The sequence below is a fragment of the Lepus europaeus genome, chromosome 3 (genome assembly GCF_033115175.1).
Source record: "Lepus europaeus isolate LE1 chromosome 3, mLepTim1.pri, whole genome shotgun sequence".
Taxonomy (NCBI): Eukaryota; Metazoa; Chordata; class Mammalia; order Lagomorpha; family Leporidae; genus Lepus; species Lepus europaeus.
The window spans coordinates 140,099,670-140,243,848 of record NC_084829.1 but is presented as its reverse complement, the minus strand read 5'-3'; the positions used below and the strand labels follow the sequence as shown (position 1 = coordinate 140,243,848).

The following is a 144,179-nucleotide window of genomic DNA, read 5'->3' as shown; positions in this document are numbered from 1 at the left end:
GCCATCCTTTGGTCACACTCGTTAAATAAAGAAAGCATCCAATTTTTCTTTTTTTTTTCTTTCTTAATTTGAGATTTTTGGTTTTTCTTTTCTTACACTGATCTCAACTAAATACATAAGAAGTATTTGTTGATAATTATATAGGTTATTGGTTCATTTTAAATGGCTGACCCACTAGAGCCTAATGTATACCATTTCATAGTCAAAATATTTCACATTATAAGAGGCTTTTTTAAAGGTTTATTTTATTTATATGAAAGAGTTACAGAGAGGCAGAAAGAGAGAGAGAGAGAGAGAGAGAGAGAGAGAATGAGTGTGTGTCTTCCATCTGCTGATTCACTCCCCAAATGGCCACAATGATCAGGCTTAGGCAAGGCCAAAGCCAGGAGCCAGGAGCTTCTTCTAGGACTCCCATATGGGTGCAGGGACCCAGTAACTTGAGCCATCCACTGCTTCTTTCCCAGGCACATTAGCAGGGAGCTGGATCAGGAGTGGAGCAGCTGAGATTCAGATTGGTGCCCATATGGGATACCAGCATCACAGTGCTGGCCCCTGTAAGAGACTTTTAACAAATAAGAAATTATTGGGCAAGAATCATTGTGTGATTGCTTAGAGCTTTGTTTGAAGGGTAAGGAATTTGTTGGCCAAAAAAATTACGACACGAGCCAGCTTAAAAATATTTCAGCTACACTTCTTGAAACTAGTCCATAACCAGACAGTCCTTTCCTAACATTGGTCTGGACTGAGAAGCAGTAATTCTAGGGTATTCGGCCTCAGTCGTCCGCTGTCGTGGGTGCACCCTGATGAGTGTGTAATCACGCTCTTGGGCCCTTCCATAATGCAGTCTCTTTGAATTGAGCTCCAAATGGACCTGGTTCTACCAGAGGCTTTAAGAGTATAATTCCTATTACGCGTGTTGCTTGCAATGTTGAATCTTTTCCACCGTAAAATTCCTCCAACATTTTTATAAGTGACTTTTAAGTAAACTCCATAATTCCACTGCAGAGACCTGGCATTAAGTGCTGAGATGATGGGGATCATACTGAGTTGTCTACTCACAAAAATATTAGAAATAGAACAAGCCCCTGGGCTCTCTGTAACTTGGTTAAACCTCGGGCGTTTAGCTGACATCATTCATTGGCATCCGTGTTTCTTGCCTCACTCTTTTACCAATGGGTAATGGAAACACAGTTGTCAGCGTCAAATTATCCAAATGTGAGCAAACTAACTCTTTTTAACATTCTGCCTTCCCCAACCCCACATGGCCCTACCACCTCTCTTCTTTTCCTAATGGGAGAGGAGCCCAGACAAGCTCCATGTCAGACGTTGCATTCGGTCTTGGGCCATTCACAGTGACCGATTCTTCAAGCAGCACATCAAGACAGTAATTGGCTGGGCTGCTTTACAATGATGTATGTAATGGAAACATTCCTCCTGGACACCTGCAACAACTAGCTTGAGCTTTGAAGCATGAGATTTGCTTTCTCCATTTTAGCATGCAGACTTACAAATATTGTTATTGATCATAAAATCATCCAGTCCTTTTAAAATACAGCTACACTGTTTGATGACAGGACTTTCTACTGCCATAAATTTCACACTGACTCCCCTCAGCGCAGAGTTTGCTTTCCACTTGTTTTTTTTTTAAGTGTCTGCCATTAATTTCCGTGAGCATTCATTAGCCCCATGTCAGTGGATGACTTACAAAGGAGGAATTGGCAGGTTCATTTTACTCTCTGCTTAACAGGATACTAAACTGTCTCCTCTAGGAAAATACTGCTCCCTAACTTTCCGGAGAAAAGTGTGCCCTCCTCTCTCCTGGGCCAGGAAGTCAGAATTAAGAGAAGACAAGCAGGTTGTGATACAGATTTTGATCTCCTTACTCATTTGTGTGTTGACATTTCTCACCTCCTTCTGAGTTCTTAAACTTCCTTCTCCCAAGTCAAAGAATCAGTTGACCCAACCAGGCCACCAGCTGTCTGCACACACCAAAATCATGGCTTGCTGTAAGCCAACCAGGCTGGTGTATTGCAGAATTCAGGCTGCTGTATTGCAGAATGGACTTTGAATTTCCCGTTTGCCACTGAGCACAACAGAGCACTCTGGACTATTTTTAAGAACAGTTTTCTTTTTGAAACAGTTAGGACAATTGCGTAGCAATTCAAATCCAGAGATATGACTTCCTTGGGAATATCTTGATGTTTTTAGCATCAATTATTGGGGTAAATCATAATTTGTTTTTCACTTTGCAAGTTTAGATTTGGCTTTAGGAAATCCTTTGGAAACTTGCCCTCAAAAGCTTCACTTGGAGCACGCCAGCCATCAGCGTCTCAGGATACCAGAAAGACCAAGAGAGAATAACTTCTCTCTTCATGGGAGCCTGTGTCCTTGCTGACAGCACTTGCCACTTCTGTGAGATCTGGTAACAATGTTTGTCCCTCCCATGTGTTGAACACAGAAAAATGGCCTTTGATTTGTGGCTACAGATCTCATCAGATGGACTATGTATTGCTTTTGATGAAAAAAAAGGAGGAGTTAGTAAAAATCATCATAATTTAAAACCCCCGTGTTTTTACTTATCCTAGAGATCAATACCTCTATAAGGGGCACTCCCTTCCATGAAAGACAGGTTGATGAAACTCTGCTCATCATTTTAACTGTCTCCATTTCTCAGCATCAATGATTAAATAACTTCAGCGTGTATGAATCTGTTTGGGGTGTTTTAAAGTAGGCTAATTCTGTTCCAGTTGAATGTCCTTGATTATATGGTACTCAGACAGAAGGAGATTACAAAACACTAGAAACTATTCAAATGTCTTTGTGTTAATTAAATTGCCAGAAATTTTATCATCAGGCTATAATGATTCCAAAGCCCTGGCAGGATGTGAGTCCCCTCAAAGCAGCAGCAGGCTAGAAAGGCAGCCTCCCTCTGCTGACTTAGCAGGCCTGCTGGGGCCCCCGCGAACTGGGCAAGGCAGCCTTGTGGTACTAAGTGGATGGCTGGAGGTTTTGCAAGATTTAAAGAAATGCGCGCACTCTATCAGATCTTGAATCTGCTCGGATCAGGACAAGCTTTTCTGCCTTTTTTATTTCAAAGCCCGGGCACTGCCATCAGAACTTGGGAATGTGAGTTTTCCCTGCAGCTTCACGGCCTGTTAGAACTCATTTCGTGAACAATATTTTAGGGATTTTTCCTCTCGATTCTCATCATTGTACTTCCTTTTCCATTCTTTGGAACCTGATAGGAAATGTCTCGTGCATGCTCCTCTCTCATGTGAACTTTGAAAATCCCTCTGGGAGAATATTTTCTGCCTAGCTTGGCTTTGAATGTGGGAACCTCATAATACAATGTGATAATGAACAATGTGAGATTGTGAGTTCAGTGATAGCAGCCAGGTCTATTGAGAACTCCTGCGTGTTCTGAAAGACACTGGATGGTTGCTCTGCGATGTGTCCCCCTCGGGGCTTTATTCTCAGTCAATTGTCTCTTCCCATGCATTACCCAAAGTAAGATATTTGGAATTTTGTCCATATCGCAATCAGCTTTCCTGCTCGGACTGCTGAAACTGTTCGCACTCGAAATTGGAAGCCAGGTAAAACCGGCACGTTTCTTTAGGAATCTGACATTACCCAGTTTACCAAGAGATTTGCCACGATTTGATGAACCTTTCTATGAACCTCGGGAAATTTCATGTGAAGGCTGAAACCGGAAAGGAGGCACATTTCACCAGGTGTTAGATTTCCTTCTGACCAGCTCGCCGCGGCCTCTCCTCCAGGTTGTATTAATTATTTCCTGCCTGGAGATGAGGGAGGAAGATTAACTGGCCGCACACACTACCAACTAAAGTATTTCCAAGGAAAAAGGAGCCCCAGCCAATATGGTTCTGAAGAAGTCGGCCTCATGGAATCTTGTTCCTCCCATCTGGAGTCACAAGTTGACCAGTAGCTTTGTTAAAACATAGCTAGCGCGCTGGGAAAAAGGGAAACCCCAGTGAAGATGGAAATCATGTCTTGACTGTCTAATAATGAAAACAACAAGACCGACATTGATAGCTGCAGAGGGAGGAGAAGGGGGGATGGAAGACGTTTAAGGAGATGTTTAAGGAGATATTCTTGGATTAACAAATTTCCCGTTGTGTTCATTGATTCAATAATGAGTTCTTGATGGCGAAGAGGGAATTTGAAGACAAACATGCAGTTTATAAAACGTTGCAATCCTAGTACATGGAAGCCAGTGATTTGGTATGATTCTCTTTCCTTCCTTTCAAATGAGTGAGGTCCTTGCACGTGTAAACACATACTATTTCTTTTGTAAATGTTTGCCTGAACCAGGCATTCCTAACTGCGGCACTGTGGATATCTGGAGCTGCAGGTGTCTTCGTTGTTGAGGGTTCAAGCGCTGTGCTTTCTTGTTCCTTTCACAGCAGTTCTGTCCTCTGTCCAGGAGACACCTCCTGCTCCGAGTCGCGACGATCAAAATACAACCTCTCAACATTTCAAAATATACCTCTCGACATTGTCCCATGTCTCCTTTGAGCAAAAATCACCCCTAGTAAAGAACCAGTTGTTTACATCGTGTGTGAACTATGTCTCCACATTCTGCAATTTACATGTCAGTTTGTTTTTTTCCATGAGTTCTGAGAGCTTTATATATATATATATATATATATAAAGACAACATTTGCTAAACAATTTGAAGGAACATCTAAAAACCATTGAAAAATCTATGAGTTGGAAAGAGTCTTTGAAAAATGACAGGATTCTAACAACAGCAACAGCCGCAGTAACACAAAATAAATTCTACAATGCAATCCTCTTAGTGGGGAAACAAAAGGTATCCCACAAAGAAAATACAACTATCAGTTTCTTTTAAATTTTCGAAAAGCCCACATGTGAAAATGATTACTGTCTTATTCTGAAAAAAATGCCAGAGTTAACATTCTCCAATAGACACTATCCATATGTGATTATTTAAGTTTAAATTTAAATTAAAGAAAATTAAATAACATTTAAAATTCAGTACCTTAAGTCACTAGTGTTTAAAGCCATCTGTAGCTATTGGCTACCATATTGGACAGTGCAGATTTAGAATACTTTCAACATGGAAAAAAGTTCTACTGGTTGGTACTGCTTAGAAAAGCAATAGGTAAAAGTTACAGTAGGATAATGTATAACTGAAAATGGAAAAAAAACATAAAAATTTTAGGGCTTCTCTAATAAAATTTTAATAGATACCAAGAAAGAATTTTTCCTGGGTAAATGCTACCCTAGATGAACAAAATCCTCTTATCCAGACTCAAAATGGTCTGTAGAGATAAGCTTTTATAGCATTTTATGTAGCAGAGTTTTCATAATTTCTAAACAAAACCATACAAAATTGGAAAAAAAATTCATATTTTAAAATCAGGGCATTTCAAATATTACATAACTTCCAGATCAAAAACAATATTTACAAAATGAAGACTACTTATTTAAAATTTTCCTCAGTGGTAAGGTCTGCATATAACTTATCCATCTTCAAAAAATGTTTATATTCTTATGTCAATATTCTCAAATGAATTTCAGCTACTTATGAAATATGAACCTTGGTCATATGCCATTTGGGTTCACATAATATCCACATTTGATATTTAGCCTTGTATTGTTGGAAGTGAAAAACAAGGGCCTACCATGCTTTGAACATGAGAAAGTAATCAGAGTGAAAACACCATCCCATCTTGACAGGAAAGATATTACTCTGTGTAGCAAAACAACTTCCAGTTAAAGGAAGGGGCACTCCGGGAGGCACTTGGAATTCAGGTTATAGTTGAGGATAAACTAGCCTCAAAACAAACAAAACAGAATATGCCAAGCTGCTTATACTCCTTTCTTTATCTATGACCTCTTTTTCCCGAAGTCTGAAACTCCTTCATTAAGTGTACACACACACACACACAAACACACACAGACATACAACTTCACAAATCTAACCACTTAGCGTCAACTAGTATTTACTGAGAGTTCAGTTTTATTTATGATCTTTATTGTACTTTGTACTATGGATAAAACATAAACAGGCCTCATCCCTGCCTTCTAGGAAGCTGGATGGTGTAGGCGGATTACAGTGACACCCAAATACAGTGAGAGAATGATGGGGTATAATATTAACCACGAGGGCAATGAATGTGCACACAGCAAAAAGACTGCTGCAGCCCCAGCAGTCATCAGAAGCTCCCCAGCGGGCGGGACAAGCGTAGGGTTTAGATGAATGGATGAAGAAGTGAAAAGCAAACTGGTTGAAAGTGCAAAGTGCAAAAGCAAAGCAATATTCTGATACAGACAAACAAGAGATCTGCAAATGTGGTTGGAAGTATGACAGGGAAATGAGGGCTGAATAATGTAGCAAGGTCCAACTGTGGGTGGCCTTAAATGCTAGGCAGAGGATCAAAGGCCTGATGTGTTGGGAGACTGAACGTCTTCTACACATTCGTGTTCAGTGCAGTGGCTCAGTGAAATCACGCCTCTGGAAGATCACTGGGCATAGACCATAGAAGGAAATGGAGCGTGGACAGGAGGAGAGTAATTATGGAGGAGACCTAGTCAGAAGGCTGTTACAAGGATCTAGTCATGAAATGATGAGTTCTAGAAACGTTTGTGTTTGTTTAAGATTTATTTATTTTAGTTGAAAGACAGAATGACGGAGAGCGATGAAAAGACAGAAAGGGACAGAGAGAGATCTTCCATCTGCTGATTCATTCTACAAATGCCCACAACATCTGGGACTGGGTCTAGCCAAAGTCAGCAGCCAAGAACTGAACCACACCTCATGCGTGGGTGGCAGGCACCAAGTACCTAAAACATCAGCCGGCAGCCTCCCAGGGGCATTAGCTCAAGCTGGATCAGAAGCACAGAGTACCTGGGACTTGAACCAGACACTCGATATGCGATGTGGGCATCCCACGCAGTGGCTTACCTCAGTGTACCACGACACCTGTCCCAGAGTTCTGAAATTTTTATGTGGATTATGGAAAGGGGTGGGGAAGAATATTCTGGCAGTTTTTAGAATGTTAAACACCATTATGGATTGTATTCAGGAAACTGAAATCTCCATGGGATAATCTCACAGGCAGACTCCCCCAAAGAGAGGCTAGGAAGCTGCTGGATTCTCAGAGAATCTTTCAGCCCCATGGTGCTCTGATCCTCGGCAAAGGAGAATCACAGAGAACTTGGGTTATTTCCTTTCTTGGTTTTTATTCAGCTGCTCCCTGCTGAGTCGCTGGAGTGTTGGGGCAGATCACATACTTTCTCTGTGCCTCTGTTTTAGTATATATGAAATATAAATTGGCTGTTACCCATATCACAGAAATGCTGCAGACTTTGTAAAATACTGGACTGAAGGAAATAAAATATTCAGCATTTGGGAGAAAAAAAAAGTTGTGACAAATAGCAGACAGAGACCATGTAGAATTAACTTTAGACATCCACTTTTGAGGGCTGCCTATTTGTTGTCCTACAGGTACCCAAACTCCATAATGGGCAAAAACATTCACGCATACTCATAAACTCAACATTATAGAATATTAAAGTCTACCATTCCAGATTTGTAATAAAGAGTTATAAAAGTAAATACCTTTAAAAACTCCGGTCAAGCAATGTGACTTTTCTGTGAAGTAAATGTTAAGACGCAACGAAGGATATTCCTGAGCTGTTAGGAGGTGAAAAGAAGTAAATCATTCTCTTGTAATCAACATCACTAGAAAACCAATCACCACATCCTGCTCATCAAGCACATCACTCCCAATCTAGCAGAAGACTACCGTGGTATAAAAAGCCACACAGGAAATAGCTCATTTGTGGTTGTAATAAGCTAATTTTGAAATAGGAAAAATTCTCGGGAAACTACTAGTTCAACCCCCTCTCTTTGAGTGACGGAAGAATCTGATGCTCAGGATGACTAAGTGATGGTCCAAGGTCACAGGGTAACGAGTGCAGCAGACAGAACTGGAACTCTCATTCCAGGAACACTTGCTCCCATTCTGTGGGTCCGATTTTGTCTTGGTGCCCTGTGGAGTAATCATGGGTGTGCCAAGCCTGGGCGGCAGAGATACAATTTCTCTCTCGGAAGTCCCAACCTTGCCAGAAGACCAAAAGTGAAAGATGACAGCAAATGTATAGAACAACAGGAGTAAGAAACAGATGTGATACGTTCAGATCAAAGGTCCCCTGTGAGGAGGCCTGGTTTGTCTCCACTGCTTGTCCTCATCATGAAAACCTAGTCTTAAAGATCCAAGGGAAGGGAAAGATGGAGCTACTTTATAGCCTGGGTTAAAATAAAATATCTGTTAAAGATAAAAACACTTGAGGAGAGAGTCTCCTTTTTTTGATGTATTAGGAACTGTGGAGGGTTGCTACTGGGAAGACATCAAGACCAAAACAGTGAACTAAAAGGAGTGAACTTCGTGTTAAAACTTTGAAGAATAGAATAATGTAATAATGTGACAGAAAGAGCAGGACAAATGACATCATTGGATCAATGTATTGGGCATGAAGAACTTTCCAAATAAGATGAGTCAGGGCCTTCTTAAAAAAAAAAAAAAGTTGCTGGCTTCCCAGAATACTACAAAGGTTTACAAGTTAAGGATATCCCTGAAGCGACATGAAATGTGTCCATTGCCTAATAGCGATCGGTGACTCGGACAAGGAGTTCACAGTTGTTCATGAGTTGACAGATCAATAATGTGGAAGAACAAAATGTTCAGCATCTGAGGGCGGATTTGCTGACACAATAGTCCCCTCCTCATCTATCATTTCACTTTCCATGGGTTCAGCTACCTGTGGTGAGCTACAGTGTGAAAATGTTAAGTGGGACATTCCAGAAATAAACGATTCCTAGGTTTTACATGCATGCCACTCAGAGTAGTGTGATGAAATCTCATGTTGTCCATCTCAATTCAGCACCACACACGAGTCATCCCTTTGCCCAGTGTAATCATGCAATATATTCTACATGCCTGTTAGTTGCTTAGGAGCCTTCTTGGTTATCAGGTTAAATGTTGCAATGCTCTGTTTAAGCAATTATTTCATTTTTTTAAAAAAAATATTTATTTCAAAGACAGAGTTAGAGATGAAGAGAGATCTTCCATATGCTGTTTCACTCCCCCAAAGGACTGGGACACACTGGGGCTGGGCTGGGACGAAGCCAGAAACCAAGAGCCTGGATATCCATCTGGGTCTCCCATGTGATTGACAGGGACCCAGGTACTTGGGTTACTGTCTGCTGCTTTCCCAGGCACATTAGCAGGGAAGTGGGTCAGAAGTGGAGCAGTCGGGACTTGTTTGTTTGTAAAGATTTATTTTTTTTTATTTGAAAGAGTTACAGAGAAACAGGGAGAAAGAGAGACCTTCTGTCCACTGGTTCACTGCTTTTGTGTCTGCAATGGTCAGGGCTGAGCCAGGGTGAAGCCAGGAGCCAGGACCTTCATCTGGGTCTTCCACATGGGTGGCAGAGGCCCTATCACTTGCACTATCTTCTGAGCAGCTGGAACTGGAACCATCACTCGTATGTGATGTGGTGGCACAGGTGGCAGTTTATAACCCTCTGTGCCACAATGCCAACCCCCTCAAGTAACTCTTTAAAAAAAATTACTTTTATTTGAAAGGAAGAGTTACACACAGAGAGAAGGAGAAGCAGAGAGAGAGAGAGAGAGAGAGAGAGAGAGAGAGACAGTGAAAGAGGGAGAGAAAGGTCTTCCATCCTATGGTTCACTCCCCAGTTGGCCGCACCGGCCGGAGCCACAGCCCAACTCATCAGAGTCCCTGGTACTGGGATGTGCAGTGCAGTCATCTTAACTGCTAGGACAAAACTGACTCCTGTGAAAAGTATGAACCCAGGATAAAGAGGATGGCACATGGAATAGCACTAGAGCAATATCAATGGCCTCAGACTATGATAGTCCATTATAGAGAAAATGCTACAGTAAAGCAAGCTTGAAATTTTTGTGAATGTGAGTACCTAAGCTTTGTGTGCTATTGAGAGTTTCAATAGAGCAATGGACACTGTGCTTACCAAAAGTCAATCTATTAGGAGTGTGAAGAGTATTACACAATAAAACAAGACATCAGCAATTGCACAAAATTCCATCAACTACCAGGGTATGCTAGAGAAGAGGCCATTTAGGTGAAAATTTTGAGAGACAGACAGACAACAGAATGGAAGGACACTTTTGATTTTAAATGACTGCTTGTCCTTGTTTGCCTGAATAATCTCATTTTGTGTCTGTTTTCCAAAGTATAATCACCAATAGAATATCTTCCACCCTCAAAAGTATCCTGGCGGGGCCGGCGCTGTGATGTAGTGGTTAAAGCCACCGCCTGCAGTGCCGGCATCCCATATCAGCACCTGTTCAAGTCCCAGCTGTTTCACTTCTGATCCAGCTCTCAGCCATGGCCTGCAAAACACTGTAAGATGGCCCAAGTCCTTGGGACCCTGCACCTGTGTGGGAGACTCAGAAGAAGCTCCTGGCTCTTGGCTTCAGATTGGCATGGCTCCGGCTGTTGCAGTCATTCGGGGAGTGAACCAGCAGATGGAAGACCTCTCTATCTACTCTCTCTCTCTCTCTCTCTCTGTCTCTCTCTCTCTCTCTCTGTGTCTCTCTCTCTCTCTGCCTCTCTATAACTCTGCCTTTCAAATAAATAAATGAATCTTTTTTTTAAAAAAAAGTGTCCTGGTTCATAGCTGAAGGTAAATACAGACTAAATAGATTATATTTATAAATGCACAGTGTGCCGACTTTTAAAAATATTATGGTCAAACCTGTTTCCTGCACATTTTTTTTAAATGAAAAAGTGGAGTGACCTATATTAGTAAGGAGAATTCTATCCTAAGAGAATCAATTTACGAAGTTAAACAAGAAAAGACTGAAGTCTGGTATGATATTATCTTCATTCTCTTAATAGATGCTTGACGGAAGACTGATGATTCAGCTCATTTTCAACATTGTAGTAGGAAGAACTATGATTAATGGGTAGAATTTATGGGAAGGCAGATTTCATTGAATTGTAAGCAAGCTCTTTCTAATAGCTAAAGCTGTTGTTAAAAGGAATGAACTACTTTGACAACGTCTGAGCATCCTGTCTTTTGTTGGGTTCAACTGGATCCTGGATTTCTGCCAGTCTTGGATAACGGAGCAGGAAATACTGCTTTCCTGGGAGTCTGGACTCTAGCACTCTCATGATTCTGTGTAGCCACGACTGAAGTCCTCAGCAAATGAATAATGCACCTCTCCTTTGATCTGTATCTCGGTGAAGGCAAATGGCCAGGATCCATCTGGAAATATAGAGTCATAAATAAATAATATTTATTGTCTATAAATTGATAAGCAAATAATATGTATTAAGTATGCACTTTATAATAGAATCTTTCACATGTAGTAGCAGACTTAATCTTTCTAATAACCCCGTGGGAATACCGCTATTCCTAATGGAAGGAAGATGGGCTTCCAGAGGCTTTTCACGTATGCAGAATTACTCAGTTCAAAGCTTGGAGAATGGGGGCCGACCAACATTTAGCACAGTGGTTAAGTCACCACATGGGACTCCTGCATCCCAAATCAGAGTTCCTGGGTTTGATTTCCAGCTCTGGCTCCCAATTACAGCCTCCTTCTCATGTGCACCCTGTGAGGTAGTGGTGATGGCTTACGTGGTTGGGTCCTTGCCACACACAGGGGAGGCCCAAATTGAGTTCTAAGCTCCTGACTTCAGCCTGGCCCAGTCTCTACTGTTGCAAGCATTTGGGGAGTGAATAAGTGAGAGGCCCCTGTCTCTATGTCTCTTTGTCTTTCAAATGAATAAAAATAAATAAATAAATAAATAATTAATTAAAAACAAACTGGCTGTTAGAGATAAAATAACACCAATGGAATATGTTTGCCTCAAAGTACATAGTCTCTTCATGTAACACAACTAGGCTTAGAGAGCAACTGATCAATAAGGGAACACAGATACAGTGTTCCCTTTCTGGTAGGCGACACATGGTACCAGCACTGGCTTTTGGGAAAGAAGAGGAAGAAGAGTTTAGAACATCAGGTGAGATGAGAGGGAAGTAAGGGGTAGATGGATGAGGCCAGGGAAGTGTCTGAAAGTAACATGCACACGGATAGCAATCCAGAACCAGCAATGATGTGGCTATGAGATCATTTGCCCTAGAATCACATCAAATTCATAAATAACATCAAACTGCATGTGTGTGCAACATTTATGCTTTACAGAACAAGTTCCCTTGCATTATCTCATTGAGTTGTCACGACACTTGTGGAAGAGAGGTGCCATTGTTCCTCATTTTACCAAAGAGGGAACTGGGCTCTGAGACATGAGTCATCAACGGCCATACGATAGGACTAGTCCAGTAATATTGTTTTTCCACTACATTCCTTTTATTTCACAAAGACAGTATCTGCTTTGAAGACCATTGTGTCAGCTTGATAAAAAACTGCATGTAAAAATGAGTTCTGCCTCGTCATAGAAATTCTAAGCCCAAAGATGTTTATAAAAAGACCTACGTGTCATCTCTATTTTTACACTCTATGCATTTTTTTAGTTGATGGTTCTTTTTTCCTAAGTATGATTATTCTCAATAAATAATTCCATTTGATGATTTAAGACTAAAATCTTAAGGGTTTTACAATGAAAAAAATCTGACTGGAAGTGGAGGATTATCTTCTAGTCAGGCTCGTGAAGCCACTCATCCCAAGGTGATCTATCTCAAGGCTGTCAAATCAATCTTTACTGGTTTTGATTTTTGCTATTGAACCAGGTCATCTGAAGTATTCCACACCAGGGATCAATGCAAGTCACACTTCCCTTGTCAAGATCAGCTTTACAGAGCATAAAGGCAGCTGGACTGCTTTTACAACCAACAAATAATTTCTCTGCCAGGTAGCCTGATTCAATGACTTGAGCTGTATTTTTTCCAGAAATACTTTTTTTCCGGATTTTTTTTTTTATCCTTGAAGCATCTTGTATTATCAACAATAACACTCCATACATGCTGGAGCGGATAGAACTTTTTAACTGTTCCTTTCAAAAGGAAGAAAAAATGGATTCATTGGCCTACATACTGACAAGGAGCATAAAGGACTTTGAGAGAGTTGTTTCCCTTCAAAGGAAGTGAGTAGAGCCAAATTAGAAGCAGTCTTGGTGTATTTTCATTTTTCTGAGTTTATTGTGTCATGTGTAGTATCTTCTCGTATTCTTCATATGGAATCATCCGAGAATCAACAGAGCTTACAAACTGACTCACATTATTAGAACTGGAGCTCTGGAAGTATTAATTTGCTTTATGAGAGCTTCCAGAGGACACTGGGGATGGAGATGAGAGATGCAGCTTCAGCTTGGCATATCCTGTAATGGCCTTTCCACATGCATGAATGTATCAGAAGCCCACGGAAAAACACTCCTCATATAATATTGATTTGGAGATTATGGAGGAAACTGCAAATTGCCCATGGAAATATATCTTCCCCTTCTTCCATAAAGCCATGGCTGCATTGCTGTGCTATGTCCCCCTGCCTCCCATGCAGTTGGCTATGGCCATGAGATATATTTCTTACCAATGGACTGGGAGGAGAAGTGATGCATGTCATTTCCAGGACTAAATTTTTAAAATTCAGTGTGACGTCTCTATCCTCTCTTCTTTCTATATGCTTCTGGAACTCAGGACATGGTACCACCTTGGATTCAACCACGAAGGCATTAAAATGCCCAGATGATGACAGATCCATCTCTCCAGCCTAAACTTGTCACATTTTACTTGAAAGAAAAATGGATTTCTATCTTGTTCAGACCACTGAATTTCAGGCTAATCTGTTACAGCAATGTAATATTTATTATAATAAAAATTGGCTGACTAAAAGTTCTTCAGTTGTTTATTAATATCTCCAGTAGGGGGAAAGGTACAAGTTACATAAAGGTAAAGCTTTCGATCACCAGTTACAGCTCCAGCTGTATTAGAATTCAAACAGAGGGGGCCAGTGTTGTGGCTTAGTGGGGAAGGACACTGCCTGCAGTGCCAGCATCCGATATGGGCACCGGTTCAAGTCCTGGCTGCTCCACTTCCAATCCAGCTCTCTGGTATGGCCTGGGGAAGTGGTAGAAGATGGCCCAAGTCCTTGGGCCCCTGTATCCACATGGGAGACCCAGAGGAAGCTCCTGACTCTTGGCTTTGGATCATCCCAGCTCCAGCCATTGTGGCCATCTGGGGAGTGAATTAGCTGATGAAAGACCTCTCTCTCTCTCTCTCTCTCTCTCTCTCTCTCTCTGCCTCTGCCTCTCTGTAAGTCTGCCTTTCAAATCAATCAATCAATCAAAATAGAATTCAAAGAGAACTCAGTCTTCAAGGTATTAGATAAAGAGGGATCTTGACAGAATTCGTGTTCCTTTCCTTTCTGCCCACTAAAACTGCAACCGCCTTGAAACACAAGCCGTACGGTGCACTTTACCCCTCCATTCCTGGGTACACAGCGGCCCTCTGTTTTTGATGGTGTGCTCTATTTAGTCAGGGACTAGAACAGTATCATGACCCAGTCTTCTATGGAGACATTAACTAAATTGAAGGCAATGGCACAGAACATTACTTTCTAATGAAGTTTCTTTAAATAAGTATGTGCCAGTTATTATTATTATTAATTATTATTATTTTAGCAAAAGCAGAAGAACATCCTGGAGTTAGAGAAGTGGCTCTATTACTGAAGTGTAATATCTGACAGATCACTCCTTGTGCTCTAACTTGCATCAGACAAGCTAATTCAACAGTTTTCAGTCATCTACTAAGTGTTGGGCTCACAGGGGTATTGTGGATGAATAAAACACAGATCGCAACTTAAAGAATTTATGTACATTACAATTTATCCACAGCAGAACCACATGTCAATCACCATTCCCGACTGTAATATCAAAATCTGAGCCCTGTTGCCCTAGTCTACTTTTTCATTCTCCCTAGCGCTTTTTGCTTTTTAACACATTGCAGGATGTAATTTACCTATTACATTCATTGTGTTGTCTCTTCCCCACCACCATCGCTATAAATTAACCTCTAACAGAGCAGACTTTTTGTTCACTGAGATATTTTAAGAAGCTGAAAGAGTGCCTGGCGCAGAGTAGGTCCTCAATAAATATCTGTGGAATAAATGTCACCCCGAAGGGGGCCAGGTTCCAGCACTGGTGCCACACAGGACAGCTTCAGTATTCATGGGGAGGAAAATTACAGAGGAGAACTGCAGTGCAGGCATCTGAACTCCAGGACCCTGCAGCTTTCTTGAGTCATGAATGTTCCCATGTCTCACAGCAAACACGGTAACAGAGAGGAGGCCCACCCCATAACACATCTGTGTAGCAATGGAAGCTCCCTTGTTGAAGGAGTAGCCAGGCTAGATAAGGGTGTCTGCTGAGCCTGCGACTGGGATCCTGTTTTCCTGGGAAATCTAACTTAAGCTGTTGATTCAACTCTTGGCTACCCTAGCATAAGAGGAGAGGAGATGATCCTACGGAGCCATCCCTCTCTTTCTCTCATTTCAAATCAATTATAAATCACAGAATGCATTTGGTCACCATATTAAATATATCCGTTTCCTGACCCCATAGTGAAAAGCAGCTGCCATTTCTACCATCATGGATTAACTGGCTGTTTTTGTGGAAATTGGCTTAATTCACTGCCGGTGTACTAAGCTCCCCATATTTAATGCTGTCTTGGGGAACCAGCAAAATGTGGATGTTGTTGTGATACTTTTTCTTATTCCATTCTAGGGGCTTCTGTGATTTGAAAATATATCAAGAAAAGTAGCAATGACTTTATTTGAAGGTGTTATGACATCTGATCAAAGAAAAATTATGACCTATGGAGAAATAAGATCAAAAGGAATGAACTTCATTTTGATTTCCAGAATTCAAGGATCAAAATATACACTGAAGGGGCTGGCACTGTGGTGTAGCAGGAAAAGCTGCCGCCTGTAGCACTGACATCCCATATGGGTGCCAGTTCGAGTCCCAGCTGCTCCACCATCAGTACATCTCCCTGCTAATGTACCTGGGAAAGCAGTGAAAGATGGCCCAAGTCCTTGGGCCCAGAACCCATGTGGGAGACCTGGATGAAGCTCCTGGCTCCTGCCTTTGGCTTGGCCCAGCTTTTACCATTGCAGCCATTTAGAGAGTGAATCAACAGATGGAAGAATGAACTCTCTCTCTCACTCTCTCTCTCTCTCTCTCTGCTTCTGCTTTTCCTTCTCTGTAACTCTGACTTTCAAATATATATATACATATATGTATAAATATATATACACACACATATATACACACACATATATACATATACATAAACATAAACATATACTGAAGCCCATTATGATTTTCATTGAGTTTAGAAGCAATGTTCAGCATACAGGTCAAAAATTATATCTGTTTTTGTATTAATATCAAATCTTTATTTTATATTCTTCCCAATTTTATGGTTTCCCAATGAAATCTGCATCATTAAATTTTTCCATGTTGACCATACTATGAAGAGCAAAGTGGTTTATATTACAAAAACTCCGGGAGGATTAGGAGGGTATAATTTGTATTTTGTATGCAAAAGGAAGGTTTCTTGCCTTTTTAAAAAAATAATCCCATGCATCTACTTTGGTGCAAATAATAGACACCCAACCCGCACCCTCAATCCCAAAGACATGATCCAAAAGCAGATTGTAAAGCAATGAGATAGTCAAGTTGGGAAATTAAGTTCCTGTTGGCAGCACAGGAGACAGAATAAGGGGCACAAAACAATAAGAGGCTCTGGAAAGAGATCAATACCAACAACACAGTGCAGGTGGCAGCCGATGGAGAAATGTGACCAGTGTGAAAAATTCCTATGATGAGAGATGCTTGGTATATCTATATAACACTCATGTAAGACATCACATTAGAAATTAATTTGTTTTATTGATTAAATTACCCCAAGGACCAAAAAACTCTAGTAAATAATATTCTTTATACCAAGAGACTTATATTAGCATTAAATCATTTTCTTCTCTGTACTATACTTATCTTCTACTATCTTAAAATTTGCAGAAAAGATTCTTTGATGCCCACATGTTAAGTTAGTGGTATATAAAAGTAAGGAAAGAAAGAAGGGGTGAATAGGGAAAGCCAATGCTGAGAGGGGTCAGCTAAATGTGAACCAGACTACAAAAGGGTCTGACCAGAATAACATAGAAACTGAAGTTTTCCACAGAAATGTGATCCATCTTGTTGGATATGGAAATAAAGGGTGGAGCCGGCTTTGTGGCATAGCAGGTAAAGCCGCTGCCTGCATCACCAGCATCTTATATGGGTGCCAGTTCATGTCCTGGTTGCTCCACTTCTTACCCAAGTCTCTGCTAATGGCCTGGTAAAAGAAGCCGAGGATGGCCCAAGTGCTTGGCCTCCTGGTACCCATGTGGGAGACTCTGGAAGAAGCTCCTGGCTCCTGGCTCAGCCCTAGTTGTTATGGCCATCTGGAGAGTGAACAAGTGACTAATGGAAGATAGCTCATTCTCTCTCTCTCTCTCTCTCTCTCTCTCTCTCTCTCTCTCCTCTTTCAATAAATAAGTGAACCTTAAAAAAAAAGAAAGAAAGAAAAAAGTACCTCCGAGGGTCAGAGGGAGGGATTCTGAGCTACATCTCATCTGGAATCATCAGAAGGTCTGGTGTATACTCATCAACATCCTTAACCTTAACATCAACACCCAAGATCTGAACCAAAAGTGCATCCTCACCATGGTTACAGATGGTAGCTGTGCCATGGCAAGCTGTCACACAGCAATGGGGATGACAGCAGCAGCTCCCTTGCCTGCTATTACTATAACCAGTATTGGGTGACAGTTCTAGGAGTTTTTCCTGGAAGTTTAGCATACCAACTCCAGTCTTGCCGATGATTCTATGAGCAAAGGTTCCTGTAAGACGATGTGGAGTGGATTCTGTTGTTTCTAACCAGGAATCTTAACAAATATAATGCCACAGCCTGGAACTTGTTACATGAGATAAATCTCCCTTTTGTTAAGGCCTGGTCATGAGACAATGAGTGTGACAGCAGAAGCTCTGATCATTGTATTTCTATTATCACAGATACTGTGGGCTATAACCAAGATTCACATGAAGAATTTTTAAAATTCTGTACCAAAGAAAGAGACTTCCCGACATGATATGATTAGAGCAAGTCCTATGCCAGGCTAATTTTCCTCTAACAAGTTTACCATATTCAGAGAGCCCATTTAAAAAAAATTATAAAATATGAACTCTAAGCCATTTTAAATACATATGTTAATTCCCAGATATTCTCTCCTCTCTGCTTTTATTGGCTGTTCAGGATTAGTTCAATGTTTAAATAGATTCACTCCTCACCATGGCTCCGTTTATCTTGACTTCTAAGTTCATATTTTGATTGGCTGAAGTCTGCCTCTCATAGTTTTTACAAGAATGTTTATGGAAACAATATTTTTTGATTTCTTCTATGTTTCAAAATATTTTTCCTTGGCTTTTATTATTGCACAGTGGTATATCTGGATGTAAAATAAGATGATATTCCTTTCTATTAAAACTTTGTAGACATTGCTACACGGTGCCAGCATTGGATTCTGGAGAAGTATGAATCCAGATTTAGTGTTTTTCTTCCCAAGACATCAAGGAGTTTCCCTTTGCCTGGAGGCTCACAGGGGCGTTCTGATATGGCTGCATCCAGTAACTTTTCTCAGCAAAGACTGTGGTTGATCAGTCAGGATCAGTGTTTCCTGCAGCATTTTCTGCTTGCAATTGTTATAATAGCTTCCATGACTCCAGGAACTGTCTCTTTGAACATATTGGTTGAAATGTTGTCTTTTTACACTAGCTTTCCATCTTATGATGCTTTACAGTTTTTCATATTTTTTCTCTAACTCTTTGCAATGTTATTTTTCCTACTTCATTTTGCTGACTTTACCAAATCCCTATTGTCTTGATGGTATTTTTAGTGTTTATCTGTGCATCTGCTTTGAAAGTACACTTTGTTTACATGGTGATTATATTTTATTCTATTTGTGTTTTAGTGATGACTTTGATTTTTTATTTACTTTTGAATAGTTTATACATGAATAGTGTTCAAAACTTAAGCAGTAAAGGGCTTATACTCCTAAATTTCAATTTTAATGTATCTCCATACATACAGTGAATGCTCTTTATATTTTCTCAGATATACAAGCAAAGAGAATATTTACTATGAGTATATATAGTATATTTATACTATACATATATATACATATATAGTCTATATATACTATACATATACAGACTATATATATATATATATATATATAGTCTCTATATACCATTCATTTTGTTTTGCACTTTAAATATAACTTGAGGATACTTTCATACTAATATATAAAGGATTTCTTTTTCCCTCCCTCCTTCCTTCCTTTCTTTCTCTTAATTCTTCCTTACCATTCACAGTTCTGTGGGCAGAGGATTTGAAGAGACATTTCTCCAAAAGAGATACAAATGGCCCGTAAGTACATTAAAAAGAGGGAAAGCAAATCAAAACCACAATGGGGCACTGCTTTTGGAGAATGTAAAAATAGCTTATTTGCTTTGGGAGACAGTTTGGCAGTTCCTGAAAACTTTAAAACAGAGTTACCATAAGACATACAAATTCTACTGCTAGATATATATACAACAGAATTTAAAATGTATTCATGCAAAAACACGTGCTTGGATGCTCATTTCAGCATTATTCACAGTAACAAAACAGTAGAAACAACCCAAATGTCCACTGGCTGATGAACAGAATATTAAAATATTATATAACCATGGAAAAGAATATTATTTTGTCATAAAAATGAATAAAGATTACATATATGCTATAACATGGATGAACTCTGAAAACATGCTAAGTGAATTAACCCAGGCTCCAAAGATCATATATTGTATAATTTAATGAATACAAAATGTCCAGAATAGGCAAATTCATAGAGATAGAAAATAGACTGATAGTCATTAGGAGTGGCTCCTAAGGGGTCTGAGTTTCTTTTCGGTGACAAAAATATAGTAGAATCAGAGAGTGGTGATGATAGCACAATTTTATCAATACATTAAAAACACTGAATTACATGCTTTTTTTTAACTTTTATTTAATGAATATAAATTTCCAGTGTACAGCTTATGGATTACAATGGCTTCCCCCTCACATAAATTCCCTCCCACCCGCAACCCTCCCCTTTCCCGCTCCCTCTCGCCTTCCATACACATCAAGATTCATTTTCAATTCTCTTTATATACAGAAGATCAATTTAGTATAAAGATTTCAACAGTTTGCACCCACATAGAAACACAAAGTAAAACATACTGTTTGAGTACTAGTTATAGCATTAAATCACAATGTACAGCACATTAAGGACAGAGATCCCACATGAGGAGCAAGTGCACAGTGACTCCTGTTGTTGACCCAACAAATTGACACTCTAGTTTATGGGGCCAGTAACCACCCTAGGCTGTCGTCATGAGTTGCCAAGGCTATGGAAGCCTTCCAAGTTTGCCGACTCTGATCATATTTAGACAAGGTCATAAAAGACAGAGTGAGGATAGTAACCAATGATCCTAAGAGTGGCATTAACCAGGTCTGAACAATTATACAGCATTATGTGGGGAAGAGGACCATCAGTACACACAGGTTGGGAGTTCCTTTGTAATCATAACCTCTACTCTACCACCAATGAATTACATGCTTTTAAAAGGTCACTTTATAATAAATGAAATAAATTGAAACAGGAGGAGAATGGAGGGGGCTGCTGATTAGAGAACTGTGTATTCTGCCATCTTTATCCAGGTCCTCAAAGGCTGCTGTGTTGTGATGCCACTTTCTCTGCTCTTTCTCTGGCCCACATTATACTGAACTTACCTCTCCTTCTTCTGCTTTACTTCATAACTTTAGGTGTTCCAAAATTTTGTTGAATATGTAAGTTCCATTTTTGTTTCTCATTCTTCGTGTCACTTTTCAATTGATTTTTGAGGAAAAAGTGGGGAATAATGCTTTATTTTCTTGTCACAATCTCATAAATGTCAGTGTATGTATTTTGTCAAATTCCAAGGTAGCATTTCTCAAGTTAGTTTAGTCTCAGAACCTTTTTATGCTCTTTAGAATTATTGATCAGCCCAACAAATATTTTTTGAAGATTTTTGCTTGAAAGGCAGATTCACAGGGAGAGAGGGAGAGACAGAGAGAAAGAGATCTTCGATCTGCTGGTTCACTCCCCAAGTGGCTGCAATGGCCAGGGCTGTGCCAGGCTGGAGCCAGGAACTTGAAATTCCATCCATATGTCTCATATGGGTAGCAGGGGCCGAAGCATTCAGACCATCTTCTGCTGGTTTCCCAGGGGCATTAGCAGGGAGCTGGACTAGAAGTGGAGTAGCCAGGAGTTGAACTGGCATTCATATGGGATTTTGGTGTCATGGGTGGTGCCTTCATCCGCTGCACCACAACCCTGGCCTTTCAAAGAATTTTTTTTATGTATTTTATATGCTATGGTCATTAACACTGGAAATGAAAACTGAGAAAGTAACAAAAAATCCTAACTTCTTAACTTTTAAAAAAAACTATAAAAATGAATTAACTTTTAGGATGTTTTTATTTAAAAATAGTGAGAAATGTGTTGTTTTACATTTCTACAAATATCTGTATCTAAATAATTATATCTGCTTCTGCATTCAGTCTGCTGTGACATCAAACATCTTATCAGCCACTGGAAAATTTCACCAACAACTTAGAGAATTGATGAAAGGCGTTGATAATATGTTAGTGCTTGTAGGAAAATAATTTTGACATCATAGACTCAAAAATGGTCCTGAGGACTTTCTAACCCATTTTTGTGCCACTTTAACAGATTGGCTAATTTCTAATGAACGGAAACATCTTGACTCACAGTTCTAAAAGAGAGAAAATCCAGTGTTAAGATGTGGGCATCTGGTGAGGGCCTTCAGGCTGTATCATCCCTTGATGGAAGGCAAGAGGGTAGGTACAGGAGCAGAGAGAGAGAAAGAGAGACAGACAGAAAAAAAATGGGATGCCAAGCTTGCCTTGCTATAATAAACTCATTCGCACCATACCAAACCCACCTCCATGTTAATACCATTAATCCCTTCATGAGAGAAGAGCCTTCTCAGCTCAGTCACCTCTCAAAGGTCCCACTTCCAAACACTGTCACAATAGCCATCAAATTTCCACAGTGACCATAGAAAAGATCCCCAGTAGTCTCCAGCCCACATTTTGAGAACTAATGATCCAGGCTGCATTTATTACACAAAAGACTCTTTATAAATCTATACAATTCTATCCTCAAAATTTAAGGAGTCTGCATTTCACCCTTCTGACTCTCTGTGTTATGTCTTTGCCTATCTCCTTAACCAACATAAATGCACAAGAGATATCTCTCCAGGGTGCAATTCTCATGGTGTAATCAATCCTGCTAGCAGAAGACATTTTGTCCCCTGTGCAAATCTTAAGTTAGAGATAATCTTGGCGTAACAGGAACCTGAATTACCTTCAAGACCTCCCAGGAAGAAGCATCCTCTCACATTGGTTGGCTTTGCACCCTTGCCAGCTCCTGAGATAATATTCTAGAGTATACCATTTGGTATAACTCCAGGCATAGCCTCCACAAAACATTTGGAAACAGCAATGTAAAAGAAAAAGATATCAGCTGTCATTTAATATGGTTTTCTGCAATCTTTCCCCAAATATGCAGTATCTTATACTTTTCTAGTCCTCTCCACCCCACCATGAATTCAACCACAGTCTGACCCTCTCTGCTGGAAGAAGAGGAGAATCTCCCTGTTTGGGATCATAGTCCCTGGTTCATCCTACCCAAGGCACCATATACTGCCCTTTGCCTTGTACTTCACTCCCAGACCTTCTCTGCCTTTCGATCCTGCCTTAGTTTTGGATTAATCTCTCTCTTCGTAAATAGCATGTGGTCCAAATCATCTTCCAGACCTACAACTTTGCTCAAACATATCCTATGCTCTAATGTTTTTGAGTCTACTGTATTACTATTTGCTGTTTCCCCCTCCTGGAGCCTCTTCTTCACCCAGAAATATGGGGAGGAAAAATTTACAAAAAGCCGGCATCAGAACATATTTCTTCTCTCCAAGTTCACTTTGCTCATTGCTTCTCTTTCTAGGCAAAAAAGATCTGATATAAAATACTCTGTATATCTTCTAGGCATCGGCATCCTTTCAGAAAACTATAGTGAGGGAAGAGAAACCCACATGCCTCAGCCCTACTGTTATCACTGGCTGTGAGAACCCAAAGGCATAGCTAGTGCTGCTGTGTCTCAGCACCTAGGACAGCATCTTATACATGACATTCCCTCACTGAGTGTTTGTTGACTGACTAAGCGAATGAATGGGAATTTCCTGACATGAAAATCAGATCCAGGTCCCCTGTACAGGGTCATAGCTCTCTGGATTTTCTCTCTAATTGCTCTACAACAGCCCTATGTGTTCTTCTTCCTTTCTAATTGTTAGTAAAAAAACAGCATGGATTTCTGTGGGGGAAAGGGGCTCCTTGAATGGAGTTTCATGGAGATAATGCCTCTATTCCATGAAAACTAAGTTTCATCATGAGGACAGAAGTCACGTAAGTTGCAAAGGTAATTCTGGAAGGGAAAGTTATTTCTTGTGCCTCATAAATAACAATACAGAAAAAAAAAAAAACATCTAGTCCACCTCTGGTTAAAATTGTCACAGTCTAATCCTACACCTGGGGAAATCTGACAGTTTGCTTTTCACATCTATTTTCCTCCCAACTCTTGTGGATTGCAGGTCAAAGGCGCTTCTGTGACATTTTTCTTTAAACATTATCTCTCCCCGTTTTAATTTTCCTATCAGTACATCCTGGCCAGCCCAGGACCCAGGGGCTGGTATTCCCTATGCCTGAGCTGTTGTATATAAATAATTTGTTTTCATAACTCAGAGAATGTTTTACCTTGTCATAGAACATTTTAGGTGTTAAGTAGTTCAAAGTCTACCAGCACTGTCTTTTGGTCTTTTTTATTTACAAAAGATAAACTAATAATGACAATTTCAATTTATAACGATCACACATAGGCACACCTGTGCTTGATTTTGATAATCATTATGTTTATATTCAGAAGTAATGAAATGTGGTAGAAACAGTAACAGGACCTTGAGTTAGATGCCTGAGTTTCATCTTGGGTCTATGAGAGCAGGTCTGCAAATTTGGGAATTGCAAATTTAGCACCCCTGATTCTCAACTTCCTCATTTATAAAATGAATATGATGATAATAACAACAGGAATAATGAAGGTTTGAAGGTGATTAAAAATGTGAATATGCCATATACGCTCTAATGTACCTTAGGGATACAAGATATTAATGTCTATCCTTTCTCTTAGCACTGTGGCTCCTGACCTGCTGCTGCTCCATTGGAAAAGGTGATGTTGCTATACACAATGCAATTCCATGTTCAGGTTTCAGTATTGGGCAAAACTGCATGGGAACCTTTGCTCTGCCATTTCCTTCAGTTCTCTAGGCCTTCATTACATGTCTAAACCATAGAGGAACTGATAATGCCTAATTCCTAAGTCTTCATGATAAATTAATAATGCTTACAAAAAGACAGTGATTTGCATATAATAATGACCAGTAGAGATTGTGTTACTGCATTAATCCCAAGCACACTATCTGTATATCCTCCCATTTTCTCCTACTAACAAAATACACGCACGCACGCACACACACACACACCAAAAAGGTGGGAAAAAGTTTTTCATATATCTTTAAATCCACACTGATTTATTTATTTGATTTTTTAATTATCAGTTTCAAATTTGGCACACTATTCTTTGATAAACATTACTTCCAATTCATCTTTTGATCAACTTCTACACACTAGAGGATCTGTGAGCAGTCAGTAGTCTTCAAGTTGTATGTCCCTGACTGATTAAAAGGCTGTGGGTTTACAGAAATATGCTCTAAATTTTATCTGTACACTAAATAAATATAAATAAAACTATGATTAAATGGGATTTCACCATGATTTAACATTGAGCATGGTGTAACATTAAAATATAAACAGCAATGAGAAGCAATACCTTTCAGAAAATTTCCAAATGACTGAAACCATAACCAATTAATTTATGTTATCAAAACCCTAATACAGCTGTAGGCATGGGGAATTGATAATCAGTATTGCTTGATGATGGTTTGATGGAACAAGGTGAGATGAGAACATGGAAATTAGAAGTGATGAAATCTGACCTAGATGTCTTTTCAGGTAAGTTTTATGCATCTCTAAAATTTTAAGTTCTTGATGGAAATGGCTTCCTCCTAAAGTGCTCCTGATTAGAATTATAATTATGTGGTCAAGGCCCTGATAAGGGATCAGTGGTCAAATGCTTAGCTGAATACACATTTTCGTTATAGTACATTATGATACACACGAAACAGTCAGAAGGCAGTCTGGAGATGATAGGTAGATAAGCAGATGAGTACTACATTTATGCAAACATGTTTGTTTAAATGTAGTTAGAAAGGGGGATTAAGAAAAGTGTCCTGAGAGAATTTTTCCACATGCCTAATAATTGGTTTGACTAAATTTTGCTTTATTTCTTCTTTGTTCAAATCAATTGTCTATATATCAATTAGTAAGCTTCAGAACAATTTATGACTCTTTCTCTCTCTGTGTGTCTCTCTCTTCCTCCATATCTTCCTCCCTCCAGACCTGGGTGTGTGTGAGAGAGTCATCTTGGGGACTTCAAACTTGCTGGAGCTTGTGGACCTGGACACGTGACAGGATCAGCCCAAGAGAAGTTATAGGACAGTAAGTGGGAAACTAAAAGCAGAGGGGTAAGCTGAATGAAGAGCATATACGCTGTGCAAACCAGCTCCGATTCAACAGTTGAATTTCTGATGCTTAACCAGCTGTTGTTTTCTGGAGTCAAAAACACTGAATGTTGGCCAGAACTGTATCCCATTCTGAAGCAACAGAACCAAGCTCTCTCCATCTCTGTCAAAAATTTTTCATTTTGCCAAATAAGAACAGATTGAAAACGTTACCAAAACACAATATTTTCCTTTTGTCAGCCCACTTAACATAGAGATTATCTCATTTAAGGCTCACAACAACATTGTGAAGTAGGGATTAATATTATCTCCATCTCACACATAAAGAAGCCAAAAACCAAAATGCCTGAATCAAATATTTCACAAGCTTCAGAACCAAGATTTGAACCTTGACAAGCCCGTTTTCACTTCATCACTGTCTATACATCTTCCAAGAAGAAAGGGCTGAACAACAGGCACACACACGCTTGTCCTTGGAAAGGTCTGGAACTCTAAGTTGTATTACTTTCTTATTAGGAGGAGGTGAAAGTTCCTTTTTTCTTCCCTTTTTCTCAATGTGATTGACTCACCTCCACAATAAATAAAGAGCCCTATGAAGAATCAGAGGGAAAAGCAATTCAGGATAAGTAGAGAACTAATGTTAATTCAAGGCTAGGAGCTGGGGGTCAGAGCTTGGCCCCCCACCTACTGTATATACTTTCAGATAACAGCATGGATGACTGGCAATATCTGGAAGATCACACCAAATCAATGGCTGATATTATAAATTGTAATACAATTTACTTATTGTAATATTCACTTGAGAAGCAAAGAAAAAAAGTCAATCTGAGCCTTGCAGAAGGAGTCTTTCTATCATCAATGGAATATAAGCTGAAATTGACAGAAGTAGGTACAATTAAGAAAGGCAGAGAAAAATGAAGGTGAGAACTCAAAGCAGTACCTCAGGAAAACCTAGTGAGCATAATTAGCACCATACAAGTATGTTCACAGACAATGAGAGGAAACCATGAACTGTACTAGAGTATTTGGGAATTATGCTGTCTAGGAGTAGAACATTAAGTTATGAAATGTTGGTTAGAGTTGCATTAATATCAAATATACCAATTTAAGATTTTTGCTCTCTCTTTTGTAAACCTATGTAGGCAATGAATGCTATTTAATGCAAAACAAATCGGTGAGGGCAAAAACTAGAGTAGAAATCCAGTTACAAAATACATATAAAGACGTGCGATAAGAAAGGGCTGGAATGCAGTATTGGCATTGGATAGTGGGAGAGTAAGGCAGGTGTGAATATATTTTTTTAAAATTTGCAAAACCTTTTAGCATATCATACATGAGCAGAGAAGAAATGTAAAGATTTAAAAATAACTAGAAAGCTGAAAGCCTGAATACTTGGTAAAATATAATAATGCCTTTGGCAGATCCTAGAAAAAAGGAAAGAGTGTTGGACTGGGACAAAGATAGGTAGTAGAAATGTCAATGTTGATTTTTTTTAAAAAAAAGAAAGAAATTCATGTGGAATTGATGAATCTAGTGTTGAAACTCTGGCTGCATGCCTGAGTGACAGGTTATAGATTGAGTTTCATCTTTGAGAGATAGCTTTATAAATGTAAATATTATATTTGTGTGGATTGATGAGTCCCTCAAAGACAGTCAAAAACTCTGTTTCTGACTATGATGGATTAACAGGTACCAGATTTACCATCCTATTCTACACAACTAAAAATACGAAGCAAGGATTTTTATTTATTTATTTTAAAATTTACTTACTTAATTTTGCTTTATTTAAAATACAGAGCGACAGAGAGAAGGATAGAGTTGCAGAGAGAGATCTTCTATTAGCTGGTTCTCTGCCCATATGCCTGAAAATGCTAGGTCTGAGCCAAGTCCAAGCCAGGAGCTAAAATCCAATCCAGGTCTCCCATGTAGGTGGGCAATTCATCTGCTGCCTCCAGGATGCGCATTAGCAAGAAGCTGGATTCGAAGCAGAGTAGCAGTGACTCAAGTCAGGAGCTCTGATATGGGAAGCAGGTACTACAAGAGACAATTCAACTACTACACCCAACAGCTGCGTCAAAACAAGAATTTTTACACAGTCAACAACACACATTTTAAGATTATGATTCCCATCCCAAAAAGGAAACATACAAAGTTAGTTCTAGAATTGCTTCCACATCACCACCTGAGGTTCAGATAGGCCAAAGTGGTTGAGGTTTCTTGGGCAGAATATCACAGAAGAGGAATGCAGAGAATATTCCAGAAAACTGAAAAAGGATATTCAGTTAGGAAATCTTAAAGTCGAAGTACTGATCTGCACATGCATCACAGAAACTGTCCAGGACTGAAGAAAAAACTACTGGAAAACCCCAGGGTTAACACCACAGACAGCTCGCTAAAACTGCGAATCACTCAAGCTCACATTCCTCAAAGAGAGCGACACGGGACAATGGGTAGAGTTCTTGGAAGGATGTCTTCTTAGGGCTGGAACAATATTGCCCTTAAACGGAAAGCTGTCACATCCACCTCTCGGAAAATTTAAAAGAAAGCCTGAAAACTATCTAATTTATTCCAAGCAAATGTGCACCAGGGCAAATGTAAAACAAACCAAAAATCATGAAGCATTCATCAACATAAGATTCACAATGTTTTAGTCTCAAATCATAAATTATCAAACCTAAAAGAAAGGCTGGAAAAATATGACTCAAAACTAGGAAAAAATAAAGTCAACAGAAATATATAAAAAGTAATATAGATAATAAAATTAACAGATTAGGATTTTTAAAACTTTTATTTGTATATTCCTATTTATTTGAAAGGTGGAGAAGAGACAGAAACAGAGACAGAGAGAGAGAAAGAAACAAAGATTTCCATGTGATCATTCACTCTCCAAATGCTGGCAACAGCTGGGGCTGGGCCAGGCAGAAGCCAGGTGCCAAAACCCAAATCCAAATCCAAGTCTTCTGTGGGATGGCAAGGACCCAATGACTTCAGGCATCACCTGAAGCCTTCCAGGGTGTGCCTTTAGCAGGAAGCTAGACTCAGAAGCAGAGCCAGGACTCAACTCCAGGAAGCCCAAGATGGGATACAGCCATCTCAAGCAGCTTCCTGACAACAGCACAAGGCACCCACCCTCGACTTAGTGACCCCTCTCTGCTCCACCCTTTTTCCTACCCTGGCCACATGGGGACATTGCTGATTACTGTTGGAACCTGTGCCCTGATTCCACATGGTCTACCCACCAGTGCTCAGAACTGCACACATGCTCAGGACTGTGCACATACTAGGAGTTTGCTTAATTGCTACTCGGTGCACACTTTGTCCTATGCACATTCAGTCTGCTTCTAATGCAAGCACTGATTCTACTATGAAGGGCCCATGGAGACAGTGACTTGTCTTCAGCCCTGCCAAGGCACTGGCCCTTCCCACTCAAGGTACAGACAGCAGACTAGGGGTTGTGGATCCTACATTCCACAGAGCCAGCATGACTCTGTTCCAGCACTTCCCTCAGGCAGTGACTGGGGAGTATGCCTTCCTGGTCCAGTGCCAACACTGCTTTGGGGGATATAGAGTCAGGAAACAGATGGAGGTTCATGAATCCAGCTACTCTGAGGATCCAGCCCAGCCTTTCCACAATGCGAGTTCTACTCTAGCCAGTCTAGTTCCAAACATGGGTAGTAACTGAGAGCCCATGTACCTAGCACTCCCAGAGCCATAGGGGTCTGTTTCTGGCCCCAGAACAGCTCTTGACTCTACACCCTTCCCCAGGACACAGACGAGAGACTGCACAATAGGAATCTAAGCAACTCCACTGGGCCTCAGTAGCATCATAGACTGTCCCCCCACCACCAATTACTGCTACCATTGACTGAAGCCAAAGAAAGTATACAGAGAATACACTTTGGTGTTCAATTGGAACTAAAGCCAAAATAACACACCAAATTGACACCCAAAGACACATCTTTAGGAAAACAACTTCAATTCTTAAAAACAACCCTTTAAGGAAAGTTCCAACATGGGAAGCATGTTGAACAATAAGCAACCTAATCAGCACTCTGACCTCAGAACCACCCCCTAAAGCCTGACTGAAAATACCATGGGAGCATTTCAGGCATGTAAAGCCAAGACATAGTGGCAAAAACAGTTCTGCACGAAGGATCTCTGTGAGTAAGACCCCAGTGGAAAGAAGGGGCCATCAAAGAAGGATATACTTTCCTCTGAAGGGAGGAGAGAACATCCATTTTGCATTTGGCCATCTAAAAACCGATGGAGTTTGTGAACTCATCAGGCTTCCATAGCATTGGCAGCTCATGACAAGAGCCTCAGGTGATCACTGACATCATAAATAAGAGTGTCAGTTGTTAAATAAACAACAGGAGTCACTGTGCACTTGCTCCCCATGCTGGACCTCTGTCCTTAATGAGTTATACTATGAGAATTAATGGTAAAACTTGTCTTCAAACTCTGCTTTCTACTTTGTATGTCTGTGTGGGTGCAAATAGTTGAAATCTCTACTTTTAAGTATAGAGTTGGTCTTCTGTATATAAAGTCAATTAAAAATGAATCTTAATGGAAAATGGAATGGGAGTGGGAGGTGGGGTGGGAGTGGGGATGGGAGGGCAGGGATGGGGGGAAGAAACACTATATCCCTAAAAGCTATACATATGAAAATTTGTATTCATTAAATAAAAACCTTTAAAAAAAAAAACAAAATCCTTTAAAAGGAAGAGAAACAACCTCCCACCCAGATATACATAAGCCAATGTTGGCATACAAGTATGAAAAATCAAGGCAATAGGGCACCCCAAAAGGAAAAATAATGCTTTAATATCAGAATACAAAAATAGAGATCGATGAAATATCTGATAAATAATTCAAATAAATAATTATAAGGATACTTAAATAAATACACAAGAATACATATAGTTAAATGAAATTAAGAAATCACTGCAACATATGAATAGAAATTGAGCAAAGACTGTTCTTAAAAAAAGAACCAAACAGAAATATTAGAAATTATGAATTTAATGAAAAAAAAACACAGTCGATATCCTCAACAACAAACTAGATCAAGCAGGAGACAGAATATCTGAACATGAAGGCAGGTATTTTGAAATATTTTAGAACAAAAACAAAAAGAGAAAGAACAAAAAAAGGCTCTAAGATCTTTGGAACGCCATTAAATGAAATAGTATTGAGTTTTGGGAGTTTACAATGGAGAAGATAAGAGCAATGGTTTGGAAAACCTATTCAATAAAGTAACAACAGAAAATTTCCCAAATCTGGAGAATGATATCGATGTCTAAGTACAGGAATTGCCATGAGATCCCAAAGAGATATGACCAGAAGAGAATGTAATCAAATTATAGTCAAACTCTCAAATATACAACACAAAGAAATAATCTAAAATTTGCAAGAGAAAAGTACCAGATCCCTTTGTGGGGTCCTCACTAGATTTAAAGCCAATTTTTCAACAGAAACCTTACAGGTCAAGAAGGACTAGAGTTCAAACAATAGTACTAGAACAAAAAAAAATACTATAATGGATAAAGTATTGCATTGTACATCAACAGTCAGGACAAGAGCTGATCAAGTCACTGTTTCTCATAGTGTCCAATTCACTTCAACAGATTTCCCCTTTGGTGCTCAGTTGTCGCTGATCAGGGAGAACATATGATATTTGTCCTAAATAACACTCTGGCCTCAGAATCAGCCCTTAAGGCATTCGGATCTGGCTGAAGAGCCCATGAGAGTATTTCAGGCATGGAAAGCCAAGACACTCTGGGAAAAAAAAAAAAAAAAAAAACACACCTAAATGAAAGATCTCTGCGAGTGAGATCCCAGTGGAAAGAATGGGGCCATCAAAGAAGGAGGTACCTTTCTCTGAAGGGAGGAGAGAACTTCCACTTTGACTATGACCCTATCGGAATAACATCAAAGTTGGCTAACCCTAAAGACTTCCATAGCCTCGGCAACTCATGACGGGAGCCTAGGGAGATTACTGATGCCATAAACAAGAGTGTCAAATTGTTAAGTCAACAACAGGAGTCACTGTGTACTTATGTCTCATATGGGATCTGTCCTTAATGTGTTATCCAATGTGAAGTAATGCTATAACTAGTACTGAAACAGTATTTTTACACTTTGTGTTTCTGTGTGGGTGCAAACTGATGAAATCTTTACTTAGTATATACTCAATCGATCTTTGGTATATAAAGATAATTGAAAATGAAAAAAAAAAAAACAAACCTGGTTTTAAATTGGACATTGCATAGAAAATTAATCAATTTTTTTGGTTTTTTTCCATTTATTAAACTTTTATTTAATGAATATAAATTTCCAAAGTACAGCTTATGGGTTACAATGGCTCCCCCCCTCCCATAACTTCCCTCCCACCCACAACCCTCTCCTTTCCCGCCCTCTCTCCCCTTCCATTCACATCAAGATTCATTTTCAATTCTCTTTATATACAGAAGATTAGTTTAGTATATATTAGGTAAAGATTTCAACAGTTTGCCCCCATATAGCAACACAAAGTGAAAAAACACTGTTGGAGTACTTGTTATAGCATTAAATAACAGTGTACAACACATTAAAGACAGAGATCCTACATAATATTTTTTTAAAAATTAATTAATTTTCTGATCGCTTCTCGGCCTTTTGGCTAAGATCAAGTGTAGTATCTGTTCTTATCAGTTTAATATCTGATATGTCCTCTATCCAAGGCCATAAAAAATTAATTAATTTTCTATGTCATTTCCAATTTAAAACCAGGTTTTTTGCTTTTTTTCATTTCCAATTATCTTTATATACAGAAGATCAATTCAGTATATAATTAGTAAAGATTTCATCAGTTTGTACCCACACAGAAACACAAAGTGTAAAAATACTGTTTCAGTAGTAGTTATAGCATCACTGCACATTAGACAACACATTAAGGACAGATCCCACATGGGATGTAAGTACACAGTGACTCCTGTTGCTGACTTAACAATTTGACACTCTTGTTTATGTCATCAGTAATCAATTTTTTAAAAATATCATGTAGGATCTCTGTCCTTAATGTGCTGTATATTGTGATTTAATGCTATAACTAGTACTCCAATAGTATTTTTCACTTTGTGTTGCTATGTGGGGGAAAACTGTTGAAATTTTTACTTAATATATACTAAACTGATCTTCTGTATATAAAGAGAATTGAAAATGAATCTTGATGTGAATGGAAGGGGAGAGAGAGCAGGAAAGGAGAGGGTTGCGGGTGGGAGGGAAGTTATTGGGGGGGAAGCCATGGTAATCCATAAGCTGTACTTTGGAAATTTATATTCATTAAATAAAAGTTTTAAAAAAAAGGATTAGAATGATATAATCCAAGTTCTGAAAGAATAAAAAATAACTGCCAACTCAGAATACTTTACCCTGTAAAGCTATCTTTCCTAAATGAAGTAAAGACAAATAATTTCCAAACTAGAGAAAAATTGAAGTAATTAACTACCACCCAACCAAGCCTCACAAATGATATTTAACAATGCTGTATATATACAAAGATAAATTCCATCATGAAAACACATGAACATATAAAATCCACTAGAAAAGGAAAGAAGAATATTCAAAACAAAATTTTTAAAGAAAAAAATAAAAGGATCAAGCTATTACTTATTAATAAGAACTTTGAATATAAATGGAATAATTATATAATTATAAAATACAGATTAACCATATTGAACAAGAAGATATAACCATTGTAAATGTATATGCTCCTAATGCCAGAGCATTCAAATTTATAAAGCAAATATTACTATGCCTAAAGTGAGATATAAGTTCTAGTGTTATAACCTATATATTAGGAGTCTTTAACACTTCACTTTCATCAATGGATAGATCATTCAGACAAAAATCAACAAAGAAACATGAGAGTTGAATCACACTATGGATGAAATGGACATTTACAGAATGTTCCACCCACAGCTGAACAATACACATTCTTTTCATTAGGACATAGAACATTGTTTAGGATAAAGCATATACTAGGCCACAAAACAAGTCACAAAAAATTCAATAAATAAATATCAATGAATAAAATTATATCATATAACTTTTCTGATGAGAATAGAATAAAACTGGAAGTCAACAACAAAAGACTCTAGAAATTATACAAATACATGGACATTAAACAACATGCTTCTGATGAAATCAAAAGAGATATTTAAAAATTCCTTGAAGCTAATGAGAACTGAAATGCAATATATCAAAACTTTTGGGATACAACAATAGCATTTCGAAGACAAAAATGTATGGTAGTAAGTACCTATATCATACTATCAGATTTCATGACATACTACAGAACTACTGTAACCAAAACATCTTAGTGCTAACATAAAAATAGACACACAGAACAATGGAATAGACTAGAAATCCCAGAAATAAACCCGTGAATCTACAGCCAACTTGTCTTTGACAAAGTTGCCAGAAGTATTTCCTGGAAAAAAGACAATATCCTTAATAACTGGTGCTGGGAAATCTATATATCCACATGTAGGAGTTTGAAATAAGACTCCTGCCTCCCACACTATACAAAAATCAACTCAAAATGGATGAAAGATCTAAATGTAAAACTTCAACTATGAAAGTAGCAGAAGAAAACATAGGGGAAACACTGTAAAACACTGATCTAGGTAATGATCTCTTGCGTTAAGAGCCCCAAAGCACAGAAAACCAAAACAAAAATGAATAAAGGAGATTATATATAATTAGGAAGCTTCTGTGCAGCAAATGAAACAATCAACAGAGTGAAAAGACAATCAACAAAATGGGAAAAAATATTTTAAAACTATGTGTCTGAGAAGGGATTAATATAAAGAGTATATAAGGTCCTCAGAAAAGGTCAACACCAAAAATAAAAAATAAACAACTCAATTAAGAAATGGACAAAGGATCTAAACAGACATTTTTGAAAAGAGAAAATATAAATGATCAACAAATATGTAAGAAAAATATCCAGTATCACCAACCATCAGGGAAATTTAAATCAAAACCACAATGAGGTATCATCTCACTCCAGCTGGCTATTGTCAAATGACAAAAGACAAAAAATTACAAATATTGGAAAGGATGTGGAGAAAAGGGAACTCTAGTATACAGAAGGTGGGAGTGGAAAACAGGAGAGGCTTCCTCAAACATTTTAAATTGACCTCCCCTATGGCCCAGCTATCCTATTTCTGAGTAAATACCTGAAGGAAATGAAATCAGCACATGAAAGAGGTACCTGCACTGCCATGTTTACTACAGCACTATTCACGATAGCCACGATATGGAATCAACTGAAGTCCCGATCAATGGACGAAAGCATGAAGAAAATGTAGTATATGCCACAATGGTCTATTATTCAGCCATAAAAAGAATAAAATCCTACCATTTGCAGCACAGTGATGGAACTAGAGATCATTATGTTTTTCATTTAATTTAGGTTTATTGATGCTTTGCTTCTTTGAAAGTATCAATAAAAAACTAATAGAACTCTAACAAGGAGGATCAGAAAATAATGTAAGACACAAATTAGCATTGTCATAAAAGAAGGAAAAGACATCACTGAAGATCCAGCAACGATAGAAATGGTATTAAAAGAATATTATGAACCATTTCATGGCAATCAATTTGACATTTGGATGAGGACAAGATTTGTAAAAGATGCAAACTTCCAGAACTCACGCAAAGAAAAAACATCAATAACTCACACAGCACTCCATATATTTTTTAAAAATTGAATTCCTGGTGCATAACCTCTTAAATATAAAACACTGGACTCAGGTGTTTTAAGTATTTAATGTTACCAAATAATTAATAAAGAATTCATATGAATTCTGTACAAAATCTTCCAAGTTTCACTTCAAGATTTCACTTCTTGTGGCCAGTAGTATTCTGATACCAATACCCTAAATTGTTAAAAAATGAAAACATTAATCCAATCATTCTAATGAATGTGGTAAAAAAATCTTTAATAAAATTTTAGCAAAATACATACAGAATCAATAAACTACGTAATTATCTCAATCGAGGCAGAAAAAGTATTTGCCAAAATTCAACAACCATTCATGATTTTTTTGGTTTGCTCCCCAAATGGCCTCAATGGTCAAGATGGAACCAGGAGCCAGAAGCTTCTTCCAGGTCTCCCACATGGGTGCAGGGGCCCACAGATTTGGGCCATCTCCCGCTGCTTTCCCAGGCACACTAGCAGAGAGCCAGATCAGAAGTGGAGCACTTAGGAGTGGAATCTGTACCCATATGGGATGCTGGAGTCACCGGTGGCAGCTTTACCCACTATGCCACAATGCCAGCCCCAACCATTCATGATTTTAAAACCACCTGTAAACCATTACTCAACCTACTAAATGGCATCTATAAAAAAATATTTGCAATAGGGGAAAGAAATGCTTTCTTCCCATTACCAGGACAAAGTTTGCTATTTTATCTCTTCAACGTTAAGTATTAGAAGTCTCAACCAATGCAACTAAGTAAGAAAATGAAATGAAAGACCTACTGATTGGAAAGATACAAGGCTATTTATGTACACAAGGGATATGACTGCCTTTACAGAAAATCTAATGAATATATTTTTTTCAAAAGTTCCTATAACTAATAGTTTAAGTTATTAAGGTTGTGCAATACAAAAATCAATATACAAAAACCAACTGCATTTCTATGTACCAACAACTTGCAATTTGAAATTGAAATTTTTTAAAGTACATCATGAATACTTTACAAAACGAGATGCAAGACCTGTATGCTGAAACTTAACAATCCCTGGGAGAAAATTTAAAATGTCTAAATAAATGCAGAGCTATAGTATGTTCACGGATTAAAAACAACCTGTTCTGTTGAATCGGTGCCGGCTATTTTGTAGAAGCTGGCATGTCAATTCTCAAATTTATACAGAAGAGCAGAGTTGGAAGACTCACACTATCTGATTTCAAGTTTTACTACAAAGCTACAAGAAACAAGAGGGTGTGGTATTAGCCTAATGATAGACACATAGATCAGTGAAACTGAAAAGAATACAGAAATAGACCCATACTTACACAGTCAATTGATTTTTCACAAAAGTGCTAAGGTAATTCAATGAGGGAAGCAAGAATTTCTATAACAGATGGTGCTGTAACAGTTGGCTACTCATACACACTCACACGCACACACACACACACTCTTCAATCTTTAACCCACGTCATATATAGAAATCAACACAAAAGAGACCATAAACTTAGATGTAAGTGTGGGAACTATAAAATGCTCCTAGAAGGAAAAACAAAAACAAAAAACTATGGAAGAAAATATTTGTGACCTTGGAATACATACAAATTCCATATATGACACAAAGAGCAAGAGGCATAGAAAGAAAACAAACTGATAAACAGAATTTCATCAATAAAAAAATTGTTTACAGCCTTTGTCTCTACTGTTGAGGAATAGTTTTCTTTTTCTTATTATTATTTCTTGAACTCTTTAGTTAGTGTAGGGTTAATAGTATAAAGTAAAGTGAAAGTAGATCATTGTAAAAATTAAGAGAGGGAATAAGGAGGGAGGAGGAAAGGTGGGAGCATTTGGGGGGGGGGGGAGAGTAAGGTGAGAAATATCACTATGTTCCTAAATCTGTGTATATGAATTACATAAAATTTGTTTACCTTAAATTTTAAAAATGGGAAAAATTTACCTCCTTTATGATATCACTAAGAAAAGACACAGACTAGGTGAAAATACTTCTAAAACGTGAACATATATGTCTCCTAAATGACTAAAGTGTAAATAAAAAACTATAACTCAGAATATGTTAATAATGTAATTACAGAATGGACAAAATTGGGACACATATTTCTCCAAAAATATTACACAAATTAAAACTAACTACATGAACAAATGATTACCATTAGTAACCATCAGAAAAACACAAATTAAACTACTATGAGATACCACTACAAAAATACTAGAATGGTTAAAATATTTTTTTAAAAACCAATAATATCAAGAGTTGGTGATGATCCAGAGTAGCTAAAACATTGTCAAGGTGAGGGCAAAACAATTTATCCACTTTGAAAAATATCTGTCATTTCTTATTGTTTTGACTATAAACTGTACTTATCATACATATCAACAATACCTCTCCTAGGTAGTTAAGATAAATGAAGATATATTTCTTAGCTGTTAAGAACAGCTTTATTCATGGCAAGCCAAACTGTAAATACAATAATGCTCTTCGAGAAGTGAATGTGTAAACAAGCGCACTAAACTATATAATGGAATACTCCTCATCAATAAATTATACCCCCCCCAAACTAATTACTGCTACATTCACAACACAGATGAATATCTAAACCCTTGCGCTAAATTAAAGGCGTCAGGCTTGAAACACTAAATGCTCTATAGACCCTTTAATGAAACTCTGTAACAAGTGAAACTACCCCAGAAAGCTGATCAGTGTAAGGGGCTGGATTTGTAGGGAGGAGATTGATGTATAGAGACAGAGAGAACTTTCTGGAGTGCTGGGACTACTCATTCTCATGGTTTGTGGTGAGGGCCACATGGCTGTATTCACTGAAGTATTCCCTGTGCACTTAAAATTGATAAACTGCATTGTATATACCTTACGCATCAATAAAGCTGAGAGACAGAGTAATAGATGGCCAAAGACTGTGCCTGGGGAAATGTCCAGAGTAAAATGTGCCTAGGAAAAGGGGGACAGCAGCCTGCCTAGAGGAAATGGTGGATCAGAAACGCAGGAATGCCGCGAGAAAAGCCACTTGAGCTAAAGATACAATAACATAAAACGATGGTTTTTAATAGGTGCCATGCCACCCACGACTGGGGTTTTTCGAAATTTTTGGCTGGCAGTGCTGGAGGATGTTTTTACATTGTGTTTGTTGGGAGTGGGAGGGGATGCCAGACATCTTGCAACATGAGACAGTCCCACATGATGAAGAATTGTCTTGCATCAAGCAATCTGTTGAATGCTCATGGCCATTCACATGAGTAAACAAATCCATTTGAAGTCATTTTAGTCTACGACCTAGCTTATTTCATAAAAACACAGATTTTAGCAATGTTTAAAATACATTGCATTTTCCAGAAATGCCATTACTCTGTAGTTCTTTTGATTTGAATCTTTACCAGACCTTTTTTTTATCAGTTCCAAAATCCACATTGTTGAAAGGCATGCTGCTTATGATATTTGGATCACATTTCTATCAACCTGCATTTATATCAATTGTATTAATAGTGATTTTATATAGTGATTGATGCTTATTGTAAATTATTTTAATTTCTCATATATAGGGAAGGCATTATGTTATTAAAATTATGTGAGTAGAAAAATTACACTCTAATACATTTCGTTTTAGCATGACAGGACACAGTTACAAGCATTTGTTTTTAAAAAGTGTGGAGGTTTTGACAGATTAAGAATAATTATTCTGCAAGAAGCGACTTTTAGAAGAATTGAATTTTAAAAAGACATCGAGAAGAATAAGGATTTGGTAAATTACCACAAGTTTTCTCCATTAGAAGTTCATCAAACTTTTAAGGAATGAGCAGGCATTGAGAAATGGAGGCAAGTAGAGTATGTATTTGAAATTGTGGGCAGTAAAAGAGAGCAGATAGAATTGTTAGAGTATACGCACCAGAGTCAGAAAACAGATGATCACGTTGCAAGAACGTGTGCCTCTCTGAAGCGAGGGCCAAGGAAAGGTACTCATGCAGAATGAGGAAGTAAGGCTGGGAAGAGCAGTGAAGGGGCCAGATCGTCCAAAGAACACAGGGTGTCCTGAGCTGAAACGAATGGCGGAGGCTCTTAAGTCAAAGATTCCGTTGCGTGCTGATCACTAGGGCAGGCTGAAGGTGCTACTCCCAAATACCTTAGTCATTTTCAAGGGTGTCTGATATCCCACGATCATAAATACATTTCTTTGCCTTGTGGACTCTTTCTCCTGTTATAACAAATAATTAAAAGCTCCTATAGTGAATAAAGAGCAGCATATCATGCCTTTGTAAGATTTTTTCACAACTTTCTGTTTATTAGGTTCTTCTCTGAGTACAGATTTTGAGACAAAATGGGGACAATCTTGAAGGCCAAGGAGGACACAGGCCCCAAAGCCAACCCTCCGTGATTTACCGTTTGGAGTAGGACAGGCAGGAAAGAGTTCTTCTGGTATTGGGCTGGGCACCATGGAGTGCAGAGAAGGGAGTGGAAGTTATTATTGAGGTGAAAATGAGGTATCACATGTCAGATGATGTCAATGTTCTCATTAAGATAGAAGATGAGCTCATTTACCACTTGCATTGAGGGCTTGAAAAGAGAAAATGCCTGGAATGGCTCCTGGGAGGCTCAGAGAAAAGACTAGCACAGCCCAGGAGCAGATGGGACCCCTGGTTGTAACTGGAGTCCCTGACAGTGCAGATGGTCAGGCCTGCATAGTTCCCCTTCTTCCCCAAAGTTGCCCCCAATAAAGCAAAAGAGAAATGCACCCAGTGCGGATGCGAGAGGTGTGGCGAACACAGAAGCTTGGGAGATTTGAGGAATCAATGGTGAAGATCGATGTGAAGTGAGAAAGGCTGTGGATACTGCTGGAAAGAACACCGGGCTGGGCCTCTAAATACCAACTGTAGTCTCCCATCTACAGCTACTAACCTGCTTGACCTTAGACAAGCTGCTGGTAAGATCTCTTCTAGAAATAAAATTGTATTATAGATTTGACCATGGAGTCTGCACAGGGAGGGAAATCTACACAGAAAGGGACGGATAATCCAGAGAAAACAGCAGCCAGTAAGACCCAGACGATTCTGTGAGGGCAGATGGAGAACTCAGGAAGAGAGAAGGGGAGAGATGCAGGTTGGCTGCTCCTTCCAAGGCTCCTCCGCCCCCCCACCCCCGGCCCAGGGCCATGCAGGTTGCAGACTTGGATAAGAGAAATCCCCTGGCAATTTCAATGCCTGCTCTGCCTCTTATAAACTGCACAACTCTAGGCAAGTTAACTCCTCTCTTTGAGTTTCAGTTTCTTTGCCTATTAAACAAAGATGATAAAACTGCTACACTCTGTTATTTGATACAGCTCATTTAAGATTCCTAAAAGTGCTCAGTACTCCAAACACTCCCTATCCTGTTTCAAAGAAAACTAGCTCAGAGTTCACTTTTTCTGATTCCTATAGCACTTACTTAGGCTTCCATCTTTAGTCATTCAACAAAATGCCTCATTGCCTTTGTTCCTGAGAGTGTGTGTGTAGGTCTGTCTGTCTGTCTCTCTCTCTTATCTCCTTAATGAGTCTGCAGGCTTTTAGGGAGGGGGAGAGTATGTGTTAGATTCCTTGTTTATCCCTTTCAGCTTCTAGAATGTACTTACTATAGCACTCAGCAAGTACTCGTTAAATAAATGAGGTTGTAAGTCCTGGATACAAAACTTCCCTGTGTTCTGTATCAATTACACAGCTTAGGAAGCGGCAGGTGTAGAATAATTTAGCTAGGGTTCGGGTGTTTCTGTTTGTTTCCAGTTGGTCTGTGACTATACATAGATTCACTCATAATGGAGCTGACAAAGGAGAGATGACATTTTGGAAGCAGAAAAGGAATTTGGGATATTGCAGCCCAACATTTGTCACCTTCCTGGCTGATGGCAGCACCCGTTCGTTCCCTTTGGCTAAATTTGGATCAAATGCTGGCTGAGTGCACTAAGCAAGCCAGAACTGCATTGTACCTCTATTTTGTGACATATGAGCTCCCTGCTTTAATCTCCCCTCTACTGTATAAAAGAGGATCTGAGGCTGTTAGACTTCAATCCACTGATTCATGCAGCTGGCACACAATAGATTCCACCTCTCTCCTCACTGCGGCACAATATCAAGCTAAACAAAATGTCTTATAAAGCTTCAGTACATGCAGTTAGTCTGTCACAGATCCCTCCCCCACTCCCCACCCCACCCCCCACGTTCCTTTTTCTCTTGTACTGAGCACAAGAGTCCAAATGCCCAGCACCTGCCTTTTTACTGACATTTCCACAAAGGTAAAGGAATGAACCTTTTGTCAATTCCAACCCAACGATCTGTTTTGAAACAATGAGATGAAAAGCCTGGGCCCCTCTCCTTGCTACTGGATTACAGTGCAGAGGATTAAAATAAAGGACACTTGATTTTATTGATTTAATGAGGGATGGAGGCTTTTGCCGAAGCATCCCTCGTGGCAAAGGAACACGTCTTGCTGGCAGGTTCCTCCGCAGAGGCACTTCTTGGCCATTTGTTCGGTTTTTCAGTGGTGCCTTGCTAAGGGGTTTAGCTGAGACGATGACCCACGGTGCTCCTTCCTGTGCTGCAGGAAGCAGTCAAATGCCTGCAGTGGTTTCCCTGGGTCTCCAGACAGGCAGAAAACCCGAGAGCGGCGGCCGGGAGGCTGCACAGTCCCCAGTACCGCAGGATAAAGAGCCGCAGGAAGAGGTGACAGGGGAAAGCTCGCTTTGAAGGAAGAAGGAGAGTTGAATCAAGCAGACTGGGAAAGGACTCGCACTTCTACCTGTAAAAGAGATTGTCTGCAGAAGCGACCATTTCCCAGCAGCCTGCATGGCAGCGGGCTCGCTAACCTCCCTGGAGCTCTCCACACCGTGCTGTTCCCACCCCAGCCCTCCCCCCGCCTGCTCGACCATTACCCAAGTTGGAAGGGTGAAGAAACTCACTAACGGGGTCCGGGCACCCTGGTCGCTGTGGATGTCCCTTGGCACAGCCAGAAAAACGGTTCTTGCTTTTGTCCTCTCCTTCTTTGGGGCTTCTCATGATATTATTATTGACATTTTCATATGGTAATTTTCACATTTTAGGTTTCTTCTTTCATATGTGTCCTGTTTTTTTTTTTTTTTCCCCACGCAAGGGTGACTTCATTGTCTACTGAGCCGTGTGAGAGGGACATTGCCAGTCACCTGCTGACCAAATTGAAGCCGTGATCCACTTTTAATAGTGAAATGGACTGCGTGTTTGTTAATAGATACGTGAACAGCCAGGACTCCTGGTAACATGAACATATGTCTCTATACACCGTGTACATTTATTTAAATGTACTTATGCAGTCCACCGTAGATTACACACTCCCAGTTCCCTCTGGTGTTACTGTCTCTCTGATTGCTAGCTTAAAGAGAAACAGTTCCTAAGAGCATATGGTTTCCAAAACACCGCCCTTCCCCCTCCCTTTCAGTTTACGCAAAATGAGCGGCCACCCCTCCCCCAGGGCTTCTCAGCTCTCTGCCGCTACCAAGTCTGAAACCAGGGAGCAAAATCATTAGTTCCCAATTACCTTAAGCCATGCAAGATAACCTCTCTCAAGGGCTGTTGGTGAAATATGCACACGGCCCGATGTCTAGACAGTTATGAAATATAGGTGTGGGGCTGGGCCACTACCGAACACCAGTGCATCTCAAATGAAGTGCTTTTATTAAAGAAATATAATCACTGGGATAACTAATTACGTCAATACCACATAGTTAATTAAACCCATTATAGTTACTATTCCCGTGGAGAGGGGTCAGATAAAGCGACCATCTTCTTGATTCTGCTGTGCTAACAAAAGACAGTGAGAAAAACACAACACAAGCCTCTTCATTTTGTGTGACTCCCTCTCTAACATTTAATAACTACTTAGTATGTCAGTCAAGGAGGTCTTGGGAGGTAATCCACACCCAAAGATTGCTGGGTTAGTCCACAGACCACCTCCTCCCTTACCTGTACCTCAGCGAAGAGATTACAAAATGTTCCCCTGACTGGTGCGAGCAGCAAGGAGAAGTAATGTTAAAGAAGGAACAGCCACTGTGCGTTTACTAGAAGAGTGCAGAGAAACACCACCAAAGGGGCGTGCTTAGGTTTCAGTTCAGTCTGGCTTCATGACTAGCAACGAGAAGGTAGACCCTTGTCCCACTCTGGACCCTGGCCAGGGACTGTGCGAGTGACCCACCAAGGTTAGGTATGAGCCCTCATGGACCAGCGAAAGGCACACAGCGTACTCATCCCGCAGGTTCGACAGCAACTGCACCCTCTTGCACTGACACCCAAATATAAAGGAGGATTTGGACATGAGCATGAAAAGAGAGAAAATGCAGGCACTCTAATGCAGAGTGACAGTGTCTTCCACAAGAGGAGTATGAGCACGTGCACATGCGCAAACACGCGTGCGCGCACACACACACACACATACCCCTCAACTACTAGTCTCTGAAAAAGAAAGCCAAGATATGTTATCCTCCTTGTCTCAAAATTCTCCAGGTCATTATATCACTGTCACACCTTCTTCTCAAAGCAGTTCATTGTACATAGAAGGATTTGCATTTACTCCTCCTGATTAACAAAGAAAACTTTGTATGAAAGAGCTATGCACTGAGCCGGGCCAATGTGGCCAGTCTGACCCCCTGCAGGAGAAGGCAGACAAGCAGTAGGGAGAAGAGGTAGATGAGGACAGAGAAAGAATGCTTTGATCCCAGTACAGCACACACAATGTAGCAGGCGGCACACTCTCAGCAAGCTCTGACCCTAAGCGCGCTGAAGTTTGGCATGGAGTCAGAGAGTGGGAAGCAATATAATGAATAAAGTTCCAAGCGATGGTGAGCAGCAGCAGGCTGCAAACTCGGAACTTGCTGGGTTCTCTGGTTCTGGTTGTTGAGATTGTTGCTGAAGTCATGACTATCAGTGTAGTGATTTTTCCCAAATTAGAAATTCGAATATTACATCACCTACAAGATGGAGCTAATTACATCAACACAGACAGTATGCACAGAGCCCATGTGCAAAACAAAAGGTCAAGTGTTAAATCCTGTGTTTGTCCAGAGTTTAAGCTGACCTCTGAAGCATTTCATTTAGACATGAAGCCGCCAACCTCTGCCCTCACAGTTAGCCCCAAAGCTCCTCCCCATACCTCTTTGTTCTCTTGGAGCCACCTGGCTACAGTCAGCCAGACCGGGACACTGGAGGTTTTTTTTTGTTTTTGTTTTTTGGGTTTTTTTTTTTTTTTTTACATTTTTCCCCTTCACCTTCATCAAACCAATTGCCACGTCCATGATCTCCCACCCCATCAGCCATTTCCCCCCAAACCCCCTTAGTCTGACTCATCTCAATATCTCTCCTTTCTCTGGACACTCCCCCCTCCTTGTTTCTAGTCATTCCCTACTACAAAATCCACCAGATTAATTTTTCTCTTTGCCTAAAAAATATGCATTGCTCCCCCAAATTGCTCTATTGAATAACGTATGAAGTTCTCATTTCATCATTAAGGCTGTCTCCAATCTGTCTTTACTGGAAGAGCCACCTCTCGGGTACCCCTTCCCTGTGCACTGTGCTCCCCTCCCTGAGCTGGTCACTCAGGGAGGCTGTAGGCCTTTGCTTCTTACAGGTGCATCACATTCGAGACCTGCACGTCCTTCATTGTTCATCTTAAGGCCCCCACCAGGAGGCCGATTCTGATGAGCCTAAGCCATAGATGCCCTTATCACTCTGCTTTCCCAGAACAGGTTTTGTGTTTTTTTTTTTAACATGTATTTTATGACTTATATCATAATCTGCTCGTAATAGTCATAAATATTGATCATATTTCTTGAGTTTTCAAATGCTCTGTAAAAATTCAAAGACCATATGTTACTGATCTCTGTAGGAGCTTAATTAAATCTCTGTCTACTGGAACTGAACGAAAAGGTCATTTTGGAAGATGATGGAGTCTTCTCAAAGGGCAAGTATCCTCTTACTGAGTTGGAAAAGTTTTGTGCCATCATAGTTCAAGATAGTGAAAGCAAAGAACATTCCCAGGGCCGGCGCTGTGACATAGTGGGTAAAGTCTCTGTCTGCAGTGACAGCATGCTATATGGGCGCCAGTTTGAGTGCCAGCTGCTTCACTTCCAATCCAGCTCTCTGCTATGGCCTGGGAAAGCAGTAGAAGATGGCCTGAGTCCCTGGGCCCCTGTACCCGGTAGGAGAGCAGGAAGAAGCTCCTGGCTCCTGGCTTTGGATCAGCACAGCTCTGGCCATTGGGGTCATCTGGGGAGTGAACCAGAAGAAGGAGATTCTCTCTCTCTCTCTCTCTCTCTCTCTCTCTCCCTCTTTCTCTCTCTCTGACTCTTCCGCTCTGTAATTCCGCCTTTCAAATAAATAAAAAATCTTTTTTTTTAAAAAAAAAGGTACATTCTCAGGCTCCTACGTCTCCATCATCATAGAGAATGAGGAAATGAGCTTCATAGCTATCATTAATTCATGAAAAAAAGGAGTAGGCAAACCAACTCCATAAGTTATCCAAAATATATTTTGACCCAATAAGACATCTTGTAATTTTGTTTGAAAATTTGTTTGATAAGTTATATTAGTAAAAATTCCATGATTTATATCTTGAGCACCAAACAGATACAAAATACTCCCCTTTTATTTTTCCATCACTCAATTAGCTTATAAATTAACAGATGAGAGGCCAAAAACAATAACATATATAATATGGAATATATAGTTATCTTCAAGACACAGTAGAATAAAGAAAAGAAAATGTGACATTGTTATTATATGATTAAGAATTTCAGAACTGTCTTTAATATTTTGCTTCATTTGTCAACATTATCCACCTTCCCCGGCTATGTCTTTGCAACTTTTATGATGGACTATAGATCTGACAACTTGAAATTATGTGACCTAATCTTCAGAGATCAAGGAAATTGATTGGATATATTAATTACATGCAGTGCAGAATCGTGAAGAGGAAAGATCAGTGCATTAGGACTCATGATATCTGAGTTTTAGTTTTGATTTCTTTCTACACATGAGTTGGATGAACCACTTACTGAAAGAGTTCTTTTTATGCCTGCATGCACGCACACACACACACACACAAAGGCACACTGGAGTTTCTAAATTTTAAGAGGAAAATAGAAGAACAGTCTAAACATTACTAAAGTACGCAATTGAAAATAAGCACATTTATTCACAATTTCAACTTATAATATTATAATAGTTGGGCAGAGAATAAAATTTTCTACTGATTTAATGTTGTATGTGATGTGATCAATTCAAAGAAAAGAGACAAAATAGAATTATAAATAGAAAACTATATAACATGAATTTGGAATAACACAAAAAAAAGAAAATAAATATTAAATGCAATACAAACTCAGAAAATACCAAGAAATCATTGCCATTATAATTTATAATTATAGAAGCACATGGAGTGGTAACAAATAAACCAACAGCAATAATTTTGAGCAGATACATTATTATAGTAACGCAGACACAAGCAACTATGAGTCAATGTGAAAAAAATCACTGGTTTTTCAACATTTTAGTTTATATAGGATGTTTGATTTAGTGGTTGAGAAAAGCAATTTTGGAATTGAAAGTTATTTTATTGTTTGAAAATTGAATAAATTAGGTATAAGATACTGAAATACTGTAAGCTTTGAGTCAAGCAACTTAGAGCTTTGATTGTGTCTCAGGCTGGAATGAGCCCTAAATAGTTCATGGTTTACCAGTGAACTCTTCTCAGTGAATATAAGGTATGAACTCCTAAAGCAGCATCAATAGATCGACCAAAAGGTTATAAAAATAGAATAATATTTTGTGTAGAAGGAGGAGAAAAGGAAGAAGGAAGGGGAGAGAAAAAGAGAGGGACGAAGGAAGGTGGAGGGAGGAAGGAAAGAGAAGATAGGAAACAACATTTTTCTGGAAGAAAAATGAGAGCCCTGATTTCTCTTAGAATCTTCACAAAGTTCACTTTTCTTCCCTATCTGAGTTCTTGGCAGCTCCCACTTCTTAGAGCCTCACTAAGGAATGACAGTGCGTGAATGGGGCATAACTATAAATCAAAAGAAAGGGGAACTCTAACAATCGTTAAAATGTTTCCTGTAAATGTCCAACAAACAAACATACCCCATCGCTGCTGGAATACATCAATGATGTTTCACTATACTCACTGCACTAAAAATACTACATATACAAGAGCATTTCCCTGCCTAAGACCTTCTAGTGGCTTCCTCTTTTCTGCAAACTAGATGCTCCATACGGTTCTCCAAAAACTGAGCACAACTTAACTCCACACCTTCCACAGCACCCGAACTCACACAAGGATACCAAGAGTCTTACCATGTTCTGGGTGTGCTCACTGGAAAGCAAAGGAGAGATGGGCATTTCAAGCACAGGTGCACTCAGAGGTGCAGTGTTGATGCACAGGGGCCAAAGAGGATGCCCTGCGCTTCGAAAATCTCCCCTGAATTGACACTTCCCCCACTATAAAACCTCTGACCTGCACTTTCTTCTCTCAGTGTGCCCATCGTAGTCTCCTGCACTTATTGCTTGCACATGTCCTTCTCTACAAAACTGGAAGTTCTGAGAAACTTAGCATGTTCAATGGGTTCTTAAAAAGGAAACCCTAACAATGTGTTTGATGCATATTAATCAAAGCAGTTAATCCATGCATCAAGGAGTCAGAATTCTGCTACTGGAAAAATCTGTATTGAATAAGAATTCATTCCATTTTGTATTTGCAAAAATACTTCATTGTTGAAAATGTGCTTTCACAAATATTATCATACTTTATCATTAGGTATATGGAGGCAGTTTTGTACGTAACTTGAAGTTGAGAAAATATTAACAGACCAGATCAACTAGTCAGATGAACTAACCAAGTTAATTAGTCATATAACTTTAGAAAAAATAATTAACTTCTCTAGGCCCATATTTCTCCTGGTAAAATTAAGATAGTTGATGTGAGTCTCTTTTAAAATCCTTTTTCTTATCTACAAGAGGCCAAATGGAAAAGCATAAGGGTCCACACTTGCACTGTTGCATCAATAAAATGAAGAGCAGACAAACTCATACAAAGGATCACTGTCATAATCTGTAGGAGTTATTGGCTCTGGCTGCAAATTCTACAAACGCCAAAGATGAAAATAAAGACTTTGAGATTTCAGCAAGGAGAGAGGAACCATGAAGAAGTACCAAGGGTTGGAAAGAATATAAAAAATGAAAAAAATGATTTGAGAATGAGTAACTTTTATTATACAAATCAAGAAATCTATTAAAAAACAGTCTTGAAGTGATTGTTTTGAGAGGGGGAGAGAGATGGAGAGAGCCAGCGGTCATTTGCGGCTTCACTCTTTTTTTTTTTTTTTTTTTTTTGGCCAGGCAGAGTTAGACAGTGAGAGACAGAGACAGAGAGAGAGAGACTGAGAGAAAGGTCTTCCGCCGATCCAAAGCCAGGAGCCCGGTACTTCCTCCTGGTCTCCCATGCGGGTGCAGGGACCCAAGCACTTGGGCCATCCTCCACTGCCCTCCCGGGCCACAGCAGAGAGCTGGACTGGAAGAGGAGCAACCGGGACTAGTACCTAGTGCCCCAACCAGGACTAGAACCTGGGGTGCTGGCACTGCAGGCAGAGGATTAGCCAAGTGAGCCACGGTGCCAGCCTGCTGATTCACTCTTTCAATGCCTGCAACGGCCTGGACTCTGCTGAGGCTGAAGCCAGGAAGCAGGAATTCAAGCCAGGTCTCCAGTGGCCATCACTGCTTCCTCCCAAGGTCTGCACAGGCAGGAAGTTGGAGTCCGGAGCCAGAACCAGGAGTCAGACCCAGGCACTTCCATTGGGATGCAGTAGTCTTAACTGGCTGAAAGCTGTCCTAGAAATCGCTCTACCAAAAAATCCCAGAGGACACTTCTTTTCAAGCATACCAGGACTACGCAAAATATCCATCCTGGACTAGGCCACAAAATAGCTACCATAGCTACTATGGACTAGTCTCAAAGAGTAAGTATCATATGAACACTTTTTGTTTTGATCATAATATAATGAAATGAGAAATCAATAAATGATATCTTTAAAAATTCCATGTTCTCGAAAACTGTAAAACATTACTAATTTTTTTTCCTCAAAGAGAAGTTATAAAGAAAACTGAAGTTAAGTAACAACGAAAGTTTACAGGCCAAATTCTGGAACCAAAGTAGTACTAAGAGGAAATTTTTAATTTTAAATACATTTACCAGACACCAAGAAAGACTCAAATAAATGAGTTACGCGATTACCCAAAGCACCAGTAAAATAGTGATCGAGCAAACCAAAGAAACAAGAAGGAAATAATAAAAGATAACAGCAGGGATTGCCAGAGAAAAATAAGAGATTGATGTGTGCCTTTTAATCTACCCCCTCCAGGACCCCTATAAAACAATGGTGAAAGGATCTCTTAAAGCATACACCTAGGAGGACAAAGAGAACAGAGGAGGGGAGAAGGGCAATAAAGAGATGAAAAGCAGATCAATGACTGAGCAAACCAAGGAAGCAAACCCTACGCAGGCAGCACAGTAACATGAGAGACTATTGCATCTGTTTGACAAAACTTTCTTAAAGTTCGGATACTCTGCGCACCATTTACCTCGGAAAGTGGGGATAAGGTGAAACCAAAGCCAAACAGGACAGCTCAGGTTCACAACGCTCTGTTTATGTGAAGCCCATCGCCATAGACCCCACCTCCCTCACTCCCATGTCGCAACCCCTCCTCCATCCAACAGGAGACCTGGAAGCTTACCCTGCAGAGATAGGAAAACAGACTCCCTGCTTGGCAGTTACCACATCTAATACAAGGAAGAAACAGCACACTGAAGAGAGGGGGATTAAGTGAAAGTTTCCATACTGAATACAGACATCCCATGCCTCTTTCTCACTCCGTTGCCAGCATGCTAACAGCCAGACTTAGGGTATCAAGGCGGGAGATTAGAAGATTATTTTCTGGGAACACTGATAAACCAAGGAGGGAAGAACTAAAGATAATGGCGTCGCAGGTTGCCACGCAGGCAGCCTAGCCCGCTCAGGCTGCAGTGACACGCACAGTTCAAAAGTTCCAATGACAGCACAGAGTGTCCAGCCACGTTTTCTAACTCTCAGTAGAACCAGGTATAGGGATGGCAGGGATGAGAAGTGACAACAGAGATTTTGCATGGAAAAGAAAACTAAACAAAGGGAGACAGGAGGAGCCAATACATCCAAGAAACAATTAGATTTATTAGATATTAGATTTCTAACGTTGAATATAAAAATGCACTAGAAGAGCTGACCGTGTATTGTAGAGAAAATCTAATGGACAGGAAACAGACTGAGGGATACAGAATAGCAGAGAAATGACTCTAACATTAGAGGATTAGTTACTAAATATTAGCCACAATCTATCTCAAAAACTTTAAAGACCCAAGAGTCTCTAAAACACTATTGGTGGAGGAGAGTCAAACCACTGTGTCTTGTGACAGCCATGGAGCCATACACACCAACAGAGAAGGTGGAGCCCAGGAAGAGTCCCCTGTTTCTGTGGACTTGGCCTCTGACGCTGGTGGCAGCACTCATCTGCTCAGGAAAGGAAACACACATGTGATTGTTCTTCAGAAAACTCATGGAAAATGCAAATTATGAAAATATGATGCATGGATTTCAAAAATTTTTGTACCAAAATAAACATTTTAATTCCGTTTTCCATAAACTTTTTGGAATAGCCTGGTATACAAAAAACAACTGTTATTATTTTTAGCGGTTTTATTTTTTAGCTATAATTGAGGACAAATGAGGATTGGAAAGACATGTAAGTCTGAATCGCATGAATTCGCTGATATTTGACTGTTTTGACCTACAAAAATGTCAGTTTTATAAAGTTCAACCTAGTACACTAAATGATTAATATTTGTTCAAGAAAAGAGACAGAAGACGAAAAATTGATTAAGGAGTATAATGAAACAGAACTGGGAAGTAGAAATACTCAGGTCTATGCACCCAAAGGGCATGATACTAGAAGGTTTGCACTCAAACTTACAAAATAGTGACAGATGGAAAAATTACTATGATGGGGTCCAAAGTTGTTATGTTAAGAAAATCAGCAAAAATCTGAAAGAAGCCAGATGAGGTAAGAAATAAGAAAGATTTTTGGAATAGAAAGAAACATTTAAAAGGTGGATCATTACAGCTATGAGAAAGGATCAAATTAGCTAAAAATGATTTCAGAGGAAAAAATCAAAATTTAAGACTTTGATGATGCATTGAAATTTTTAAAATATTTTCAGGGTACTTCCTGAACAGAAGAAAAAGATTATTGTGCTTCCTCCATGAAATAATGTAACTAACGGTGAAAGTGAGGCAAATGTCCAACAATGTTGACATCTCCTTCCACCGTGGTCATTATACTCACTATTGTGTCAGACACACACGTTCACTAAATGTGCTTACTGGAATCTCATGGGAGGGACTGATCCTAAATGATTTAACTTTTCCTCTTGAGAGGGATTTTCCTTCGGATTGCACAATTTCTTGGACTCCAGATTTAGAAAAAGACACAGGCTACACATATTTTTCTGGAAAAGGGCCATTATTCTTGCCCTCTTCAACAGACACTTATGACAGTGAGAATTAAGCCTGTAAATTATATATATTAGACTTGACCGTGACATGATACATCTTCTACTTATAATTTAGGCGATCTTATATAATGTGCTAGACAGTAATGTTATCATTATTTACAGAACCTTGGATGCAGCAGTAATCATCAATCTAAATGTCCATGCATTATTTTTAACGAGAAAGCACAGTGATCTCTTCCAGATTAATACATGTTGAGTGGGATGGAGGGATTAAATCAGGAGACAGAAATAGAGATTTCTTTGTACTTACATTAACCATCTCCTGAGCACCCTCCTACCCACCCCCTTCCTCTACTTTGGTGCTCCATTAAGCTAACTTCCTCAAATAGCCATTGACAGTTAACCCTTTGCATTTTGATTGAAGTAAAAGGTGTAGTAATTTACTGAGAACATCAATTATGCAAGCAACATAAAATATTTGCACATCATAATCAATAATCTCACAAAGAAACAAATAGCTGTGCCTGTATTTATCTGTACCAAAACATGCCTTCTTTTTCCATCTTAATAGGTTTTAACATTTAACTTGCTCAAATTATTACTTTGTTTATATAAATAGGATGTTTGTTTATTCCAGACTAGCAATAACTGGAAGAGGAAGCCAACATAGTCAATTATGTTCTATAGAGGAATCTCTGAATCATAACATAATAATTGAGGCAAGTGTCTTCCATCAATTTTAGAGTCACTGTCCATTTGCAGCACGAGACTAAAATGAAAAGGCAAAGCAGCTTTTTCTCCAGTAGCTCTCTGACTCATCTTAGCATATAAACTGGTTATTTTGATTGAACTCACAGAGACTCTGACCTCCTGGAATGTCAACATGTGTTCAAAACCATTCTCCAGCCATGAAAGAAAATGTCAGTGCTCCAAAAATACCTGTTGACTCAATAAAATGAATCTACCACCTTAAATTATTTACGCCATTTTTGCACTTCTTAATTAACCACAGAGCCCCTCACATACCCTTCGTTATCTTTAAAATGAATAATGATGCCTGCAAACACTGGGATTGTCTAAAAATCCTCTAAAAGCATATTAACTAAAATATAAACAAATGTATGGCTTATCACTTAGTATTTTCCTGCACCATTTCTTTTTTTATATACACATGGATAATCTTTTCTGGGAACAACTATAGTAATTAAATTCTAGGTCTACATCTTGGCAAATTACAAAATGGTTTTCTAACTACTTTCAGAGCCAGAGACAAAAGGTAGGGAGACAGTGGTCCAATAATGTTCGATATATTTTTAAAGTCCTTCAATTAAGCTCCCATTAATCAAGGTGCGTTTAAGACGGGATCTATTTAGAGCTATATGTATACACTGCTGGTTCATAAATAAGCACAGGCTCTGCTAATTGCTAGCTGTGCAAGCCTGTTCTTTGCCAGTGTACTTAATCTCTCTGAACCTTAGTCTCTGGCCTATAAGATAAAGATGACAACAATTACTTAATGAGGTTGTGGTGAAGTTCAAAGGAATGGATATAAAAGTAAGTTGTTCATTTTAATATTCCACATAAATGAAATTAGTGTTTGTATTCACCACCTATTACAATCCCAAGACATCTGTGAGTCTGGATAAACTATAACAGGAATACAAGATGTGTACTCTTTCCACAAAATAAATAAATAAATAAATAAATAAATAAAATGAAATCCTCTTGGGGGAACAGAAAATAACTAGAAAATGAGATGAGACCATGGGGCAGGTTATGCGTGCAGTTAACAATTCTAAGAAGAAAGAGTTTAAAATGGCCTGGGAATTATGACCATTTTCTTTCCAAATGGAACTTTGCTTGGCCTGAACAAAGAAGTAGATATCTAACAGCTGCTTACCACTCTGTTGCTTAAAATATCGAAGGAGTATGAGGTTTAGGCAGCTCTGAGTCATCTTCCTCCTAACTTGGTATTTATTCGGGACACAGCTCTACCCCTGATGACAACAGCATTCCTGACCTCTGAGCTGCTCCAAACGCAAAGACAGTCCTGGAGGTGAAGTGCACAGCCCGTCTAGGTTCTGGTGTGGTCAGCTGCCATTCTCCCACTTACGTGTCTACTGCCTCCTTGTTTTGTCGCAATTTTTTTTTTTTTTCGAAGCGAGAGAGGTCTGGACAACTGAAGAAGAGGAACTGAAACCAAGTGAGACATATCCTACATTTTCTACAACATGACATTGCTCAACTGAAGGGGCTCAAGCTGTAGCCTCTATTATATGGCCATTGTAGCGTATGTATGAATTCAGTTCAATGGTCTACTTCCAAGCAGGCCAACGTTGAACAAAAGTGTTGACTATTCAGAATTCAACAATGGTAGACAAGTGCCAGATATGTAATATGAGAGATCATTTCACGTACGTCCTGTGTGTTTTCATTTCATCCAGCAGTAACTGCTAAGTAAGTTGTGTCATCCTATGTTTGAGAAGTCCTTAACAAAGTTCCATAACCTGCTAGAGTCACGTAATTCAAAGGCTGCTAGGAGAAAATTCAAATGCTGAAAATACTGATTGTAAAATCTCCCTTGCTCTTCACACACACACACTGTGTTCACTTACATTGATCACATATACAAGTAGTTTAAGTCTCTTCTTTAAGTGTGTGGAGGTGCTTAGGGAATATAACAACACTACTCTAGATGATTGTGTGTGTTTGTGACAACTGAATTGTGAAGGAGTAGTCTAAGAACATTTGTGGCCTCACTCTGGAGAACTTTGTTGAGGGTTCTCACTTTGTACTCAGTCATATAAACACTGGGCAGCCAACAGTGGCTGACCAAGAATAGGGGTGCTGGCAGGTGGGTAAAGGCATTAACAGGGAACCCTGTATATAGAGAATCTTAAAGCTAAGATGAAATCCACATATCTTGATCCTAATCATCATCTTCTGGCCCTGATTATAAATAATAAAATGATGAATGAGCATTTTATATATTTTTATTTTATCCTTTACTAAACATTGTATGCTCCATGGAAGTTAATTCAGTGAACTCCCAGCCATAGAACTGACCCTCAATATACCCACATTCAACTAAAGTCTTTCAAGGGTAAGTGGGAGAGGCCAGAGCTGTGGTGCAGTGGGTAAAGCCGCCATAAGCAGTGCTAGTATGCCATATGGGCGCTGGTTCGAGTCTCTGCTGCCCCCTCTCTGCTATGGCCTGAGAAAGCTGTGGAAGATGGCCCAAGTCCATGGGCCAGTATACCCACATGGCAGACCTGGAAGAAGCTCCTGGCTCCTTGCTTGGGATCGGCCCAGCTCTGGCCATTGCAGTCAGTTGCGCAGTGAACCAGTGGATGAAAGATCTTTATCTCTTTGTCTCTTTGTAACTCTGCCTTTCAAATAAATAAATAAATCTTAAAAAAAGAGAGAGAGAGACAGAGAGAGAGGGAAGGAGTAAACGGGGAATCCTGTGTTTGCTTTGGGCAGACATAACTGAGATTGTACATCAAAGAAACAAAATTTGAGTTACCAAAGGATCACTTGGAGGTTTTATTTTTGCTTAAGCAAAATGCAAGTGTAAAAGTTTTGATGAGCAAATTTTGAAGTGTTAAATTGAAATTTGATTTCATAAGAGGAATTTTTAAATTTTATAAGTCTACATGTGAAATAGTTTATAAGCAAACTTTAAAATCAAAATTATCCCCTTATTTATTGTTTAGAAACTGAATTAAACATATGTTGATTACCAGTTACTACAAGTGACTAATTTAATCACACAGAGGGTCTAAGTGTTATGAAAATGATCCATTCAATGTGTCAAAAATGCTAGGAATGCCACTGGGAGTCACTGAGTGTTTTTGATGGGAGGAGTCACAAAAGAATGGTCGGCAACTCGTAATGGTTGTCCTCACTGCACACCAGTATATGGTTGTGTCTATGTCAGGATGCCAACTGTTCTAATAAGAGAATGAAAAAAGATGTCCGTTGCCAAAAGCAGTAAACAGTTAGCTATGGAGAGCATTCTAGCAGGGGGCCTTGACAAGTTACTACATTTTCTTTCTTTTTAAGATTTATTTATTTATTTGAAAGTCAGAGTTACACAGAGAAAGGAGAGGCAGAGAGAGAAAGAGGTCTTCCATCCGTTGGTTCACTCTCCTCAATGGTCAGAGCTGTGCCAATCCAAAGCCAAGAGCCAGGAGCTTCTTCCAGGTCTTTCAGGTGGGTGCAGGGGCCCAAGGATTTGGGCCATCTTCCGCTGCTTTCTCAGACCATAGCAGAGAGCTGGATGGGAAGTAGAGCAGCCAAGTCTCAAACCGGTGACCATACAGGATGCCGGCACTGCAGGCGGAAGCTTTACCCACTACACCACAGAAATAGCTCCAAGTTACTACATTTTCATGAGAAAGTATCAATCCCTCCCCCAATAGGCCCATCCATGAAAGCAGTCTCATTTTCAACCTCCACCAGAACTTCAGAGAATCAGAAGGGAATAATAGATTTGGAGAGTTCTGTCACCCAGTATGCACCATATCAGCCAAGAAAATTACTCTTTAAGGCTTTTTGTTTAAGGTACACAGATGTCATAACCTGAACTTTTTTTTTTTTGACCAAAGGATATATTTTACATTTTATATTTAACAATTTTAATATTTTGCCATATTTGCTTCATATGTAAACATTATACATACATACAACTACATACTATTTTTGAAAGCAAGGAGGGACATAATGCTATCACATAAGGTGGAATTCATGACCAAGACCATAGAATGAGGAAATAAGGGTATATTATTATGTTAGGGGTATAAATTAGTGAATATATTTATAAATATCTTTGTACCAAATAGATGGCATCACACATAAACTTCCACACATGAGAGAAAACATGTGGTATCTGTCTTGCCATGTCTGGTTTATGCCTTTTAGCATGATTACATTTTTTCCAATTCCATTCATTTTATTGCAACTGTCAGCATTTCCATATTTTTTATGGCTGAGTAATATTCTATCATGTATATATACCATATATTCTTTTCTACTCATACTTTTTTGGACATCTAGGTTGATTCTATACCATTTATTTATTTATTTATTTGAAAGTCAGAGTTACACAGAGAAGGAGAGAGAGAGAGAGAAAAAAAAAAGAGGTCTTCTATCTGTTGGTTCACTCCCCAACTGGCCACACTGGCCAGAGCTGTGCTGATCCAAAGCCAGGAGCCAGGAGCATCTTCGGGGTCGCCCACGTTGGTGCAGGGGCCCAAGGACTTGGACCATCTTCTACTGCTTCCTCAGGCCATAGCAGAGAGCTGAATCAGAAATGGAGCAGCTGGGACTGGAATCGGCATCCATATGGTATGCCAGCACTGAAGGCAGTGGTTTTACCTGCTACGCCACAGTGCCAGCCCCTCCATAACTTTTTATTTTTATTTTTTTAAAAAATTAATTTATACAAAGGGGAAAATTTCATGTATTCCACATATACTTTTTCAAGAGCATAGTGATACTTCCCACACTACCCGCCCTCCCTCCCTTGCCCTCACTCCCCCTCCTTCAATTCTTATTTTTCTTTTAATTTTTACAATGGCATATTTCCAATTTACTTTATAATCACAAGCTTACCCTTGATAAATAAAGAATTCAACAAGTAGTAAATAGAAAAAACGCTGTTCTTCAGCAGTATAGAAAAGGGTTATAAATAACAATCAAATCTCAAAATGTCAATTCCACTCATATACATCACATTTTTTTACTTCACATATTAACACAAATCAGGGAAACTCACATTAGATCTGGGATTTAAACCTAAGATCTGAAGCCATCAAATTACTAGATGAAAACATAAGAGAAACACAGCAAGACATTGGCATAGGCAAGTCTTCTTGAACAAGACCCCAGAAGCATAGCAAAAATAGACAAATGGAATTGCATTAAGCTAAGAAGCTTCTGTACACCAAAGGAAACACTCAACAATGTGAAAGGGCAACAGCATGGGAGAAAATATTTGCATAATATGCATCTGATAAAGGATTAATACTCAGTATATATAAGGAGCTCAAGAAACTCAACAATAAACAATCCAGTTAAGAAACGGGCTAAGGACATGAACAGGCATTTTTTGAAGGATGAAATACAAATAGTCAACAGACACATGAAAAAACTGTTCAGGATCACTACCCATCAGAGGATTGCAAATCAAAAACCACAATGAGGTTTCACCTCAATCCAGTTAGAATGGCTATCATCCAAAGACAGTATGGAGATTCCTCAGAAATCTGAAAATAGATATATTACGTGATCCAGCCATTCTGCTCTTGGGAATTTACCCAAAGGAAATGAAATCTGCATATAAAAGAGTCATTTGTACCCTCATGTTTACAGCATCTCAACTCACAATAGATAAGATACGGAATTAACTGATGACTTGATAAAGAAATTGTGTTATGTATACATGATGGAATACAACTCAGCCATAAAAAAAGAGTAAAATCCTGTAATTCACAAGAAAATGAATGCAATTGGAGACAATCATGCTTAGTGAAGTAAGCCAGAACCTGTATTGTTGTTCATGATATTCAGTGCACTTCCTCCAGGGAGGATTGCACATCCCCAATCTCCAGAAGACTGGCCTAGCCTGATGATTGATTTGTTTCAGCTGGTGAAGCTAGTCTACCTTACCAGTCCTGGCGCTTGGGAAGATACTCTCAAATCTATTCTCAAATGTAGCTGGAATTTTGTAAATAACATTGTGGAATTCATTGCAGAGATTTCTATAGAGTGGCTGATGTGAAAATTGTCACAGCAATCTATGTGAATATGATCCATCCTGAAAGGCATTATAAACGGACCTCATGAAACTCATGCCGGTCCCCATGTCAGGATGTTGTCCTGAAGGAGAGGCAGATGCTATGATGTCATAACTTGATGTGTGTCCTCAAGAGAAGTTTCTGTATGGGCTTTATGCTAAGAAATATGATGTTTCTGCTGAGAAAAGGAAACTTTTTCTGTCACTTCAACACTACATATTGTGTAACTGATCAAGTACTTGACCTATGTCATGTCAGTTAATAGGAAGCTTAGACCTAAAGTTTCAGCAAGTGTGCAAAGTCTTTGCAGGATCATTCTTCACTTTGTCTTGATTTTGGCTGTATTTTATTAACCTAATCTAAAATTATTTTTTTCACAAAACAGTTTTTAATCGATGCATTTTATTTAACCTTGTTAAGCTTGTCAAGTCCTTTGAAGGACATGGTGTAGGTATGAAATAAATATTCTTAAACACTATCATTGTCATGGTATGGAGTTTCTAATCATGTAACTACATGTCACCAACATTGCTTCTAATGAATGTTAAAATTTTAGTCCCACTGAATCAATAATGAACTCAATAGAAAAGATTCCCTTGAATCTGAGCCCTGAATAGTTCATGGCCAAGTCAAATGAAAGAAGTTCTCCCTTGATTGGAGCTGAATTTTCTTGACTAGTTGTGTGTGTGTGTGTCTGTGTGTGTCCTGGAAGCTTTTGGAGTTCAAGATTGACAATAAGATTCTTTAAATTAATTAGTATAATACTTCTACTCAGATGAACACCCCTCCGATACGAGTAACATGCTAAGTACTCTTAAATCACATAAAGGAATGGAAGGCATGTTCCCAGACTCCTGAAAGTTTTCATAGTCTAGCTGAGGAGTTCAGTTGGAAGACTAAAGAAGTGAGCATAAACAGCTCCAGATAGATAAAATCACACTGGGACAGCTGTGAACCTACCTATGGACTGGGGGAACTCAGAAAAAAGACATGGCTATGGTACGAATAGAATTAATTGGAGGAGCTTTTCTGGAGGAGGTACTGGTTGAGCCAGGTCTATTCATCACTATGCCTTCAAAGCTTCCCTTATCACTCTTTCCTCCTCCTCCTCCCTTGAACATTGAAAAAAAAAAAAGCTGGGCAATTAAAATGCTTGACTGAAGGAGACTAAGAACTCAGGCTTGGCCCCTACAGAGGGGCTATCTAAAATTGGGCCTCAGGACCCCTAAGGCTTCATTCTGGCTTAGGTGCAGATCTGCCATTTGTCGACATCCCTTTCCCAGCACCAAGTATGTTGGGGTCACTGGGAAAGAGGAACTTATGAATAAATTTGAAAGAGGGTCTGAAAATTTAGATGAATGCCAAAGGAGTCCTTTGTGAATAAAATTAAGCAGTCATTGCCATAGAGGACAAACGTCTTTAACTGACTCTGGTCTCCCAAGGTTTCCTCCAGGGGGCAGAGGCATGGGTCTGTGCTAAATGGCTTAATTTTCTTAATCAACTATTTCATTGTGAGTTTTTAATTTCATTCCCATGCCTATTTTTTTTTCCATTTTGCCATAATACAGCTCTAAGTACCGTGGCAAACATTTGACAGTTTGCTCAGCAGGTGCTGGGCTCTGTGGAGCTTGCGTAGCTCTACCTTTTATTAATTGGGTTTCAAAATGTGTTCTTGTGTGAACAGAAGCTAAGATGGGACTATTGTACCTGTCAACATGAAGCTGGGTGAAATAAAATATTTGGAATGTGTTTTAAAATAACTCATTGTAAGCTGGATCGGTAGGGAATTTAAAAGCAGAAATATTCTTTCATGTTGAAATAAATAATCATGCAATCAAAACAGCAATAACATTACAGAAATGGGGGGGGGGGGGGGGGCTTGTTCTAGGTTCTTTGGTATCCGGTAACAATGAGGACATTTTCTTTGTGCCAGTAGGCTACCCATTGGTGAGACAGTTCTGAAAAGGTATTTTAATAAAAAATCTAGAGGCCTGAGGAGGTAATAACAACTGTGAAAACCAACAAATAAGGTTCCCTAAAAACCTCTGGATGTTTCTAATTTTTGCCTCAATTCAAAAGTGGTGTTTTTTTTTTTTTAATCTTTATCATGAAAGGCTTTAGGGCTGAAATTTCAAATTCTAGCTTAAAACAGCTCTGCCCATCTTTGAGGCCCTGAGGAAACTCTCCCTCTCTCTCTCTCTTTTGGTCTAACAGAAATACCTTTGTGGCTCTTTTCCCTTTTTTCATATGTGGGCTCCAAGTTAAATGAACTTCAATGGCATGCATTCTAAAACTCCCACTTAGGGCAAGAGATCAAAGAGAGGTGAAGAGAGAGCAGTAAGAGCTGAGGAAAAGCTCAGAGATACATCAGGCTCACTCTCTCATCCTTATCACTGTCATTGCCATCAATAAGTCCGCTCCTTGATGTAGTGAAGGTGGCCTCGCTCCTTGCTCCTCTCCCCTCTCCTGGGGGACTCCACACAGTTCAAGGAGCTTTGTGTCTAGGAGTCTGAACATGGAGCAAAGTGGGAATGGAGCCATAAGAATGCTAAGCTCAAAGCCTAGGCAGCAAAATAAAATCTTGATGTTTGTTTCCAATCAGAGAAATAATAATATTGTAAAAATCTTAAAGTGTTATGAAAATAGACAAAGTACAAAAACAGAAAGTCCCCCCGAAATTCTAGTTAGAGATGACCACTGCTCTACATGCATTTTATACACACAGAAACAGCTGTATATACTTTTTAAAAAACAAAGACAGAACCATATCAAATAGCATGTGTCAGCTCTCTTTTGTACACTTGTCAGTATGTCAAGGACAATATTTTCCTTTGATGGAAAGAACTGCCACATCCTTTTAATGTTTGTCCACTGTTTCTCTGAAGAGATGTAAAATAATTTTGTGAGCCCAATTCCTATCAACAAATTTTTACAATTGCAGTATCAATATTACAGCCACTTGGGTGATATCTGGAGGACAGATTTCTAACATAAAGACCATGGAGTTACACATTTAAAATGTTGCTACTGGGACCAGCGCTGTGGCATAGTTGGTTAAGCTGCTGCCTGCAGCTCCAGCATCCCACATGGGCACCACTTTGAGTTCCAGCTGCCCGCGTCTGATCCAGCTCCCTGATAATGCACCTGGGAAAGCAGCAGAAATGGCCCAAGTGCTTGGGACCCTGCCACCCATGTGGGAGACTCGGATTAAGTCCTGGCTCCTTGCCTTGGACTGGCCCAGACATGGCTGTTGTGGTCAACTGGGGAGTGAACCAGCAGATGGAAGACTTCTCTCTGCCTCTGCCTCTCCTTCTCTCGAACTCTGCCTTTCAAATAAATAATCTTTAAAAAATAAAAAAAGTTGCTACCTATTTCCAAGTTACCACTGAAAAAGCTGTCTCAATTTATACTACCATCAGCAGTATATGAGGAAATACATGCTGTTTCACATTCTTTTAAGCTTTGCAAATATGAAGCATGAAATTTATCTTGTTGTTATTTAATTTTGCATTTTTTGCTATGCTGAGGTTATTTACACGTTTACGTGGAATTTTTACAATATTAAGTCATCTCACTGACTATAGCACAGTGTTATATTTATTAAGTCCTCCTTTATGTCTTTCAGTAGTTATATTATTTTCCTATGTGATGCCCTACAAATTTCTTATTAAATTTCTATTTATTTATTTACCTTTATTGCTGATATATTGCTGGGATTTTTTTTACTATATTTTAAGTGATTGTACTAATATAAATAAAATCTATTGATTTTTAAATTTGTTTTATATCTAGCTACTTTCCTAACATCTATTAGTTTTAGTAAAATTCCACTAGCTTTCTTTACAGGTAGACTATCATAATGTTGCAAATAATAAATTTTACTTTTTGTTTTCCTGTTGATATGCATTAGTGACAATGACTACTTCAATCTAATTTCAGTGTTCAGTGCAAAAGTTTTCAGTGGTTCACTGTTGATGATAGTGCTTATCATCTGTTTTGGACTTTAGACACTTTGAGAATCTAATTATAGACACACTCTCTCCTCCCACCAACTACATGTGCTACACAAGCAAGCAAATTTTTCATATATTTTTCGTTGATTCATACACACCTTAGGCCTGATGAATACACACACAAACACACCACAGATCAGGCTCAACTGACATAACTAAAGCAGTTTCAACAAGACTGGCCAAAGGGAACATTCCCAAGTAGGTGAAAGGTGTCAGCTTAATGCAACAAGCATTTGTTTCTCTCTCTCTCTCTCTCTCTCTCTCTCTCTCTCTCTCTCTCTCATTAGGGGTTCTAGTTGCCCAACAAACGGGTTAGCTTTCCAGTGCAATTAAAAGCAGACACTCTGCAAGGCACTAGCTATAAACTCACCTTGAATTACTCTCAGTCTATTAAAACAGTAAACAGAGCAATATGAAAGTGATCTGCAAGATGTGTGCATTCTGGAGGAGAACATCCTGGACACTTTAACCCTCAGGAAGTTTTGCATGGATTGTGCCTTCTGGAGTGAGATTTAAAAGATGGTATTGAAGGGGCAAAGACATTCCAAGAAAAGAAACAGAGCAAAAGTAGTTTGGCCTGACATATTTGTAGAGTGATGGGAAGTCCCCTGTGCTTGGAACACAGAGAAAGTGCAAAGATTTTCATTGCCCTGTCTGAAATGACTTTGTTTTTATGGTAGCTTCAGCCAAAATAACATAGTGTTATAAATCTTGCAAAATAAAGATTCCTCAGAAACCTCACACAAATTGCATAACTCTTCAACTATTTTGTTTCAGGGTAGAAAACTGATAGATATTCTCAGTCTTACCCCTTGGTTTACCGATTTAGTTCTTTTGTTCCTTTCTTACTTAATTGATCCAGAATATTGTGGCCTGCTGAGAATGCCTGAGGGCTTTCTTTGTCTGGTACCAATTTCAGGGACTTCTGGCTGAATGCATAGTGGAAGCTGTTAGCAGTTGCTGGAAATTTAGTGTGAAAAAGTCAGCTCTGCAGAGATTAACCCCGAAATAATTATCTAATTGATAATCATATACAAGAAAATTTTTCTCTTATAGGAATATTCCCTTACCTTCTACTTACCTCAATTAAATTCCTTGAGTATTTTTGTCCATGAATGGTATGCCTCTTTCCCCGTTGTTTCTTTCATTACATTCTTTTTCTTGTCTTCGTCTCTTCTATATTATATTTTCTCCATGGTTTTACCTTTCTTCATGATTTCCAAGCAAGCTTCAGTACTAGTCATCAGCTTTTACTCTTCCATATTTTGTTTGTCTTCCACTCTCACTTGAGGGCTGGGGCATTTCAGAGAGGGCCTGTGGCAGATATCAGTATTTTTTAAAAGCTCCTTAAATGATTCTCATGAGCACCCAGGATCGAAAACCACTGGAACCCAAGTATCCTTCATGAAACCCTCTTCATCACTTCCCATGCTCATCTCCTTAACTCTGCCAGCCACCCCCAAATAGGCTTCAATGAACTGAATCTCACTTCTAGAAAATGAAGGATAGACACATTCTGCTATAGAAACAACCATTATTGCATCATGTTTTCTTGTCCTAGAAATGTTTGTGATTTTTCACACTTGAAATGTGAAAAGCACACATGAAAAGAAAAAATACCTTCAATAAAATACAGAACTTCCTGTGTCTTTTTTCTTACCTGTATTTCTCCAGTGTAAAATTACTGAATTGTCTTCATGCTTTTCCCATTTAGTCATTTGTCTGGTTCCTCTAATTTGCGAACTCATGTGACTAACAACATATTTATGTAGTCTGATCAAAATGCACCAATACAAGGAATTCAGTGTCAACGCGTATTTAAAAAAACAAACAAGAAAGAAGTAACAGGAATGCTGAGAAACGTCTAAAAGAATTTCTCAGGCCTGTAGAAAACACGTAAGTGTAAAATATTGCCTAAAGTATTCTGTCATGTAAATTCCAAGACATTCTACTGTGGTTACAAATAACTCCTACTTGGATTTTCTTGTTTCCTCTTATTTCCTTAGCTTCATCTATACCTTTTACATAAGTGTTACTTTAGTAAACTCTTTGTATTTGTCAAATTACTATTGGATTCAAATACCGTCTTCAGTAATTGTTCCAGTCATATCCTCAAAGTGTATTTGTAATACATTCTTCACAGATCCTAAAGCAAGCTGTTATTAAGCACATAATTATAGCATAGACAGTAGAAAATTTAGTTTCAGTAAATGCCAAATAGCTTAGAGAATTCTGAAAGATATGACGAAAAAGCCATCATAAACTTGCTTTTTTTTTTCCTTCAAGACTTGTTCCTCTTGGTCCCACTCCCCTAATTCCTCCTGCACCACGAATCACATGGTGCAGGACAACTGAATCTGATACACATGATGGCATCAAACGCCTATGTGCTGACTTCCACAAACCATCCTTCTCCTATGCATTACTCATTTCACTGAACGAGTTCCAATGCAGTGACAACGCTTTCAGGGCAGCATGTTTCCCAAGCCCAAATGCCATATTTGTGCTTTAAAGTCATTCAAAATAATCAAAAGTCATAGAGGGTCAAAAGTAATTTTCCTAATCTCAATTGATACAGCACTTACAAATAACCATAAATGCATTTCCAGGTGAAAGCTCTTTCAATCCTGTACTAAGAACTAAAAGACATGGATTCTATTTTTGGTTTAGTACTGATTTCCTGCTGTAAGTCTTTCAGTTTCCACATGTATGAAAACCAGCAAGCTGGAGAAAAATAAACTGTTGTGTCCTTGGGGCCTATGGATCCCAGGAATTAATGAGTTAATAATTTACACACAGCACGTGTTCCTCAGGGGGATATGGTCTGAATAACACAGCACAAGTATAAAGTTAAAATAACGAATGATGACACAGGGAGAGAACTCCATTTATTTTGTGATGTGTATGGCATTCAGGTTCCACAAATTCTTCCCTAACATGTGGTTGCATTTAGCCAATACTCCTAATAATATTTATAAGTAGACTGAGAATTAGCTCACAAATACAATTCAGGAAGTTTATTTTGATGATTTGTTTTTCATGTCCTGTGAAATGAATTGCATTAGAGGTCACAGAAAGTGCCTTAAAGGGGCACTTCTTTAATATTTAAAGTGAAGTTGATCCAGATGAACATTATAATAAGATACACACACAACTGGCATCTCTCTAGGGAGTCAAACTCTAGCTCTCTGCTTGGTTAGCCAAACTGTTGCATAACACAGAAACATGGCAAAAGGCAGTGCAAATGGTCTCTGTGTTTTCTGTCTTTCACTTACAGTCATGAAAAAGAGGTAAACAAACTACCTTATGTGAAGAGAAAGCAGGGATTGGGGCCTAACTCCATAGCTGACTAAATCGTCTGTTCTCACAGTTCATTGCAACGTGAATACAATTCCTACTGAGTATATTTAATTTGATCCTGCAAACCTTTAACCATGTTAGCGATTTAAAAAGGAGAAGAAGAAAACAAGAAAGAAAAATAACTGTTGTCAGCTAAGCTGAAAGCACTCTGCTCTTAAGCTTGACATCAGCTCCCCAAACACAACAACAAATACACACCTCCAAATCTCAATTTTCTCTTCCAAACCCACAGCTCATTTTTCAACTATTTCAATGAACACACACACACACACACAGACAGATGGAATCATACAACTATTTCAACATCAGTACAAGTTAACAACTTCGAAAAAAATGTAAGAATTAAGTAACAATTTTGCAAAGCTTCTTTCTGAAAGGGGGAACAATGTACTTCATATTGCAGGTTTTTCAGCTTTTAATGTTAAGCAACTTTAGTAAGCATTTGAACATGTTCTTAATTTCAAAATGTAAATTCATTTGTGACCTAATAAAGAAGTGTCCTGGATCAGAAATAACAGAATTGAAATGCTTGCTCAGAAGACTATAATATGCCTTAGACATCAGAGCATCCTAGGATGTAAAATGGAAATCTCTCTCCTAAAGATAAGACTACATTAAGTGTAAATAAATCAGAAACACACATTAAATATTCCATTTGCTCCTCACGGAAGGAAAACTTTTAATTCAAGTGACTATACATTTTAAAAAAAATTCACTAAGAGATTTCGTGGAATCTCACGCTCAGAAAGATACTGGGATTGGGAGTGGAGAGGGCGGGCATTTGGCACTGCTGTGGATTCCCACATCCCATATCAGAGTGCCCGCTGTGCTGTGCTTCCAATCCAACTTCCTGCTGTAGCACACCTTGGGAGTTAACTGAGGATGTCTCCAGTACTTGGGTGCCAGCTGTCTAAATGGGAGACCCAGAAGGAGTTCAGGTCTCCTGGCTTCAGCCTGGCCCAGCCATGGTTTTGTGTGTATTTGGGGATTTAATCAGTAGATTGATGATCTCTTCCTCCCCGCCCCCACCATTTCCCTCTCTGTCACTCTGCTTTTCAAATAAAAATTTTTAATTAAAAAGAGTAAAGATATTGACATTTTTGCATTCCTCTATATGGCAATAAGTCATCCATGTGTAATTTTCTGCTAGCTTAATTTTTTCTCTGCCAATGAAATTCTGTTGAACTTGCTTTTTTTGAGTGTGTAAAGAGACACATAAGCAGATGATTGTTATTGGACCTATTCTAATAAAAAATAGATGTTAATATTAAAATAAAACATACACCAGAATACTTAAAGTATACTTAATATACTTTTCATACGTAAAGCACTTCAAGCATTCATTTTCCTGATATCTACACATTTCACATGCACAACATATCCTGTTTTACTAAGAGGATATTCACTGTACTCTCCCCAGGGTATCAGAGCACCAGCAATATTAGTGGCAAATTATGCAGAAATCAAATAGTCCCATAGAAAGAATAGGGCATCATCTGAAAGCAAATAATTTTTGGCCTCTCCATTTCATAAGCAATTAAGACTTCTGGGTAACAAATATTTTTCTTCTATCCAGACAGTAAAGCCCATTCAGCTTATAGGGCATTTTTTCTCCTGTCTTCCCAAAACTGTAAGAATGTTAGCTATGTACCGCCTAGACCATAGCAGATTTGAAGCTGTGAGAGGTTGAGGGATATGACTGAGTTAACAGAGCAGGCACCCCAAGAATGACAAAGATTAATAGCTCACAGAAAAACTACTACAGCAGACAAATAAAATGTCGTAATTTTGAGATAATACAGAGATTTATTGAAGGGGAAAACTTCTCCATACATTTAATGGGCCATAAGTGCATTGGTACATTTATATTTATAGTTATACCTGAGTCATAAAAAGTTATGTTTAATATGCTCTTTAAGATGTTTAAGAAAGCAGAGAAGTTTCAAATATAATTATAAATGTTTCCAATAAAAAATAATCCCATTTTTAAAAGGTTTAGAATTTAAAAATATAACTTTCAGATATTTAGGAAATTTAATTTCGCAGAACACCCCCTTTTCTGGCAGCCACAGAATTAACTAAGGTATTTGGCATTATTGTAGTTTTAAAGTTCAACTGAACATTTTGTAGAGGTAAAAAGTTATCAAGAGTTCAGGCGAAAGTTTAGGAGAAGTTTTATCTAGAATAGAGTAAGCCAATTGAAATTTTCACATTGGAAATGTTTTGCTGGTCACCAGATGAATGCGATGAGTAAAGAAGGATTTTGTTGACTTTTGGTTTTATTGTATTTTATCCAATTAGTGATGTTTACACAGAGAGAGGATAAGGGTTGAGTGAACCCCAAAGGTATCGGAGTTAAGTCAGAGGAGGATGGGTGCCTTGCTACTGACTACATCCTGGGTTTTTCTGGTCCCAGGATACACTTTATTACAAAAAAATAAATAAAAAGTGATAAAACTATAACTTTTTTATTATTCACTCACATATAAGCACACATACATTGAAATGGAAGGGTAAATAATTTCTGGTTGCATATTTTTAAAATACATTTTCTAAAATTTAATTTATTTGAGAGGGAGAGAGAGAGAGACAGATAAACAGAGATGCCCCCATCTGCTAGCTTGCTCCCCAAATGCCTGTAATGGCTCCCAGCTGAGGCTGAATCCAGAAACTGGGAACTCAGTCACACATTAAGGTCTCCCACATAGGCAGCAAGGATCCAACCGCCTGAGCCATCACTCAGGATGTCATTCAGGGTGCACATTAGCAGGAAGCTGGAATAGGGATCCCAGCTGGACCAGAACCCAAACAATCCAATTCAGGATGCATGCATCCCAAGCAGTATTTCAGCTGCTAAGCCAAACGCCAGCCTTTTGATCTCACATTTTTGCAAGCAGGAAAAGACAAGATTGGGTAGGGTGGTAGTGTCTAGGTTAACTATTGTAGGAAGCATGCAAAACTTATTAAATATGAATTTTCTTGACCACAGCAATCCATCATGGTTAGCTGATGAACCCAATCCATGGTAAGCATTCACCCACTCACTGTTTGGTTTGACTATATTTCTCTCATATGAGACGTCAGGCTGCAGACCAGCATTATCCCATTATTCCCCTATCCTACACCATATATGTTTGATCCCATCATGCTTTGTGGCTGAGAGGCAAACTGATACCACAAAGTACCATAAACACAAGAACACTTAAGTCTGTATCTCCAATAGGGGGAAGACTCAATGGGGGTTGGATCCCACTGGCCAACTGGATGACCCACATCTGATCCAGATGTCTGAGGTCATTTATAGCCAATTCTCTAGTCTAGCCAATTAGTGTTAACATTGAAGCAATTGACTTACCTGCTGACAGTCTGCATCAACAGATAATTTATGACTTGAACTTCTGTAATTATTTTAATAGCCTTTTCATACCCTTTCCATTCAACTTTCACAAGAGCATTTAAAGTGAGAACCCTTCACTAAAGGAAAGGGGTGTGAAGTTCTTAAAGAAACACTTCATTAAAGCAAGCTGCCCTTTGAAGATGATCTGTATCGAATAACTCCCATACTCCTCCTTTTAGCTCATTAATTTGGAAATATATTGGATTCTTTTACACCATCTTGAATTATTATTATCTCTTAAATTGCACCTTTGTTTATTGCCTATATTTAGAAGACCTTCAAATATCTCAAAGATCAACTTGCTCCTCATTTTCTAGTTATTAATAACAATGGAGACTGGAAAAAAATTATTCCTATAAGTCTGATTTCCCCTCACTAATCAGGCCAATGATTCTTGACATTGAAAAGGCAGTTTGCAGCCAAAAATGATGCAAACTGTGCTTACCCTGGTCCCCCACAGGAAGATATCCCCAATGTCATCAACATGGATGACAGACAAATGTCAGAACCACACAACAGTGGCTAAAGGAAAATCCCAGAACAAAGCTAGTGTCAATGAAGAAAAAGTGAACAAATAAATTGTTTTAGTCCAGCTAGCTAACTAAAGAAATTATAGCACAATATTAAACTGCTATACTTCACGGCATACCACAGAGAATACCAAAGAAAATACTGCCTGGGGAGATACATGTTCAAACCTTCCCATCTGCAGCTGCTATCAATTATTCTGCCCTAATGTGACCAGAAATCTCAGTTTTCAATAGAGAAATATGAGTTGTAACAGACTCCTTATTGGCCACCCTTACATTCTCCACCCTGCCCCCACCTCCTGATTCTGTTTTGCTTTTCCAACATTTGAATGTCCACATACTTTGTATCTTAGCCCACTGGGAAGTTAGAAAAGCAAACTGAGCTCATTTCAGGGCATAGGAGACGTTTTGTGGCTTTCAGAGAATCTCCATTGGATTACAAAAGCTCATAAAAGAGTACCTTCACCCTTAATGTTATATAAACAAAGTTCTGTCTCTGTGTGTGATTTACACCCTTATTGAAGATCTTGAATTTTCCTTCTCTCCATGCTGCAAGATAAGTGAAGGACAAAAGGACTATTTAGAAGAGTTAACCTGATCATTTTTTAAAGGATGTGTGCAAATCATTGAGGCTGGAATCCCGTTTGTCAACCAAATTGTCAGGAAATAATTTATTACTGACAAGAACAAAGTGTGCAGCTGGATATCCCAAACAACAGTATGCTAAATGAGCCAGAGACTTGTTATAAATATCTTCCCAGGGCTGCATTTCCTATAGTCTGAAATTGTTCTAAAAGCAGCATGGTATAATGGAAGAAAGAAATGTATTGGGCATCAGTATGTCAGAGTTTCCTGTGGCTGTTCTAGTAACTAGCTTTGCTATCAAGTTATCCCACCTCTCGAGTTTTGGAAGACAAAATAAAATAAAATAACAAGAGTGCATACCAAATGATCTCTGAATTTCTTTCCAGTTGTAAAACTCTATACTGAAAACATTGATATCCTACACAGGGAGCATTGCCACTTGAATGCAGACAAATTAATCTAGGCTCATTCAAAAGATAAGAAACAGAATGTTGAAAACGGAAAAGAAGGGCTGTTATAAAATAGCCTTTTGAATTCCGTGTAAATTATATAATCAAGAAATCATTCTGCCAGTATAGTTAGCACAATAAATCCAAGTGGTAAAAAGAAATTAATCACAAATGAAAAGAAAGCAAAGTACTTAGGAATTAGGACTTCACTTTAAAAACCAAATTCTTGAAAATAAATGATAATAAACTCTCTCTTCTTCAGAACTTGCAGTCTTATTTCAGCTCTATTCCACCTTGTTTTACACGTCCCTGTGTGTATATCTTCTCTTCTGGGCTACAAGCTCCTCTACAGCAGGGGCCATATTTTATTCATGTTTATATTCTTCACAGTGCTTTGCCCAGAAAGGCACTCAATAAATATGTATTGAATTGAATCCTGTTTTCAATATATTGGATGAGTGTGGTAAATACTTAGCTGGAGCAATCAATCAAACTCCATTTAGCTTTTTGTAAATCTGAATTTTAGATGAATCCCTAAACTCCTTTCCCTTATAAATGACTTACTATGACTTCATGTAGAACCTGTGAAAAATTTAACCAAATTTTCTTTCTCAAAAAAGGAAGATATCAAATCATAAGTATGCCATTTAATTCTTATCAATTAGAATTTCCTTATGCTTATGCTTATTCATTTATTTATCCATGTATCATACATTTAATAGGTATCTGGGACTCCAAACTTCTGTTTATATAACTAGGGATAAGATAAGGTCCCTGCTTTCAACAGCAGAGTATTTGTAGTCTGCACAGAAGGTCAATGACAACACAGTGACATAATTATGGAGCTACTGATTCAAGCATGTAGGAGAGATACCTGAATGGGTGTTGAGGCTCATTTGAGGATTCTCAGAACAAGTAAAGACTAACATGAGCAGTTTAAGGCAATTCTTAGTTGGTCAGGGTAAGTCTTGTAGCTAAAGGCAGTAGCATTTTACAATTATTTAAGAAACTTTATGTAGTATTTACTATATGCCAGGCATTCTTCTAAACACTTTACAAATAATAATTCCTTTTTTTTTTTTTTTTTTTTTTTTTTGGACAGGCAGAGTGGATAGTGAGAGAGAGAGACAGAGAGAAAGGTATTCCTTTTTGCCGCTGGTTCACCCTCCAATGGCCGCTGCGGCCGGCTCATCGCGCTGATCTGACGCCAGGAGCCAGGTGCTTCTCCTGGTCTCCCATGCGGGTGCAGGGCCCAAGCACTTGGGCCATCCTCCACTGCCTTCCCGGGCCACAGCAGAGAGCTGGCCTGGAAGAGGGGCAACCGGGACAGAATCCGGCGCCCTAACTGGGACTAGAACCCGGTGTTCCAGCGCCGCAAGGCGGAGGATTAGCCTGTTAAGCCACGGTGCCGGCCAAAAAATAATAATTCCTTTAATGCAACAACAGTAAGAGGGAAATATCATCCTACCCATTTTACAGATCAGGAAACCAAGGCACACAAAAGATAAATAGCTTTGCAGGTCAAATAGCTAGTAGATGGCAGAGCTAAGATTTGAACCCAGACTCTCAGGGGTCTGAGTTCCTGCTTTTAATCCTCCTGGTTACATGTTTTCTGATAGGTTGCAGAGAAGGGAGGCTGTGCTGAGAAAGGAGAGCTGGTGGAGTCCCTGGAACTAAGATGATGTGAACATGGGACAAGGGCCTGGGGAAGCATGCATGGGAAGCCACACAGAGCTCAGCCTACAACCTTCGGGGAGAGGAGGGCACATCACACTCATGCCCTGGTAGAAGCTGAAAACTCTGCTTGCTGTGTAAGGATGAAGGGACGAGGAAGGGCTCAGCCTAAGCGAGGCAGTGACGCTGAGAGATGCTAGCTGGTCTAAGGGTGGGCTGGGAAGGATGGTCGTCTAAGAGCTCAGAACTGAGCCTGCTCTACCCCTGCTGAGTTCACAGACAGGGTGAAGCTGGGTCTTTAGGAAAGTGTCAGGTTAAGTGAGGACGCTGCCGCCACCTCTTCTTCTCCACCTATCCCCAGCTCCGGTTTGGGAGCGATTCAGAAACCGCCAGGTTAGCCAAGGGAGGGAAGAGAAGTACAAATCACACAAAGAAAGTGTCAAGGAGCCTACCTTGGTCGCCCTCCCTAACAGCAGGGAAGGAATTTTAGATGGGGCAGCTCTCCAATTCAAAGTGAAGGTCAAGGTAGTCCTCTTTATTACCAAAATGTGCCCAGAGAGCTTCATGGGGGCTGTCAATCACTGTAAAGGAAAGAGTGCCCATACTGAATTGATTTAAAGGGACAAAATCTAGATAGTCTGCAACTACATCATAATCATGATGAGCACTGGGCACAAACTGGGGATACATCCAAGCTATGAGGCTACTTTAAAAAAATTCATGGAAAATGGAACTAAAAATAAATATTTTAGTGCAACATGTTGAAATGATTAATCCAAGGTATCTTCAGAAAGTTCATAGAAAATTCATATTATTAAAAAGCTGCATAGCTTTCAAAAGTATTTATTTAAAAGGCAGAGAAACAGAGAGAAAGAGAAAGATGGACAGGGGAGAGAGAGAGATCTCTAATCCTCCAAGTGCCCACAACAGCTAGAGCCCAGAACTCAATCCAAATCTTCCATATGGGTGACAAGAACCCAGTTACCTGAATTACTTCTGCTCTCTCCCAGGGTTTGGCATTAACAGGAAACCTGAATTGGAAGTGAAGCCAAGACTTGAACCCAGGCTCTCCAATATGGGTTGCAGGCATCTTGTAGCATCTTAACCACAGCAGCAAACATCCACCCCACAAAATATTTTTGGCACCAAAATAAACTTTGTAATCCTATTTTTCCATGCAAATTGTAATGTACCCTTGTATGTCCTAAGCTAGTCAAGAGCTCTGGAGAATCTTGGTACCACTCTGCATGATCCACGTTCAACTCCGTGAGTTTTCTGTGGCAAAGTTGCCCATGCAGGCCATAGTCTTAAAGCCTCAGTATTCTTTCCAAGCCCACACTCCAAACCATGGCAAAGCAGACTTGTCCAGGAGGTTACTGCTTTCTAGGGGCTGAGGAAACGCATTCTGTTATATGGCTCACACACAAGGAACAGGAGTTAAGCCACACTGTTGGACTCACAGGCCATGCTCACTTGCATTCCTGGCGTCATCTCTTGCCACCTTCTTCCAGCTTTGCCCCCACAATATAGCTATGAGCACTACGCACAGTTCCTTCAATACAGGAGGGCTGGCTCTTTTGCACTTAACACCTCTTCACCCTCAAGTCTTTGCACTGAAGCTCCTACATCCAGAACTCTTTCTACTCCAATCAGCCCTTCATCTGGAAGCTGAGAGTGTGATTACAAACATGACCTTGGAGCAAAATACTTGGGCTCGAAACTTGACTGTCTCCATTTAGTCTGTTTGTAACCTTGGATAAGCTAGTTAGTCTTTCTAACCTCAACTTCCTCACCAGTAAAATGAGGACAACACCATTTACCTCATACACTGATGTTGTGGTGAGGATTAAATGACATATGAACAAAAAATATTTAGCCTATGGCTTGGTTTAAGTATTCAATAAACATTGACATTGCATAAACACTTGTTGAGCAAGTTAAATAAGTAGGCAAGTGGGCCCTGGAATATCCAGTATATCTGGTTTCCACATTTTGGAGAGCCATTCTCTCCAAAACCTGCCTGACCAACTTCTATGGACTGCAAAACCTGGAGCAAGTGACCTGGTTTGTTACAGAGTGAGCAAACTCATGTTTTGATGTCTTCATCTCCAGAGTTTACGGTTAAGTGAGAAGGCAGTACATACAGGCACATTGGTAAAAGAAAATTATCATGCTGGCTTTTGTGCATAAAGGAGGAATACATATAAGAAGTATGAGTATATATTTCTGCTAAGTGGAAATACTGAAAGAATAAATCAGAAATTGCTAGTGATACTTGAATTTAGCTCCTCTAAGGAGCATGGTCCTCCTTGATCATACATATAGGTAATATAGATGTTTATACATTATAATCACTTATTGTTTAAGATCATAATTCTAGGTGAAACAAAGCACTAATTGATTCAGATTCATTTTATTTTTTTTCCAGATTCATTTTAAAAAGCAATTTTACAAGAAGGAAGAGAGGAGAAAGAGAAGGAACATAGGCTTTGCTTTGTGCCAAGCACCAAGGTAAGCACTGTATTTACACAAGCTCCTGTGATCTTCACAGTCCTGCTAGGCAGTTACTCTTTTGCAAATGAGAAAACTAGGGTCAAGGGTTAAGCAGCTGTAGAGTGTGGAGCTGGAATTCAAGCTCACCCCTAAGTCCCAAGCCTTGGATCCTTCCCGTCACTGTGTGGCCTTCTGTGTAGTGCCCAGTTTGTACTGACATGGTAAGGATGACCATGACTTCTCCTTCACCATTAAACTTATTGCTAAGACCTTCAACAGTACCCCCAGGACAGAACTTTGCTGCACACCAGCTGAGAGCCTCTCCCTGGTCATACCTTCGATTATGGCAGTTCCATGATACAACTCTTCAGCCATAAAAGTTCTATCCTTTGACTTGATTTTCACATCTTTCTTTTTGTATATCCGAATACTCCAATAAATTCTGCACTTAAGTCTGAAGACTATAAAAGTGCAACAGGTTTATTTTGGTATGAATTGTTTTAATAAGTCAACCTTTATTTCAAACTACTACTACTTTCCATGCACAATACTTACAAGTCATGAAGACAAGCTGATAAGGTTAATATAATTTTATAGCAGGTTTTTAAGAAATTTTATTAAGGTCATTAGTTGCTCATTTTATCTTGGAGTCTGCTACAAAAAAATAAACCACTAGGACAATATGAGCTTATATTTCTTTGTAGAGTGAGGGGGAGATGTTTTCCATATTAGATTTTGCAAAGAAATATAACGGTACTTCAAAAAGTTCATGGAAAAACTAAATCAAAAGACACGTTTATTTTAATGCAAACACTTTTTACTTTATGCTTCATTTTTTTCATAATACACATTTTCCATGAACTTCTTGAAAATCTTTCATATGCAAACATTTAATGCTCTAAAAATGAAAGTTTCTCAGGTTAGGTACTTGACATGTATAAAAAAGGCGACGCTTTCCTTTTCACCCATCCCTTTACCAATCTTGGGCTTCAGTTCCATCCTGCAGGTGATGTCGTCTACTTTTTTCCAATATGATGAAGGTATGCACAGAAGAAGGTGTAAGGAGGGCCAGAGTCAGCGTCACATCTTGCTTGTAACATATTTTAGGGTTACACCATGTGTTCTAAAAGCAGGTTTCCATTCCTCTTCTTTCTCTGAATATTGTTTTAAAGGTCATTTTTGTGTTAGTTAGCATTTGTTATAAGCTTCAGCTCATTGTCAGCCGAGACTGGTTCACAGCTTCAAGCTCCTTTTGCTGGTGCTGCAGTTGGTCAGTGAGAACGTGTCCCTCCTTGAATCTTATTTACATGCCCTTTTGAACCCTGGCACTAAGGATGAGTGCACCCATACAAGTGAAAATATTTCTGTAAGCCACTGTTGTTACAGTCTTAAATTTAAGTGGCATGGTCTGATTGGTAGAACTTTAGGGTTTGAAAATATTACCCAAACATCATAGCATTAGCACATACTTCTTTGCCTTCCTTCCTCCTGTTTTTCATTCCCTGTTAATTCATGAATGATGGCAATGAGCATTGACCTTCCAAACAGAGCCTATCAGCACAAACACTACAGTGGGAAGAGTGTATCTCTGTTTCCATAACCTAGACACTCATCACACACATGCAGACAAGGAGACTTGCGTGATTGTCAGATGGAAAGTTGGGATTCTTTTTCAGGGGTCGACTCCTTTGTTTTGGAAATCCAATTTTGGGAGAGTTCAACTATAGAGCAGAAGCAAATCATTTGGAGGATAGGAGAAATTATTTGCTCCCCTGGGAACACAGTCATTTGCCTATCCTGCATCTCCCAGTGTTGTATGGGACTCATTTGATCTTTCTTCCCTTGTACAGAATCTATGTCAAACGTTCAATGTAAAGGGAGGTCAGTAAAAAATCAGGAGCTTTGAACACAAAAAGCCATTGATATGCTCGTCTAATCTTTTACAGGTCATTTTGCTTTTTGAAAGGCAAAATAATAATAAAAATATTTCAAGAGGGTAGATTTCTTAAATCACACCCCCCCCCAAAAAAAAAAAAAACAACTCTATTTTTATTTTTAGTAAGAGATCATTTTCTTGGTAACACTGTCCATGCAGACATAATTTCTTTCTCAGCTGAAACATCTTCGGCTCTGCTTTGGCTTGCCTTACAACCAAGCAAGTATTTGCAAAAGGATTAAGAGTGCTCGCAACATGGGCGGCGCTCCCGACAGGGGCACTGAGTTTGCACTCGGTTCCCTGCATTGCCTTATTACAAGTGCTGCCTTTTTTCATCAACCCTTTCCCACACCCATGCACAGGGAGTGAGGAAAGTAGGGTCTAATGTCATTTACCGTCCCTCCTTCCTGTGAAGCCTTTCCTTCTACCCTTTATTTTCAGCTTTACATAGAATTTTCCCAAGAATTAAAAAGCTTATTAGAAGAAAAATATCTACTTCTAAGACAGATTGTTTATTTTACAAGAGAAGAAATCAACAGTAGTTAATGTCTAATGGTAGAAATTGCTCTTTGGACTATACTATATCAAGGCCACTGTAGGAATGAGTCATAAATTGAACTCCTATTTTTTTATGTATGTACATATCTTTATAACTTGTTGTCTCTTCCTGACTAAGCAGATTGCTTCACATCAACAATGTGAAGGAATGAAAAAAAGAAATATATTAAGGGCACCAAGAACCTCATGAGTTTGTATTACCAGTATCCAATGTAGAACAGTGAAATTAATTCCTTTTTTGATTTATTTGTTTCTATAGACAAAAATGTGGGGGCATTGACAATGCCTCTCAAAAATTAAGACACTAAGAAAAAAAAAGAATATCTTCTGTTATGGAAACTCAAAAATAAGCAAAATAGGTCAAAACAAAAAGAATGGAATCTCCAGTGGCACACCTCCTTGCAGATCCAGTCCTAGCTCTCCCACAAATTATATAACTTCAAAGATCTCACATAACCTCTTTGAGACTTTTTTTCCCTATGTATAAAACTACAAAGTTCATCTAAAATATCTTTAAACTCCTCCAGAATTCAAACATACCATGTATCCAAAGCAGCTCCCAATATCATGGACTCAGCGACCTTTTCTACTATTCTGATTTTCTACTATTTTGACTATGTGCCTCCCCTTTGTTGGCATTTGGTTCTTTTTATGACTCAATCGAAGAGTTGAAAATGGTGAAGTGACCTACCCAAAGTCACACAAAATACTCCAGATGAGGTCTAGAATTTTGCTTCATTTTCTTTTCCAAGTTCCTCTTTGTCTTTATATGTGGTCTTATTTAATGGGGTCATATTTATCACCCTGACAAGACTTTCTGGGTTCCTGCTGAGTGCACAGCAAGTTCCCAGGCCCCATGGGAATTTATGTGGCTCACAAAAGGCATGACTCCCACACAAGCACTTTCGATCTAAAATGATCCCATCTGTTTGACCTTTTCAGTATAGTACACAAATATCTCTGTGTCCTTTGCTAAGTAAATAAAACAACTATAGTTCAATTTAAATGATGTTTACAGATAAAGAAATAAGGGATTCAAAAGAAGTTTGTCCAAGAGATCGTATGTCTAGAAATAGAATTCAGACTCTGATTTCTTCTTGTTCAACTTGTTATTACTATTATTTTGAGAGGCAGAGTGACAGAATTGGAGGGAAGGAGGGAGGGAGTGAGGGAGGGGGCGAGGGAGAGAGAGAGAGAGAGATCAAGAGAGAGAGAGAGAGAGAGATCTTCTATCTACTTTCTATCCACTGGTTCACTCTCTAAATGGTAACAATAGCCAAGGCTGGGCCCAGCTGAAGCCAGGAGCTCCATCTGGGTCTCCCAGATGCGTGGAAAGGATCCAAGTATGTGAGCTACCACCAGATGCCTTCCCAAGCACATTAGCAGGGAGCTGAATTAGAAGCAGAGTAGCCAGGACTCAAACCGACACTCTGCCATAGGATGCCAGCATCAGAACTGGTAGCTTAAACTGTTGCTCTGTAACACTTGCCTCCCAAACCAATTCTTGATAAAAGAGTGTTACATAGTATTCCATGTATCTATGTGTGAGCATCTGCGAATTTATTCCCTGCTTTCACTCTTGATTCTATTGTTCATTTTGTTAATCTTGTCAAGGACAGCAATATAGGGGCAGCATTGTCCAGAGAGCATTAACATATTATAAATGAGAAAGGCATTCTTGGATATTGAGCCCACACTTCCGCCTTCCTTCAAATGGAATCATTTACTTAATGTCCCACACATGAATGTTGCCTCTATTTACATATTTACCTTGGAAGGAATGCATTATTCCCTGAGCTATTTCACTTGAGAGACTAGCTCTTATCATTAAAAAAAATTCTAGATTCGAAACTTTGGATCTGAATCTGGCATCTCTAGCATTCAGATATGTCTATCAAGCCAGTGGAGGCAGTGTCAGGTTAAGCAAGGGAAGAAAAATTCAAGAAACACAGAGTTGACTGAAAAGTAGTAAGATAGTGCCAGAGAGTCAGGTCATTCTGAACATACCACAGGGACAGTCTTCCAAATTTCTCTATACCATCCGTATCTTCTGAGGCGGTAAATACACTGAAAAGAAGAAGCAGTGAATCAAATTTCTATAAAAGACAGTAACATCACAAGGTAATCCAATTGGGTATTGATGATAGGATCACAATGTAATTGTAATTGATTGAATCCAGTTTACACTAGGACTAAGATACAAGTTGACCACAATCAGCATGTCAGTGCTGAAATTCTTTCTTGAGTGGCCTGCGCTGTGGCACAGCAGGTTAACGCCCTGGCCTGAAGCACCGGCATCCCATATGGACGCTGGTTTGAGACCCGGCTGCTCCACTTCCGATCCAGCTCTCTGCTATGGCCTGGGAAAGCAGTAAAGGATTGCCCAAGTCCTTGGGCCCCTGCACCCACGTGGGAGACCTGGAAGAAGCTCCTGGCTTCGGATCAGCGCAGTTCTGGCTGTGGAGATCAACTGGAGAGTAAACCATCAGATGGAAGACCTCTCTCTTGCTCTCGCTCTCTCTCTCTCTGCCTCTCTTCTCTCGTGTAACTGACTTTCAAATAAATAAATAAATCTTTAAAAAAAAAGAAAGAAATTCTTCCTTGAGCAGAGAGCAGGACTAGCCTACAACCGGACTGTGAAAGAACGGATGATCATCGAGTTGCTCTAGGTTTCTCAGTACCCTCAAGTATAGATACTGCCAGAGTGAATCAGAACGAGACAGGAGATACAGGCCATGCAATGAATAACGGAACCCACATGGGAGCTAAAATGCCTCCTCCACACACGAGTCGTCTGAGGACTCTCAGAGCTGTCTCAGAGGAATCTGAGAAGATCAGATATTCTCAAGAGCAAGAAGGAACTAACACCACTGAGGTCCTGCTTTTCTGTGTGGTTACATACGCATGGCAACAACAGCCATGAAATAGGAGTATTTGCGGGTACTATCCCGTCACTTTATGTGCTTTCACCCTTGTTGACCAAAGCACTGTGAAGTTGGAACTAGTGTCGTCTCCTTACAGCTGAGGGCCTAATAAGGGTTCCCAACTCCATGGCTACTAAGATGTGAAACAAGAATTTGAAAATAGGTCTCTTTTCACCACGTCATGCTGTCTCCTGGAGTAACACAGAAAAAAATGTGCATTACATAAATATTAAATTGAAATACGTCTCCCTAAAGCTTTCGCCCACTGATCTGAGTTCTGTCTTCTGGAAAAAGAGTACCTAGGCTCCTCCTTCTTCCACATCGCAGGTCCTCGGGGATTACGAAAATGCCCCTCACGGGCTCCCCTGATTTTTCCTGCTGACTTCAGCTGGGGCCCTGTCCATTTCCTCAGCATCCTGGTCCTCAGCCCCTGGAATGTGAAATTTGTCGACGTCTCCAGCACTGTAGATGTTCTCTCTCTTCTGCTAAAAATATTTCCCATAGCACCACGGGGCTCTACTGAGCCTTCAGGACTCCTCCATGCCAGAAAGCTCCCCATTTTCCCAAAGTTTAACAAGACACATCAACTCAGCATCACCCACCAGACCCCCCTAGGAAGTGGACAAGGTCTCCGAAAGCCCATCGGGCCTGGCGGCTTAATTCTCTGGAGCCAGTTCGCTGCCACCCTAATGTAAATGTTATGATAAAATATTAAACTGTATGTATAATTGATGCTTACTTTATAGTAATTCAGGGTCTTGCTTGTTTGAATAAAATTCATTATTTACAATTTTTTACTAGAAGTGGTTTCTCTTTGTTGATGTCTCTCCTAATTGTTTGAACAAAATGACACATTTTTCCTAGGCAACATCAAAATAATTATTATATTCCTCTTAGTTAGAAGTTAATATCTAAGCTTCTGATAGACATTGTTATAAATATCCATTTTTGCTCAAGAAAAATACCTACATCTATGCTATGCAGAGATATTTATAGACAGATGTATTAGCCCAAGTGCTGTTCTACCCATCATAGTGAGGAACCCAACTACCAGTTCCCACGTATCTGAACTCTACTACATTTGCCTAAATGGGTTCTAAAACCTGAGGTCAATGTTTATAGATTAAGGGGCATGGGGAGGTATAGTACATTTACCTATTAAATTAAATATTTTTAACCATAATTTAAAACTTCAATATTAACTTACATTGAAAAGTAATATAAAGTTTCAAAAGTATACCCCTTGCATTCCTGTCTGTGCGATGTGGGAAGAAAGATGGCATACTGACATAGTCTGGAAAACTGCCAAGCCATCCACTCAATGAAGAGAAACGCTCATGGGAAGATCCCCTGAGTCCCTCGAGGCGTAATATTGCAGAGCAGCTGAGAAAGGGAAAACCATTGCTACCCCTTCAGGAGTACCTGCAATTTCCAACTATAAAAAAAGAGACTCATTAATCTAAGTTAAGTTCTTTTCTACCATTCATATGCCATGAGGAGATATCTTTTTTAGAACTGTTATTAACTTGTGGTGTAGATCACTTAATGATTAATAAAGACTAACAGCCATACAATCTCACCTAAAAGAGACATGTATTTTAGGCAAGACATGAAATTTCCTGACCCTTGTTCAACTAAAAGTAACCCTGGAGACTAGTATACTAAAAAGCACAAAGCTTTCTTAAAAATTCCTTATACTCATGTATATAGATGATATAATTGCTGACTAGTTTGTTATTTTGCTGGTTAAAACATATAAACAAAAGTCAACTACTTTAATCATATTTAAACCATTTGAGCCATTTAGCAACTTTTTTCCCCAGTACTTTATTTCTAGTGAAAATAGCTATCCCTAAAGCATTAATCACGTTACCCTTTATTTAACAAGCACATTGAACCATGTGACATCTATTGCTATCTTTTTTTAGTTTTTAAATATGCACTGTTAATTAGGTTTTTGCATTATAATTATTCACAAGCCCTTTAAGGGCAAATACCATTTCTTATATCACTTTCTGTCTTTTCAGGACACCTAAAATATCGCCTTTGATATTTATTCATTCACTAGTCATTCAACAGTTTATATGTTTATCACATGCCAGGGCTTGGGCATAAAGTCATGTCATCAGGAAGCTCACACGAATCTTCTCTGAAACAGGCAGAAGGGGCCCCAGACGATGTTGTCTGGAACAGAGGAGTGGAGAGACGGACGAAAGTCAAAAAGTCTCCACAAAGGAGGTGACGCTTGGCTCTGTTCTGAAAGGACAAAGGAGTGGAGATGTGCCAGGGGGAGTCAGGTGGGAAATTGATGCACAGGGGGCTTTACACATAGTAGGCACTCGATAAATAATTGTCTACTTGTTCTGGAACAAGTGGTATTGACTTGAAATCAGTGACCTTTTGACTCTGGGAGTCTGTGGGTCTCTGGGTTTTTTAAGCCATTAGAGGCCTATTTATTAAGTCAATGCTTCAGGCTTTCTTTGCACCAAAGAGTGTTTCTCTTCACTAACAGCACAGAAAACAGGACTACCTTTTAAAAAAAAGCATTAAAAAAACCCTCAGGCCTGATGTCCATATGTCTATTCTAAAAGTAATATACACTGATTTTGGCATATTTGAAAAAGGCAGAAAAAGGAAAGGCAGAAAATAAGAAAAAGTACATTCTATCACAGCCATTGTTAATAAATGGTGCATTTATTTCCAGGCTTCTATCATTTTGTAAAGTTTTCAGTTTATTATTTTTATATCATTGTAATGGTATTCATTAACAGCACATATGTTAAACTAAAACCCACACTACAAGATATCAGATGGTGCAATGTACAGAACTGGTAATTAAACAACTGAATGGCATTAATGCTTTAGTAGTCACTTCTTTCATTGGAAATCAAGAGTAACTATCATTTTAAGTATTAGTTTCGTTGGCTCCATATCATGGGAGTTCATAAGGAACACAGAACCTAATGAACCTTTTTGTTGTTATACATTTACATTATTTCCAGGATTTCAGAGTTCTAAAGAATTCTGCAACGACAGTTTCAGGCACGGTGGCTTTACCCTCTGTATTTTCGATTCATTTTAGGATAAAGTCCTAGAATTAGAATGAACAGATCAAAACATATGATAGTTTTAAGATTTACAATCCATTTTGCTAAATTATGTTTCAGAAAGATCATACCAAATCCCAATACTAACAGCTGTAAGAGTGGAGTTTTTTTTTTTTTAAACTATTACCAGTATTGACTACTGTCATGTAAGTATTTGTAACTTTAATCATTTTCAAAAGTTGCTTAAATTTACATTTATTTGATTATTAATGAAGTTGAATACTTCCCCTTTTATTAGTTGGTTGTATTTATTTTGGATGTCTAAGGTGGAATTGACATTAGGTCAAAATCAATAGCTCAGGTCATCTACATAAAAAACAAAATAAAAAAGCTTCTAGGTTTCTGCTAATTGCTACATCCTCCCACCATAGGAAAACCAAAACAATCTCTCTAACCACGTATTTACAAAAGGAATACTTTTTAGAGTGTACAACATGTTTCAAAAGAACTCTGGGCAAAGTGCCCAAGGCCGTAGGTCCATTTTCAATAGAATCTATCATAATTTTGGGGGCTACCACGTCTATAAAAGTCATCTCTTTGTGCTTATTTTTTAACAGGTGTATTTCCTGCTTGACTCCAGGCTCCATAATGACCAGCACTTGGCAGTCATGTTCAACATTGTTTCTCCATTGCACACTGCAGGGCCTGGGGGACAGCACCTCCCACCTCTGTCCATCCTACTTGGTATGATATAGAAGAAGAAGTCTGGAATACAACTGAGGGGCATCTTCATGGACTCAAAGGTCCTAAATTCTGTCTCCCCACAGCCAGACCCTACAATAGCTTTTAATAAGCTGCCACTACTTGAGAGCACTTTGGTCCTTTCTTGAAGAGGTATTTAGGCACACTGAATGCGCATCTCTACTTAGAGTAAATGTGATTTGACCCTCCTAATCATTAGGCACAAAGCAATCATGTCTGTGCTGTTGCTAAAGACATGGGATAATTAGCAGAGAGAAATTCCTCCAGCCAGTGTGGCTACAAATAGAAAACTTCTGTTCGACTTCTGAATTTTCTCCATTTGTGATACATCTTAGTTTATACCCGAACATCATGAAAATTCATATATAATACATGATTTTGACCTCAGATTTATGTAGATTATACTACTTGGGGAAAATGCATTGACTGCAGCAAAAAAAATCTATTTCTAGTTTCAGTGAATACTGCCTCACTCTGCTTTTCTGGTGGGCTGCTCATGAAATTACTTCTTGGAAAAATTTAGTCTAGCAAAAACACTCATATGTCTCAGTAACTCAACTAACATTTATTCAGCTTTTTTGCAGGCTTTTTTCACTGTGATAGTTGCTTTCACATGCTATTCTGTTCACTTTTTCAAGAACCACATAAGGTAAATGTGATTTTCCCCATTTATTTTAGGTGTGGTTTAATGACTTACCCAACCTCAGCCAGCTAGACAACAACCAAGTCAGAATTTAAAGCAATGTCTTCTAATCTTTTTCCAATCTTTTTCTTCTGTAAGTAGGCATGACTAGTCCCTATGTATCTTTGTAGAGTGATACCCTTCCACTGTTGTCATGGCCTGCTTTGCATGCTCTGGAACATTCATCATAGCACTCAAATACTGGAATTGATGAATGGCTTGTCTGTCTTCTCCTGTAAGCTATTAGGCCCTGGATGGTGGAATTCATGTTCTATTTGATATTGCATCCTTAGAGACCAGTACACTGCCGAGAGTTAGTGGGTGTTCAGTAGTATTTTTAATTAATGCATAATTAAATCAATAAGCCAGTCCAACAAACTGACAGAGATGGTGATGCCTGGGTTGTCTGCTGCTGTGTTTCACACTTAAAGTCTAAAGACAACTTATAGTTGACTTTTCTTCAACAATATAAAATGTATTTTATATTGAGTGTGCATTGATAGAAGCCTCTCTGTCTCCAACATCTGTTTTCCTCCCTGGCCTGTGTTAATTCCACTCTCCAACAAGTTGCAGAAAATTGCTGAGTTCCCCACTGTCTTAGTCTGTTTCTGCTGCTATAATAAGATACTGCAGACTGGGAAATGTATAAAGGAAAACTGTATTTCTTATCGTACTGCAGATGGGGAAGTCCAGGACCAGGGTTGCCTCGAGGACAGACTCTCTTGCTATGTTGTAACATACCAGAAGGCATCATACGGCAACAGAGAGGGAGCATGTCAGCTCAGATCTCTCTTCCTCTTCTTAGAAAGCTATTAAGTCCATCAAGGGCCCCTGCCCTCATGACTTTGTCTAACTCTAATACTCTCTAAAGGCCCTACTTTCCAACACCATCAACACATGAATTTGGTGATCAAGTTCTCAACACTGAGGAACACATTCAAACCAGAGCACCTATTTTAGTTTTACTTCCTACAAAGATTACTTTCTGAGGTGGGTATTGTGGTCCAGTGGATTAAGCCATACTTTGGGATGCTATAATCTCAAGTCAGAGTTCCTGGAATTTAGTTCCACTTCTGCTTCTAATTTAGCCTCCTGCTAACGCGTCTGGGAGGCAGTGATGGCTCAAGTGCTTTGACCCCTGACATCCACTTGGAGACTTGGACAGAGTTTCAATCTTCTGGCTTTGGCCTGACCAGCCCTGGCCATTGCAGGCATTTGGGGAGTGAACTAACAGATGGAGGATTGATCTCTCTCTCTCTCTCTCTCTCTCTCTCTGGTTCTACTGCTCTCTCTTTCAAGTAGTTGTAAAACAAAAGGACATTTAAAAATAGTTTTACTAAATGATAGTTCACATTTTTAACACTACACACACACAATGAAATCATGAAAAAAATATGCTCTGTGTACTACTTCATGAAATGAGGAAAAACATAAAATATTGGTAGGGTAAAAAATCAAGCACAGAACAGAATAATAATGTCTGCATAACAGAGAATAGTCTGTTTTCTTTTTTAAAATATATGCATGCATAGGGAAAACGTCTGGAGAAATATAGAAAAATGTTGATAGTCATTTCTGAGGAGTAGGCAGGATGTTTTCGTTCTACTTGACTCTTTTCACAGACTTTCTAAAAGAAAAATTTGTTATTTCTATAATCAGAGAAAAAGTAAGTTTAGTGTAGTTTCTTTTTTGAAATGAAATTTTTCTTATTTTTTAATTACTTTGGTATATTTGTAGTTGAGAATACAAATGAAAAAAATCCTCCTACTCATGAAATTTTTTCAAACAAGCAGAACGCCCCTCTCTGTGTCTCATGCCTTCTCTCACTGACTGAACAGCAGAGGTTCCTCCAGCTCTTTCCCTCCTACAATATGTTGTCTGTGTACCCAGCAGCTACAGTGATCTTCCGTAATAGACCAATCCCTGTCCCGCTCCAAACCTTCCTAAGGCTTCCCATCACACGGAGAACATAAGCAATGCCACTCACATGGGAGACCTGGAAGAAGTTCCTGGATCCTGACTTAAGATCAGCCCTGCTCTGACCATTGCAGCCATTTAGGAAGTAAACCAGCAGATGGAAAATCCCTTTCTCCCACCCTTGCCTTTCTGCCTCTCTCTCTCTCTCTCTTTTTTTTAAGAGAGAGGAGAGGCGGGGGGGGGGGGGGGTGTGAAGAGGGAGAGAGAGAGAAAGTCTTCCATCCGCTGGTTTACTCCCTAGATGGCCACAACAGCCAGAGCTATGCCTATCTGAAGCCAACAGCCAGGAGCTTCTTCCAGGTCTCCTACGTGGGTGCAGGGGCCCAAGTACTTGGGCCATCTTCTACTGCTTTCCCAGGCCATAGCAGAGAGCTGGATCGGAAGTGGAGCAGCCAGGTCTCAAACCGGTGCCCATGTGGGATGCCAGCACCCCTATGCCACAGCGCCAGTCCCATCTCCCTCTTTCTCTGTAACTCTTTCAAATAAAACAAATCAATTAAAAAAAAAAGGTACTGCATGGAAAGCCTACATGCCATACCAGAGGAATGGGTTCTAGTTCTAGCTCTGCTTCTGAATTCCAGTTTCCTGCTGGCGAGCACCCTGGGAGGCAGCAGGTGACGGTTCAAGTACTTGAGTCCCAGTTACATACAAGACCCAGCCTGAGTTCTGGGCATCTGGCGCCAGCCTTCATTTTTACAAGCATTTCAGAAGTGAGCAGCAAAATGGAAAGTTTCTCTCTTCCCTCCTCTCTTTCCTCCCGCCCCCCTGTCTTTCAAGTAAATGCCAATAAATAAATAATATTGTAAGATCAGAGATTATTTAGGTTTCTGTTTCACTGTTAGAATCCCCACTGCCTAGGAAAGAGCCAGATTAGAGGTAAAACACATATGTTGAAATTCATGAAGGAGGTGGTTTTCAGTTAGCTCCCATCCTGAAATCAAGGTTATGTCCAGGAGAGACCAACATAGCCAGGAATGGTCTGGCCATGAGGAGCAGTATGCCTCCTCCACCTTCCTCATTCTTCATGCAACTCTCTAATATGCTTCTAAATTCACACACCATCCCTAGCAGCCATATCGCACTTCTCACTCACACCGAGCATCTAATGAGCACACTGCTGCGAAGCAGGTATGAACTGCAGCTCCCAATTAATATTTATTCGCTCTAGTGACAAATGAAGGGAGCTGAAAGCACATTGATTATTTTGCAGGAGAATTTACACACAGAGTTTTCCTTTTTAGAAAATTATATGAAAGAGGTTGTCTCTGAGGTCAAAAACACTTAAAACAAAGAGGGACAAAGAGAGAGCAGAATTGAATAATACCTGAAGCTCTGGAAGCTTCAAGTTCTGGCCCCGCTGACTGATTAAACAATGAACAACTTGTTTGTGCACCGTCTTGGCAAAAACACACAGCTGGGGAAGGCATGACTCAGAGAACAAGGAACAGGACATGCAACAGTTATTCAGGCAGATCCACCCATGCAGGCAGATGAGCACCCAAGTCTCAAGTATTTTGTCAATAACGTGGAACAAACATGTAGATGGAGATGAAGCCGTGATAGAAAACAGCATATTCACTAATTATATGACAAGCTTAAATAAGCTGGAGAGAGCTGTCATAGCAGGGAAACACACCTAGCAAAGGGAACTATGACTCTTTTGTAAGATCTGAAAACATCTCCATTTCAGAAAAGTGAATCAGACAGCAAAATAATGTAAACATGAACATGTATTCATTTTACAATAATCAGGGAGATTACAGCGCGAAAACCTGAGCTGTTAACCACTATTACTAATATGGTTCTTTGTTAAGAGGTTTGATTTTCATCAGAATCTGGCTGCCTTTCTTGCAGAAGCTATAACCTCATTCAAGGTTACAGCACAGACAGACCAATGTCTACTGTAAAAGACCATCCTGGCTTGGGAGAAAAGTCGGATTGGAACATGGATAAAGGAGATGCTTCCATTTTTATTCCATTAATTTATTTTTTTTTAAATTGTGGTAAAATACACATAAAATTTACCATCATAACCACTTTTAAGTGTGCAATTCAGTAGTATTAAGCCATTCACACTGTTGTGCAACCTATCTCCAAAACTCTTTCATCTTGCAAAGCTGAAACTCTCTACCCATTAAATAATAACTGCTCCATTAGCTCAAATGTGGCTAGAAGTTCTAACAATTAAAATATATTGTTATAATAAAAATATAAAAGGAAAATCCTATATCCACATAGTGATGGAAAATAACATTTCATTCACATGGGCAAGGTCAACATCTTGCAAGAAAAAGAAATAAACAATATTTTTAAAAAGCTCCATAAAGATATTTACTAACTGGAAGTTATCTGGATGGCTAAAAAATATTGAAACTGCAAATTCATAGGCAGAATAAATACTAAGCAACTGCTTCATTCTTCAAAATAAAATGCCACATCCATCTCTCTGTCACTTACTAGCCATTTTCATTGACTACAATTACTTACAGACAGATACTTAAATAAAAGCCTGTTACTAGCAGTAACTCGAGCTTTCAAGTCAAGTACAATAGAATAAATCTCCTCTCAGCCATGCACACATAGCTTCTAAAAGGATCTGTACATATCAGAGGACATAGTTTACTCATCCTTCCAAGGAATTTCATTTGAGAGCCTAAGTGCTAGCAATGGGTTTGGATTCAAATTCCTGACTGTGTGCTGGACTTCCCCAAACACTCAACAGACATTTTCTTACTGTGTCATTTTTGCCACACTCTCTGTATTCAGAGACATTACTTTGTTGGGGAGAAGAGGAAGTAGAGTGTCTAAATACAAGTATAGCCCTAGAATTGAGGAATTCTCTTCCTTTTCATGTGTCATTTTGGTGCTTAAATCCATGGTTAGTTTCATGTTATTGCTAAAAATTCATTTTCAACTTCTCCCTCTCCTGTCACTTGAAAAGAACGCTCAGGTGATAAATTTCTGCATTTACTCTGTGACTAACTGGGAGAAGGGGACTGAAGACCAGAGACAATCACATTCCATTAACAACTGCCTAAGCTTTTACACCTAAGAGAGAACCATACACAACATCCCAGTCTAATCAACAATGTCTCCTTACCAAAATTAAGTGATAACATTTTTCCTAAACTTCATGAGAACTTCCCACTCAGTTATTCCCAGGAAATTTTGGTTTAATTTGCAATTAGCAAAAAAAAAAAAAAAAATAGCACTCCTATATTTATACAAGGCTTTAGATTTTTCACAGAGCTTTCACATTCTCTTTTTTGATCATCAGAACTATTCAGAATGATGGCTGGCATAATTCACATCTTACAAATGAAGACATTAAGACACAGATTATTTGAGTAAAATTTTCTCCAGATTATACAGCAACCCTGTGTGGAGCCAGGATTTAAGACCAGGTCTTGCCCATAACAATTTCTAGCTCTTATTGCAATGTAATTCTTCATAGGTCCAACCCCTAAATGTTTATTTTCTGGAAAATTCTACAACCTTTTTTAACCAGTAATAAAAGAAATTATAGACTTTCCCCCCACTGGCTAAATCACTCTGTTCATATGTAGACATCATGCTTATGAAATGATTGGTATAAATAAACCTATTATCCTGTTAAAGGTTCTTTTTCTGCTTTCACTACAATAGGTAGTCCACCTAGCTGATGTATGTAGATGTTATGATTTCATAATCTCTGTACATTTGAAATCAATTTGAAATGTCCAAGAGTTTTGATATTTTAGATTTTACACTTCATGTATTTCTCCTGGTGTCTTATGGTTTCTGCCAAGCACCAAATTTAGCAGGCTCTCTGAGCTTTTTCTAACCTGCCCCAAACAAGAAGCACTAGAAATTACTGAAGACAAGTTGGCCTTGTGAGATTTCCAAACTAGTTTCTAAACCAAAGAAATTGAGTGAGATAAATTTAGAACACTTGGGAGCTTTGAAAGTCTATTTGGATACATTTCAGTGACTGCCAACGTGAAAGCCTGTCCTAGAAAAGGGAAGGTGATCAAAGTCTCACCTCGGTACAGCCCCCAGAAAACGCACAAGGGCAAACTTTGCTTTGTGGGGAAATGATAACACATTCTGTATTCAGAAACCGAAACACTGTTAGATTGGCTGGCAACAGGAATTTTGCTTTTGTTGTCTTTGTTACTGTTTTTATTACATTCTTATGTTTTTTTTCTAACAACATATCTTCCTGAGGATTTATCTAGACACAGACTTAGACAAATTTTCTAAAATTATTATTATTATTATGGTGAGTAACTGCTTGGTGGATTGCAGGTTAAAAAAGAACTTACTGCACTGAATCATTTATGGTAGCGAATTCATTACAAGGTGATCAATAAAGCACTCTATCTGTGGCCCATCAATCTAAGGTAGGAAATCTTTTCAATGAAGTAAACTGTTTACAGAATACCAGAAATGCCATGGGTATTTCTGGAAAGCAAAATGTCAATATGCTAAGAATTCATGCTTTTTGATCCAGTAATGAATTCTAGGAATCTCTTGTAATACATTGGCCCTAAATACAAGGGCCTGTAGAGGTAATGACACATACTCCAAAGATATTCATACTGGCATTATGAATAAGAATGGCAAGTTGCAAACAAACTGTCCAATACTAGAGTGGTATTTAAATAAACTACCATATAGTCACACAATGAAATACTATCATATAGCAATGAAATCTCATTATAAAGGTTTTAAAGGTCATAAGAATATACTTTGGAGTCAGATAGACTTGACTTTGAATTCTGTCTCTAGCATATTTTTAGCCTTATAAAAATAATCTCAACATTTTAATTTGAAACAGTACACATGAAAATATATCACATTGTGGTGTAGTAGGCTCAGCTTCCACCTGCGGCACTGGAATCCCAAATGGGCACCAGTTCAAGTCCTGGCTGATCTTCTTCTGATCCAGCTCTCCGCTTTTGGCCTGGAAAAGCAGTGGAAGATGGCTCAAGTCCTTGTGCCCCTGCACCAGCGGTGGGAGATCCAGAGAAAGCTCCTGGCTCCTGGCTTCGGATCAGCCAGCTCCCACTGTTGCAGCCATTTGGGGAGTGAATCAGCAGATGGAAGATTTTCTCTCTGTCTCCCTCCCTCTCTCTCTGTAACTCTGCCTCTCAAATAAATAAATAAAATCTTTTTTAAAAACTATATAACAAGTAGTATAAAGTCTAGCACATCACAGACACTCTGTCAACTTCATTATAGAGTAGTAATACCAAAAAAAAAAAAGAATGCAAATCAATTAACATATTGCAATCTACCTATGGAAAAATGCATAAGTGTAGGAGAAAGACTGGAAGGAAACATTAAAATTTCAAAAGAACAATAGAGATTATCTCTAAAGAGAAAACCTAGAAATTATATGCATGGATGCATACTTTTGTGTATTTTTTTCATATTTTCCTAAGTAGTGTTAATTTCTTTTATAATAAAATACTATAGTCACTTAAAGAAATATGCTGATTCAACTATTATTTGCACCTTAAATATTTTCTCAATTTCTAACTTCAGAAAATCTACCTCCCGACTCTAACCACATTTTGCTTAACATATTTATTGAATCCCCTATACCTTTCCTTCCATTCACTTCATAGCAAACCTCTGCTCTTCCTTTAAGGCCGATCACAATGTCATCTTTATGAACATCTTTTCCACTTCTTTAAGTAGTATTAGTCCCTTCGGGCTCTGTGCCAGAGTATTCTATTTGGCATACTGCTAATTCAGAATGTGATCATCACCATTGTAACAACACATTAAACATTTAAGAAGGTTTCACTGTCCAAATATATACCATGTTATTAAAGTTCATAGAATCCCTATGAATCACATACTGTTATTATCCCCATAAAAGATGCCAAACTGGTACTCAAAGAGAGTTTGAATATTGTGATCCCAAATCCCATGCTTTGAACCATAAAATTATGGGATCTTAATTCTTCTTATGCTCTTAAACTTGATATTTCAACACCTAGAAGAGTTTGGTAGCACCTACAAAATCAAACGTACATGATTTCAGGTAATTATTGCTTGTTTACTACAATAGAATTTGACCTGTATACATTTAAAAATTTTTATTTCTATATGGTTTCTTTTATTTTTGATCTTCATTCTCTGTACTAGGTGCTGTAGACACAATAAAAAGAAACAATTGTCAAGATGCAAGTCCTCATAGGGATAGCAGTTTTCTCATGAGACAGACATCAATTACAGGGTCACACAAATTCAGAACCACAGATGTGATGAATAGAATGAAAAACGGGGATGTGGTACTAGGTGAGCATCTTATGGAGAAACTTCTTTGTGAGGAACTGAAGATAAAATGAAGGTCTAGGGAGAGGAGAGTGAGCCAATCAGGTGTTGATTTTTCCATACGTAAAGACGAGATTATTATGTTTCATTGAGAAGGCAAATGGACTAAGTCTATTGTCCAGTAAAAATGATCTGGACTAGAGATTGTGGAATGATCAGCATTTGATAGAACATAAAACATTTCACTGGATGAGGTCTCCGCCGATGTGAACACAGGTAAGGAAGAGGAGAGAGTCAGTGACTGAATCCTCCAGCAGTTCAACATTCCGATATCAAGGAGATGAGGTAAACCAGAAGAAGAGACTATGCAGAGATCAGTGCCACTGCATGAGCATATGAGAGTAAAGTCTACCGGTAACTGTGTGAGGCCAGAAATTCGAGAAGCATGAATGATCAAGTGGTCAAATACTGCTGATAGGTCCAATGAGCTGGGAACAGAAAATTGACAATTTCATTTAGCAACATGACAATCATTGATGACTTTCACCATTTCAATAGAACGGTAGGGTCAAAGGCCTGACTGAATTGAGTTCAAGAGTGAATGAGAGCAGATGAATCAGTAGTGTGAATACAGAAAATACTTTTGAGTAATTTAGATGTAAAGAGAAGAAGAGAAATGAGGTAATGGCTTACAGGAAGGAACTGGAGGAGAGAAAGGAGCCCCCCCGCCATGGATGGGAGAAATAATAACATGTTTGTACACCGATAGGATAATCCAGTAGAGAGGTTAACACTGGCAATATGAGGCAGAGAAGAGAGAAATGCTGAAGCAATAGCTGGGTGGGCAGGAAAGAATAGATTCAATCTAGTACTGAAGGAAAAGCACAGGTGGTTCACTCCTAGCAACAGAAGGAAAGGAAGAAGAAATACACACAAACACGTTAGGTCAGTAAACAGAATGGCAGAGTTGGTGCAAGTTTTCTTCTGATTGCTGCTATTTTCTCAGTAAAATAGGAAGCAGAATCATCCTTGGAAGTGAAGATAATGGGGAAAGTTTTGTAGGCTTGAGAATAGAGAATGCATTAAACAGTTATCGAAGAGAGAGCAGGTGGATGAATAAGGGAAAAGTACCTTGATTGCCTGGCAGACTGGAGGGGTCACTTGACATTATTAGTTTGCATTTAAAATGAAATGATTTGGTGGTTTTCTCAAGTGTGTAGTACAACCTGTGTGCAGAGCTAAGCAGAAAGTTGGAGGGTCATGGCGTGGGTTTTAGCAGAAGAGTGTAAGAGACAGCAAAGTAAGGAAATTGACAGTGGAATGTAAGAAGTGAGAATATGAAGCAGTATGAACCATGAAAAGGGATGCTGAAGGAAGAAAGTTAGAAAAATGTTGAAGGAAGAATGTGAGAGAAAGTGAGAAAGAATATGGGAGGTATTAGCTGGAAAATAAGATACTGAAATGGTGATTACTAAAAGTATTGATATGACAAGGTCTAGAGTGACCTAGAGAGTCAGTTACTGAAGTTGGAAGGTGGACAAGGAACTAATAGATGAGACTTTAAAGAATTATCTAGGATGGGCAGGAAAGAATAGATTCAATCTAGTACTGAAGGAAAAGCACAGGAATTTACAAGGAATTTCAAGGAATTACAAGGAATTTCAGTGGGAGCAATGCTATACAGCATATAGGAGTGAGCTAAATCTTCCAGGAAAATGTATAAATGCACAGGGATTCTACAGATGACTGGAACAGGCAAAGGCAGTGAATAATCTGTTGAATCAACTTGAGCTTCAAACATATTGTTTCAGGAAGAGAAGGAATAATGACTTGGATCTTGAAGTAAGAGGAAAAGAGAAACTCTCTTCCACTTCAGAGTCCAGTAGTGCAAGAATAAAGAAAACAGCCACCCTACAGAAGGTAGGCAGAAAAATCATGGTCCTTGTGTTCAAGTCCTAACTAACTCAATATCCAAAGTTAAATTGGAGACTGATAATCAAATAAGCTAAAAAGGCATCGTCGTGTCTGTTTTTAAAAAGGGAAAAAAATTGCAACACAATGGACATCAAAAAGTACTCTAATACTGTGAGTGACTGTCATGGTATGCTGATAAGCCACAATAAAATCACAGATGAAAAGTGTAAGGACAATCCAAAGAATGTTAGCAATCATTTATTAAGCAAGTCAGAGGCTACAGGAAAACTCTTTTTAGGAAAGAACCTAGGGGAGAAAATATGAATTTTCCATTATTAACAAAATATTAACAGTGGAAATCAGATTAATAGTACAAGAATCCTAGGCTGCCAAGAAGTCAGACAATACACTGGATGAAGACAGTGCTTTGAGTGTACTATTTCTTTTGTTTTTCTCCAATTCCAATCATTCCATTCTGTGCCAAGGAGGATAACTCAAAAGCAGGATAATGCAAGAGCACTTTCTGTGATGGAAAATATTTCATATCTATTTTATCCAACATGATGTCATCCACTAGCACTGAGTCCATGAAATGTGGCTAATGTGACCGAGAAATTGAATTTTCAATTTGACTTAAATTTAATTAAGTGTAAATAGCCACAGATTGGCAACGATATTGGACAGTGCAGTTCTAGAACTTTGTAGCAAGACTTGAGAGAAAGCACGTTGAGGGTGAAGGAAGTTAGAACAACCCAGGGAGACAATGGTGCCTGCTCTCCAGCTGCGTCTCCGAATGCAGCTGCCTGGGATGGCTCTTCTAGTTCCACAGCTCCAGGTCTCTGGTTTGATGCTCACTCACCCTTCCATAAGAGGCCCATCAAGTATTTCTTTATCAAATAGTTACTTTACTCTTAAAGATTTATTTTATATATTTGAAAGGCAGAGTTGCAGAAAAAGAGAGAGACAAAGAGATCTTCCATCTGCTTGTTCACTCCCCCAAATGGCCACAATGACCTGCCAAAGCCAGGAGCCCAGGACTCCATCTGAGTCTATAATGTAGGTGGCAGGGGACCCGAAAACTTAAGACATTTTTTGGCTGCTTTTCCAGGTGCATTAGCAGGCAACTGGATTGGAAGTAGAACAGGAGAGACTTGAACCAGAGCTCCAGTTTGGGATGCTGGCATTGCAAGTGGTGGCTTAATCTGCTGAGCCAAATTGCCAGCCCCAAACATACTTTTTAAATAGCAGTTCAGTTAACCAAAAAAGTCATTGTTTTACCTTAGTTTAAACTAAGCTACTCCAAAACTAAAAGAAGCCCAAAATGAGTGGAGAATACAAACAGTTAAATAATTTCATAGAAAGAGTATTTTTTTTTCTAAACCAATAGATCACTCTTTTGAGTTATTAGAAAAATACTATAATTTGACCAGTAGTGGTGGAAAGTCATTTTAAATGATGGAAATTGAAAAAAATACAGATTTTTAAATGAGAGTTTATTTGATTTTCCTTTTACATAAATGGATTTTGTGTACTGAAAAAGTAGCTAATTTTGATAGATATGCCTGGAATTGGCTTTACAACTGATGGCTATTGGAGCCAGCTTTTTCATTCTAATTTCTTTTCTGCAACTTCCAATTGAAGATGACATCAATATTTATGTGAACTGGGGAAAAGAAATGAGGCACAAGGTACATAAAACTGATTAATGTAAGTGGAGAGGAAAACCCTAAAACCAAATCTAATGATCCATTAAAGACCAAGTCACTCTTTTTCTTAACAATGTGAAGGCTGCCAATTTAAAGTAACAACTTAAATCATATAAGATATCGGAGGATAGCAAATAGGTGGCTCTTAAGAAACAAAGTATAAACGCTTATTAAAATCAAAGTACAAGAGAAAGACAGTGAACTCTTAGAACAAAACTGGCATCATTCTCCAATTAAATGAATACCTTAGAGAGGATTATCTGCCAGTATGTCATATTTAAATTAGCTTTACTTGTAAAATTGCTATATGCCACAATTCAAAATGCAGCTGAGAAATCACCCTTTTGCAGTACAGATGATAACCCAATTTCAACTATTTTTATCTACTCTGTAATTCAAGTGATGCACACACTATATATTATTTCTCGAAGAGTCAAAATTATATTTAGAATTAAAATTGGTTTTATGTAGTTCAAGTTATTGCACCCAAAAGCAATGAGTCACGCACCAGACGTACACAGATTTGGGAGGCAAATTCAGAACCATTAACTACTCAGCAAGAGCTGGCTCAGTCCCTTAGCTCAAAGAATAAGCTTTTAAAATCCCATACAGTTCCTGTGGATTGGGACAAGAAGGTCATTTCTGTTCCTTTTCCAAGGTACTGCAGGCTTGGTTTTTATCTTAAGACCATGGGACAGAATGAGAGCTGAAGAGGGTTTTAGGCATCTTGTTGCTGTGTTCTGTATTCCACTTTATATGTGAAAGCAGCACTGCTGACCCGCCTTCCAAATGGTCCTTTTTCCTTGCAGTAAAGGTGGGTTTTCAATGGTTCCTACATACATTCTCACCGTATTCTCTCAAAACCATGACAAAGACATCATGGAGAGACTGCTAGAGACAGAGAGAAAGGAGCTATCTGTTCATGCAACTTTTCTCCCATGACCCTGAACTCATTATCACTATTTTCAAAATAAACTGGACCAACCATCCAGTTGTAGTCTGCAGTAGTACTATACCTTATGCAAAGTTCACTTTTTACTGGCACACTCAGGCTCCCAGAATGGAAGACCTGGGGGAGAATTCCTGAGCATCAGGCCCATCTACTCTGTCATACATAGTGTTCATTTCTCCTCATAAGTCATCACAAACGGAAAAACAGAAGTCTTATCAACTAAGAAGGTTTTCCAAGGTCACATAAATGTTAAGAAAAAGAGCCACACTTTGAACATAAGCTAGTTTTTTCAGAAGTCCGCTGCTCTATCACCCACAGTTCATTTTATAGATAGATATCATGTATGTGTGTATGTATACATGATATCTACATGTATACATACATGATGTCTACAGCACTTTTCCTTCCTACAGCACTTTTCCCACATTATTTGACAAGAGGAAAAAAAGGTGCTATTAACAACGAGATCTCTGGAGTCCTCTTTTGGACAGAAATTCCTAAGAAAAATGTATTAAAGTTTTTGAAAACCAAAAGGGTTGATAAAACCATGTAATTGAGAGGTTTCAAAAAGCCAAATTTTTCACCTTCATTCCAAAACCCTTTCCATTCAGATCTGCCACAACCCTAGATAGGATGTCGCAGTGTTTGATCATTAAAATCAAATAATAACAAAATGCTTAATTATTGCCAATCAATGAGAACTAAAGGAAAGAAAAACAGAAAAGCACAGTCAGGCAAGTATTATTTAAGAACATGAAGAAGTCTGAGAAACTGCAGTTCTAACTGTGACAGACTGCCTTTTTAGACCAATTCTCCTGTCCAGAGAGATTGCTCTATACCAAAAAGGTGGGGGAGGGGCAGATAAAATTATAAACAAAAATATTTGAGGGCATCAAATTCATTAAGACCTTATGACGCAAGAGGCCAATATCCCAGAGGAAAGGAAATGCAGAAATAGCCTTGATCTCTCCACCACTCTTCCTAAAACACTTACCTGTTAGTGGGTAGCATGAGGTACAGAGCAGAAAATGGCATCCTGGAGTTTCAATACATTCACAAAGCTGTCGAGACAAAAGTAGAGGATGGGGCTACCAAGCTGGTCAATACAAGGGGCTAAGATTCTGGAAGAAAGAAAATCACAGGGAAGAGAGTCTAACATTTCAACATAGTGCACACTGCATTCTCCTACTGGGTTCTAGTCCCGGTCAGGGCGCCGGATTCTGTCCCGGTTGCCCCTCTTCCAGGCCAGCTCTGCTGTGGCCAGGGAGTGCAGTGGAGGATGACCCAAGTACTTGGGCCCTGCACCCCATGGGAGACCAGGAGAAGAACCTGGCTCCTGCCATCGGATCAGCGCGGTGCGCCAGCTGCAGCACACCGGCCGCGGCGGCCATTGGAGGGTGAACCAACGGCAAAGGAAGACCTTTCTCTCTGTTTCTCTTTCTCACTGTCCACTCCACCTGTAAAAAAAAAAAAAAAAAAAAAAAAAAACAAAAAACAAAAAACAAAACAAAACAAAAAAAAAAAAACACTAAGCTGTCTGGGACTGGTGCTGGGGCACAATAGGTTAATCCTCTGCCTGCAGCACCAGCATCCCATATGGGCGCCAGTTCTAGTCCCGGTTGCTCCTCTTCCAATCCAGCTCTCTGTTGTGGCCTGGGAAAGCAATAGAAGACGGCCCAGGTCCTTGGGCCCCTGCACCCGCATGGGAGACCAGGAAAGAAGCACTGGGCTCCTGGTTTCAGATCGGCACAGCTCCAGCCATCACAGCCATCTGGGGAGTGAACCAACGGAAAGAAGACCTTTCTCTCTGTCTCTCTCTCTCTCACTGTCTGTAACTCTGTCTCTCAAATAAATAAATAAAATCTTTAAAATAAAAATACTAAACTGTCTAAGGGAAGAATCAGGGAGGTCAAGAAGAAATCCATAACTAAGAGGCTAAGGGGGTAGGTAGAGATTTCCGCAATATTATCATATTACAGAGTCAAGAATTAAAGAATAAAGCCTACCACAGAGAAGAAGGTTGGAAAGTTGCCCAGCGTTCCAGCCGAGTAGACAAAAAGCAAGAGCAAAGCAAAAATAAATTGGGACAGAAGAACTCAAACGTGCCCAGGAATCATTTCAATCAATAGTTGGATCAGGATGATCTTCCCTGCTGCTAACTACCCAGCAGAGTAAGTTTCCAGAAAGTGATATGGACACATAATATCTAATATTCAATCTGAAATCACCAGTCATACCATCAGATAGGCCCAAATCTAAAACCTAAAGCAGAAACACAGGCAACAGACTATTAGATGGCCTATAACAATAAGATTGGAGTTAATCAAACACAAATTTTAAAATAACTATGGTTATTATATTTAAGAAAATAGATAAAAAGATGGAGAACTAATCAAGAACTGGAAATCATAAAAATGAATCAACAGCAAGTTTTTAACCTGCTGGTTCAGATGACCACATCCCCTGTCAGAGTGACTGGGTTCTTTCCTGGCTCTAGCTCCTGGTTCCAGCTTCCAGTTAATTAAGACACTGGGAGGCACTGGTGATGGATCTAGTAATTGGGCTACTACCATCCATGTGGGAGACCTAGACTGAGTTCCTAGCTCCTGGCTTTGGTCTGGCCCAGTCTTACCCATTGTATTGAGAGGATGAACTAGTTACTAGGACCTCTTTCTGTCTCTCTCTCTCTCTCTCTCTCTCTCTCTTTTTCTCTCTTCCTCTCTCCTACCTTCCCCTCAAATATTTTTTAGAAAAATCTGTAAAAAGATATAAGTAAATCAAATAGAAATTTTGAAGTGAAAAATAAAATTATTAGTGAATTACATAGCTCTCATTACAAATTAAATACACCAGAAATGAGGCATAGTAAATTGGAAAAAATATTGGTAAAATATATGCAGCAAGGAAAAAGATTGGAACAAAAACCAAATAAAGACATAAGAGACACAATGAAAAGGTCTAACATGTCTGTAATTAGAATTCCAAGAGAGATCAACAGAACTGGGCAGAGGCAATTTGTGAAGAAATATTTGCCAAAATTGCATAAGACATCACCAAGTCACAGATTCATGAAGCCCCAACTGGGACATAGGCAAAGAAAATCCAGTTAGGCACAGTGATATTCAAACTACTAAACATTGAGGAATAAGAATATCTTAAAAACAGCCAGAGAGCCGGCGCCACGGCTCAATAGGCTAATCCTCCGCCTAGTGGTGCCAGCACACCGGGTTCTAGCCCCAGTCAGGGCGCCGGATTCTGTCCCGGTTGCCCCTCTTCCAGGCGAGCTCTCTGCTATGGCCAGGGAGTGCAGTGGAGGATGGCCCGAGTGCTTGGGTCCTGCACCGCATGGGAGACCAGGAGAAGAACCTGGCTCCTGCCTTCGGATTAGCGTGGTACACTGGCCGCGGCGGCCATTGGAGGGTGAACCAATGGCAAAGGAAGACCTTTTTCTCTGTCTCTCTTTCTCACTGTCCACTCTGCCTATCAAAAAAAAAAAAAAAAAAAGCCAGAGAAAATGATGCATCACTTGATAAAAGCGATAATAAATACAGTTGACTTTTTATCAGAAACTAAGTGAATCAGAGAAGAAAAAGAATTGACAACTTTTAAGTCTTGAAAGAAAATTGCCTACTTGGAATTCTATACCAGCAAAAATGAAGGTCACATTCTCAGCTTAAAAAATAAAAAATAAGAAAATTTAAATTAGACCCCTATTGAAAGAATGTTTTCTTAATGAAAAAAAAAAAAAAGATAATAATCTCAATCACCAGTAGGAAAATGCAGTCAAAAATGAAGACCAATTAAAAAACTAAATAAATTATTATGTCTAAATGAATATTGACCGTATACAGCAATATTATTGTATTTTGAAATTCCTAATTTGTAGAGTTAAATACATGAAAAAAATCACAAAAGTAGAAGGAAGTTAGTGACATGAAAATGATTTAAGGAACTCATATTTTCTGTGAAATGGCAAGTACTAATTTATAGTGGATTACAGTAAATGAAGGAAGCCTGTTGTACTCTCCAAAGTAACCACAAAAATTATTGCTTAAAAAGCATCAGTAAAATATGTATTTCTATTAAAATGTAAGAGTAATCAGAAATATTTTTATTAATACAAAGAGATACAAGAAAACTGGAGAAAAAAGAACAAACATAAATAGAACAAAAGAATATAAATAAAAAATATGAGTGTCAATTCAAACTCAAATTACATAAACTGTAGTAGACTAAGTCCATTAAAATAAAAGATTATCAGATAAGATTTTCTTTAAGAAATTCAACTGCATACTATTGACAAGAGAAATACTTTACATGTAAGGAATAAAAATATGAACTAATACCTACTATGAACATATTGACCAAAGAAAGACGTAGCTTCACTGTTATCAACAAACCTCTGTTTTAAGGAAAAAAAAAAAAAAAAACTGGTATAAGAAAAGAGAGATAGTGGTATTAAAATAAAGTGCTAAATCTACCAAAAAGATATCATTCTACATAGGCATGTAGATTTAATAAAATAAAATGAATATTCATAGTATTGAAAGGAAAAATTATAAACCGACAAAATGTTTGAACAGTTCAGTATATCTCTTTCAGTATGTGATAGAATAAGAAACACACAGAAAGTGAGAGGGGGAGAGAGAAAAAGAGAGGGGGTAAGAGAGCGAGAGGAAACACCATTGGCCTAATTAACCAAATTAGAATACCATGGCCAATAATTTAAGAATTTGCTATTTTTCCCAATCTACATAAAACATTTGCCAATGCAGACTATATACAGAGAAGTAAAAATGTTCCCCAAATATTTCAAAGGATATAAAGAGTATGTTTACTGCACACAGTAAAATTAAAACAACCTCAAAATTCACCAATACATTTCTGAAATACAGAAAACATTTGAAAGAAAATCAGATATATTTTAAATTGAATAATGATCAAAAAACAACAAATCAAAACTTATGAAATCCATTGAAAGCATTGGTGGGAAACTCACAGCAATAAATGCACGTCTTAGAAAAGCAGAAAGGCAAAGAATCAATGATCCAAGTTCCCATTTGTTTTTAGTATATGTGTTCCTGAAGCGAGCACCCAAGTTCCCATTTGAACAATAGAAAAAGAATAACTAAATACAACCTATTAAAAACTAAAAGTCTAAAAATAAATCAATAAAGTATCAGTAAAGAAATTTATAAAGAGCATAACTAATAAACTAGAAAATAAATATCTAGTAGAGAAACAAGAAAGTTCCAAGTTATTTTGTTGAAAAGATAAACTTGTACACAACTAAATAAGAAAAGGAAAGATAAAACAAATTGGCAAATCACAGGAATCACAAGGAAAACATCATTATGTATCCTAATGATATTAAAAATGATAAGAATATTATGAACAATTTAATTTCAATAATTAAGTGAGCTCAAAAAAACACAAGTTACCAAAGGGAAGAGAACAATGTGATAGAGGTAAAGCTAGTCCGTTGCTTTAAATCTTCTTACAGAGAGAATTCAAACTGTAAATTGCTTCACTATTGAATTATTTCCAACATTGAAGAGATGATGAGAGCAAAAAACAGTACCAGTCTTACACAAACACATGAAGAGAACCGGGGGAAAAAAGGGAGAACATTTCTCAACTTGTCTTATTAGGCCTACATGACCTTGACATCAACACCTGGCAAAGACATTAAAGGAAGGAAAAATTATAGGCCAATTTTGCTCATAAAAATTGGTGGAAAAGTCTTAAAAAATGGCAAAACAAATCCAGCGCTCGCTCTCTCTCTCTCTCTCTCTCTATATATATATATATATAAATAAATATATATATATCTACATATAGATATATATAGGTATATATTGGATATATATATATATATATATCCAAAATTACAGACAACTCCAACATATTTATTCCAGAATGCAGTAATTTTAATATTCAAAAATTAATCAATGTTGTCCACACATTAATAGAAAAAGGAGAAAGAAATAGGATGATCTCAACTGACAAAGTCAGATGATTAAATTATTTGACATGTGAATGACAGAAATGTGTGGCAAACTGGGAATAAAGAAAACTCTTTTAACCTGATAAAATATATCCCTAAAAACCCTACTGAAAAAAACATACTTAGCTAAATATTGACAGCTTTATTCTTTTTATTCAGCTACATGGATCAGGATTCCTGCTACTTAAGATTGAATTATGAAACTGTGATTCCTAATCAATATAATAAAGTGAGAAAAATGAATATTATATACAAAGACAGAAAAGGAAGAAAAAAATTTTTACAATTCATGATGATTATCTAGAAAACCTGAAAGAATCTACAATAAACTACGAGAATTACTATGCCAATTTAGCAAGATTGCTGGATATTATGTGCAATACATATTTGCATATTCAAGTAAAAAATTGCAAAATGATATTTTAAGTTGATACTACTTACAAGGATATTTAAAAATGTCTAATACTTCAAAATTAGTCTACCAGAGGTAGGTGTTGTGATATAGCAATTAAGCAGCTGCTTGGAATGTGTCCATCAAATATCTGAGTGCCTGGTTCGAGTCCCAGCTCCTCCATTTCTTTTTTCTTTTTGACATGCAGAGTGGACAGTGAGAGAGAGAGACAGAGAGAAAGGTCTTCCTTTTGCCGTTGGTTCACCCTCCAATGGCTGCTGCGGCCAGCGCGCTGTGGCTGGCACACCACGCTGATCCGATGGCAGGAGCCAGGTGCTTCTCCTGATCTCCCATGGGGTGCAGGGCCCAAGTACTTGGGCCATCCTCCACTGCACTCCCTGGCCACAGCAGAGCTGGTCTGGAAGAGGGGCAACCAGGACAGAATCCGGCGTCCCGACCGAGACTAGAACCCGGTGTGCCGGTGCCGCAAGGCGGAGGATTAGCCTATTGAGCCGCGGCACTGGCCCCCAGCTCCTCCATTTCTAATCAGGCACACTTGAAGGCATTAGATGATGGCTCAAGGAAGTGGTCCACACTATCCACAGAAGACCCTGATTAAATTCCAGGCTCCCAGCTTTGACCTGCACTCATAAAAACAAGTATCTCCACAAATGCTGAGTAATAATGGAGCAACCCAAGAAACAAGAATAAAGAAGACAACATGACACCCCCAAAAGAATACAACACTTCAATACTAGAATATGAAGATCAAGAGATAGAAGAAATGCCAGAAATGGAATTAAAAAAAAATTAACCATAGAATTACTTCAAGATAATTACAAGCAAATGCATGAATTAATGAAATCTGTTCATGGCATGAAAGAAAATTTCTTCCATGAAATTGAGACCTTAAAGATAAATTGAAATGAAGAATCCAATAGAACAAATAAAAAATGCAGTGGAAAGCCTCAACAACAAAATTGGTGGAGCAAAAGAAAGAATATCCCACTTAGAAGACAAATCACAGGAAATTATACAGTCAGAACAAAAATCTAACGGTCAAGTCATTACTTATCAATAGTCATCTTGAATGTAAATGGACTCAACTCTCCAGTTAAAAGATACAGACTGGCTGATAGGATTAAAAATTCTATTTGTTGCCTCTAAGAAACACATCTCACCAACAAAGATGTACACAGACTGAAAGTGAAAGGATGGGAAAAGATTTTCTATACCAACAGAAGTGAAAAAAGAGCTGGTGTAGCTATCCTAATATCAAACAAAATAGACTTTAACACAAAAACTCTCAAAAGAGGCAAAGAAGGGCACAATGTAATGTTTAAGGGATCAATTTGACAGGAAGATGTAACTATTCTAAATATATAGGTACCTCATTACAGAGCACCAGTCTATTTAAAAGAAATGTTAGGGGATCTAAAGTGAGACATAGACTCAAATATAATAATAATGGGGGATTTCAGTACCCCACTTTCAGCAATGGACAGATCAACCAGACAGAAAATCAGCAAGGAAACAACAGAGTTAATCGACACTATAGAACAAATGGATCTAACAGATACTTACATAACTTACACATTCTTCTCAGCAGTGCTTGGATCTTTTGCGAGGATTGACCACAGCATAGACAATAAAGCAAGTGTCAGCAAATTCAAAAAAATTGAAATCATACCATGCATCTTCTCTTATGACAATGGAATGAAACTGGACATCAGCAACTCAGGGAATTTAGTCCTGCAAACACAAGGAGACTGAACAACATGCTCCTGAATGAACAGTGGGTCATTGAAGAAATCAAAAGAGAAATCAAAAAGTTTCTGGAAACAAATGAAGATGACAATACAATACATCAAACCTTATGGGATACAACTAAAGCAGTGTTAAGAGGAAAGTTTACAACAATTGGTGCCTACATCAAGAAATTGGAAAGACACTAAATAAATGAGCTATCAATGTATCTCAAAGACCTAAAAAAAACAACAGCAAGCCAAACACAAAATTAGTAGGAGAAATTAAATAATTAACAATAGAGAAGAAATAAACAAAATTGAAGCCAAGAAAACAATACAAAGGATGAGTGAAACAAAGAGCTGATTTTTTGAAAAAGTAAACAAAATTGACACATCATTGGCCCAAACCAAAAAAAAAAAAAAAAAGAATACCCAAATTAATACAATTAGAGATGAAAAAAGAAATGTAACATCAACACCACAGAAATAAAAACAATCATCAGAAATTACCACAAAGAGCTGTATGCCAACAAACCTGGAAACCACTTCTTAATGGATAGATTCCTGGACACTTACAGCTACCTATATTGAGCCATGAAGACATGGAAAACCTAAATAGACCCATAACCAAGACAGAATTTGAATCAGTAAAAAAGACCCTCCCAACAAAGAAAAACCTGGGACCTGATGGCTTCACTTCTGAATTCTACCAGACATTTAAAGAACTAACTGCAGTTCTTCTCAAGCTATTCAAAACAATTGAAAGGGCAGGAATCTCCCAAATTCTTTCTATGAAACCAGCATCACCTTAATTCCTAAACCTGAAAATGTACAACAGAGGAAGAGAACTACAAACTGAGTTCTCTGATGATCACGGATACAAAAATCATCAACAAAATTAAAGCCAATAGAATTCAACGACACATCAGAAAGATCATCCACACAGACCAAGTGGGATTTATCCCTGCTATGCAGGGATGGTTCAACATTCAAAAATCAATCAATGTGATACATCACATTAACAAACTGAAGAACAAAAACCACATGATTATCTCAATAGATGCAGAGAAAGCATTTGATAAAATACAACACCCTTTCATGATGAAAACTCTAAGTAAATTGGGTTTAGAAGGAGCATTCAACACAATCAAGGCAATTTATGACAAACCCATGGCCAGCATCCTATTGAATGAGGAAAAGTTCCATAACCAGACAAATATGCCCACTCCCACCACTGCTATTCAATATATTCCTGGAAGTTCAGGCCAGAGCCATTAGGAAAGAAAAAGAAATCAAAGTGATACAAATTAGGAAGGAGAAAGTCAAATTATCCAAGGTTGCAGATGACATGATTCTAAATTTAGGGGATCCAAAATACTCCACTAAAAGACTATCAGAACTCATTCAAGAGTTTGGTAAAGTAGTATGATATAAAATCAACACACAAAATTCAACACCCTTTGTATACACAGATAATGCCACAGCTAAGAAAGAACTTCTAAGATGAATCCCATTCACAATAGCTACAAAAAAAATCATGGCATAAATTTAACCCAGAATGTCAAAGATCTCTACGATGAGAATTACAAAGCATTAAAGAAAAAAAAAAAGAAGATACAATAAAATGGAAAAATCTCCCATGTTCATGGATTGGGAGAATCAATATCATCAAAATGTCCATACTACCGAAAGTAATCTACAGTTTCAATGTGATACCAATAAAAATACCAAGGACATTCTTCTCTGATATAGAAAGAATGATGCTAAAATCCAAATGGAAACACAGGAGACCATGAATAGCTTAAGCAATCTTATACAACAAAAACAGAGCTGGAGGCGTCCCAATACCAGGCTTCAAGATATACTGCAGGGCAGTTATAATCAAATCATCCTGGTACTGGTACAAAAACAGATAGCGGCGCCGGCACACCAGGTTCTAGTCCGGGTCGGGGCACCGGATTCTGTCCCGGTTGCCCCTCTTCCAGGCCAGCTCTCTGCTGTGGCCCGGGAGTGCAGTGGAGGATGGCCCAAGTGCTTGGGCCCTGCACCCCATGGGAGACCAGGATAAGCACATGGCTCCTGCCGTCGGATCAGCACGGTGCGCCGGCCGCAGCAGCCATTGGAGGGTGAACCAACGGCAAAAGGAAGACCTTTCTCTCTGTCTCTCTCTCTCTCTCACTGTCCACTCTGCCTGTCAAAAAAAAAAAAAAAAAAACCAAAAACAGATGGCTAGACCAATAGAACAGAGTAGAAATGCCAGAAATTAATCCAATGATCTTCAACCAACTTATATTTGACAAAGGAACTAAAACCAATCCCTGGCACAAGGACAATCTTTTCAACAAATGTTGCTGGGAAAACTGGATTTCCACATGTAGAGATGAAGCAAGACCCTTATCTACACCTTACACAAAAAGGAACTCAAATTGGATTAAAGACCTGAATCTATGACCTGATACCATGAAATTATTACAGAACATTGGGGAAACCCTGCAAGACATTGGCACAAGGAAAGAGTTCTTGGAAAAGACTCAGGAGGCACAGGCAATCAAAGCCAAAATTAACAAATAAGATTATATCAAATTGAGAGGCTTCTGTACTGCAAAAGAAACACTCAGGAAAGTGAAGAGGCAACTGACAAAATGGGAGAAATTATTTGCAAACTATATAACTGATAAAGGATTAATAACCAGAATATATAAAGGGATCAAGAAACTCTACAACAACAAAACAAACAACCCAGTAAAGAAATGGGCAACGGACTTAAACAGACATTTTTCAAAAGAGGAAATCAAAATGGGCAACAGACACATGAAAAAATGTTCAAGATCACTAGCCATCAGGGAAATGCAAATCAAAACCACAATGAGGTTTCACCTCACCCCTGTTAGAATGGCTTTCAAACAGAAATCAACAAATAACAAATGCTGGAGAGGATGTGGGGAAAATGGTACCCTAATCCACTGTTGATGGGAATGTAAACTGGTATAGCCACTATGGAAGACAGTATGGGGATACCTCAGAAATCCTTTTTTTTTTTTTTTTTTTTTTTGACTGGCAGAGTGGACAGTGAGAGAGAGAGACAGAGAGAAAGGTCTTCCTTTTGCCGTTGGTTCACCCTCCAATGGCCGCTGCGGCCGGCGCACCGCACTGATCTGAAGGCAAGAGCCAGGTGCTTCTCCTGGTCTCCCATGGGGTGCAGGGCCCAAGCACTTGGGCCATCCTCCACTGCACCCCTGGGCCACAGCCGAGAACTGGCCTGGAAGAGGGGCAACCGGGACAGAATCTGGCACCCCGACCAGGACTAGAACCTAGTGTGCCGGCGCCACAGGCGGAGGAATAGCCTATTGAGCCATAGTGCTGGCAGAAATCTTAATATAGACCTACAACAGGACTCAGCCATCCCACTCCTGAGAATTTATCCAAGGAAAAATGAAATCAGCATATGAAAGAGTTGTCTGTACCCCCATGTTTATTGCAACTCAATTCACAATCGCTAAGACATGAAATCAAGCTAAAGGCCTGTCAGCTGAAGACTGGATAAAGAAATTATGGGATATGGCTGGTGCCGCAGCTCACTAGGTTAATCCTCTGCCTGCGGCACTGGCACACCGGGTTTTAGTCCCAATCAGGGCACCGGATTCTGTCCCTGTTGCTCCTGTTCCAGTCCAGCTCTCTGCTGTGGCCCAGGAAGGCAGTGGAGGATGGCCCAAGTACTTGGGCCCTGCACACGCATGGGAGACCAGGGGGAAGCACCTGGCTCCTGGCTTCGGATTAGTGCGGCGCACCGGCCGCAGCGGCCATTGCAGGGTGAACCAACAGAAAAGGAAGACCTTTCTCTCTCTCTCTCTCTCACTGTCCACTCTGCCTGTCAAAAAATAAAATAAAATAAAAAAAGAAATTATGGGATATGTACATCAGTAATACTATACATCAGCTTAAAAAAATGAAATCCAGTCACTTGCTACAAAATGGATAGATCTGGGAAAAAAAAAACTTAGTGAAATAAGCTAGTTCCAAGGGACAAATACCATATGTTTTCCCTGACCTGTGATAAATAATAGAGCACCTAAAAGGCAATCTGTAGAAGTAAAATTGACACTGAGAATCAATGACTTTGAACAGCCCTTACCTTGACTGTTGAGGAACAGTTTTTTTTTTTTCTTTGTCATATTATTTTTTGAACTCTTTACTTAACATAGAGTTAATCATATGTGTATAAAGTTAATTGAAAATAGATCTTGGTAAAAAAATAAGAATGGGAATAAAAGAGGGAGGAGGAAGAGAGGTATGAGTGTGGGTGGGAGGGTGGTCAAGGTGGGAAGAATCATCATGCTCCTAAAGTTATAATTATTAAGCATATGAATTTTGTAACTATAAAGCTCTATAGTTCTACATACATTCCTATGGACTTACTTCTACGGGCACAGCTTAAAAACTTGCTATGGGACCCCAAATCCTCTTAAGCTTTATGGTAAAAGTAGCATTTTAAGTATCAAAGTGATCATATGCATAGGATAATTAGTGAGTGGTCATAATAATAGAATTAAAATGAATGAATGTTCCAACATGTGAAGCAGTCCATACAGCAGACTCATAGAATGACAATCAATTTAAGTAGCATTCTGACCTCAGAATTAGCCCTTAAGGCATTCTGGTCTGGCTGAAAAGTCCACGAGAGCTTTTCAGACATGGAAAGGCCAAGACACTTTGCAAAAAAATGTCTTACATGAAGAACCTCTGTGGGTGAGACCCTAGTGGAAAGAGTGGTCATATCAAATAAGGAGGTACTTTTGTCTGGAGGGAAGAGAGGACTTTCACTTCACTTATGGCATTGTCTAAATATTGATGGAGTCTGTGGATTCAAAAGGCTTCCATAGCCTAGGCAGCTCATGTCAAGAGTCTCGAGTGATCACTGACATCATACATAAGAGTGCTAATTGTTAAATTAAGAATAGAATACACTGTGCACTAACTTCCCATGCAGGACATCTGTCCTTAAAGAGTTGTATTATGAGAGTTAACAGTAAAACTTGTTCTCAAAGATTTATTTCATTTCAGTGTATTAAGTGGAGGATACTCCTATGTCTCATAAGTTTCAGTTATGCCTAAATGTCCAACTCCATTGCTTGCTTTCTTAGGTGCTTCCTTATTTAATGATAAAACTAGTTCTCAGATACCTTCTGTTAATGTATTAAATGGAGTATATTCTTATGTCTCATAGTTATGTCTAAGTGCTTGCAAAAGATGTATCATTCTTGGGTGCTTATTTAGTTAATTAAGGTCTCAAAAAAAAAAAAGAAGTGAAATTAACTTTGAGATACAATGACTTTGAACAGCCCTTGTCTTGACTGTTGAGAAACAGTTTTTGTTTGTTTTTGGTGTGTGTGTGTGTGCAAATTGTTGAACTCCTTACTTACTATAGAGTTGGCCTTCTGTATATAAAGTTAATTGATAATGAATGTTAGTGGAGAATGTGACCTGGGAATGGTAGAAGGAGGAGAAGAGGAGGTATGGAATTATGGGTGGGAGGGCAGGTATGGTGGGAAGAATCCACTATATCCCTAAAGTTGTACTTATAAAATGCATGAAGTTTGTATCCCTTAAATAAAGATTTCTTTGTGGAAAAACAAGAGTTATCTGTACCCTCATGTTTATTGAAGTTCAGTTCACAATAGCTAAGATATGGAACCAATCCAAATGTCCATCAACTGATGATTGGATAAAGAAATTGTGGTATATATACACTATGTGCGGCGAGCCTTGACCAGCAAGGCACAGAATTAACGGCACGAAGATCCTTCTTCAATCACGGTTTATTGAGACGCCACTTGGTTGTCAGTACAGATGTAGGCGGAGAGGCGCTAAACACATTTCTTCCACTGCTTATGTACCCATCCCCTGTCCCAGTACATAGTCAAACATTATCTTAAGTCTAAACATGGCGAAAGAGCAGCACAATACAGACCCACAAAAACAGGAAACTTTAGAGTAAACATGTCTTACCAGGGGAGCAGGAACTGGCCCTGTTAAACATTAGTGCCTTCACATAGACACTTATCTAAAGCTGTTTGGGAGAGTACACAAGCAACTTTTACTCCAGCACGTAGGCATGCAAGCAACTTTTACTCCAGCACGTAGGCATGCAAGCAATCCTTTACTCTAGCACGTAGGCATTGCTGCCACAGTTCCCCCTTTTTTGTTTTTTACAGCAAATGAGGTCTTATCCCCGATCAGGCCTTCACCTCATGATGTGCTGGCCGATCAAGGGGCGCCTGTGCTCAGGGATACTCCCATTCCGGTGCAATGAGCAAAAGCTCTCGGAGTGCTAAGGCAATATCCCAGATGAAAGAATTCCTTATCAGGTGCAATGGCACTATGGCCCCTGAGTGCAAGGACATTCTTTAAGCTTCTTTAAACATGCTGAGCCAAACCGCGGGGGGAACTGCCTGCCTCAATTGCGGCCATTGCTTGCAGGAGAGCAATTTTTTCGCGCTTGCGGCTCCGTACTAATCGGAAAAGAACAAAAAGAGTACACAATAGCCCTGATAGTAATACAGCTCCGAACAATCCAACCCCCACCCATTCTTTGAACCATTGTAACCCCTGTAATATATAATCAGAAAACCCTTTCAGAGTGACAACAGATGCTCTAGTTTCATTCAGCTGCAAAATCATGATAGTAAGATTTTGCTGAAGTTCCCCAAATTCCATAGACCAGTTCCCTGATAGATTAAGACCCAAGTTTTCTTGACTCATTTAGAGAGGCTGGATATGGCGTAACACACATATGGTGCAGTCTCTGAACGCAACCTAGGCTGGTGACTTCAAAAAGATCTTCCATAGCTGCTTGCAGCAAGTCCCATGCGTTTATTTAATAGTAGCACCCCCTGAAGGCCAGATGATCATTTATGCGTTCCTGGACAAATAGAGCGTCTGATGATCTTTTTACGACTGTCATTAATAGTCTGCACAGTTTGAACAGTGGAAGCCATGGCCACTCCCGCCGTAACAGCCGCTGCGGCAGAGGCGACAATTGCCGTTACAATGGCTATAATCCCAAAGGTCCCGTGGCTGTCGAAACAAAACTGCCAGAGGAAATTCCTCTGGGTCAGTCACTACTGGTATAGGAACATAGGTAGGGTACACGCATTACTACCATAGTTTTCTGGGTTCCATTCCAACACTGGGTTAAATAGCATGTATCATTTCCTGCACATTCTATATCGTCCCATTATCTTGTTTATCTGTCAAAAGAAAAAATAAAGGGAGGATCGACACAAACATGACTAGACAGGAGGCTCATATTATGCAAAGAATTGCGATGTAAAGTTACTGAGTACGTGACTAGTTATGTTATAACTGCCACCTAGCATTATAGAGGCTTATATTAATAGAATCAAGCCTTGCCAAAGGGGACAAATCCATACTAGCTCCACGTCTATTCCACAATACCCAGGAGGCTAAAGGATTGCCGTGATATAATTTGAATTTAGGAGAAAATTTATACGGTTCTTGGGTTTCTACATTTTCTGTGCAATCACCAAATCGCGGGGGATAGCTGAATTCCCGAGTGATGCACTTTGGTACAGGTCTAGATATGTTCCATGAAGCACTGGAATTGGTTCCTGTCTGTATTAAAAAAGGGACTGTTATGTTGGCTGTGATCAGGAGTGTAGTGACATTAGCCACGGTGCTATTACCTCCTCCTCCTGTTCCATTTGTGCTCCCTAGAGCAATCTTTGTAAGGGCCTCGAGCACCATTGGGATCGAGAGGTCAGGATTTAGATATTTAAAGGGATCATATATCCAACTAAGGTTATATGAAAGAATCTGTATACAGGGACTCTGCGAATTCATAGAAAAACACAAGCTATTATAGAGGGTAACATTAGTGGCATTATATCGCATTTGTTGCATATTTTGTGGTGTTTTGCACGGTATTTCTAACTGACAGTCTCTATTATACAATTGAGGAAACATCTTATCACTAGAGAACACTGGCTTAGGTATTGGCCATGTTCTCGCAATGGCCCACAGGGTCACATCCTTTGATATCGTCATGGGAAATGTCAACCATAGTCCCATCAGTATCCATGTCAGACGTTTCATTATCATGCCTCGTGTTCTCTTGTCGTTCCTCTTCTTTCTTATCTGTCACTCTCCTTGTCAGTCTTTCTGGAATCCAGATCGGGTCTGGTCGTTCCTGCGGAAAAACACAAATTGCTCCCCTGGATCTCTGTATCACAGGATCCGGGCCATACCATTTGTTATCTAGTACATCTTTCCACATGACCTTTTGGCTAGTTTGTACAGGATTTTTTGTATGCCTCATAGCCGCTGATTCATTCTCTGTATTAAAATGTAAGAAATTGAGAGTGTATAATGCAATAGCGAGGCGTTCTCTGGGGGTTGCATGGAGCGCAATTCCCCCTTTCTGTTTTTGCAATGTTTCTTTTAGGGAGCGATTAGCGCGCTCCACAATGCCTTGGCCTTGAGGATTATACGGTAGGCCAGTTTTATGAGCTACTTGCATTTGTGACATAAAGGTAGCGAAGCCTTTTGAAGTATAAGCGGGCCCATTGTCAGTTTTTATGAGGGCAGGCTTTCCCCAAGCTGCCCAAGCCTCAAGACAATGAAGTTTCACCTGTGCTACACGTTCCCCAGACAAGGAAGTGGCATGAATGACACCAGAATATGTGTCCACTGAGACATGTACGTATTTTTGCCTACCGAATTCTGGGATGTGTGTAACATCCATTTGCCATAAGGATAAAGGTTTTAGTCCCCTAGGATTAACACCAGAATGTGGCGGATGGAGGAATATTGCACAATCTGGACAGGCCTTTACAATTTGCCGAGCTTGTTCTCTGGAGATATGAAAGCGCAAGCGCAGCGTATTAGCTGGAACATGATAAGAGGCATGAAAGTTTTTTGCTAGGTCAACAGAAGTCAGAGATACAAAGACACTATTACGGGTTGCGATATCTACCTTGGCATTAGTTTTACTCATAGGTCCAGGGAGGCCAGAATGAGCTCTTATATGGCCAATGAAAAAGGGCATACGTCTAACCAGGATAGCTTGCTGGATTTGTCGAAATATTGGGGCTACCGTGCTATGCGACTGTATATGAGCTACAACCTCTAGTGAACGGACAGCATTTACCACATATTGGGAATCTGAGATAATATTAATGGGTTCATCTGAAAATGTGCGAAATACTGTCAATACCACTAAGCACTCTACCACTTGAGGGGCGTTAGGGCGAAAATGAAGAATCACAGGCTCTGAATCAGTTGTAGCATACGCTCCACGACCAGTCTTGGAACCATCAGTATAAATAGTTGTTGCAGCTGGAATGGGTTTGCTCTTTGTAAGTTTAGGAAAGTAAACTAAATTTCGCTGCACAAAAGTTAATAATTTGTCCGCTGGCAAGTGATTATCAATTACACCTGAGAAGGCAGTTAGAACAATAGGCCAAACATTAGTGGTACCGGCAAGAGTCTCAATTTGCATTTGAGTATAAGGTACAATCAGCTCATCAGGATGTTTACCAAAATGCATTGTGCAAAACTTGAGACCCAGAAGAGCATAATGAGCTACTAATTCAGGATAATACCGCAATGTTCTTACACCCGCTGAATTACCATGTATCCACCATAAAGGAGCATTTTGCCACACCACTCCAGTAGGTGTAGTGGGCGTAGCAAGAATGCATAGTAGTAATTTTTTAGACGGATCAAACCTACATAGTTGGGCTTTACTAATGGCCTTTTCTACGAGTTGCAGAGCTTTAACGCCCTCAGGAGTAAGTTGACGAGGAGAGGCAATATCTGGATTGCCCTCCAGAATAGAGAACAAAGGTTGCAGGTCGTTTCGGGTCAGCGGTAAATATCCACGTAGCCAATTTATGTCCCCTAGCAGTTTTTGAAAATCATTCAGTGTGCATAGGTTTTGAGTGCTAATGCAGAGCTTCTGTGGCCGAATGGAAGTTGTAGTAATTTTTGCTCCTAAAAATTGCACCACATCAGATTGTTGTATTTTTTCTGGGGCAATAGAAAGACCATATGCGTTAAGGCAGGAGGAGAGCAATGCAAAGGCCTTATCTACTAATTGCTGTGAATGAGCTGTGATAAGAATGTCGTCCATATAATGAATAATACGGACTTGTGAAAACTGTTTTCGTACTGGTGCGATAGCCTGATTAACATATAATTGGCAAAGAGTAGGGCTATTAGCCATGCCTTGAGGCAACACTTTCCATTGATACCTTGCGTCAGGCATTTCATGATTCTCTGAAGGGAGAGTAAAAGCAAATCGCTCTCGATCTAAAGAATGTAAAGGTATGGAAAAGAAACAATCCTTAATGTCTACCACTAGCATAGGCCAGCCCTTTGGAAGGGAAGACAGAAGAGGCAGTCCTCTCTGTACTGGTCCCATCAATTGCATCTGTCTATTGACTGCTCGCAGATCATGCAAAAGCCTCCATTTGCCTGATTTTTTCTTTATGACAAAAATTGGAGTATTCCAGGGCGATACTGAGGGCTCTATATGTTCTAACATCAGCTGCTCTTGCACAAGTTCTCTAGCGGCGGCGAGTTTTTCACGACTGAGGGGCCACTGGGGCACCCACACTGCCTTATTCGTATTCCAGGGAATACGTAATAGCTTTTCCTCAGTGGCCCCTAGGAAAAACCCACGCCTTTGCGGTCTGTTTTTTGATCTAACTCCACCGGTTCTGATATACCCTGAAGATTTTTCCCTAACCCTTTATTGGGCATATATCCTTGTCTTGCCATGATATTTTTGCTAGTCTGCGAATACTCATTAGTCAATATGAGTTTCATCTGGGTTTGTATATCCCTACCCCATAAATTTATAGGTAAATCTACCACAAAGGGACGAAAGGTGCCTTGTTGTTTATCGACTGTCCAGTGGAGTTCCTTAGAACTTATTTCTGGAGCCTGTCGATATCCCAATCCTACCAAGTCTTGAGAGGCATGCTGCAAAGGCCATCCCTTTGGCCAAAATTGTTTGCTCATAACACTACGATCTGCTCCTGTATCCACTAAGCCTGAAAAATGTTTACCCTCCACCTCTATCTGTAACATTGGTCGGTCATTTAATTCCATGCTTAGACATGCGAGATCGATTCCTGTAGATCCAAAACCAGATGCGCCACGGTTATGTGACCGGGCGGGGTATTTTTCATGACCTGATTGCAGTATCAGAAGTTGTGCTACGCGATCGCCAGGGGAAATGGAAATTACTCCAAAAGGGGAGTAGCACATTACTTTAATAACACCCTCATAGTCAGGATCAATTACTCCTGGTAAAACAATTAACCCTCGTAGCGTTGATGATGATCGTCCAATGATTAATCCTGCGGTATTCTTTTCTAATGGGCCCTGCATGTCTGTATCTATTATCTGTACTCCCATGCTCTGTGTTAATACCAAGCCGGAGGTGGCACGGAGGTCCAGCCCTGCGGAGCCCGCGGTTGCTCTGCGGACTTCGGGGGTGGCTGCATGGAAGGTTCCTGTAGTGCCCCATATGCTTTCGGGCCCTGGGGACGGGGGCCCCGATATCCGTTTTTTGACTCCTTTTCTATTGTCTCGAGGGGTTGTCCATTAATGTCTTTTACTGACCTGCATTCATTAACCCAATGCTTCCCCTTTTTGCATCTGGGACAAGTGCCAGGTATTTGTCGCACAGGATTGTTATGCTCCTTTTGTTCTTTACAATTTTTCTTAAAATGACCAATTTTCCCACACTTAAAACATGCACCATTATTGTTATTACGTTTTGTTGCAGTTAAAATAGCAGCAGCAAGCCCAGCATTAGTTAATGGTCCCCCAATTTCCCTACATGCCTTCAACCAGGCTTCTAGCCCTTTTCCTTTCCATGGAGTTATGGCTCGTTTGCAATCTTTAGTAGCTTGCTCATATATAAGCTGCTGAATTAAGGGCATTGAACTCTCCACGTCCCCAAAAATTTTTCCCGCTGCTTCCATCATTCTACCCACAAACTCTGAAAAAGGCTCATTGGACCCTTGAATAATTTTTGTTAAATTCCCCGAGACCTCACCTCTTTTGGGTAAAGTCTTCCAAGCCCTGAGATATATGTCATTAATCTGTCTGTATACTTCAAGGGGGTAGCGAGTTTGATCAGCCGCCCATTGTCCTTGTCCTAAAAGCATATCTGCTGTCCAATGCGGCTGACCATCCCGCACATTTTGTCTAGCCTGTGTATGTGCAGCATCGGTAACAATGGATCTGTAATCGAGATATTGTCCCGTGCTGAGGCTGCCTCGTGCAATCTCAAACCAATCTGAAGGTGTCATAGCATTAGTGGTTAATCGTCCTAACAAAGTTAAAGTATAGGCGGCATTGGAACCAAATTGGCGAGCGGCCTCCACTAGATCTTTTAACTGTTTATATGGTATAGGCTCATGAAATCGGCGTTGAGTTTGTTGTTCCTCAAATACCGGGAAGGCTGATGCCAATTGGGCCCACGTTTCCCTTTTAATAAAATGACTGCCTTTACTGTGCTTAACATAAGGGGGAGGGCGCACACTAGCAGCCTGAATTTTATTATCTGCGCCCTGTTCCTCAGTCTCACTGAAATCATCATCCAAATCTTCTTCATACTGCTCCTCTTCTGCCAATCTAAGATCCTCAAACTCACTTAAGGCGGGGTACAAAGGTGCTGAAGGTTTTTCTTTTTCTGAGCTCAAAATTTTCTTCATTTCCTCGCGAGATCTCTTATCTTTTACCTTGCCTTTTCTTTTGGTATGTTCCCTCTCCTCTGTAATACTTTGTTCCGACCAACTATCCTGCTGGTCAGCTAGTGCTCTTCTCCCTTGTTTGATAATTTCCACATTTTTACCAGTTTGTAAGCAGGAATGTACCAATTTCCAAAACGGAAAGGTTCCTGCCCTAAGCGACCCCTTTTCTTTAGCCTGCTCCAAATCCTTTCCTAATTTTTCCCAACATTTTAAATTAATATCTCCAGTGTAAACAAACCAAGGGGCTTTCCTGTCTATATCTTCTAAAATTGTCTTTATTGTTTTTGTGGAAATTTTTAATCCCCTTTCTTTTAATAATGCTTGTATGGGATCCACGAAATTTTCACTTTCATGACTATTGGCAGTACCCATATCTATGATTCTAAAAGGCACTGTTTCCTTTTACTCTGGGTCGCACACAACTTTAGAACTAAAACAATAATAAGAGAGAAGGCAAAAATGATAATAACCAGGAGAAATTCTTCTAACATACCCTTCCTCGACGTCGACCCGTCTCCCGTGTGAAGTTCTGGACCTTACCTCTCCAGTCGTGCAATGTTACGCGTCTGGTTCGAGTTCCCGGGTTTCGGCACCAGCTGCGGCGAGCCTTGACCAGCAAGGCACAGAATTAACGGCACGAAGATCCTTCTTCAATCACGGTTTATTGAGACGCCACTTGGTTGTCAGTACAGATGTAGGCGGAGAGGCGCTAAACACATTTCTTCCACTGCTTATGTACCCATCCCCTGTCCCAGTACATAGTCAAACATTATCTTAAGTCTAAACATGGCGAAAGAGCAGCACAATACAGACCCACAAAAACAGGAAACTTTAGAGTAAACATGTCTTACCAGGGGAGCAGGAACTGGCCCTGTTAAACATTAGTGCCTTCACATAGACACTTATCTAAAGCTGTTTGGGAGAGTACACAAGCAACTTTTACTCCAGCACGTAGGCATGCAAGCAACTTTTACTCCAGCACGTAGGCATGCAAGCAACCTTTACTCTAGCACGTAGGCATGCTGCCACAACTATGGAATACTACTCAGCCATAAAAAGATGAAATTCTGTCTTTTTCATCAAAACACAGGCAACTGGAAACCATAAGCCAGTTCCAAAAAGACAAAGATCATAGATTTTCCATGACTTGTGGTAACCGATATACATACCACAAAAATGCAATGTATCTGAGCAAAATTGTCATTTTGAGATTTGATTATTTTTTACAACTCCTGTAAACAGTTTGGTATTGGAACAAGAACAGATATAAGACCCATGAAGAGAATGGAGAATCTGAAACCAGATTTGGTTTACAGCAATGATGTCCAATATGGAAAAAGGATAATATTTTGAATATTGTTGTTAGATTGTATACCTACATAAAACAAAATTAACAACCTCTATAGTATTCTATGGACAGAAATACATTCTATTTGATAATCAACCTAAATTTCACTTTTTGAAGCAAAAAATAAGATATTTCTATAATCCTAGGCTGGACAGAGATTTCTCTTTTTTTAAAGATTTATTTATTTACTTGAAAGTCAGAGTTACACAGAGAGAAAAGGAGAGGCAGAGAGAGAGAGAAGTCTTCCATCCGCTGGTTCACTCCCCAGTTGGCCGCAACGGCCAGAGCTGTGCCAATCTGAACCCAGGAGCCAGGAGCTTCTTCCAGGTCTCACACACAGGTACAGAGGCTCCAATGACTTGGGCTATCTTCTACTGCTTTCCCAGGCCACAGCAGAGAGCTGGATTGGAAGTGGAGCAGCCAAGTCTTGAACCGGCACCCATATGGGATGCCAGCACTGTAGGCGGCAGCTTTACCCACTACGCCACAGCACCAGCCCCCAGAGATTTCTTAAACATGATCTACATAGAACTAACTATAAAGGAAAGATTAATAAATTGAACATCATTAAAATTAGTAACTTCTGTCCATCGTTACTATTACATTAATGAAATGTGAAGCCATGCAATGAGGAAGATATTTGTCACACATGTATTTAACAAAATTCTTGCCCAGACACATACACAAATACAGAGGAGTATAAACTCAGATGTGTCTACATACGTGTATTTTTTTCTTCTGACATATTTTATAATAGATGAATACATATATGTGCCAAAAGATAAATTTAAAAAAGTGTTCACAGCTGTATTATACATAGTTTCCCAAAATTACAAACCCAAATGTCAATCAGTTGAGTAATGTATATATAATAGAACACTATATAACAATTAGAATAAATGGAATAATCATTTATGCGACAAGAATCTGACCAGTATAATATTGAATCAAAAAATATAGGCATAAGGGAGTAAATACTATAGGCATCCATGGATATGAAATCCAAAAATAGGCAAAAAGAACTTTGGTAGTGGAATTTAGAAGAGTAGATCACCTTCATAACTCAATGGCTGGTAGATTGACAAGGAAGTTTCTGGGATGCAGGAGTTTCTTTTTTCTTGATCTATTGGCATTTGAACAGGTGAGCTCAGCATGAAGTTTCATCAGCCGCCGCTCGCTTTATGATTTGTATAATTTGGTGAATATATAATATGCTTCACTAGAGAGCATACTTTAATAAAACCACTTAAACACCAACATATATAGATATACCTTCATATACAAATAAAGATCGTGGGGCAACATTACAATAATTTAACTGTTCATTGGGTGAGTCATCAAGTAATTGTGATCATCAATCAGTATTTTCAAGAATGGTAATTTCTGGGGCCAGCACTGTGGCACAGCGGGTTAATGCACTGGTCTGAAGTGCCCGCATCTCATATGGGTGCCAGTTTGAGACCCAGCTGCTCTACTTCCAATCCAGCTCTCTGCTGTGGCCTGGGAAAGCAGTAGAAGATGGCCCAAGTCTTTGGGCCCCAGCACCGTGTGGGAGACCTGGAAGAAGCTCCTGGCTCCTGGCTTCGGATTGGCTCAGCTCCAGCTGTTGCAGCTAATTGGGGAGTGAACCAGCGGATGCAAGACCTCTCTCTCTCTCTCTCTCTCTGCATGTACCTCTGACCTGCAATAAATGGTCTTTTTATAAAAAATGGTAATTTCTTTATAATGAGAGGATTTTCTGCTCAACCCCATTACCTTTCCTTGTCAAAAGCTTTATTTGGGGGCCAGCACTGTGGCATAGCTGGTAAAGCTACCACCTGAGATGCTGGCAAGCCCATATGAGTGCTGGTTCATGTCCTGGCTGCTCTGCTTCCAATCTAGTACCAATTAATGGCCTGGGAAAAGCAGCAGAGTATGGCCCATGTGCCAAGGCCCCTAACACCCACAAAGGGGACAGGCGAAGCTCCTGGCTCCTGGCTTTGGCCTGGCTCAGCTCTGGCCATTTTAGTCACTTGGGAAGTGAACTAACAAATGGAAAATCTCTCTCTCTCTCTCTCTCTCTCTCGCTCTCTCTGACTCCAACTTTCAAATATATAAATCTTTTTAAAATAGTTTTTAAAATACTTTATTTTATTTGATGCTATACCAAATCTCTGAAGCACCACTGCTTTTTCCACATCAGAGCTGAGTAGAGGTAGACAGAAGCATGGTGAATTTAAGGAATTTGCCCAAGATCAATCATAAAATATCATAAAATAGTGTAACTAGGATTCAAGTAACAATGAAAAATCAGTCCACTTTTCTAAGGCGAGTCCCTTGTTTTCTGCAAAGAACTCCTTGCTGAGGAAGTCTTTCTAGATCAATACTCCATAATACCCAGTAATTGAAGAGTTATGGTTGTTGACCTTCAGATAAGTTAAAAGCAACAAGTCTTTACTGGGTTTATTTCAAGTTCTAAGGCTTACACCAGCTCCAGAGGGCTCAAAACTAAATAAGATACTGTCTCTCACAGATCAAGTAGAGAAACACACAAAGGGGCAAAGGGGGAAGGAGAAGAAGAGGGAGGGGGGGAGGGAGGAGAGAGAGAGAGAGAGAGAGAGAGGGAGGTATAAAAGTTCAATATCAGTATGGCAGTTTTAAAACACTGTCTCTATTTTTTTTTTTTTTTTGGACACTTCTTCCATGGAGACATGGGCTCTATGCCCTACACCTTGAATCTGAGCTGGCCTGTGACTACCTCAGCTATTCAAATATAAAGACGCTGAAACTAGATTGTAAAGGCCATGTGGCTTCTGCCTATTTCTTTGGAATGTACTTGCCCTCCTGGAATGCTCCCTCTCAGAACCCAGCTGCCACGCTGTGAGGCGTGATCTTATTGACAGCCTCAGCTGAACCCAGTCTTCCCGGCACCGCAGCCCAGAAGCCAGACATGCGAGGTAGAAAACCACAACACAAATGTTACAGGCCATCTACTCCATCCCTCAGCCATTGGAGTCACCCTCAGGTATCTGAGTCTTTCTCTCTGGAACCCCAGATATCAGAAAGCAGAGGATGTCGTTCTGCTATGACTGGTAGAGACGAATGACCTGCAGTGTTCCTGGGCACTAGAAACTGTTGATCTTTGTGCCTTGTGATTTGTTTATGCCCCCACGGGTGGCTGGTTATATAACAAGAGATACTGGAAGAATGTTCTCAATGCTTGCTCCTCTTAAACCTGCATTACAATTGCCAGAGTGCTGGGAGAAATTGAAGATTTCTGGATTTCTCATTAATTGTGAACCAGGATTTGGGGGAATGGGTACAAGGAATGTACATGTTAACCAGCACAAGAACAATTCTTAAGTCTGAGCATCACTGCCCTAAACCAAGCATGTAATCAACCACATCAAGAGCGGCTCAGATATTATTGATCTCCTGGAATCTGTCATTGATTCTCAAACATCAGTGTGCCTAAAAAGAAAAAAAAATAACACCTGAGGGGCCAGTGTTGTGGCACAGAGGGTATAGCTGCTGCCCGTGGCACCAGCATCCAATAGGGATGCTGGTTTGAGTCCAGAATGCTCCATTTCCAATCCAGCTCACTTCTAATGGCTTGGGAAAGCAGCAGAAGATGGCCGAATCACTTGGGCCCCTGGACTCATGAGGGAGACTCAGAAGAAACTCCTGGCTCCTGGATTTGGATCTTCCCAGCTCCTGCCATCATGGCCATTTAGGGAGTGAACTAGCTGACAGAAGATCTCTCTCTCTCTCTTTCTCTCTCTCTTCTCTTTCTCTCTCTCTCTCTCTTTCTCTGTCCCCCCCCCCCCCCGCCCCGTAATGGTGCCTTTCAAATAAATAAATCTTAAAAAAAAAAAAAAAAAAAACTTGCTCCACATACTAACCATCAAGAGTTCTGGCTGTAGAAAGTTTCAGGGTGCATGAAGGAGGTGTGCCCAGGAAGTGAAAGAGAGTGGTTATGTTTACTCACCAGGCCAGGAAAGTCCTCAGAAGGCATGCAACACAATATTGAGTCCTAAAAAATGTGTATTTGCTCTTCAAAACAGCATAGCCCAGAAATTTCTAAGCAGAAGAAGCGGATTGCATAAAGCGATTGTGAAACAATCTGATGTGACTGAGTGCATGTACCTCTAGACAAGAGAGGAAACTAGAAAAGTGAGGTCAGGAAAGGAATTTGCACCTTTGCTTGAGGCCAATTAAGAAGCCTGTGAAGGGTTTTAAATTAGGGGAACTGTGATGAAATTTGCATTTTTCAAAACCTTTGAGGTGACTGTGTGAAGGAAAGTATTAAGCAAAACATAGGAATTCTATTGTAATAGCTCAGGTAGGAAAAAATGAGCCTACAAGTGGAGGTAAAGACCATGAAATGACACGCGTTCACACAAGACTTGGTCTCTGAAGGAGGAAGGTCAGCCTAAAGTTTGTTATTATTTCTAGGATTCTGTCCTAACTTTTAAAAAAAATAAGAAACCTAATAAATGTCCCTTTTCCAGAGAGCACGAGCCATAACTTAAGGAATTCAATAAGCTCATTCCTCTTCCAAAAATATTAAAAAATGAGAAAATTTTATTAATATTGAGTGATGTTATTATTCTACAGCTTAGCTTACTTTTTTGAAGGATTTTCAACATAACTGAAAACCAGGAGTAGTCTTTTTGGAGACTATTTGCCACTAAATCTAATGGAACTCATTTTCTCTGCAGAAAGAATTTGAAGTGAAGAAAAAAAAGAAGTAAGTGTTCTAACTTTGGATGGCTCCATTTAACTATTCATCCAGCTGATGCATTCTTGTGCAAAGTGGGATGATACTAGAGCTATTATTAAAATTGCATAACAAGAAAGATATGATGAAATACATATCGTCCTTGATTGTGCTGTCCGCTCAGATAGCTAAAGACAGGGGATGTGTGATAATAAAATCTTAAATCTGTGAAAGTAATTATTTCTGACATCTCCAACTAGGCAGCAGGCTGCCCAAACAGTGCTGTTCAGTCACAAATTCTAAGCCTAATGAAGTGAGAAGAACACAGTGTAGATACAAATTAAAATCTACTTACCAAGAACACTCAGTATTTTTTTTCTTTTTTGTATACTTCCTTGTTTTATGTGAAGAGGAAAATATCTATTGGGAATAATCACCCTTTTATGTTTTAAGTCAACATCGTAGACCTGTTATTAACCACAAGAAATAGGCATCCTGGAATTCTAATATGTTATTGAAACCTTTGGCTCCTCCAGAACTATTTTTAGATGCTTTTCATGATTATCATCGAGCAGGTAGAATGCAGTTGTGAGAGGAAAGAAATCTGCTTCAAATAATATGTAACCATTTGTCTTACTGAGTTTTTCCAGCGTTTTCCATTGTGGAAGGTCCAATTTTCCTGTCAATACAACCACTTGTCATAAACAAGACAACTGATATTATATATTTGAGAAGAACTGACACTTTAGAAAGGGGATTTCATTTAATTGAGTTGCAATGAAGTATGATTATAAATAGCCAAAAACTGTAGACAGTTCCATGAATTCATTTTCTAGTCTCTGCATGTGTTTTTTTTTTTTTCTGATATGAATTGTTTGTAACTTTACTAACTTAAAAGAATAGACAGAAAGCCTCCAATAATAGAAGACTCAACCCAAAACCTGACTCACATTCTTTTATATCCCCTCTGAGTAAAATAAAGTTGAAATGCATCTTTTGTGACATACAACCTTCAATAAGAAAACATGGAATTATTAAACATATTGCAGCAATAAGTCATCTGTCATTCAATGACCAATCATACTGTGGCAGCTCTAATTTAGGCTTCTGCAGCTCAAATAAGTCTCTCTGGCTTTGAGAAATCACTTGAAAAGTCATACAAGCCATTCAAGTTGTGTAAGAGCAAGTAAGGGAGTTCATCTGCAACTGTTTCCCAAAATGTAGATGCAACACTGTGTGTGCAGTATTTTTCCAATATAAATTCGGTTATTGTATTGCAAACAAGTAGAATCTTATGAGAATTTTTAAAAGTGGGATCAAAGTCAGATGATCTCAGGTTAAGTCACTGTTTCACTACTTCCTTAGTTTTTCCAAGAAAGTCAATCATCATCTTGAGATCAGCTGTCTCATAGTGAAGGTAAGAGAGCAATGCCTATCTAAATACTAAGTAAGAAAAGTAAATGAAATCATCTGGAAAGTAGAATATTGGTCCATTATGATCAACTAAAGCTGATTGGCTTATTGATTTTTATCAAACGCATCATATTAATGTAGCTTATAAATAATAAGAGAAACTGGGTACATGGTTAATTGGAACCCTGTATAGTCTTTGCATATTTTCTCTCAAAATCTGTTTTAAAATTTTAAAAATTAAAACTGACATCCATCCCTTTTCAATGTCCATCAGTTAAAAGCTAGATTTTCTTCAAAATTAATAGCAGTGTTAACTATGAGGAGTCTTCAAAAGGTTTATGAAAAATGTTTATTCCTGGCCAGCGCCGAGGCTCAATAGGCTAATCCTCTGCCTGTGGCGCTGGCACACCGGGTTCTAGTCCTGGTCGGGGCACCGGATTCTGTCCCACTTGCTCCTCTTCCAGTCCTGCTCTCTGCTGTTGCCCGGGAAGGCAGTGGAGGATGGCCCAAGTGCTTGGGCCCTGCACCCCATGGGAGACCAGGAGGAGGCACCTGGTTCCTGGCTTCAGATCAGCGTGGTGCACCGGTCGCAGCGGCCATTGGAGGGTGAACCAACGGTAAAGGAAGACCTTTCTCTCTGTCTCTCTCTCTCACTGTCCACTCTCTCTCTCACTGTCCACTCTGCCTGCCAAAAAAAAAAAAAATGTGCATTCCATTAAGTCCATTCTTCCACGAATTTTCTGACGTATTCTTGTATGTTCACTGAGTTCAGTTCTACAAAGAAAATGTCACGTATTGCTCCCTCTCTGTGAAGACTTAAAGGTCTCAGTCATTTCCCTTAATATGCAAGAAAATTAGGGAAACTGGAAAAAAAAAGACCAATAATAAACATCCATTTAATTAACAAGGCTTCTTGTGTCCCTCCAAATAGACTGAAATTGGACTTGAAATCGCATACAGTCTTTCTTATCTAGTTACAGTGATGACAAAAAGAAACATCTGTGTTGCAGCAACCACAGAGCTGCTGTAGATCATTTTCCCCGAAGGTCACCCTCTCTGCCACTCCCCTCCTTGTTTCCACTCCACACCATGGGCACTGCTGCCCAAGTGTTGACTGTGTAGATGCATGGCTCAATTTCAGCCAGGACTTAGTGAAAATTATGAAGATGCAAAGACAGAGGTAACCGAGAAGTGCATGCTGTCCCTCAGGCAAATTATTAAGATATGTGAAGTGCTCATATTAAGTAGGAAGACACAAACACAGAACATCAGATGGGAAACTCTATACCTACAGCACACTTGAGTACTCTTGTTGTTCTTCACTACTATCAGAAGTTCCTATGACACACAGAACCGAGCGTTTAGGGAAACCTACCACAGAGAAAAACTTAGAGAGAATAAAAAACATCCGGTATTACATTATGTTCTAGGACTGTCCACAAAACATCAAGAAAAAAGAAAATTCCTGGAGTGACCTTAAGGAAAGAATAAGCTACCAGTGTCATTGGGCTAAGAGTGGGATAATTCCCCCTACCCACCTGCCCCCCCAAAAAAGGACAGGGATTCACACAAATATTTACTATCTGCTATATCCTTGGCATTATTCTTGGCATAAGGGATGAAAAACATGAAGAGTTATGATTTCTGCTTTCAATAAATTCATATTCCATTTATACAGACAGATACAAACAGCGTGGATAAGACCGTGGGAGAGTCACTGAGTCCTTCCTAGTTCATACTGTACAAAGGACATGACAGGCATTGCCTCTTTCGACACAGCATGCACAGTCTGGAAGGGTGAACATTATTCTACTTGCTTTTCACCTTTAGAAACTGAAGCTCAGAGAGGTGAGGATGATGTCTCCAGATCCACACAGCTAGGAAGTGGCAAGTCTGGATTCAAAGCTAGGACGGTGGTGGCAGAGCTAACGCACTCCGATACCTCATTTCATAAAGTCAAATTCAAGTACTTCCCAATTTTTAGTAGCTTCCCTGAAATCGAAATTAGCAATACAGGTGTTTTCTGTGGCGATTAACAGTGCTAATGAGGGAATACACTTCAAGAGGAAGAGAGGACCCAACCACGGCCTTGTTAGCTAACCCCCTGACATTCCCTTGAAAGTGATCTAGTCGTGATCATCAGTTCAGCAGCTATGTAGTATATTAGCCTTCTAACCACTAACCAGTGAGCTGGGAACAAGAGCCCAGTGGACTTGAAACTGCTGTGGCATTCAAGTTCCTCAACCATTCTGCACATTCCTGAAGCGTTTCCATGATAAAGTGTTCACTGATGCACAGATAACAGCAGAGCTGGCAAGGGAGAAACATGACTTTTAGAACAACATTTCAAGGTCAAATGTTACTCAGCTGTGCAGGACCAGGTTCAACTCTTGAATTATAGAAGTGCAGACCCAGTTTCTCAAGGTCTCAAAGTTGTTTAAGAGAGGGCTCTTATCAATTTTATGAGCAGCTTTCTCCAGGATTTAGCCAACTTGCTTGATAATATTAGGCTAAAGGAATTTTCCAGCACTAGACCAAATAGTGCCTAGTGAAGAGTTGTACTCTGTCCTGATGTGGATTTAACATTTATCCCACGAAGCTCTTCTCTGAGTATACAGTCGCCTCTCTGATTCACTCCAAACCCATTGAAAAATCCCTGAACTACCTCAGCAAACCTTATCCTCTATAAGTTTGGGTTTGTTTCTGTTTTGTTTTATTTTTTCTTTTTCATTTGAAGGGGAAAGACAGAGAGATAGAGATCTCCCATCTGCTGGTTCACTCCTCAAATGCCCACAACAGCTGGGGCTGGGCCAGACCGAAGCTAGGAACCTGAATCTCAACCCTGATCTTCCAAGTAGGTGGCGGTGACACAAATACTTGAGTCATTACTTGCTGCCTCCCAGGGTGTGCTTTAGCAGGAAGCTAGAACGGTGAGAAAACCCAGGACTGGAATCCACACACTCCGAGATGGGATGCAGGTACGCCTAGTGGCATCTCGACCTCTGTGCCAAACACCGGTCCCACTCTCTAGCACTTAACACATAGTAAAGAGGGCACTGGTTGGTACCCCCCAAGGGACTTTGTCCACTGTAACAAACAGATGTAGCACTTGTAAAGAATTTATAGATATTCTCTAACAGCTGAACTTCCAACAGAATGCAGCCAATCTGCATGAGGCTACTGACCTGTTACTCATTCTGGCATCTCCTGGCCAGAAGTTTTCATCCTTGCAGTGTGATGGGTTGATATGTTGATGTATAAATTTAGGTCATGTTTATCCTTGCATTTGTTTTGCTCCCTGCCTCAGATTCCACAAAGGCTGCCAGGGCCCCTGTGTTGCTGACCTCTGAGCAGATTTTTATTTCAAAAGTTGTTGCCTGGAAGCATCCTGGTCCCCTTCTGGACTTTTGCACTTAGAAATCCTACGTTGCTTGCAGAGATTAAGCTAGGTCTTACGGAGGGGGAAAGAAAGCAGTGTTTCCAAAGGGAAAACTAGGAAGCGTCAGTGGGCTGGTAGACATTGCCTGGGGAAAGGAATAGGATGACCTGTTTCATTCTTGTTGAGGGCGTGTGTCATGCTTTCTGGCAGAGAGGTCACCCCCTCCAGATCTGCTGATTCTACATATTTGTGTTCCATATCTGGAAACTCAACCAACTATAATTGAAAATAGTCTTTAAATGTTTTAAATGCACCTGTACTGAAGATGCACAGACTTTTCCCCCCAGTATGATTCCCTAAATATAGAACTATTTACATATCATTTACATTGTATCAGGTAATCTAGAGAGGATCTGATGTATTCAGGAGGATGTGTATAGACTGCACTACAGTGTATTATATAAAGGACCTGAACATTCATGGATTTTGGAATTTTGGGGGTTCTAGAACCAGGCTCCCACAGGTACCAAGGTAAAATAACTTGCAAAAAAAGGTTGCCAGGTGGATCCCGAAGGCTAGATCCTACGAAGTAGAAATCCCAGTTCAAGCAAACACAAATACAGCCTACTTGGCATCCATATATCAAGGCCATCCAGGTTGAAGGACCTCTCCTGATTTTCCAGGCATGTTTTTAACCTTTTGATGACTCAAGAGTCCCACAATGGCTGAGAAAGACTCTCCTGCCAGATTGGAAGGAGGTTTACTTAGATTTAGAGACACGATCATTCTCTCACACCCAAGTTCCTTCTGTCTCTCACAATAAATTGAGCTTCAGTGTTCTGATTCTATGCCATCCCTCTTCCCCACATTTGCTTCTGCCTTCCTGACTCCACTCCAACTCCTCTGCCTCCCATTGCACATAGTCACACATATAGATGCATCCATACCATTTTCATTTGTGCTTGATCCAGCAATTTTTGACTCCCAATAAAAAGGAACAGTCACTCATAACTTCAATATAAAAACCATAAAGATTTATCTTCATTTAAATATGCAACTAGAAATGCCATATAATTTGCCAATTCATTACCTTTTGAAGAATATCCTGGAAAATTTGAGCTGAAATTAAGTGAAACTTTTGCCAAAAGGAACATTTGAATTTTGCTTTATTGAGCTATTAAACTAATATATTCTCTAAAGTTTCTGCTGTGGTATGTTTGATTCAAAGCAATCTTCCAATTGTTTTACCATTAGCTTGAAGCAAAGGAAAATGAAAAGCATGACAAGGCATAAGATTGGTCTTAGTAATATCTAAGCTTGGTTCAGCCGTGACCATTATCCCCAATGCTCTTACAGTCTGAACAAAACAGCCATAAAATGAGGTTATTGTTTTTAATTTTACAACCCATAATTTATTTTGTTTAGCTTCAGTGACAATCTGCAATCCTAGTAAGTGTCTTCAGCTAGGAAATGCAAACAGGAAATCAAGACCCAGAAGTCATTAGTTGTAGCACGGACTCATCTCATTTGTCTTCCTGTATAACTACCAGAGTGTGATCCATGTGATGCCTATTACATAAACTAACAGTGGCAATTTTGAAATAATAGCTCCTAGAATGAAACAGGTCATGTGTGGTTCCCTTAAACTTCCTCAGCACTCTGATTCTAGAGTCTGTCAGCAAGAACCTGTGCTCTACGTTTTAAATTCAAGGCCTTCCCAAGGAAAATTTTCAAATAAGGAAATAACACAGATCACTGGTTAGGAGTACAACCTTTATAATCAAGAATACCTATCCTCTAACAGTTGCATGACCTTGAATCATCTTATGAGCTTCAACTTCCTCATCCAAGAAATGAGAATAATAATATTATATGTATTATCATGCTGTTATGAAGAATAAATGAGATAATGCATGCAGAGTATTTAGCAAAGTGCCTGATATGACAAGCCTTCAGTAAGTCTTCATCTTTGTTATTATTGATTTTCATATGAGATGATGATTATGGTCATGAATGAGTGAACCACCAACCCTTTGGTAATGTCAAATTAACCAATCCTTTAATAGAGAGAACATTCCCTTTCCACACTGCAGTGCTGGTTTTTCTTGACATCATATAAAATTATGAGCCCACATTTTCTAGCATAAACTCTAAATTTGTTTTAAGAAAATGAAGAACTTTATAGATATAAATTATTCATTGTTATTTCCTATATTACTTGTCTACCAGTATAGATTTATTCAAAAAGTTCATGGAAAATGTGTATTCTGAAAACCACTGGGCAGGCATGTCAAAACTTTCTGTAGCAAAATAGATTGATCTTTTAATTCTGTTTTCCATGAACTTTTCAAAGTACCATCATGTAAGAAATCACTATGAATCTTAGCGGAGCAAAACAATGCTATCTAGTCATCATTCATGGTTTCCATAGGTCAGGAGTTTGAGGGTGGCTCAGCTGGGCAGCTATGAATGAAGCTACCTCATGACATAAGAGTCAGAGGTCAGCTGGGGCAGCCGTCACTCAAAGGAAATGGAGCAATCATTTTCAATGTGGCTCATGCGATTGGCAAGTTGGTATAGAAATGCTGAATCCTCTCCTCTCCATGTTAAGATTCTCCACAAGGCTGCTTAGGTGCCCTTACATGATACCATCTGGCTTCCCACAGGGCTGCAATGACTTTTATGACCTAGTCTCAGCACATACACACCATCATTTCTGCCATCATTTATTGACATGCAAGCCAATATTGATTCAGGATAGGAGAGGACTGGATACTAGCAAATAAGGATCCTGTGAGGCTCCCTTGCAGTCTCCCTGCCACAGCCTCCTCTCTGACTCCCAGGAATAAACATACATAAAACACTCACCCTGCCTAAGGCCACCAAAATGTTCACGAACTGCAGCGTCAGCTCAGGCTTACAGTCCAGGATCTCAATTATCTAGATGACGTTCAGACAAAGTTGTGGATCATCATGTCGAGTTCTTCAAATACTCTCAAGTTGGGTTCTTGTTAGTCTGCAGAAGGATGAACTAAAGAGAGATGCTATCTGCCCCAAACATAGCATACAGAAAATGCTGGGACAGTCAGGGGGTAGCCAGTAAAGACATTCACTCAAAGTGAGTAAAACAGAAGACACACACAAGTCATTGATTCCCTGCATTTCTGAAATGTACCTGAGCACATGTTGCCCACTCCTTGATGAGCACTCAGCCCTATTTCTGCCTGGGAATGATTTTTCATGGTTGTTGGCTCCTCCCTCTGGTAATCTCAGCTACTGTGGCAGTATCACCCTACTTCAAGGTACCCAGTGCTGTATCAGCTATCCGTTGCTGCCTAACACATCATCCCCAAGCTTAGTGGCTTAAAAAATATTTATTATCTGTCATGGTGTCTGTAGGTCATGAATTCCAGAGCAGCTTGACTGGAAGGTCTTAACTCAGGGGCACCAGTAAGCTTACAGCTGGATACTCACTGGGGTTATAGGAACTGAACAGCTTGAGCAGGGCTGGATGAACTATTTCCAAGGCAGCTCAATTACTTGGTTGATAAGTGAGTTCTTCATGTGGGCCTCTACACATGATTGCCTAAGTGTCTTTATAATGTGGTGGGGTGTTGTCTTTTCCCAGACTGAATGATTCAACAGTAAGGTGAAAGCTGCTGTACATTTTATGAGTTTGTCCTGAAAGTCACACATGATCATGTCTACCATGGTTTTATTTGTCACACTGCTCAGCCCTCATTCACTTGAAAGGGATCACAGAAGGGTATGAGTGATAATGATTACAGAAAGCTAGATACCTCAATCCTTTCCTCCAAAGAGATAATTTTGTAAGCCCTTTTCTCTAACTTGAATTATTATTTATATCTTATAAATAGACCTATTAACAAATAAAATTTCTACATATAACCACTGGAAGCCTTATACTAAGAAACTAATTTTTACTAACTCTAAGAAAGAAGTTTGAAGAAGGGTAGTTTACAAGGTCTGTATCCCAGGGGAGGCTCACTACTCAGCCAGGAATCTTAGGGTTGACATCAACTTAGGAATTCATTAGAGTTTGGGGCCTGACCATTAAACTGTAAGGTATAGAAATTAAATTTGCCAACCCGTTCAGAAATACTTAACCTGTCAGGTGTGCATTTACAGTACCCAAGCTCCTGGAGACTAATGTGTAGAAAACAGTGTCAATTTGTTTATTTAAAATGAGGCACCAAACTGTAATAGACTGGTTATCCTTGCCTACTGATTATCTTCCACCACATACATATGGACACACGGGAAGTAAAATGTTGAAGAAATGTCGTTATGTTTGAGCATGCACATCCACACAGCAAGAGAGTTTAGCTGGACTGCCATCAAGCAGAGAGCTGGACTGGAAGAGGAGCAACCGGGACAGAACCAGCACCCCAACCGGGACTAGAACCCCGGGGTGCCAGCACCGCAGGTGGAGGATTAGTCTAGTGAGCCACGGCGCTGGCCCCAAATTAGATTTTAAAGTAAATTTGCATACTTCTAACATAGTTACTTAAATGTGTTTAGAGTTTAACTCTTATTTTCTTATTTTCAAGTTTTAATAAGATCTATATTATTTTGGCCTCCAAACCCTGCTTATCTACCTCAATTTGTGACTTGAGTTTGGAAATAGGACAGCACCTACTTTCTTCCATTGGACTGGATTATGTGATGGTTGGGTGCCAGCTTTCGCGGCAGAAATCAGCTAATTGGTCCCGTCTCAGAAGCTTCTGCTTGTCCATTCTACTGATACAGAACCACTTACCTCCAGGGGTCTTTTGTGAGCCTGTTACTCTCCTCAGTATCTCACCTACTTTGTGAGCTCAGGAACTACTTCCTTTTGTTGTTTCCTTCCCTGCTGGAAGCAAACCAGCCACAATCCTCTCTCTAGCTTCTAGCCAGAGTTTAAAGTCATCTAATTCTTCTGATTTTCTGGAGTTTCCACTCATCACACTTGGCATCTCTTTTTGCTTTCCAAGTGAATGTCAAGCCAAAGCTTTTGCTGGCCTTATTCATCTATGAGAGTTCTGATATCTCTCAAACATTCCATGTAACTGGTGTTAAAATTGTGAAACTGCTGCAAATTTGACTTAACACTTCTCTCTCTCTCTTTTAAAAAGTTTTTCAATGTGTCATCTTTAAAATAAATGTATGTATATATTACTCTGTCACTAGTTAACCTTCTTATCCTTCTAATTACTCTCAATTTTTCCTCTGAAATAATACTTTTCTACTTGAATAACAACAAAGATATCAGTTTAAAATTATATAGAAACAAAAGCCATCAAAATTTTCTGTTATATCAGTTGATCTAGCAACCAATAGGAAACTCAGAATTTTAGACTACTAGGTATTTTTTTCATTAGGAAATTCTGATCATTGTTCCTATTTATGCATTTATTTTCATTCTTCTTAGATTTAAGATGCATGTAAAACAAACAAACAACAACAATAACAAAAAAACCATTACGTTCTCTTGTGACCAGTACAGAGTTAGGTACATAACTCAAGGAACTGCTCAAGAGATGTGTCTGCCTGTTGCCAAGAGCATAAGTAGATCACTCCCCGAGGAGTTCAGAGTGTTTCAAGCAAATGTGTAGGGTTCACACCATGTCTCTGACCAGTCATCATCTACACCACTGTGAAAGTCTCCCAGGCAGAAATCAGCTGTGTGTTCACACCTCCCCATTTCCCAAGCTGCTGCGATGGCCCCAGCACAAGCTAATGTAATAGCACCTCACTGATATCACAACCAGTAAGACAATGCCACTTGTTCAAAATACCAGCTGGGTGTACAACCTGCTATTCCCTGGCTCAGCGGAAATTTCCCAAGGACTGGGAAAAAAAAAAAAAAAAAAAAAAAAAAAAAAAAACTCCCCCGGCACCACTACTTGTCAGGAATAGTGACTTATTTTATGTTAAATGACTTCTATAAAAAGCCCATAAAGCAATAAAATGTTAAAATTCAGCTAGCCCATTCATGGACCTCCCAACCCATTCTGATGAAAAAGTCTTGGCAATCTGAGGCTAGAGTTTCTTGAAGGAACTAAATGCCAGATTCAATTTATTTTCAATCTCATCCAAATTTCCAATGCTCACAAATGAATTCCAAATTCTAAGAATGTTTAGGTCCCACTTAGGAATGAAAGATCTCAGCTCTTGACCTTCCCTTCATTTCCACCACCATATCTCTTTTGGAGTTTTCTGGGATTTCCAGGGGACCAGAGGCTCGGAAATGCTCAAGACAATTGTGCTATTGCTTCCCTCTAAAAATGGACAGCCAGCCCTTGGTTGTAGCTCTCAGTCCTTGGTGTGGAGTGAGAAACTGTGTGTGTGATGTTGTGTTGTGTGTGTGGTATGCATAGTGTGCTCTTTGTGTGTGGCACAGTGTATGTGTGGGGGTACATGTGTGGTGTGTGATGTATGTGTGGTGTGATATGTACATGGACATGTGTTGTCTATATGCTATGAGTATGAACTGTGTGTTTGTGGTGGGAGGGTATATGTAGCTCCCTGTCCCCAAGCCTGCCGACTGCATCACATCTGCCCCTTGATTGTCTGTGTCTTAGATGAAATTGTTACTAACCCTTTCCCTACCAAACTTCCAATCAATCTCCAGCCATTCAGTTGGAAAGGAAGGTGATGATATTTCTGTAACCCTCTGCACGTCTTTTCACATGACCCTGAACTTATCCTCATGAACAAATTGCTCACCATCCCTTTAGGCAAAGAACAAAGGCCCCAAAACACAGCCAGGCTAAGTATGGGGTGGTCCAACACCAGACGTATCTGAGTCTAGGCTGGAGACCAGATAAGACCTTGTGTTACATCAATTTATTCATTAGCAAAGGAATCTAATTTCTCAATAAATAATCTTGAGATATTAACATGTGTTCATCCATGAACTAGATAGTAGAGATACCACCATAAATAAGATAAATGAGAGGTGTCTGTAGGCACTGAACTTAGATTAAAGGGTGATACACACAAAAAATGGGCATTTATACCATCCTAGCTACACTTGACTGCAAGAGATAGGATCCTACTGCAGGGCGATGGAGGTGGAACCCTAACAAGAACTTTAGTGAGGGCTTCCCAGAGAAGGATGCCTGGGTGGAGATCTGAGTGTCAACAGATGGAGGTGGGGGACCAGCGCCATGGCTCACTTGGTTAATCCTCCACCTGTGGTGCCAGCATCCCATATGGGTGCCGGATTCTGTCCCGGTTGCTCCTCTTCCAGTCCAGCTCTCTGCTGTGGCCCAGGAAGGCAGTGGAGGATGGCCCAAGTGCTTGATCCCCCACACCCGCATGGGAGACCAGGAGGAAGCACCTGGCTCCTGGCTTTGGATCGGCGTTGCTCCGGCCATAGCGGCCATTTGGGGGGTGAACCAATGGAAGGAACACCTTTCTCTCTGTCTCTCTCACTGTCTAACTCTATCTGTCAAAAAAAAAAAAAAATGGAAGTGAGCAATTCATAGAGAAGCCCAGCATATGTGACAGGCCTGGATCACTGAAATCCAAAATAAATTAAAGAATAAAGGGAGAATACAAGAGATTAAACCTAGAAAACAGCAGGAACTAGACTGATTTTCCTCAAAACACAGTCTCACCCTAGGACTACCTAAAACACGATGACTCTCTCTCTCAACTCTATTTTTTAAAATATTTTTTATTATTTATTCCATTTTTTAAATTTTTAAAAACTTTTATTTAATAAATATAAATTTCCAAAGTACAACTTTTGGATTATAGTGGCTTTTTCCCCCCATAACCTCGCTCCTACCCGCAACTATCCCATTTGAGATTTTAAAATATTTTTTATGCCATCACTTTATATAATTTTTTAACTTTTATTTATGCTTATGCATTACAATGGTTTCCCCCCCCCCAACTTCCCTCCCACCCGCAACCCTCCCTTTTCCCACTCCCTCTCCCCTTCCATTCACATCAAGATCCATTTTCAATTCTCTTTATATACAGAAGATCAGTTCAGTATATATTGAGCAAAGATTTCAACAGTTTGCCCCTACATAGCAACACAAAGTGAAACATACTGTTGGAGTACTAGTTATAGCATTAAATAACAGTGTACAGCACATTAAAGACAGAGATCCTACATGATATTTTTTAACAATTAATTAATTTTCTATGCAATTTCCAATTTAACACCAGTTCAGAGAGAGAACAGACAGAAAGAGGGAAAGACAGAAAGAAAGGTCTTCCATCTATTGATCCACTCCCTAAATGGCCACAACAACTGGAGCTAGGCCACTCAGAAGCCAGGAGCCAGGAGCTTTTTCTAGGACTCCCATGTGGGTGCAGGGAACCAAGCTTTTCTACCACTTTTCCATGCCACAGCAGAGAGCTGGATCAGAGGAGGAGTAGCCAGGATATACACCAGTGCCCATATGGGATGCCGGTGCCACAGGTGGAGGCTTAGCTCACAAAGCCACAGTGCCAACCCCTTCTAGGTGGTTCTTACCAGAGTAAAATTTGAAAACCTTCAAACTAAAGCACAGCCAGATGAGCCACTTTCAAGAATGTGAATTTATTCCTAAAGTGAAGGGGAAGCCTTGTTATGCAATGCAGTGACCTGACTGAGATATGCGTTTTTGATAGTTCACTACAACAGTGATTTAGAGAATGGACAGCTAAAAATGGCCCATTTTTAGCTATGATCATTAGATTGGAATCCAGGTGTCTGGCATATGTAAGAAATAGAGATCACTAAGTTATATACCTAACTAACTCCTATCCAGACACATTCACATTCTCAACTTATGTCCTATTTGCTCAGTTAGGAATTTTGGTTCTAAAATCATGAAACTCTCAGGCCAACTGAGAGGAGTTTCTCACCCTATATTTATCAAGGATGATATCCAGATAAGTAATCAGGTTACACACAACTCTCAGCAGAGTACTTTAAAAAAAGATTCTGAGATTAGGAGTGGGCATTTAGCCTAGTGGTTATGACATCCATATCCCACATCAGAGTGCTTGGGTTCAACCCCTGTCTCCTGTTCCAAACTCCAGCTTTCTAGCCTCTGGCCAAAGCAGACTTTGGGAGGCAGAGGTAATGGCTTAAGTAACTGGGTTCCTATCACCCATGTGGGAGACTTGGATTGCATTCCTGCTCCTGCCTTTGACCCCAGGCCAGCTCCAGCCCAGCCCCAGCCTTAACAGGCATTTGAGGAGTCAATCAGCAAATGGGAGATCTATCTCAATATCAAATAAATGCATTTTTTAAAAATATGAGATTAAAATAATTTTTGAAGGTGAAGAAATTATTAAAAGAACAGAATTAAAATAATTATTTTCAGTTAAAAAAATAAATAATCCCAGCTATACTATTGCTTGAATGTAAATGTACAACAGAAACAAAATTCTGGCAGTGCCTTTTAATTTGTAATGCTCTCAAGCGTGGTGTTGTAATCAGTAGAGGGGCGTGCTGCAAGGAAATTGTTTTTTACTACTCATAATTAAAGGACTGAGTTTGTAAATGATTTACTCTTAAAAATACAGAAAAATCAAGGTTACCTCACTTGCATTCAGTGATACTTTCTTCAGCAGGAGAGAAAGTTGTCGATGTTGGCAAACCTGTACAGAATAACCAAAATCCTGAGCTGTCTCAGAGATGTGCACTGGGCAGAAAGATATCCATCATTTCTACACGGAAGAAAAGAGATTGAGAACTACTATCTGAGTGATAGCTTTACAAGACGGTGCACCCTATCCAGACACCGAAAAGGAAGGAGAGAGGAGACAGAAAAACACAAAATACTTTTACTCTAAATGTCTAGTTGTTATACCGGAGAGTCTTGAACCCCAATGTTATTACCACTAATTGATGTTTGAGGGTACCAGGGTAGAACAGTTACATTTTAATCTGTGGTACTTAGTTTAATAAATAATGGAAAAAATAAAGCTAATACATCAAAACCTGTGATTTCATGAATAATAGTGTGGCTTATGATAAGAATAAGTATATAAATATGTCAAATTTTAAAATATCTACTAAATAATAGTGTAAATTGCAGATAACAATAATGTACAAAAGTTATATAGGAATAACTCAAAAAATGGGAACTATTGGAATATTCTAAGGGACAGCAGAAAACAATTCTACTCTTTTCAACGTGCAGAGCAACAAAAATTTCAGATTTCAATGCTGAAGCCCTCTCCTCATGCATAGAAACTCAGGTTCATATATTCAACTGGTTGAAGTTGTTTTCTGAGATATTTCCAAAGCAACTCTTTAGTTAAAACCAGAACAAGTCAAAGCCTAAGAAAGCAACATAACTAAACAACAGAAAATTTTAATTATGATATCAGCATCAATCAAATCACAAGGAATCTAATTTTCCAGTAACTATGTTTCCTGATCAATATGAAATAATGACTCAAATTTTCAAGTTGCTCACTTAAATAGAGAAAGTAGGGTCAGAAAGCAAAGTATTTCAAGTCAAAGACTAAAAAACAAATCATTTAAAAATTAAAGTTCTTTGACCATTGTATACACAGTTTGTCTCTTTCATGGATGTTAAAACAAAGAATTTGTTTGCACACACACACACACAAAAAAAAAACACATGAGTTTGCTAACTATGATATTTGAAACAATTCCTTCCCAATAGTTTTCCAAAATAAGCTTTACCAAGACTCTACTGTAACACTCTATAATGCAAAAAAAAAAAAAAAACAGCTTTAAAATGCCTGCTGTCAGATTATATTTTCTCTCTTTTACAATCTAATTATTTATCATGAGACCACATTTTCAGTTGAACTCTCTGCTTTATCATTTTATGGCTGAATAAGTGCACTTCTTCCAGATTTGAGCAAAACATATCAGACTGGACTTTTATGCTCAAAAATGTGTTTTCTTGAGTTAACGGGATTTTTCTTCCTGGAGAAGGTACCATTTCTTAAAAAATAAAATCTCATAAAAACACAAGGCATTGCAATTTGACCCCAAGTTTGTTCTCTAGTTGGTCCTGCACATTTTTGTTCAGTTTCAAAAATCATGCTCTCTTATCTATACCAAGTAAGCAAGTATGTGATGATTCTGAATCACTATTAGTCAGTGCAGTTTTAATAAAGGAAGCATCTTGTCCTTGCATGGAGATTCGAACTCTTTAATGCAGTTCCCCAAACTTCAATGTTCCTTTGAGGTTATGGTGATTTTCATATCAGATAATCACACAGAGAGCTCTGAGGGTGTGCTTGGGTGACGTCCATTCCATAAATTAATATTCAAGAGATATCCTTATTTCCATTAACTAAAACAGTCTCAGCTCCTACTAGGAGACATAGTGTGGCATAGTAGTAATGAAGCCAAGTGCTGGATGCAGATGCTTAGGTGTGAATTCTGTCCCTTACATTTATTCATTGTTGACCTTGTTCTATTTACTTAACGCCGCACTTCCCTCATCAGTAGGAGAAGGATTCTAATAGTGGAGACCTCATAAAGCTGTGAGGAGGATTAAACAATTCAGGTATATAAGACATTTTAAAAACTGTCTACCACATTGTTCACTTGGTAAATTAGCTTTTCTCATAATCACTAACCCATAACTCACTACTCTTGGGAAATTATCTGGAATCCACTACTTTTTTTTTTTTTTTTTTTGACAGGCAGAGTGGATAGTGAGAGAGAGAGACAGAGAGAAAGGTCTTCCTTTTTGCTGTTGGTTCACCCTCCAATGGCCGCTGCGGACGGCACTCGCGCTGATCCGAAGGCAGGAGCCAGGTGCTTCTCCTGGTCTCCCATGAGGTGCAGGGCCCAAGCACTTGGGCCATCCTCCACTGCACTCCCGGGCCATAGCAGAGAGCTGGCCTGGAAGAGGGGCAACCGGGATAGAATCCGGAGCCCCAACCAGGACTAGAACCCGCAAGGCGGAGGATTAGCCTGTTAAGCCACGGCGCCGGCCTGGAATCCACTACTTTCAAAGACCCATTTCCTTGAAAACAAACTGGAAAATACTAATCAGAGGTGTCATTTAAGGCACTCCATGTACATCGAAGGGATCACAATTAGACTCAGGACCCTGGAGAGTCTTTCACAACATGGACATTAGGTTAACATGGAGTATTGCTAAAGGAGAGTAGAAGGTGTTTTTCTTGTTCTAATTTCCTACAGTTAACATTCTTGATGTCACATCACTCTTGTGTACTCTTCAGGATTAGTTTTCGTTGAGGAGAGGAAGAAGGAGGTACTTAGGAAGGTCCCCAGAAAGCAGATTATAGAAACCAAGGCTACATCCATTTCTCAAGAAAAAAATACACCCACATTAGCCAAACTCTCAGAGACAAATGCATGAAAACCAGAGGGACTAAAAGGTTTGAGATACTGGAGAATTTATTAATTTAATCCACAACATCAATAAGAGGAGGACACTGTGGAACATAGAACTCAATTTCCATTTATGTTGCTGTGGATTGCACAATTCTTGATGAGTCATTATTTTTTAGTAAGTGGGGATAAAAACAGCTAATTTTGAAGATGACTCTGCAAGACAAGGCAACCTACACTGCCTCGTATTTCTACACTGATTCAGAGACGACATATGGAGATATGTTATTTACATAAAATGATATCTAAAAGTAAAATTTCAGGCAGTTTTACTAGACTTTTATTAAAGTATCAACAGCAGTTAGCATGTCCGCAGCTTTTTGTTCTGTGAATTATTCCCATGAACATCTATTTCTTCTAGTTTTTCTTTATCTCCCATCAAATATGGTCATACTCCTCTGAATCTTACAATTATGATAGATAGGCTCCTCTAAGCGTTTTCAGTATAGATAGGATCCCGGATGGTCTACCCTATCCTGCAATCTTAAGACAGCAAAACACAGATTAATGAATTCTTGTGGCTTTTTGCCCCTTTATTGGAATATAAAGAAAGGAAATACTCTTTTTACAGCAGTGCCCTTTGAAATAAGGACTGTTGCTCCAAGGGGTTTCCTACGATGTGAAAAGTTTAAATAAAGAAAAAAATGTTCTCATACATTCCACATTGACACAACAATGGAAATAAAAATAATTCTATCCTGTCAGGACATTTCAGCCTTTGATTCCATTGAAACCCGGTCTCGGTGCCAGGAGATGTGAGGCTCCAGTGGAAGGGAAGAGAATCGGATCCCATCACTGGTTCTGGGCAAGCGGGACCATCTCTGGTGAGAGTCATTTAGAGTATTCAATCAGATCTAGGCAGCCAATACTTTTGTTTCAAGTGACCTTTAACAATGAATTCTCTGAATTCCCTTCTAAGGGTTCAGGAGAGCCCTGTAGATCAGGCAGCTACGTGCAGGCTAGCTGCAGACTGCAGCTCCCTTCCCATCACATTGCCTACATTTTCCTCTGAAAATGAAGATATTAAAGCTACAATGATACTTGTAAATTATCCAGCGAAAACAGACAAAAACTGTGCTTTGTCCTCAATTAGCTGAATAATTCAAAACAAAGACTCACTTTCACCTGAAGTACTGGAGATAATGAGAGCCGAAAATAGGTTTGGCTTCAATTACCTAGATAATCTACTTATGTGTTTATTTAGCCCAAAATTGGAAGCTTAAAAAATGAATCAACTTTCAAAAGCTAAATGACTTTGAAAACTCATAGGAGAGTTTGACCTTAAAATGAACTTTTTGGTGGACTATTTGTAAATATACTTAATAAACATTGGTCTCATTTGCTTTAGATTTGCACTTCAAAACATAAAACTATTAATAAATTCAAAAACATCTTCCTAACTTATCTGTCACAGATCACTTCCTTGACCAAGGATTAGGAGTTACATAATTCACACACACACACACACACAGTATACCTCAATGTTGCTGCCCACATTGGTCTCATTCTCTGGGAAATAGTAACAAAAATCTGCAGCGTGTAAGACTAGGAGATAACTTTGCACATTAGATCAGTTGGGGATCCAATACTTAGCCCACACTGATGACCAACGAAATTAAAATTTCACTAACTGAGACTTAGGACACCATTTTTATAAAACTCCCCAGACAAATCCCACAGTTAAGATTCCCTGTTTTGGAAGGTGGTTACTCTTTTTGCGCAAAATAGCCAATTTTTCTCTGCATCCTCACTCTTAGAACTGTCCTTGTCAGTTGATTCATCCCATAG

At 39.3% G+C, this 144,179-nt stretch overlaps 1 long non-coding RNA gene and 1 pseudogene across 3 annotated transcripts; one reads left to right on the top strand and one right to left on the bottom strand.

Moving 5' to 3' along the window:
* The first annotated feature begins 32,519 nt into the window (after positions 1-32,519).
* On the top strand, positions 32,520-32,637 carry LOC133757284 (U2 spliceosomal RNA; annotated as a pseudogene).
* Positions 32,638-50,570: 17,933 nt separating this feature from the next.
* LOC133757134 (uncharacterized) lies at positions 50,571-124,540 on the bottom strand. Of its 3 annotated transcripts, XR_009865569.1 has the most exons (4): positions 124,504-124,540; positions 80,031-80,090; positions 64,123-64,355; positions 56,320-56,506 (listed from the first exon to the last, which is right to left on the bottom strand). It is a non-coding gene; the product is annotated as an uncharacterized LOC133757134 (long non-coding RNA). The 3 variants fall into 3 exon arrangements; XR_009865568.1 differs by lacking the exons at positions 56,320-56,506; positions 80,031-80,090; positions 124,504-124,540 and adding exons at positions 50,571-51,227; positions 64,702-64,799; XR_009865567.1 differs by lacking the exons at positions 80,031-80,090; positions 124,504-124,540 and adding an exon at positions 64,702-64,799.
* Between the last annotated feature and the right edge of the window lie 19,639 nt (positions 124,541-144,179).